Raw genomic sequence first — 144,179 nt, forward strand, 5'->3', positions numbered from 1 at the left:
CCTTCTCTTCATGGAGGTTGCCACTGAACACTGACAGTGGGATACATTTACTTTCCTTTGGTACCTATGCCCTTTTTAATGGAACTGCAGTGTACTTGCTTTTTTCAAATTATTAGTTAAGATCAAAGATAAAAAATATATAAATTTATATATTTATACATATAAATTTAAATGTATAAATATAAATTTATATATTTAATTTTGAAGAAATGCATATTTATATAACTTTAAATATATCATAGATATTTTAAAATATACATATTTTGTCAAAATCTTTGGTGGAAGCTTTTGTAGGGCAGCAATTTCTTGTTTCCGTACTCCTAATGGAATAGATAGGACTTTTCATTGTATTAATTCATCAGTGCTCTAATCTGCAAGGAGAAATCAAATAAAAATAAAAATCACATAAAAATACAATAAAGATGTTGTGTCCACCGAAAACTAAAAAATAAATATTTAAAAATTCTCTCTCTCTTTAAAAAAAAATTATAAAAAAGGTAAAAAAGAGTGCAATCATATTTGTATTTCTTGATAATTTCCTTTTGAAAGCAGTGGAATATTTGGAAGTATGGATGAAAGTTTGGAGTATTTGTCAAGAAAGATTTTAATGCCCCCCTCCCAAATCCTGACAGGACTGAAAAGTATATTGCCTGACAAATCTCTCTCTCTCTTATTCTGGAAGAGATTTTTCAATTCTCCTTTTAGAGAATCAGACTTTTAGTATGGTAATTAGCTAGTTTATTTAACTGAGAAGCAAATATCTCTGTGATCACTCAAGCTGACAGAGAAAGAGAGCAGGAGAGCTAATCCGTATTCTAATGACTGCAGATGGCAAGACCATCATATGTCTCAGCTGTTCCTAGGTGGGAATTTTCTTATTAATACCAAACTTATGTCCATTTTAGATTGCTGATTTTTTTTCTTTAAATGTCGACACTCATTTCCCACTGGGGTTGGTAATTAAAGCTCTCCAGAGTAGATCATAGTTACTTGATGTTTGTTTTTTTCTTCCAGAATTTAATAATCATAAAGTTATTACATTTATGGCTACATACACTGCCTCCTGCTCTCATGTTTTATTCGCCCCATTTTCAAAATAACCTTGGTTTTAAATTTTTACTTGTTTATTTTTAAGCTAGAGACATGACATAACATATAGAAAGAGATTTAGCAGGGTAACAAAGATTGAGGATTTACAGTTCTATATTTAAAGGAAAAAAAAATCAAAAAGTCACCAGTATCGTGAGTGGGCAGTCATTTTGGCAGTCATTTGTAAGGTCAATGGTAATAGCACTGATGACAGTACTTGGTTGCCAGATTCCTCCTTTGGCTTAGGAACAAACTGCTTATGGTTGTGCACTCCTGATAGCTACCTTTGTGCTTGAGAAAGCTATTGAGTATTTGAGCAACTGGAGCCAAGCTTATTGCCTCATGAAAAAAAATCTACCTACCTGAACCGCATTACAGACCCGCTGGCTGCATGTTTTGATGGTTTCAAATGATGATCTACTTATCTGCATTTAATGTGTTAAATGAACATGTTAAGTTCCATGATCTCATTTTCAAAGTGGCTCTAATGCAGCAGATAGTAGAATATTAAAGGATTGAATATTGGTACATTAATAAAAATATTGAAAAGCAGAAACCCACATTATTCTAAAAAAGATCATATTGTGCTTTTCTAAATTAAAGTTCCTCATTAATATTTTTGGTTTTGTTGTAAACATTTTTAATTTTATTTACACATAAAAATTTGACACAATCTTTGGAAACATAAAAGTGAATGAAAATATGGCTGATTCTCTACAGCAGCTGATATATCTTTTATTCAGTATCAGAATTTAATAATCATGAAGTTACACACACCAGTTGGCTGTGTGTTTTGTGCCCTGATGAAATGTTAGGAGTGAGTAGTTGCCTCCACCTGGCTCCACACCTCTTCATTCAGAAACATTCTACTAAACTCACCTCTATATCTCTGAGTGCACATGCGTGTGCATGTGTGCACGCACACACACACACACACACACACACACACACAAAGATCTTCTTGGTCCTTTAAGGTAGAGGAGCTAGACCTATTTTCCTCCATAAACCCAAGGACAAAAAACCCTTGAAGAGTGTGAATGCCTATATATTCACTTCAGAATTCAAACCACTAAATTCATTTCCATTAAACACATTGTAAGGTATTGTTTAATGTGTATAGATGATAAGCCAGGCCTGCGATATTGAGCTGCTTTTTTACTTTTTTTTTTTTTTTTTGTACCAGGGATTTAACTCAGGGGCACTTGACCACTGAGCCACATCTCCAGCGTTATTTTGTATTTTATTTAAAGATAGGGTTTCATTGAGTTGCCTTAGTGCTTCACTTTTACTGAGGCTGGCTTTGACCCCGTGATCCTCCTGCCTCAGCCTCCTGAGCTGCTGGAATTACAGTCAAGTGCCATTACACTCAGTACTTTGTTCCATTTTCAGAGAGAGATTTGTAAGAAGGATAATGAAATTCACTCCATAATCACCCCAAACTGGAGAGGTAGACCTGTCATGAGCCATTCTCATGGAATGTGCTGAACATACCTGTTTAATTGGGAGATTTCCTGATTCTACTTAAGAAGGACTCATTTGGTTGGAAGATATTAGTTATTCAAGTTGAATAACTAGTGATTTAATTTTACGAATTCCTCTTCCACTGAACTTAAATTTAAAGTCAAAAAGGGAAATAAATATTATAATACAATTGAATTAATTTTTCTTATTTTTTTTAAGCAGCAGAGTATATCTGGGAAGTTTCCAACAAAAGTGATTAAAGTAAGATAATTATTTTCAGCATTATTTTGTAACCAGTGTCAAATGTCTGTAGTGTTATAAGGCAGCCCACGTAATACAGAATGTAATTGTCTGTCTTAAGAGACTTTACATTTTAAATGTCAATGGAAATTTATTCCAATTATATACAGTAATCTTTGGACATGCATGAAAATGGCTTGTTTTCTACTAATCAAATGCCTTAGCCTACTATCATTTTTCTCCTTGCTGAATTTTTCTGTGGTCTAATTGTGACCCTTTTGAATTTTTATGTAGATCATTCTGTCATTATGGTGAATCAGAAACTTCTATGATAAAATAAATATCTGTACCCATTTTCCTGGAGAAATATTTTAAGATTCGTGTGAAGGTAAGTGTGATTATATTTTAGTACTTTAAAATCATCTCCACCTTGAGTTTCTAATAATCAGAGCTTTGTTTTAAAAACTAATAAGCAAGTATTTCCATAGAATAACAGCCCCTCTGCTCCCAAGGATACTGGCCCCCAAATAAAACTTAATAACAAGTAACAACAATGAGAAAAATAATCTAGCATTTTCCTTTAAAACTGATATTTATTACAAGATATCTTAATCTATACAGAACAAAACAGAGAGGAGAACAGGAAAACTCTATCTTATGTTCCAGTAGAAGGCTACATAACTATTTTACAACATTCCTAAATTAACTCTTTTTTAGGAAACACTGGAAATATTCACAGGAAACTAAGATACGGAAATTATATATACTTCATGAGGGGGGTAACATAATCTAGACAAGTATTATCAAAGTTTAACTTACAGATCTAGGAACTGAGGCATATAAGGGCAATAACTCCATTCTTTGCCTGGGGATTGTACACAGAATCTGCATTTGGGGCTCTAGGTAATTAATGCTTCTAGAAGAACTACAGGTTTCTCAAATCAATATGGTGGTGGTAATGGACCATTAACAAAACGAAATAATCATATAATTTCCTTAAAGAATTTCTTTAATAGTCAGAGGTTGAAATCAAAGAGGATGACCATTAAGACATCTCAGGGAAAATTCTCTGGGATATTGATTTTCAATTTCCAACTTTCCAATTCTGCAATTCTGTTATACGATTTAGATACTTAAAGGTCACCAAAGGCTGCTATTCTCTGAGGAATTTTGAAGATCCCATTCAGCTTAAACCTCACCATGAAAACAATAGGTTCTAAATTTTCACATGCCTAGGGGTCACCAAGGAGCTCATCAAAATGCAAAACCATTCTGGGGGAGGACTCCGAAATCTGTATGTTAAACAGGCACCCTAGACAGGTGATCCAGTGACACCATTTTGTGCCAAATAGATACTGAATTAATTTAGGGAAACAGATGATAGGATGGAAATTGAATAGTTGCATTATCAGATACTATTTAAGTTAAATAATAGTGTTTTATTTTTCCACAAAACAGATTTTGTTAGAACCGAGGGAGCATATTCCTCCACCTGGCCTGACCTACTAGCCTCATTGCTGACCTTTAGGGACAGTTTCTAGATGAAGGTTGTAGCTCAGTTTTTATGGCCCATTTAGTCCTTGGCCTATCTGCTTCCCTGCCAACAAAGGGACCAATTAGTGAAGATGGTTTCAAGACTTTTTTTCAGAGATAAATCCCTTTCCACTAGGGAATGCTAAGAGTCCACCAACATACTTTGCATAACATGAGAAAATCCAGTTTAGGAGGGGCTGAAGATTCTGACTTCAGGCTAGAAAACAAAGCCATTCACCATTCTTGTATGGATAAGGGAAAGGTTGGCCTGGACATAGTGACAGGGGCAAGTTGGATCCAAACTTTTGAAAGGCTGTGGAGAAGGCAACCTTGGCCTTGTGTTTAACTGCACTGATTGCACTGAATTCTTACATTTCCTTTCACAGACTTTCCAAATAATTCAGTATATATTTATTCAAGGCTGTTATGCAAACAACACAAAATGAAGAAATCTAGCTACATAAAAGAGAAAACAAAATATAATCTTTTACTCTGAATTTTCATAGCAGTATCTTATAAAATCTTCGTGCTTTAGGAAGCTTTTAATCTATCACCCAACTCTTTAGTTTCCCATTGAAAATACATTTTTATTGAATTGCATTTAAATTATTTAGCCATTTTTATAGGCATAAGGTAATCAGATACATAATGCATCACAGGGCTCCCCAAACGTCTCTGACGGATGCTGTCTTTCTGCTAATTAAATCTATACCACTTTTAGGAAAGGAGGAAAATGGTTTGAGGTTTATTTTGCTAGTTAGTTTCTTCTTTTTCTTTTTTCTTTTTTTACTTCTGTTTTTTTCCTTCCTTCCTTTTCCTTCTTTTCTTTCTTTCTTCCTTTTCTTTTTATTATGCTCAGTCTCTTTTCTTTAAAAGGAAAATTAAAGGTCAGCTGTTAATTAGCTACTTTTCAAACATAGCCATTAATATTACATAAATTACTGCCTACAAATCCAATTAAATTCTTAGGTCATATTGGAACTAAATACATGATTTAATTTTCAGGGCACATTATGAAATGAGGCCTAGGAGAAATCAATACAGATACAGCAAAGGACTAAGTTGTGTGCCTGCGTGTGTGTGTGTGTGTGTGTATGTGTATGTGTATCTCCAGGTTTTCCACACACACACACGCACACACATGCACACACACACATACACACATATATTCAAATGTTAGTTCCACTCTGATTTAGTGGAGGAGTTCTAGATGCTTAGACTTATTAATACTCTGAATTTCTGCCCATAGCAACAGCCAAAATTCACCCATTGTTATATCTATTAGTTGGGGTTCTCTAGAGGAACAGAACCAACAGGAGGTATGATTATAAAAAGGGGATTTATTAGATTGGCTTACAGGACCAGAAGCTGGAGAGTCCACAACAGCCGTCTGTAGACTGGAGAGTTGAAGGAACCAGTGGCTGCACAGTCCAAGATGCTGACGCCTCAGAACAAGAGGGATCCATGATACTTCCCCAATCTGGGACTGAAAGCTTCTGGAATCTGTCTGGAGAATCACTGCCAGAGTCCACTTGGGAAAAGTGAAGGAGTGAGAGTCTGATATCACAGCAGCAATGGAGAACCCATTCAAAAAGATTGGAGCATGCACCTGCTGCTGCTTCCAAGCCATCAACCTATTGGTTGGTGCTACCTAAGCTTAGGGAGGGTCTCCCCTTCAGTTCAGGAATGCCAATCATTCCTATCACACCCTCACAGATACACCTGGAAACCTCTTAACCTTAGTCTTAGGCATCTGTTAATCCAAACAAGTTGACAATTCAAATTAACCATTGCAGAACCCCAGTGATTAAAACAAAACAAACAAACAAGAAAAAAACCACAAAAACATGCCTATAGAAGAAACAAACAGAAATTTAAAAATTGTTATATTAACTTATATTGTTATATTCAGAACTAGAGAGTTCTGAATATCAGTGTTCCCCTCCATTAGTTTGGGCCTCCAACATTATCCACATGATAAAGTCTCAGTATATATAGAGTCTATATAATGACAATCAAATTCTATCAATGTAGTAGAAAAGTTGTATATTTAAAGGAAAGGTACAGATTAGTGAAATCATCACCCTCACAATTATCTTTAACTCATTACTTTTCAATGTGTACTTTGTCAATTGACCCACTATACCATGGCTTTAGAAGGTATGTTAGTTTTCTGCGCCTTGGATAAGTAAATACAACAGACTGGGTGACTTCAAGAGTATATTTATTTTCTCATTGTTCAGGAGGTTGCATATACCAGGTTGATGTCCTACTATAGTTAGTTTCCTCCCAAGCTGCTCTCTGGTTTGCAGATGGCCACCTCTTTTGCCTCTTCACAAGATCTTTTTTGCTCTGTGTGTGTGTGTGTGTGTGTGTTTGTATCTGGTGTCTCCCTGTGTTTTCTAATCTCTTCTGATAAAGACACCCACCAGACTAGACCAAGGCCTACCCTAAGGACTTCAGTTTGCATAATTGCTTCTGTAAAGATACTACCTATGAATAACATCCTGAAGTGGTTGGGGTTAGGGCTTCGACATATGAATTTTGGAGGAGTATAATTCTACCTGTAACAGAAAGTCATCATGGAATATTTTCAAAAATCACTATATGGGCCTGTTTGTTTGCATAACTGTGGAATTATTCTGAGATTAGGTGATAAAAAGAAGTGGTTAAAGACAAGGAATTTGAACTCAAAAGTACGTTCAAATTCTAACTTCCTCATTTACTTGGTGAGAAAGAACTAGAGCTAGAAGCTCACTGAGCTTCATTTTTTTCTTCTGAGTAATAAATATTTCAGAAGGTTTGATGGCTAAGTAAAATATGTAAGGCACGTAGATTATTTCATGAAATGGAGAAATGGCTAGTTATTGTAGCTATTTTAAAAAATCTTTATGGAAGTCTAGTTACATACCATGAAATTTGCTCATGGTTTGTAAAAAATTCAATAATTTTTAATAAATTTTCTAAGCTCTGTAACCATCATTACAATATAGTTTTTCATTTTGCTAATGAGTAATAACATCAATCATTTATTTATATATATATATATATATATATATATATATACATACACACCTTTTTGGAAAATTTTTCTTCAAATATTTTGCCATTTTTTAAAAAGTTGTCTGTCTTTATTCTTAATAGTTGCAAGGGTTCTTTACAAATTCTAGGTACAATTTCTTTTATCAGACATATGATTTACAAGCATTTTCTCTCAGTATGTGGCTTGTCTTTTCATTTTCTTAATGCAGTGTTTGATCCTGCATCCTTACTGAACCCCTTTGTTCTTTCCTCCTTTATTTCTGTGTGGCTTCCTTATGATTTTTTTCAGTACTAGTTTATGTCATCCATAAATGAAGAAACTTCTACCTCTTGCCCTCTTCTCTGGTTATATTGCATGATTGTGCTAGCTAGAATGTCTATGGCTTTGAACACAAGTGGTTAAAATCGATATCTTTTCCATGTTTCTGGTTTTAGATGGAAATGTCTAGTTTTTCACCATTAATTGTAATTTCACTTGGAGTTTTTTTCAGGTGTGTTTTATCTGTTTGAGGAAATTCTTTGTATTTCTTGTTTGTTGAAAGTTTTTATCATCAATGAATTTTGTCAAATGCTTTTCCCACATCTATTGGGATGATCATGTGCTTCTGTTCTTTATTTGTCCACTATCATAAGCCTGTGGCATACATAAGAATATCCCAAGGTTAAAACATGGAAGATCTTCTTTCTTCTTACTATTTCAGATTGTTCTTGAAGAAATCTTTCTCAATTTGATATATACCCTATGTCAATGTCCCAGGTCCCAAGGTTGTTGTTTCAACATCTTTTTCTAATTTTTATCATTGCTTTTTGGGGAGTGAATTTCTGCGTTCATTGTTCACCTATTCCAGAAATCCCCCTGCAATGCCTCAGAAGTATTATTCTTGATCCAATTATTTAATTTCACCTTTAAATATTCCTCTTCTATAAAATGGGATTAATAACCCTCCATTGGGTTGTTGGGAAGATTAGATATGTAATGTATTTGAAATTGCCCATTGAAGCATCTTGCACATAGAGTATTCAGTGGATATTAATTGATTTTTGAAGCTCAAATGGATGGAATAGAAGAGGATCATTAAGGGGTGGCTAAAAAGAATTTTGAGGGACTTCACAGTAACTAGGGGTGCTCTGTGGGATGCTCCAGTCAAACTAAGAGCGAGAAAACATACAATTAGTGTTTGCCAATGTATCTTACTTCTTTGTTCTCATGGACAGATCACTTTATGTTCTTTTATCTTCTACTTCCTTATTAAATCAGTGCTACTTTGTGATAATCTGCCTTTCCTCTTACCTTAGGACATTTTACATTCAGCTTCACCTTAGTTAATAAGTAAGTATGGGAGTAACTTTAGCATGTATCTAACAAATTAAGCTACTTACAAAAGGACAGTATCAATACCCTTGTTACCAAATTAACATGATAGCACATATACATTTTTTAAAGGTTATTGTTTACAGGCAGGCTCCATGTATCACAAAACTGACATCAGTAAGCAAGGGGCAAAAATCTGAAACATCCAGATAAAATCATGCTGTACATCTTTAGGTTTGTTTTTGCCTTGTCCTCTATATGATTTGTATGTTTGCTCTAAGATATGTGTTGCTGTTTGGGAATAGTAATAAACTTGTAGAGAATCCCATGCATAGAAGGGACTACAATTTTGTATGAAATTCTGACAGGATGTGCCAAATTTGAGCTAGAATTCACACCTGTCTAGGAAGATTCCACAACCTTAACTGACTTTTGGAATCAATACAATATTTTGTATTTTTCAAAACAGACTGCTATCTACCTTTTTTCCTTAAAATACTCCTTAGTATAATTCAGTATGCACTGATAATTTCTTCTTGTAAGGGAAAAGTTATCCTAGTGGGGATATTACATTTATTTTATTTTATATATATATATATATATATATATATATCAGATATATATGATATATGATATCTGATATATATATATCAGATATATATGATATCTGATATATATATATATCAGATATATATGATATCAGATATATATGATATATGATATCTGATATATATATCAGATATATATGATATCTGATATATATATATATCAGATATATATGATATCTGATATATATATATATATATATATATATATATATATATATAAAATTTAAAATATCCCAGCAAAAAAGAAGATAAATAAATATGTAGGGAGGGAGAATAATATATACTGAGTGTTGTACTCAGCTATTTTGATCTTATATACATATTTGATACGTCAGTTTTTTCTTTCTGTCCTTTCCTCCCTTTTATCATAACTGTTTCAATTTATTTTATTCTTTCATCTACTTTACTTATCTATTTTTTTTCTACACAAGCCTTGTCTTATTTTCTCTGTCTTTATTTCTTTTCCCCAAAAATGCCTCTATTTACACTTCTTTCTCTTTGTCTTTCTGTACTATTCTAAACATGTCCAAGTGTGTTGGGAGCAGTTTTCACCCCTCAAATAATCTACTCTAAGAAGCAGCTAATGTTATCTTTCTAATAAACAATTTCCATCCAAGTAGCCATAACTATCTCAAAGATGATTCTCTCTACAACATTTTCATTAAAGCCGGGGCTTTGTTTGGTGTTTTGGTTTTAAACAAACACTAGTCCCAGCAGTGCAGCTCACCAATATAGAACAGAATTACAATGTACTTCTAGCCAAATTCAGTTTATTGTCAATTTCAGTAGTTTTTCTTATAGTAGCAATTATTCTCTGTAAGCCTGCAAGCAAGCAGCAGAAAACTGAAATCATCAAAGAGTTTTTATCTGCAGCAATTCCAGAAATGGCAGGTAGCTGATAGTTTAAACTTTAGTTCTCTGCAGTGGAATAATGCAAATAGGAGAAGGCCATCTGCCTGCTCCTGGAGGCTTTCTGAAAAATATACCCAAGTTAATAAAGTTTTGGGTGATATTTGATGACTTTGGTAACTATTGCACTAGATTCTATGGTGTATACATGGCTCTCTGCTGCTGTTCAAGGAACTCCTGAGACAAACTGCACAAATTGCAGAGACATTGCTGCATATATATAGGAATCAGATAGTTGGATGCTTATCACAATTTTCTAATCATCTAAAGAACTTTGATTTAACCCAGAAACTAAAACAACTGCTGAGAGCAACATGAACTGGAACAAACACAGGAATGGGTGACCAGATTTGTATTTATTCTCGACAGAGTTCTTTTTAGGAGTTTTCAAGATCATGGACAGTTAAATCTTTTATTTTTATTTTTATTTATTTATTTTTTAGTTGTGGATGGACACATAACCTGTATTTTATTTATTTATTTTTATGTGGTCCCGAGGCTCAAACCCAGGGCCTCACACACACTAGGTAAGCACTCTACCACTGAGCTACAACTTACCCAACCTGACAGTTAAATCTTAAAACAAAAATGTCACCAAGTTCATTCTTCCAGTTGATGATAATTTATTTAGAGCATTATGGACAACACATGGACTACTGTTTTCTATAAATGTTCTAAAAGCAAAAGTATATTTAAAATTATTTATTAAAACATTATCTCAACAAGCATTTATTGATTTATTTTTTCCCATACTTTGGAGGATACAGTAGTAAGAAATATTCTGAAGTCAAAATAGTGAGCAAGATAGAAATAATTTTGAAACTTCTTTTCCAGCATAGAAGAATACTAATGGTTTCAGTTCCTTAAGCACAGATGTAGTAAGTGAAGCCAGAATTAGACAGGCAGTCAGTATAGACAGGTAAAACAAGTTAGGTCAGATCTGGGAGAGGCCAATTTGAGTAAGGGAAGTTGGAGACTGTCCCCTGAGGGAGTAAAATGCCTCAGAGCCCTTCCTCCAACCTTATCAAGGTAACCTGCTCCTGCTCCAACCTGTTGCTAAGGTAACCCATCCCAGGGATTGTCCCATCCTACAAGAAGTTTTAAAGGTTGTTAATTAAGGTGTCCTGGGCTGCTCCATGTGGCCATTCTTCCTGTCCATCTGCTTCTCACCTTTTGGCCATCTTACCTGAGCATCTCCTGGGCCTAGTCAGGAAGGAGAGAGACAAGGGGAAGAGAACAGAAGAACAAAGGAAGTCTAGGACATATAAAAAGGCAGAATGCTCTCACTTCTTGGGATACCAGGATACCAGCTATGACCCCCTTCTCCCTCCTGGGAGAAGTCTAGGTTACCCCTTTTTAAATAAACCCTGCTTTATATGCTTTCCTCGGGGTGCTTCTCTAATGTTATACTTCATCATGTGAGGAAGCAGAACTTGTCACCCATACAACAGTTTCATACTTATACAAAGAAGTCAAGTAGAGGGTGCTAAAAAGACATAAAATGAGGTAGCCTGCTCTTTTCTCTAAAGGCTCTTTGCGTAATTTTCTGAACCATAAAAGGCAAATTAGAAGTGACTAGATAATGAAAGACTTTAGTAGGTATGTCTGGGCAGATGGGGTGAGCAAAGATCCTAAAACAAGAAAAAACAAAACAAAACAGAGTTATGTTAAAGCTAGAAATGATGATACACGTGCATGATGGAATACAATTTAATCATGAAGAATAGAATACTATCAGTTAAGAAAGCATGGGGAAGACAAGAGGGCATTATGTTTAGTGATATCAGCCAGGAACAGAAAAACAAATACCATGTTATCTCATTCATGTGGAATATACAAAAATTGTTCTCATAGAGATTGAGAACATAGCAATGGCTATCAGACTCATGGGAGAATGTTGAGAGCAGAAGAAGGGTTCAATCAATATGTACAATGTTATAATTAGAAAGGAGGAACAACTTCCAGTGACTATTTTCAATAAGAGATATTATATTCTATCTAAAAAATAGCTAGAAGAGAGGCTTTTGAATGTTCTCACCACACACACACAAAAATACATATTTAAGGTAATTAAGACATAAGAGCTACTGTAATTTGATCATTATCCTATGTATAACTATGCATACTTGAAATGAAGCACCACATTATATCCCAAGAACATATCAAATGGCTTTATGTCAATCAAAAATAAAAAAATAGAGCATAAAAAAGACAGCCAGTGCAATTAGAGCACAAAAAGATATGGTATAATTTTCTGGGTGAGGTTGATTATATGGTTAGGGTGATGCTCTATAGGGATTAGATAAAATATTTTTATTGGTATTTGAAGAATAATACAAATATACTTTATATATGTTATGGTTTTAAGGAGGGGAGCAGCATGGTTTATTCTTTCTGTTGAAATAATTCATTCTGTAGTACAGTCAATCTTGAAGGCCAAGCGTGGATTTTAGGAGACTGATGCTTCTTTAACCCAGTGTGGCAGTAGAGCTGAGAACATGTGGGTATTATAAAGAGTCTTTGAGAAGGCAAAGTGACATGATTGGGGATGAATAGAATATGGTATATATTCTGGGTTGCTATAACAAAATGTCATACATCAAGTGAATTATAAACAAAATGAAATTATTCTTTCACAATTTCGGAGGCCCAGAGATCAAGGCACTGGCACATTTGGTGTCTGATAGGGACCATCTTTTGGGTTCATAGATGGCACCTTCTCATACAATGAAAGGGAGTTCTACCTCTCTGGAGTCTGTTTTATAAGGGCTTGAATCCCAACTATGAGGATTTTGCCTTATAACTATCAGCTTCAAAGGTTTACTTTGTTTACTTTGGGAGTTAGGTTTAACACGTAAATCATGGGGGAGATATAGCATCTTGTCCAGTAACATTAATCAGTATTTAGTAGAGATATTAAGAAGGTATTTGACAACATATGTTTTGTTGTTTTGTTTTTGTGGTGCTGGGGATTGAACCCAGGGCCTTGTATATACAAGGCAAGCACTCTACTGACTGAGCTATGTCCCCATCTCAACACATGGGTTTTAAATAGAGTTAAACAATCTCAGATGGTACAGAACATTGGAGAATATCACTGAAGGTTGTCATTGAGGCTGTGGCTGAAACTACATAAAGGGAGAGAACGGAATAAGAAGCAAAAGATACCTAGTTTGGGGTCCTTCAATATCCATCAAAGACTGGTTAGAGGACGCCAAACAACAAAGGATATATTGGCAGAGATGTAGAGGAAGCAGAATAATTTGAGTGCCAAGGTATAAAAAAAATCACTTGTTATAATTTAGACATGAAGTGACCCCCAAAAGCTCACATGTAAGACAATGTAAGAAAATTTGGATTGCTTTCTTTAAATGGAAGTTAACATGACTTGCATATGCACTGTTTTTGAGGAACAAGTAATTTTTATTAATTTATTTCTAAAGTGATGAAGTGGGGACAGAGAATATTCCATCACCTGCTCTGCATTCAGTCTTGCATTCAGTCAGTCATCTTCCCAAAATTTCTACACCCATGGTATGCCACTATGTTCCTGCTATATACCTATAGAAGAGAATATGTTACTGCACAGAGCCATGTTCTTTCTCTTCTAAATACAAATTGAATTAGCAAACTGCCTGGGATTCCATTGCTAATTTCTTCATTGTATTTTTGAGTCGCCTCCAAGATTTAAAAGATCCACGAATCTATCATAATTCTCCAAGAAACACAGTTTTCCTCCAAATAGTATAATGTTCATGTAAATAATTTAACTCCACAAATATCTTAGTGTTAAGTGTGAACACATTTTTTTTTTTTTAATTTTGATACAAATTTCTTATAGCTTCACTAAGTTGCTGAGTCTGGCCTCTAACGTGTAATCCTCTTGCCTCAGCCTCTGGAGTCGCTAGGATTACAACTGTGCACCACTGTACCTGGAATTTACCGACTTTTTTGAATATCTCTTCTTGGGTTCTGTCTTTCCTATTTTCTTTAATATGTTTTAATTTACCAGTAACTACTAACATCTCATACCTCTTACCTCTTTATAAGCATCTTATGCTTTACCCAAATTAAACATAAAACTATTTGTTTAGATTGTGACTAATTAAAACCTTGTAAAATACAGCAGGCATAGCCCATTAAATTTAATTGACACATAAGGCGACTGAGACACAAGCATACACAAAAACAATGTGCCACTTTCTGAAGGTGATTGAGAGATGATACTAGAACCTGAAGTTCAACCTTGCCTTGATTACCAACCTTTGTCTGCTTTCTTTCCTCTCCCCAGTAATCAGAAACCCACTTCCTAGGGTAAATTTCTAAAGAAATATGAATATCTGCTCCAGTTAGCATTGTCCTGGGTAATGTGAATACAGTGAACAGACACATCTGAACAAGTGTATAAATTGATTGAGAGCTGCAGGATATCTTTTTGAAAGCACCTACTATGAAAGTTAGTGAGCACATACACATAAGTCATTCTTAGAAGGTTTACTTGAGCTGAAGAGTTGTTTTTAAAATTTTTATTCTAATTTGTTTTTTATGACTGCAGAATGCATTACAATTCATATTACATACATAGAACACAATTTTTCATATCTCTTGTTGTATACAAAGTATACTCATTCACACCATTCATGTCTTCATACATGTACTTAGGGTAATGATGTGAGGTGGAGATTTTTATTTACATTTATTGGAATTGAGAAACCTGGATGTGGAAGTGAAGATGATGAAACACCATGGGCAGAATACCATCAAGGCTTTGAGTTTGATGGGGGGAGCTTTGTTCTTTCATCTCCTTGCTCACCACAGTGATTCTGTATCACTTGCTGAGCAAAGAGAAGAATGTCTTTAGAATCACAAAGTCCCATTCTAAAGAAAGAATATAAAACGTGTACATTTAAAGAGCATGCATTATTTTCACTATAGGTCTGTATTACATAAACACAAAAACATACTCTTAAGTTTTGGTTGTTGTTTTTTAACTGTAAATTTGACATTGCTAGCCAAAGCAATGTCTTGAATCCAGTGAAATCAAAACACAAAAGACAATGTATTTATAATGATAGAACTGATTGGATTCCTTGCCAATTTGAATATTTCTTTTTCATTTACTAACATCTGGGTAAGCAATAGGATCAAATGTGATACCTGTTTACTAGTAACAGAACAATAAAACTATGTTTACGCTAACTTCCTTCTTTGTAGTCTGGAAGCCTTGAAGACAGAGGGAGATCCAGGGCAGACTCATTTACTCTCTCTTGTGCCTTTGTCATGCCTCTCTTGTTTAATAAACAACAAAGGCTTGTAAACCATTTCTCTTCTCAATGTAAGGAGGGGTATGCAATATTGATAAGGAAGAAAGACCACTCAAATGCCTTTGTTTGTAAGAGTGATGAAAATTACAGAATTTAAATTTTAAGTCTACACAGAATACTTTGGTCCAATTAATAAAACTTGGATCCGAATTCTTTCATTTTCCTCCCCTTTTCCCTTTTATCCTTCTCTATTTACTTCTTTCTTTCTCTTGTCTTTTCTGTTAATACAACTCCTATGAAGTGATACAGTATATTAAATTCAAGAGCTTTACTTTGTCCTTGCCCTCAACAAGCAAACAAAACCACATAAACACTGTAATTATGGTGCATCTACAGATAATGTTTGTAGAAGTGAAAAATGGCAAAACAAGAAAGTTTAATCAATATAACCACTAACTACAGGAAGTCATATAAAGGAGAAAATTATAACAAAGAATCATCAGGGAAAATTTTTGCACATGATAGTTTGTAACTTTGATTCCAGCTCCAGTAAATACATATAAAAGAGCAAGAACAAAAAAGTAATGATCATGATATATTAATGTAGACAATTTGCCCATGAAATTGCATTAGCATTCTCTGTAGGAATAGAGCCAATAGAGTTTATATCCAAGAGGACACTTACCAGCTTGGTTCACATGATGAGAGACATTGGATAGTTCCACCATGGCCAACTGCAAAAAGGAAAGCTGGACAAGCCAGTAGTTGCTCAGTTCAAAAAGCTGGAAGCCTCAGAACAAGAGAAGCCAGGACGCAGCTCCAAACTAAAGTGGAAGTCCTGGAAGCTTCCTGGGGTATTGCTGGTGTTCATCCACATTCAAAGACCAAAGGTATGGAATGATGTTCGCAGGTAACGACAGCAGCAAACAATCTACCAAAACCAAAATACACCCACCTGAGGAGAGCAAGTATGCTGGGTGAGCGAGTCCCTTCTGATGTTTGCTTCATCTGTCCCCAAGCCTGTTGGAAGGTGCCACCCTCCTTTCGGATGGGTCTTCTCCAAGCACTTCACATGGCATTTATCTCTGGGCCACCCTCATAGGCATACCCAGAATTGTGCTTTGCCAATTTTCTAGGTGTCTCTAAATGCAGTCAAGCCGACAGTTAAGATTAGCCATCTCAGATATGTATGTGTATATATCTGTATATATGTATGTGTATACATATATGCATATATACATATAAAGATGGACATTTACAGCTTTATATTATAGGATTTCAATTATGTTTAGGAATTGTTGTGAGCCAAGGAAGCTAGTCGATAAATTAATAGTTAGTTTCACTTAATGGTACATGTCATTTTCACAGGCCAGGCTGCCTTGTCCAAAAAGTAGATAGGTCTTAAAATGCTATTTTAGATCATAGTATATGAATATCATATACCCAGTTTTCCAAAACTGTGATGGATATGAATTTGTAAACTCACCATCTGTGTCAAGTATTAGAGTTGGAGGCATTTTAGGTACAATAAAATTAATTTCATACCTAAAAATTAGACTTAGGGGAAGAATGTAATGTGATTAGTCTAAAAATGTGTGAGAGATAATGATAATAATAGTCAATATTCATTCACATGTGAGTTAAAAAGTAGTTACCGTCTTCACATATTTTATATATTAAAAAACATATTACCAATTATTTTTTGTCTGCCTTTAATTTTTATCTACTTATATTCTGCATCACTTAGATATATTCTACTTTTCTATTTATAATTTTGTGAGTATATGCTAACCACATTAATATTAAAAATAAAATTATTTTGTAATATTTTTATTATATAAACCACAATGACTATACATTCTCATTCTACTTTAGGTACCATATTAGAAGGAACTAACACATATGTGTTACTACCTTTATTGTTTTTAATTTTAAGAATTTTCTAGTGTGATTTTTCATGGCATGTATGATTCATAAGTTAGAAATGTTTTTAAATTTCCTACTGAATGAAATATTAAAATTCTCTTATTGCATTGTAGTGAAAGATTTTTGTTTGCTTCATTGTTGTTGTTTTGAGCTTTCTTGAAACTTTCTCTATGGTCTTATTCTGGGACATGCATTAAAACATTTATTTACAAGTTGTTGGGCAAGACATTCTTGATATATTCTGGGTAGGTGGTCTGGCTTTGGGATTGTGTCTAAATGTTTTATGGTCTTTTGACATTTTTTTCTTTGTTAAGCTTGATATATTAATAATAAAAATGTACTTTAATGTACCTGGGAGATATTTTTTCCTTCTTGTTTTTCATTGTAGTCTGACAGTTCTTCATATACTTTGAGTCCATCTTATTAGCTCCTTATAAACTTAAGTTTCCTTATAAACTTAAGGAAGATTAAATCTTTTATCATGATACAATCAACCTTTTTTTTCTATTACTACTTCTTGCTTCAAATTCTATTTTGTTACATTTTAGTAACATGGAAGTCACAATATATTCCATCTATTTTTCTCCTCCTGAATTATTATATTTGTAATGTGTTACTTTCATTTATTTTATAACTAGAAATGTTATAACTATTTATTTGAGTTTCATATTATCAGGTTGTATCTATTACTAATATTATATTTTATACATTCTATTTTCTTCAAATTTTCTTCTCTCTGATCTTTGATAAAATTCTCTTCAATTCAGTACTATAGTTATTTTGGGATAGATATTTCTTTATTCTGAGGACAATCCTTTGCATAGTAAGAAGTTTAGTAGCTTTCCTCTCCTCTTCCCACTAGCTGCCAGTAGTCACCCTATTTCCTTCCCCAGGTTGCAATAGCCAAGAATGTCTCTAGACCTTGCCAAAGGTTCCCTGGAAGGAAAACCTGTCCTCCTTTGAGAAACCTGTCAATAAGCAATTTTTGACATAGTGTGAACATCTTAAGTGCACTTCACAAACTAGTTACAACATCACTCAGAAACATAATTTTACAGAATCATCATCATATATATGGCTTTCCTTTGACCAAAACAAAGTTATGCTTGCATTCTTATGTATATTAGTAATTCTAATAGTTTTGTAATATGATGTCATTTTGCCTCTAGATTGTGAAACTGTAATGTCTAATGATATACTCTTGGTATATCTTTTTAATGAAATGTCCCTCCAGGTATTTTTAATTGGCTTTGTTATTTTTCAGTTTAGAAAATTCCTTTGCATGTTATAGTACAAGTCCTTCATCAAATAGACAATTTGCAAAAATTTCCTTCTAATCTATCACTGATCTTACCCTTCTGCCAATGAATAAAAGTTGTAACTATTGAGAAGTTTCAATTTATTATTATTTTTTTCTTCTGTAGATCATGCTTTTAGTGTCAAGTCTTAAAAGTCATTACTCGAATCTTGGTCATCCATATTCTTCTTTTTCGAAAACTTTATGGTTTTACCTGTAGACTTAAACGTAATTTAATTTTTACATATGATATAAGATTTATATTGAATTTTAGCCCCCTCTATGAAAGTTTAATTTTCCTAATACATTTGTGGAGAAGTTCATCCTTTATCCACTGAGTCACTTTTGTACCTATGTGAAAACTCAAGAGTAATACTTATACAGTTCCATTTCCGGATTCTTGGTCCTCTTGCATTCACCTACGTATCTTTCTTTCTGCCAAAATCACACTGTCTTATTGACTGTATGTGTATAATCATACTAATATTAGATAATTTTATTCCTCTACCTTAAATTTTTACTTTTTTAATTTTTGAATTTATTTTAATTGTAGTTTTGGGTTTTGTTTTTAAATCCTATTCTCTTATTCTCTCCTTTGAAAATTATAAATGTTGACTCTTGCTTCTGACTTAAAAGTTGCTGACCTCTTTTCATTTTGGAAAAAACTCAATTTCTATCATTATATGCCTGAATTTACTGACATTCTTCTGTTGTCTCAATTCTGAAATTGAACTCATAACTTGATATATATATATATATATATATATATATATATATATATATATATATATATATTTTAATTCTGGTTATTCTACCTTTAAGCTCTAAAATATATTTTGGTTCTTAATTTATCCTGTATTTCTTCTTTTATCTTCTGTTTCTTTCATGAAATTTTTGAATTTTTTTTCAGACTGCCCATAATTGCCTGTCATGGAATGCTTTTATAGTATTGGTAAAGTCCTTATCAAATATTTTCAGTATCTGTGCTATCTTCTCATTTCTTTCCATTTTTCAATTTTACCTTTCTAGTTAATGTTTACTTGGCTTTAGATAAGGTAAATATTTAAAATTCTTCTTCCTGGATATTTTTACTATTATGTTATGAACGTTTATTTCCTATTAACACCTATTTTAATGTGTCATCCTCTTATTGAGGTTAAGAATACAGATCCTTTTACATTTTGTTGACTGTGTTTTGAATGCCAGTGTAATTTTCAAGTTTCTTCAGTATTATTCTGATTTGTCTCACTTATGTGCCACAAGGAGACCTATCTGATTCCCTGGTCATATTTTACATTGTAGTTCAGATCGCAGTATACTCTTGTGCTGACTCTTGTAAATTTCATGTATAGTTTCCAATGTTTGCTTCTGAACCAATATACCAATTTAAGGATGCTTTCCCCCGCCCCCTAGATTCCTCTTGTTCATACTTTATTCTCATCTTTTAGATTGGAAAGAGAGAGCTGCCACTTTCTGTTGTTGTTCAATGAATGCAAAAGAGTAAGAATAGACAAGAGTGTTCACAACAGAATTTGAATATAATTGAAAGAGAGATGCTGTCATCTCTGGTCATTATTTTATAAGCACTCTGTACTTCCAATAGGGTTTTTCTTAAGAAATTAGCCCTCAATATAATTAATATCCTTTGTATGTAAGACACTTTCATTATATAGCAGATTTCAAACTATTTTGTTAACATTTACATTCTGTAGCTACATTTACTATGCTTTTTTTTTTAATTTAATGTTCTTGTACCTCATTTATCTTGTTGAATTCAAATGCAATATGCCATTTAGTGACTATGAAGAATCCTCCATATTCTCTTAAAATTTCTTCTTTTCCCTTTCTCTCTTCTATTAGATATTGCCGCAGTCTGGCTGGGCACAAAATCAGGAGCCACCACACAGCTTGTAGATTCAAACAGCAACTCTTTATTCCCGAACTCACACCAGCTGTCTACAATCACGTTCTGGGGAAATCCACGTTCTCTGCCCAAATCCACCCCCACTGGGCTTCTGTCTCCCCAAAAAATACTGTCTGAATCCCGTGAGAACTCAAGGGGAACTCAGGCAGCAGGATACGCCCTACTCCCAGCAGGAATAACCTTAAACCTGGAACCACCCTAAACCCGGATCCGCCCTGGTCCTTGAGCAAGGTCACCTTAGATGCAATGTCACTGCAAAATGTCCTATTTCCACGAGTCCTTCCTCTAAGCAACATGGGGTACGCTGGCAAGGAAATTGTCATACCTACTTGGCTAATGGCTCCCAGCAAGATATAGTTTAGATTTTTATCTCCTAATTTTTTTTCCTATTTGTACCCAGGAATGAATATAGATATGGTTAACCATTGAGCCATATCTATATCGTTTTTTTAATTTTTATTTTGACATAGGGTTTTGCTAAGTTGTTTAGAGCCTCTATAAGTTACTGAGAGCTGGTAACTTGTGATTCTCCTGCATCAGACTCCTGAGTTGCTGGGATAGCATGTGTGTGCCATTAGGCCCAGCCAATATTTCCCTTTTACTGATTCTCTGCACTGCATTTAGTGAAATGCTACAACTGACTTACAGCAAGTTTTAAGAATTAAATATTCATAAATCTGTGGTCCCGTTTTTAAACCATCATTAACTTGACAATGGTTATGTCAAGAAAATTTGCAATTGGTAACTTTTGCAGATCACTTTTTGAAGGAAATTATAACCAGCATACCCCCAAAGGCATTATAGATCATTTCATTAGATATATTATCCACTTTACCATTGTCTCTTGGCTATATATTATTTTATTAATTATTTATTTTCAACCATGACTTTCAACTAAGTAGAAATTGAAACTGATTCTATATAAAATTTACCTTATTATTTTTGTAAACATTTGTTCCTTCATCTTTTTGATGCTTTCATATTACAGATGTGCATATGTTCATTTTATTTTTATTTCTAATGGTTGTCATCTTAGTTTGTAATTCTAATTTTGCAACTTTTGTATACATACAATTTGGTCAGGTGTTTCCAGTGAATCCACCAGCAGTTGGTTCCAACTTGGTATTCTCCTAAAAGTTCATTTTTGTTACAATGGATTCAAAAATACAGTTAAACTCATAGCATTAGAATCACTATTTTACCAGAACGGGTTTTTTTTGAAGTTTCATTTATATCTATTTCAGCACATTATCTATAAATAACGTTGATATTATTTTGTGTGTTAGTCTCAAATAATGTGTATAAATTATTTGGATCAACATTATATAATGGCTAGTTAATATTACTATCATGAATTTTAAACTAGAACATTAAAAATGTAACTCCACATCATGTACAACCACACAAATGGGAAGTTATACCCCATGTATGTATAATACGTCAAAATGCACTCTACTGTCGTGTATATCTAAAAATAACTAATAAAAAATGAGAGAATTAAATTTACTAACTTATAAATTAGTAGTGTGGTAAATACGACTGGTGATGAGTAAAATTCTAGATCTCATCTTCTTCCCGGTTAATCTCTCCTTGACTTTTCAGTAATAACAGAATGACTTTCTTTGGTAAATGAATATGGTCATAAATGACATGTGCCATTTTGGGGTAACAGTATTTTAGAGGAACTGTGTCATTATATTTGGTTTTTGCCCTTAATCTAGAAAGATATATTGATGCGAAGATGCTACAAGATGGAAGCAAACTAGAGTAGACCCACCACATGAAGACTGTACACTTTTGAAGGTTACCATTTTGGAGCATAGTATAGGCTGACTGACATTGTATTTTTGCTATGCTCCATCCTCATGTATCCTAGTTTCTGCATCTTTAATAGTTATTGCATTATTCCTACTTCTTCATATGTTCAAATTGTTGCTGTCTATTGAGCAAAGGTTTTGATGGATTCTAGAATCCTTTGAACCCTTTTTCCTCTTTTTTTTTTTTTTTTAACTTTCTGTGAGTTCTTGTGTTTTCTTGAAATAAAGCTTATAAATTCTTGGGGATAGTGACAATTTTTTTTCCATGAAATCAGACTAATTTGCTATTTATAGTCTATTTTCAGTAAATATGCTTAAGACAAAATATGTTTAAATAAAAAGAAAAAAGAACTGGGATTTTTATATTATTTCCAATAATGTGTCCAGCCACTGAAATACTAGGATGATAACAGAGATTTTTTCTGCCCCATAGGATATTGTGAAAATATGTTAAATAGTAGCTATGGTAATATATTTGTAAAATGTGCAGTTTACAGGAAAAAAATAAATTATTTGGATTAAATGGTCCTTTAAAAGAATAATAATAAAAGCAGGTTGTGCTCATTTATTTGGCCATTCATTTTTTTGCTTCAGAATAATACTGACTGGTTTCAGTCCATACCCCAAAGCTATTGCACATGTTTTATAACAGATGTTTTATTGCTTGGCACTTTGCAAAACTCATCCATCCAAAATACTATAATATGCCCCCAACCCAACCACTACTGAAAATAAAACAGCAAGAATGCAAAGCAATCCAAAAATGAACCCAAAAAGTCATTTTGGAACTTAGGAACTCTTTTGTACTTGGATTTCTCCACATGATATGTTTCTATTTCTTAATTAAACTTTGGTTTTAGAAATTGAAAACTGAGGATTTATTCTTCCAGGTTTTTTTTTTTTTGAACCTGTGCTTTCCCTTAGTCCTCAAAATTTATTTCAGTGTGTTCTGTGTATCGTTCTTTTTTATTTTTGTTAAGAATATCACATACATCAATAATAATTTTTCCTCCAATTCTTAACATAATGATGAAAGTGGACAATGGAGAGAAAAATTCATTTTATTCATTGCACATTTTAGAAATCATTATTTTTGACTCTATATCTTTTTGATAGTATTAATTATTGGTTTGTAAGCATAAAGGCTTCAGATGTCCAGACAAATAAGGAAGCCAGCCAATGCCAAGAGGAACGATCCTTAGATTACAGTAATGGTAGAGTGGATAACACATAGAAAATTCCCCACTAAAATGCATTCCATTAAAACTGGTTTACTGGAAGAAAATTCAGTCTTTGTTTTGCCAGTTTGCTTGCCTTGCTTAATTAATATCTAATGTAACTGGATCTTGTTGCACTTTGTTCATATAAATATTCATATTGGGAAGATCAGTTTTTACTGAAATCTTTGTTTGTGGCAATTTTGTAAAATTAGTGGATTGTCCTGAAATTTTCCAATACTTAATCCTAGGGGATCTATGCCCTTTCATCTATTCATTCCTTTCCATTCCCTTAAAATATACTTCATATACATTGGACCCACAAATAGCTTCGGATTTGCTTTTCTCCACCTCTGGCACTATCTCTTCTAATTACAATCTTCTTATTCAAGATGTTAATGTTGCAAAGAGACAGGTTACCTTGACTCTTTGGATATTATTGTCATGCAAAACAAGCAGAGGTCATTTCTAAGAGAAATCATGGATATTATGTCCTGTAAGGACAAATTAATAAAACAATTCAATGCTTATTATTATTTTGAAATTTTTAAAAAGTCCAAAAGATACCAATCTCTTTTTAAGCATATGAGTAGAAAGTTTCTTCATGACACTTGCTCTACCTTTGAAAATAAGACATTAAGAAGAAAAAAGAAGGAAGAATAGTAGCCACTGTTTTTTGTTTTGATTTGTCTTATTTATTTATTTTTTTAATCAAATTATGTGGAGATACTGATTTTATGCTCAATCTCCAAGAGACATGATCTTTATTCTAAAATAGTAGGTATTATATTCTAGGAACAAATGGATTTGTAAGAAGTGTTCAAATAATACCTACAGGCCTGAAGATTCTGCCCATAAATCAGAAATTCATACAGTATTCAAAGACTTTTCTATCTTTCTATCTATGTGCTATGCTTATGCTATAACACACAGTGTGAAATTTTGGCATGACCTTGTCTCTAGCCAGTGTCAAGTTTCTCAAGATTAACCTACATTAGGATCCCTAATAATTCTTTCTTTGCTTCTACATTATTGAATAGAACCAAATTACAAATCATATCAGACAATTGAGATGAATACTCCTTTCTTTGGACAGTTGATAACTACAGGAGATTGTAGAAGACTTCTGGAAAGTTCATCTTTTTTATGAATACCAGATAACCACATGAGTCTATGAGGCTATGGGGCAGGGAGGTGATCATAAGTTACCTAATTTCCTTTGAAGAAGACATTACATGTTAGAAGTGTTGGTGGTCATCCAGAAAACACTTTTATAAAAGTCCTCGGAGTAATAAAAAAGTTCATGTAATTTAATATTTGGTGCCCTTTGTGAATCTGGAAATTACCCAATATCATCTAACTATATGAAATTGTAGAATGTTCTCAACAGGCATGGAGAAGTTATGATTTGATAAGTATTTATAGGAAATTTGAGATTACAAAATGTATGACAATCACATTCAATTATTTCTCTGTTTTAGACATGGTAGTTTTCTTGAAGACTGAAGCTTTTATATTTCTCCTGCCTTTGACTTCCTCATCACCTGCAATAGTTCTATTTCTACATTCCATAATAAAATAAAGTCATATTTGATGAAGAGTGAGGAACTCAGGATCCAACCACATGCTGGATTCCCTGTGTTTCCAAGTCTCCATCCTTGTCAAACAATTCGGAATTTCACTGCACTAGAACTATACCCTGAGCCTTATGTAGCCACAAATTGCATGGCTCTTACATTGCAAGTTCAAAAAGAGAAGATGTTACAACCCATTCATCTTTCCTCATTGCAAAGGGATCAAAATAAAATAACAGTTATAAAATCTATTTGGGATATAGCTTAATAAAAAGCCAGAAAAGTGTAACTTTTCCAAAAGGGGTAAGAACCTGAAACAAAAAAAAAAAAATGACTTCAAGTTGAGTTGGGGAGAAGGAGTAGGAAGCTGTAGGAAGGTGGCTTTGTCTAAAAATTTTGCTAATTGTAGAATGACATTGTACAGAATACAAGATTTAGTTGGAATCTAGAAAAAGGCCCGTGTGAGCGAAAGTTGAGAGAAATATGCAGTCAATCTCCCTTATTTGTGTATTTTTTGAGATTCAGTATTCATATTTGTCCATGCATTAAAATGTATTTGCAACCTATAACTCAGTACTTGCACACGTCTATGGCCATTTGTGGACATGCACAGATGCACAGGTGGGGAAAAAGCTGAGTCACCCAGCAGGAATATAACAACTAGGGGGATCAAGACAGAGATTTATCATCTTGTTTAGCTCGTATACTATGAACAAGTATATTTTCATGGTCTGTTTAGTGTTTTGTTTTATTTTATTTTTTTTCATTTTTGTGCCTCTTCTTGTTGATCTTGATGTTTGAAAGGTATCCTAAGTGTGCTGCTGAAGTGTACTAGAGTTCCTGAGTACAGGGAGGATCTGGTGTGCCTTAAAGAGAAAATAAGATAAGCTTCATGAGTAATGGTACTGCTGGACTCAAGTTCGAAATCAATGGATCAGCGATACTTATTTCCTATGGTGTTATTTAACAGAAACACCTAAGAAAACATGGTAGTGCATTGATTTGTTGATGAAAATGTTGGTATTAGAGACTCAGAAACCTAATATTTGTGGTGTACTATTTGCTAATTCAACATACGTATGACTGCCATGAATAATGAGAATGAACTGTAATTTGCTGTTTAACCTTCTGCATTTAGGTTTGTGGGTGTGTGTATGTGTATGTGTGTCCCCAGTAGACAATGAACTTCTTTCTGTTGCAATAAGCCAGGTTGGAATTTTCTTAAAGCAGAACTTCATGACATGGTTATGTGCTAAACACTTTGGTCATGATGATACCTGAACCCATTGGTTTATGACTCAAGTCCAGCCACTCCTGCGTCCTTTGTGAAAAATGAGTTTGTATTGGTTTTGGACAGATGAAAGTTTGCAGCATTTAAGGTACTCACATCAATGGTGAAAAACTTTCTGGCTCTGCAGCTACAGGTACACTTAATACTATAATCATAAACAAAGAGGACCCTCTCTGTCACTATCATCTATCCATCCATCCATCCATCCATCCATCCATCCATCCATATCTTTTGTAATTAAGAAAGATTCAAAGAGGTCTGAAGATCCCACTCTTTTTTCTAAATATACCCTGGACAAGGAGGGCAACCACGGTTGTCACAGACATCCTTATGTGGTCATTTTCCTTTTTGACACCTCTAGAAGTTACAGGACTTGATGAAAAAGATCATCAACATATATCCTGAATTTAAACAGCCTGCTTTCAGAAGTTATAGAATTTTGAGTTAGTACTGAGCCTGATGAGGACAGGTTTGGAAATTCATCTATGTAATTGCCATTCCTTCCAGAGACACTGGCTAGCCAGAATTCTGACATAAAGCCTTGTAATAAAGCTGCAAAATATCCACTTGGAATCTTGGAGTTACTAATTCATTGTTATAACATGGTTCTCATAAAATTATGTAAAAAACTCATTTTACGGTTGTCAGGGGAAATAACTACCCAGATAAATAGGCATGAAAATACCATAACTACAGCAGAGAAAGCCAATTCAAAATTGGGCCCCAACCCCAATCTCCTAATTGGCTTTATTATAGTGTCATAGGAATGAAAAGTTCTATTAGCAATGGTTTTAGCTTTAGCCACTGTTCTATCACAGTGTCCTGCATGCATTATTGCTTAGAGAGAGATCTGTATTTTGCTGAGTTTAAAAACATTTTTTCATTGATTCCAACATGAATTTGAAACAGTTAAACACAAGTACTGCGCATTCGGGCGTTTTTTTTCTTTAAAACTTCTCACAAACATTTTAGTACTTATTTTATGCTAGGAAAGATTTTTTTTTTAATTAAGCAAGCATCATGTGCTAGTATATTTTTAAATGTAAGTTTTCCCTTTTCCAGAGCTCCTTATGATTTTGTACCATATTTCCAAATAAACAAAAATAAAATAGAACACTTTGTTCATAATTTGTTCTAAGGAGAAAAGAAAATAGCTTTTAATTCTGGTTCTCAGAGTCCGAAAAGTATCTGTGTGTATGTACCAATTACTTCAAAACTTAGAATATAATTATGTTATTATAATTATGTATTTTAAAGCCTTTAACTTTGATCACATATCTCACATCTTCATGTGTATATGAAGCATATATATACATATATATTAAACAGAACACATACATATATACATATCTATGTATATGTATACATATGTATATGTGTATATATATGTATCTCTCTCTCTCTCTCTCTCTCTCTCTCTCTCTCTCTATATATATATATATATATATATATATATATATATATGCAGAAAACTGTAATGCAATCTTCAGGTTAAAATAAAGACAAGTAACTAAGTATAAACGTGTGTGCATACATAAATAAATAGTGGAAGATCTGATATAATCCTATAAACCTAGGTTTTCTCAGTGAGTATTCCTCACATCTTCTTTCTCTAGGAGAGAGGATTTATTTTACATTTTACAGGAACACTAACACCTAGGGAGAATGTTCTGACTTTTTTGACCACAAGACCATTCTTGGGGTAAATCTATCAATTAAAAATTTATTGCCTTAGGGAAATGGTAATCAAGATTCAAAATTTTGCAGAAAAATTATAAAGCCCATTGCTTATTTGCCACTGTAGCCTGATTTATAATAAAAGATGTTTGATCTCAAAGCAGCTGTTAGGATGAGACACTGTGTTCTGAATTATGTAGATGTGAGACAATATTCCTAATTCAAGGAAAAAACAAATAACAACTCTTCAATGATTTTGTGTAAATGACTCTGTTGATGCTACATGTATGTATCTTTCAGCTTATCCTGATTGTATCTAATCCAGAAAATGAGAAAACTTTATTTCCCATCATTATTGCACTCGTGTGTTTAACATTATATTAAACTCTCAGCATTTACTAAAATGTGTAGATAATATACACCACATACTCTCTGCACTATTAGCAGAAACTGAAGAGGATGAGTTGTGTGTGTGTGTGTGTGTATTGGGGGGGAGGGGGGTGGTGAGCTGATGAAACCACAGCTCAGGACAACTCATCTGAAGACAATAGACACTGCCACAGTCTTTATTTATTTATTTTAATCACTTTTCTCTTCCTCCTATTAAATGCCTCCTCCTTTGTTCTTAATTTGAAAGCATCCCCATCCCCATTTAATTACCACGCTTTTGACTGACAAGACCAGAGGATAGAAAAAAAAAAAAGAAAGCTGTCTCCTTCATGTCCTATTTGACACTATATAATGAATGTGTGATGGCTACTTTATTTTTTCCCTGACAACTTAAATATTTGACGATGAAATGTGGAATTTAAGAGCATAATGCCAGAGAACAGAGAGAGAGAGAGAGAAGAAGAAGAAAAAGAAGAAAGGAAGTTAATTGGACTAGGAACCAAATACAATACTCATTTCTGCATTTGCCTAATAGTTTAATAACTGCCAATTTGGTGCACGGATTCTGCGTAATTGCAAGAAAAATTTTATCTCTGTTCTTCCCAGGCAAAGAGGAGTCAGCAAATAGACTGTGTCCACCGGATGCCCTGGTCCTGTGTTTTATTATGTTTACTTTATAATCCCATCATCCCCACGCCACCAGCATGCTTGAGGGGTAGTGAAGGCAGCAGCGGCTGCTCCCTCTCGGCCCCCTGTCTTTCAGAGCTACCCTAAGGTACTTAAGAATGACAGTATAAAGAATATCTGTGCAGATGAGCCTGTAGATTTGGGGAATTGGCTGCTTATAGACAGGGTTTCTTTTGGTAGACTTAATTCCTTTAGCAAGGGTGAAGTACCATCTGTGGGGATTCCTGTCATGTATAAGGAAGTTAGTCATGCTCTCTGTGGAGTTGAGTTTCTTGAATTTTAATGAAACCCATGTCAATCTGTCTCCTCTATACCCCAGTGTTAAAATCAGTGGTCAGCTACTCAACAATCACAACAGTAAATCACAGTAGATAAACCAACCAGGACAGCTCTGAAGAATTTAAGGTTGTGTTCCCCCCTCAGCCCCCCTTCCCAACTAGGACACTGAGTGAATACATAATGAAACTGGTAGCATTTCTGCTTTAAAGGGACAGCCTTGTACTCAAACCAGGAATCTAGATTTTTTTTTAAATGTCCTTCTTGGCTGAAAAGTTTCTTTTCTCTGCTGTTATGTTTTTTCCCTTTAACATATCTGTCATGGGGTCTGGGGCTTTTGTACGGGTTATGTATGGTAAAGCTGTACTTTTACAAAATGCTTTGAGAGAAATGCTGATTCTAACCAAAGAAAATGAACTGTTAGGCAGAAATTAAGAGAAAATGATGTTCATGCCACCTGAATATAAATTAACTGTGAATGATGTAACTCGGGGAAGCAGGTGGCAGTTCCGTATGAGATATTTACAATTAGCTGTATGCATCACTCCAAGAGCACAGTGCAGGAAAATATCTCTCCCAGATTGGATTGGTTCTCAATGGGTTATAATAGCATTACAGACCTCAGTGTAACTTCCTAATTCTCCTACAATGTGTCACCACTATCTCAAAGACAAGGTCATTGGAACAGCACTTTCATTGTCACTTTGTTTGCTTGTACAAGCCAAAAATGTTTCTATGGGGAGGACTCACAGAGTAAGTTGGAACTGAAAGTTCTTTTTGGCAGAACTGTTCTGGCACAAAATGGAACTCTAACTGGTTCCTTAATGGTGAAATATACAACCTCTATTTGTCTTCTTGTTTGAGCTAGTAGTTGGAATTACTGACTGGCCTCTTTCAGATCTATTGTCTCTAAGCAGTTTTATGCCTCTCCTGGTTTTGTTGTTCTTGTTGGTGATTGATTGTATATGAGCAGGCTAGCAACTCATATCTTTTGAATCAAAATAGGTACCTTCTATTTGAATTAATTGATACTTCCATTTTAACTATTTACTTGGGTGAAAGCAGTTAACATGCAGGGTATGTGCCAATCTGTATTAAATCTTTATTTAAAATATAGCTTATCTTGTGCTGAAATTTACACATGGATGTGTTATGAATTTTGTTATTTTTCATGGTTTTAACCACATATTATTGCTTGATATTCAAATATGTCTGAAATTACACTGATGTCAAGAGTCTTAATATATAGAAACTTGGCAATGGTAGGAGAAATATTTTACTTTCTCTCAAGAAGTAAATAAAGACATGTCTTTGTTTTTTTTTTTTTAATGAAAAAGAAGCATCCTCAATTGAGCTTTTAGTAGTTGTTTCAAGACTAGGCCTTAAAAATTTTCTATTCAGTCAGTGGTGTGGATATAGTAGGTACTTATTAAATGTATTTCATCGTGGATAACATGTGTTAGCCAGGACATGAAAAAACAGTCCTTAGATTTGTTTGCAAAGTTGTTTTAAGGAAAACTTCTATGAAGTCAGCAGAGTATACACATACCATATAGTTTTTACATTTTATTAATTAATTAGGTATTAATTTCAATAAATATTAGTAAGCATCCACTCTGTGCCAATAGCAGCTCCAAACCCTGGCAAAATGAGGGTGAATGTTATCCTCAACAGTTACCACCTAGGAAGTATCATCTATATATGATTCAAATGGCACAATATCCTTGATGCAGATTTCTGTAATCCATCCTTCTTTGATTTATGTTGTCAGCTTTCTTCATGTTCTTTTCTACTCTCCTCTAAAATCCCAGTTCTGAGATCAATAGTAAGATATATTACATCAAGTAGCTAATCAACTTTCATTCCCTGATCATCTACTTTGTAAAAAATGGATACCTAGCTATGTAACTTCTCAGTTCAAACGTTTCTACTGCTACCATTTGAATCCACTCAATTGATGGCAAATATTCCCCAAATTTATTAAGTGCTACTATGTGGCAGGCATTAGGTTAAGTATTTTGCCCGCATTTTTGTTTCATTTTTATAATCAAAATATACTAAAATAAAGATTGCAATTTGACCAAAGGCACACAATTTATGAAATCATTATGTGCATACCAGAATTAAGCCTGTCCTGATTGCATTCCTAACTACCAAACTACATTTCCTCCATTAACAAGCAGTTTATGTGAGTTGAGGCCTAAAGTATATGTTATAGCATGCTACCCAGATATCTCTTTGGCACAGCAGCCTGTTTTCTCTTCAATGGAACAACTGTTACCACCAGATTGCTCAAATTTGGATTCTGTCTAGAATTTTTCTTTTATCAAAATGACCTTCCTTCAATTTTTCACTGTCTCCTTGAGATAAAATTCACATGCATTGATACTAAAGGTGGGAATCGAAGACCTAGCATCCCCCACCCCAAGATACAAATACACACATACTCTCTCTCTCTCTCTCTCTCTCTCTCTCTCTCACACACACACACACACACACTTTTATTTATTTTATTTTTATATGGTGCTAAGTATTAAACCCAATGCCTCACATGTGTTACAGAAGCACTCTACTTCTGGGCTATAACCCCAGCCTCAAAATACAACATTCTTAAGGGTGATCAACCTCCAGAGTTTTGGGGGATCAACCAAGGGCATTGCTGCAAATGTACCACTGTCTCCCTCTAATTCTGCTTCTATCACTTCCATGAAGTGAGTTCTCTCAAAAAATCTTTTGGTTTTAAGTTTCTATTGTAAACATTAAATCAAAAGGACCACACCTCAGGTTTCCCTTTAAGATGATTTTCTCCAAGTGTCCACACTAAAGGATTATCAGGAATTCCAAACTGGCTTTACAAAGAATGCTTTCTTCACTCCCTGTTACTTTTCTGAATAGTTCCTACTCCAGAGTACCTACTCTGACATCGCAAACTACCCCAGGAACCCCCCCAAAACTGTAATCTAGGCCAAATAATAAACTGGGTTTCACACTCCATTTTATTGTGTTTTTATGGTCCCTACATATACTTTCCTCATTTCCCAAATTAGGTGTTTCCTAACTTCTGAGAAGACAGGTGCCCGTAAATTCATCTTCCAAATCTTTCACAATGTCTATGATTCCTAGCATTTGACAGAGTTTAGCATATACAAGAATGACTCAAACGTTCATAATTGTTAAAGCAGAGAAACAAGTTCAATATCTTTCTTTCTAAAAGTTTTGAAGATTATTTGGAAAATGTAAAGTCTATTGAAAAACTTCAACACTGTATCCTCCTTCTTTTTCTACCTTAATATAGTTAAAGAGTTAACTGTATATATACTACCAAAATGCAGTCTTGCAATTATAAATTTTGAACCTGATTTCTAATATTGTCAATGAATAGCTATATTGAAATATTAAAACAACAAAAAATCAAAGATGAATTAAAGTTGTTGGTGGTTATGGTGTGTGATTTATTATTATATTAGAGAAAAAATTGATATACAATAAAATAATCCAAATATTTAGTTCCATTCATAAAATGTAACTGTATTATCTACTTGCAGTTCAAATAACCTATAAGTTGCAATGTATGCAGGTATTGAACCTTGCATTCCACCCCATTAATATGTACAATATGTTTTTAGATATCAGTTAAATAAATAAATAAATAAACTGAAAGCAGTATTTCTCCTGAATATTTTCCACACTGCAACTTCTAGTTTTTCCAAATGGAGGTCTCTGTCCCTGATCTCTCTAAGCAAAGGGTTTTGTTGTTGCTGCTGTTCTTCTGATTGTTGCTGTGATAGTCTTATTTTATTTGCTTTTGCTAATGTAAAGAGGCTGGACCTCAGTAATTTCTGAGACACTCATGATTCTCATCTTCAGGATGGAAATTCATTGTATGCAAGGAACCCATTTCTGCAATTGGCTAGGATATGATTAGATCAGTTGGATGCAGTCAAATATCATCAAGATCCCTTTCCCCTTTCTGATATAATGAATGAGGTGATTTCTTTCTCATTTATTTTGGAAATCTCAGTAAAAATTAATCAAGCATGTTTTACTAAACCCCAGTTGTTAAGCTTCACAATTGATATATTCATTGCCTCTACTTAAAAATATGGTTTGGGATAGGGCAGAATGAATATTCGTTCCTTTTCATTAATGCACATAAATACATTGTAAGAATTTCAATTATGTTATTTGCATCCATGGCTTTATTTTTAAGATGCAATTTGGTGCCCCATGATTGCTTATTTATTATTCATAAAGTATGTTACTTTGATTTTGTACATTTATGGTCTTCTCAGCAGCAGAAGCATCACAACCAAACCACTTTCTCCCTTTTTACTGACATTCATGAAAGACTCCTTTTGGATGTTTCAGATTTTGTAATTTTCAAAAAACCAATCAAAACAAAACAAAAAACTGCATTGTCAATCCAAAAGAATAGAAGCATTAGTTTTATAAAAAATAAATGTTACCTCTCTGATTAAATAAATGTTACCTCTCTGATTAAAATACTTAAAACTGAAATATGAGAAAAGACAGAAAAGTAATGTAGTTAACTAACAAAAAAACAACTCAGAATTTATATTGGAATGCATTTAGGATAGTTTCTTAAAATAGTTTGCAAGGCCAATCTCATTTCCATACGTGTGTGTAATACATGAGTCTGTTTTATTTTTTCTACTTAAAAAAAAACTTTAAAACCTTTCTAACTAAAAACTTTATAACCTTTCTACCAAGACAGATATAATCATTCTCTTGATGACTCTAGTTTAAAATGTTAATTATCACTATTTTCTCAGGGAGGACAATTAAACTTAATAAATTAATAATAGAAATATTAAATTGGAATAAATGATATCATTAAAATATAGAAATAGTTTGTAAACAGAATGAGATGCTAAATCCTTCCCATATTTCTCTTATTTTTTCTCTAGCCTTCTCAGTACCCTTTTCTTCCACTTCCAGTTTTTCATTTCGTTTCCAGAGTAAGAAAGATGAGCCGATGAAGCCAGATGATCCAGTGATGTCAATTGGGTATTATGTGGAACATGAATTATAATAACTATCAGTGAAAAGTCTCATATCAACCAAAAACAAGTACTGAATCAGCCATAATGATTGCTGCTATGGTAGAATAGACATATGAAAGTCACCATTTCTGATTGAAAGGGTTTCTTATCTTAAGAGGAGATGGACATTTATGCTGCAAATTCTTAACGTGCTAAAATTGAGATATCAATCTTTATATGTTATTGCTTAATAAAGAAACACTGAAATTTCATTTCAGAAAAGTAACTGTCTCTTTGGAATTTATAACCTGTCATAGAGGATCGCTTACATAAAATATCCTACTTATTTGTCAAATAATTCTGCTTTGTTTTCCATACCTAATGAGCAGTATGAGGTCAACAGTTTGCTTAGCACTTTCCTCTGATATGAAATTCAAGTGGGGCCTTGCAGCTATAAATGTATTTTATTTCAGTAAAAAACATGCAAGTCAGAAACCCATATTAAGCAAATAAACATTTAGCCTTGAAGATTCTGATACCCGTCAGTACATCTCAGAAAGAAAACAAATTAATGTGCTATGCTATCTGACATGTCCACGTTATTCGTCTAATACTTTTGTACAGAATGGGCATTGCAGAGTGTCTTAGTTAGCTTTTTAGCTGCTGTGACTTAAGGACCTGACCAGAAGAATTGTAGAGGAGAAAAAGTTTCTTCTACATGGTGGAAGAGTATGGTAGAGGGAATCAGCTCAGATGATGATCAGAAAGCAGAGACAAAGAGACTCCACTCTCTAGATACAAAATATATACCCAAAGCCATGCCCCTAATGCCCCACCTCCTCCAGCCACACCCCACCTACCTTTAGTTACCTCTCAATCAATCCCATCATGTGACTAATTCACTGATTGAATTAAGGTTCTCATAACCTAATCATTTCTTTTCTGAACTTTCTTGCATTGTCTCACACTTGAGTTTTGGGAGGACACCTCACATCCAAATCATAACACACAATTTACTTAAAATGCTCTTAGAAGTCTCAGCTTAATCACACAGTTTTCTGCAACCAAATCTCAGTTGCTGACCAATAAAATAATAAAACACATAATTCTGTTTTCACTTGCAGATATATTCTATGTGGGAAAAATAATTTCTTCTTATTTGAAGGTAATTTCTTTGCAAGTCTGTTTCTATTTAAAATGTCTTTCTTTTTGCTTTTCAGAAAACAACAACAATAATAAAATCATCCCTAAAGAATGATGATAAAAAAACAAACTCAAATTTCTATTTTGTTAAAATCTTCTTTGGAATCTCCTATGGTGCCAGGTCCACAGAAGGCACTCAGTGAATTCTAGTTAAGTTTAATCTAATTGATAATCACATGCAGTTAAGTTACCTGAAATGAACATTAAGAGGTGAAAGAAACAGAAGTAAGCATCATAATGAAGATTTTCTGTCACTGTATTCCAACTACCAGGGCCAGCAAGGCCAAAATTTAACAACTCTCATCTCAAATGTTGCTTTTTTTATTTATGTTTTTATTGTTTTAGCTGAAGAGGTCAATGACCTTATTTTGCTTTTTGAATACTTCTCTGAATTGTTGATATTCTTGATTTCAATTTCAAAAGAAGCTCACCAGCGAATATTACTCCTAGGTTATGAAAGAAAGTAAAAGCAAGCCAAATAAAAAACCAAAAACAAAACAAAACTATAAAGTGCCAAAGAGCAATGTTTATAAGTTTTCAAATAGAAGCTGAAAAACACCAATAAAGTTTGGATTCAGCTCAAATGTACCATCAACCCCAGGCAGCTCCCCCCTCCCCATCCCTTTTTAATGGTCCATTTGTCTAGTCCTCCTGGAAGATCTATAGAGAAAATTACCAGGGCAGAATGTAGATCCAATTGCACATCCTGCTACAGGAGAAACGATTCCTGTTCTCATCATTGGGATCAATAATTTGCTAACACAGTATTAGCAAGAGCAACAACTCCACCAGGTTAAAGGAGTTTTACACTGAATAATGACGGCCTAGAAAAGGGAAAAGCCGAGCAAGTAAATCCTGGCAGCCTTTTACTATTGAGAGAGCACATGCCAGTGAATCAATAGTGGCTCTGGTGAGTCTGAGCTGTAAAGATGCTTTATTGTTCTGCCTAAGTACATTGGCAGAGACGCTCCTCTTAATATCTGTACACAGAAGCCACTGGGATCCAGGCCTGCCCTATTAACAGAAGCATTTCCTCTTCAGAAGAGTGGATGTTCCTTCTAGGGACACAGGGAATGGCTGGAGCACATCTTTATGGAAACCCTAAGGAAAGCAAAGGAGCAGATTTGAAAGAATGATAAAGAAAGCCTCAGAGAGAGTGTAGAAAGGATCTAGCGCGAGAGCGCGCAACTCAACAGATTTAAAAACTAATCAAGACAACTCTTCTCCTAGATGTCTCCTCTAAATCATCTCTTGATAAGAAAACAAATTTTTGGAACAGTGACTTGATTTATTCACAGTTATCAAATACCGAAGACAGGAACAGGGAAGGAATACCTTCTGATGGTGACCAGGTTGGAGGGGTCATCCCACTGACTCCAACCATGATCCACAGTTATAAATCTTCTCTTAACAAGCCGTCCTGGAAGGAGGTCTGTTCATCAAATATTTCTGGCTTTCTATTCTTCTGGCACTCAGAGCAATTGTACTTTTTCCTGTCTCCTTTTTTGTTGGACAGATTATAGGACAAATTATATTCACAAATTGTGGTATGTAGTTCCTAGAAAGCAGCAGTCGCTTGCCCATGAAATATCTGACATGATCAATATGATCAAGAGCAAGGTGGTGTGAGGTGCCTCTTCCACAGATACCTACAGGCTGAGTTACCCATAAATGAGAGAAAGAGATACACCTGACAATGCAGAAAAATACTTTTAAAATGTTTAAAATAACAACAAAAAAAAATGCTTTGCATGGCTTTTGTTATGTGGAATTTAGTGTTATTAATCAGAAGACATGTTTCTTAGACAGTTTGATTCCCAAGGAATACTAGTATACCTAAACTCACATTAATTGTAAAAGATATACATCAGCTCTTGGGTTCTGATACTGTCCATTGGGCAAGAAGCAAGGCTGAAAAAGCTGCTCAGTCCCCATGTAAAGATCAGCCTCCAAGACCCACTTCAAATGGATACAGGAGAAAGAATGACCTCTCAGAGTGGAACCCAGGGCCCTGTAGAATAATGGTCTGGGTGCTGTTCCCTTGAAACTGGTTCAGTGCCTACCTGACAATCACCCCCTACTCAGAGGAGAGCCCTTACTACATCGACCAAGAAGATTTGAGAATTGCTGCAACCACAAACAATTTTGTGTCTTTCTCTTCTGACTTGCAATGTTTCTGTGATTACCTTATCCCTGTTTCTTTAAGGTTTGTGAGATGAGTAGAAGCAATTAACTTGTCTTTCAAATACATCAAGAGGCACTTCAAGTGGACCTGATTAAAGACTTCCACACATAATCCCTTGATGTATCATTAATGCTACATTCCTTAAGATCCTGGATTTTTATCATGATGGCCTGGATGAGACCTTTGGTGTTCTCTCCCTTGAGGAAGAACTAAATATACTTTGCCTGAGGAGGGAGTATGATTTGAAAGTTTCTTGACTGGAAGTTTAATTCTAAATGATAAAAATTAATTCTAAACTATAAGAATTAATGCTTCTCAGTAATTATTTTCTTTTCTCTGCTTTTTGATTATACGTTTAGATGCTACTTCCAAGATGATTTTTAGGTGGGTAAGGCCAAGTGACTATCCAATGAGCTCTGAGCAGCTGTGATTCTTGTTCTGAGTCAGGACATTGAGTTGACATTTACACACCTTCCAGAACTCTCTTTCTTGGGCAAAATGGGATGTGGCTACTAGATACATGGAACACCAGAGTGATGTGGTACAGAGAAGATTCCAGTTAAACTCCAAGAAATCTATAGACAAGCAAGAATAAATATGTGTTGTATAAGCCTTTAAGATGTGAGAAATTTAGTTATTACAGTATAATCCAGACTATTCTTACTGGTAAATCCTGTCATCACCTTCCCTTGCATATATAACACATTCAAGGTAGTGCTATGCTTACAATAGGTGGTTTCCATGAAATAGGAAAATGAGTAAATAAAAATTTTAATATTGTAAAAGCATCTTTGGAAGGAATTGGTGTCTTATCTTCATCTGTCTCCCAGATTTTTCTTATTGTTATATCTGGAGACTGAAAACCTGAAGAGCTATACAAATGTGTGAAAACTGTAACATTTTTCTGTATTTGAAATTAGTTATTCCTATGTTACTATAATGAATATTGCGTACCATTTTCAGAAGCTTTTATAATGACTCCTTTAAACAACATCGGATGTAGGTAGTCTCAACCAGGGACCAAGATGGCATCTATAGCATTCATAGAGTTGTAAGGAGCATGATCAGCTGGAAATTCTCCCATAATGCATCACATTCTTCGAATGGTGTCCCTGAAAATTATTTTCAAAGAGCATCTGCTCTAATTTTAGATCCACATTTACAAGATGTAATCAGATATCAGCCACTTGATATGGTTCGAATAATTGGGGATTCAATTATGTCTTCAACTTGGGAATGGATTTATAGACTCTTCATTCTACATATCTATTTAAAGTTTATTTCATTACTAAGGACTATGCTTGTGAATCTACCACTAGCTTTGAACCCTATGGGCTGGCACTTGTTGGAAAGAGGAACTACAGCTATAAATGTAATGGTCCTTCATAAAGGTAGGCTAATTAGATTTATGTAAATTCTTTCTTCTATTTGTTCTTCTAATGTGCTTACATTATGCCATTGCAAAAGAAAAGTGGTTATCTGGAGCAGTATTTTCCAAATTAATCTACCTTCCTTAGAGCATACCACCAGCATATTTCAGAAACATTTAGAGAAACCTAACTATGTTCAATAGCATATGTTTTTTCAGAGTCCAACCAAATGAAATAAATGTCTGGAAAAAAAAGAAAAGAGTTGTGTTCCAAATTAATCTTCTGATAACATTCAGTACACAAGTTAATAATTATTGGAAAGAAAAATTTTAGGCGGGGGGCAGATTTTCTCTTACAAATCATCCCTTATCTCTGGAGATAAGGTGCCATGAGCAAAGGTGCAAATGAGTACAAACTGCTTTCAAAATTCACCAAACAGACAGAAACTGATTCCAGTGAGATCCCTCATAGGTTGCATGAGCATATAATTTATTGTCCAAAATATGTTATTTTTTAATGTTTTGGTTTGTTTTAGTTAAACATGACAGTAGAGTTCATTTCAGTATCATTATACTTATTGTTTGTGGGACTGAAAATTGGTGCAACAACTCTGGAAAGCAGTATGAGATTCTTCAAACTAGACCATTTTGAGAACAAAAAGGGGTCCAAGGGTATAAAACTGAACTATACTGGGCAAAAAGGCAGACAATTTACCTTATTCATAGTCCATCAGTGTAAAGGAGGATGTTCCTGAGCTGAGAGCTGACAGTAGGGGCCTCTGATTCCTATAAAGGAGTTCTGCTTCTTCAGTTTTGAGTACAGAGCTAATATACAAACTTTTATTTGAAAAAGAATTCCATAATAATTACAAAATCATTTGGATATCATTGCTCTGAATGATTCATAACTCAACATAATCATGATATTAACAGACACCCATATGTAAGCATCTCCCAAACCAAGTTTTCCTTACATATTATGGCAATCCAAAATATGGTGATGTCTTGATTTCAGTACACTCACTTCAAGACTCCATTTCTTATTTTCTTACCTGAAAAGCAATACTATTTGAACTACACATTTAATTTTATATTAAATAAGAAATAAGAGTTCAAAATAGGGAAAGTCAAACTCCTCTCTACTCCCTTTTTATTTACATTGAAGTCACTACTTTAATTTAAATAAGGTCAGTGCCCCATAATTATGCAGGAATTTCTTATCAAAAGTCCTATGCTAATAGTATTTAAAGGGTGGAAACTCAGTAGGATGTTGATGTTTAGAACTGAAACCTTTTGGAGGTGATTAGGATTGCATAAGGTCATCAGGGCTGAGATCCCATGATTGGAATTGTCATGTGCAAAGCATCTGATTTGTACATAGAACTAGAGATTTCAATGACTGAAAACTATTAGGGGGAGTTCATGATTAGGTTCTGGTTCCTTTATAAGAGGAGAGGCACATACATGAACTCATAGGCTCTCTGTCCCTTTGTCTCTTATCTCATGATGCACTCTTCAACTTGGAAACTCCTCCAGCAAAAAGGTCATCACAAGAGGCCAAATCAATTGTGCCTGCTTCACCTTGGACTTTGAACTTGCACAGTCATTAGCCAAAATAAATAATATATATATTTTAATAAATAAATAAATAAATAAATATATTTTGTAAATATATATATATACATACATATATATATGTGTGTATATATATATATATATATATATATATATATATATATATACACATATTTTGTAAAGCTATTCTTTCTCTAGTACTTTATTATAACAATACTAGCAGCAACAACAGCAACAAAACCCTGTGGATATTAAGCTCCATCATCAAAAGTATCACAAAAACTGCAGTAATGGAGTAAGAATAAAAGAGTTTCAATCTTTAGTTATTTCAACAATTCTTTAAAAAATTCCAAATGAAAGGGTTACATTGAGTGTTCACAAGTCTTAATTTCTTTGTGAATTTCAGGAGTAGCCTGCATGTTTCTGAAGGGTTTGAAAAAAGAGAAGAGGATGTATGTTGCCACATTTCAATTTCTCAATCTCCTAGGTGAATTTACAGACCATAGGTAATGTGATGAAGAATAAGAGATAAATTTATATTTTAAATTTTGTATTGTACTATACAGCAATGCTGTTTTTAGGGGGAGGGAGAATGATCTCTGCACTTCAATTATCATGTCTTTCAATCCTTGAAGCATGATTCCTTACTTCAGTATCTCTCGATAACCATATATTCTGTATTCCTCCTAATAGTTTCCTGTCAATGCAATCTCTAGTTTTATGACCAATCAGAGACTGTACACATTAAATTATTGTATGTAATTTTCCCTACCTTTGCTGCTCATGCTTATGCTTCTTGTTCATGGAGGTCATCAGAATGTGTCATATGAGAGTGATTTATAAAATCATTTAACATTTTTTTTATAATGTACAAAACTAAAGAATGCTATTTAAAGTCTCCAAATATAACTTATTTAATAGGTTTGGATTTTATCATTTGGAAAATGTTCTCTGGTACTCTTTCTTTTTATTTTATTTTATTTTTTTGACTTAAGTAACCACTAAATCATATAACCAAATATACTTTTTAACTTCTTTATGCCTAGACCTATCTACTTATTGGGGTGCAATAGGAAGGATAGAGATGATCTTTTTACAACTGTACCAGCCTTAACCTGCTCACCTATAGAGTTCTGATTGTAGTAGTACATACACCAAACCCTTCTGCATTTTGCATTTTGCATTGTAATTATCTTTCTGTTCCAGGAACCCAAACACAATCTTTGACTGATAACAAAGAACCTAGAATGTTTCAAATGTGAAATGAAACAAGCTTTAAGGTATGAAATAGAAAAAGGAACAGATCAAAGCAGAGTTTTTGGATTAAGAAATATGATATCAAATTTGTTCAAAGAAAGCACAAATGGAATATTTTATTAGTGCAACTTTCCATTTTCTTATGAATGTCTGGGTCACATTAATGACTGTGATTGACTTAAGCTCTAATAATCTTCCCATGAAAGCATCCAAAGAAGAAAAAAAAATGTACTTTTAAAAATTGTTATTCTTTCACTTCTGGTTTTATTAATGTTTATCATGAAGGCCAAAATTGACTCTCTTCACTTTTCCCTATTCATCCTTTCTTTTATTAATTTAAAAATTAATAAAATTTATATTGGTCTATTGGCATAGAAACAATAAAAAATTCATACAATAAGTAATAAAACTCCTTTACATATCACAGCTACCTGTCCCCATTCCTTGAAGCATCTCTCTACTCCACAGTAGTAGTCAACATCACAAATTATTAGCATGTGCTTCTGGAACTTTTAAGTAGGATGTTACATATTTTATAAAAGCAAATACCATTGCAAAAAGTATTTTTATTATTGTATGTGCATTTTAAAATTAAATGAAGAAAATTTATTCATATGCTCTTATTTACTTTTTGAATCATAATTTACCTTAGCATTCCTTCTTTTAGTATTTATATTGATCACTTGTTAGTAACTGATTTATGTTTCATAGTTTAGTAAAAACCTGGTAATGCTACATTAACAAAAAATCTCAGACTTAAAATAATGCAATTCTACTTGTTAACATGATATTTGCCATCTCCATTAAGTGGGAGATCTACTTCATGATGGCCTTGCTCTTGGACAAAGCTTAATAAAAGGAATATCACCCAAGTTGCCTGCATACCACTTTTTTCTTGGGAAGAATCATAATTAATACTAGATTCTCTTTTGAATTGTTTACCTGGAAGTGCCCACATTACTCCCACTTATATTTTCTTGGCTTTACACAACCTCATGACATACCTAATTTCAACAGGATGAATAAATACATTTCTACTGTCCATAAAAATGGCAAGTTGAAAAATTCATCATCTCTTGGCCTCTGTAACCTTTCCTAACTGGTATACTGTAATGGATTTTGCATCCAAAGAAGCTTTCTTTGATTCAGTCAGTAGCCAGAGATCCTAGAAAACTCTCAGTTTCCTTTACTTCAATGCAGATTCATCCTGATCAATGTTCACCAGTACTTTTAAGAGTTAATAAATGGTTTTATAATTGTGGCACTATGTGGGGTCAACCATGACATCACCTAATTTAAAGGCTTTTAGACCTGCGAACAAATACAGAAATGAGCACTGGATGAGTGATTTTGAGTCTATTGTGGGAATACTATTCTTCATTGACTTACAGAACTATTTTTGCCCTAGAAATAAAACAATCAATTAGTTCCTAATATGATTTGGATATGGAGTATCACCCAAAGGCCCATGTGTTAAAGGATTGATCCCCAAACCATTGCATGGTTGGCAAGTGGTGAAACCTTTAAAAGCTGAAGCCTAGAAGGATATTTAAGGTCATTGGGAATGTTCCCTCAAAGGAATTATGAGATCCTGGTCTCTATCTTTTCCTCTGCACACCATGAGGTGGGCAGCTTGCTTGGCCATGAGTTCTTGCCATCACATACTTCCTTGATAGAGGGCCAAAAACAATGGAACAAACTGACCATGGATTTAAACCTCCAAAATTATGAGTCAAAATAAATCTTTCCTCTTTTTTGGTTGAATATCCAAGGTATTTTGTTGCAGAAGTCGAAAGTTGACTAACTCAGTCCTTCAAAAATGTTGAGTTTTATTCCAACCTATTTTCTATAACAATAGACAAACTCACTTTGCCTCTGGCCTCTTGGTGGGTGCTCCCCTCTGACTCTGAATTTCTGAATTGAAGAAATCAAATAGTCAGTTTCAATGGTCACATTTCACTAACAACAACAGTATTTTACTAACATCAGCAGCCAACCCTGTACAGAGTTATTTAAGGGTGTTTGTACATTCCCTATCAACACATTTCTCAATGTCATAATGAAATGTATGTCCTCTGGATATTTTTGGTGTTTGGAGGAGAAAAAAAGCATGACATACAAAATCATAGGGCAGCACTTCTCTCCTTGTGTGTTTATGCTCCTCTTACTAAAGCAAAAAAAGAAAGTTCTGACATTTCAATAGTACTGGATGACGATAGTATGACTCTAGGTCTCAGGAAACTAATCAAGAAAACATTTAAAGTCAACATTATGCTAAGTCACAAAATCAAGAATCTCTGGTCAGTGCATCTATACTTAACCATCCATTCTAATATGGTTTCATAATAGTTAGTCTTATGACCCTGGTTTCACGATCTATCCCTATATGTTTTCAGAATATATATAAAGAATATTGTAATTATTTTTAAAATTGACATAACATTTATAAATACTTACACGGTACAGAATGATATTTCAATACATGTACATAATGTGCTATGATCATATATGGGTAACTGTTATATAGATCAATTCAAACATTTATCATTTTTGTATGTGTGTTGAGAACATTCAAAATCTTCTCTACTACATATTTTGAAGTATAGAATTAATTGTTGTCAACCATAGTCACTATACTGAGGAACAGAACATTACAAGTCACTCCTCTAATCCAACTGCACTTCCAGGTTGCTTATTTTATCTCCATTTTTCTGCTTTACCTCACTCTTCTCATGCTCTAACATCTTGCAGCTTTTCCAATGGGGAAACTGCTTGTTTTGGGGTCAGGTGTGGTATATATTTTAATACATAGAATGAAAGTTTTATACAATCACTGAAAGACCTGGGAGACTAAATGCCAGGGAAACTGTTGGCAATTTTACAATTCCTAGCACCATTGTGGTGGTTATGAGAGTTTGTTGGGAAGCCATGACATGTGTAATGGGTTCTGCTGGGAGTCAAATCAGATTAGCAGTATGATAGATCTGGTGGATCTTGAGAGTTGACATACCATTGCAAGGCAATTTCCGCATCCTGGATCATAAAATTTTCAGGTAAGAGGAGGCTAATTGCTTCAGGCAGAGAAAGAAGACCTACCTTCCTGGTAAAATATGCAGTTCCATAAAATATTATATTTTTAAGTACTCAAACCAAGTAGAATCTCTGCAAATATCCTATTCTAATTTTCAGGATGCCATACATTGTTCTGTATGTACTTTTAACATAGAGATAGTGTAAGTCTTTCATGTCAACATATGCTGTATCTTACCTATCAGAAAGACCAAAGCTTTGGTACAGTGTTCAGAAATATCAACTTTAAAGCTTTACGAAATATAGGATCATTTCAAATAGAAAAAGTCAATTCTTCGCTCTTCTGACCTTGGTCTGATCATCCAAATTTCTGCATTTGTTTTTTTCTTTCTGTAAGTTTTCCAGTACAGTATTTCTACAGTCCTTGTATTCATATGTAGCCATGTTTCTATCAAATTATTTAATTCCAATAATAACTTGGTTGGTCCCTGTGTTCTCCTTTCTGTAATTCTTGGTTCTAGACATCTACTTGTGATAACACAAACTGTTTCATCATTTTCTTCCATTGAACACCATAGTCATATTTTATAAAGGCAAAGAGCCGTCAATGATTTAAAATCTAATCTGATCAGAGTACCTATTCTACATTGTCATTTTTGAGATTTTGTTTTCTGTAAAAGAGTTTCTGATATGACTCAGTGAGAAGGCATTAGATCCTTGCAATTACTGTGCTTTGGGGGAAGATAATTAAAGGTTCATACAACCATTGGATGAGTTAAGAGACTGGGCATCAAGTAAATTTGCAACTTCAAAATGATGGTCCCTCAGAATTTACTAGGAAACCATAGGTACATGTACAAACCCTAGAAAGCTTCTGCTTAACTGCCTATAGAGTCAGATTATGATCATTTGAAATTAAGTTAGATGTTACTAATTTTTAATTCACAATGATTTTCCAATATACATTCTTCCAAAAATTATGTAGATTTTTTTCACAATTTTACCAAAAAAGATATTAACTATTGTGGCATTAACTATATGTGACAATTTATTCTAACTAAAAGGTATCTCAGAGATAAAATCTACATTCTAACCATCAAATAAATTGCTATTTTCTTACCAAGGAAAGTCCATGATGCTAGTTGCATTTTTCTATCTATTTAAACACTTTTAGAGCCCCTCATATCAGCCTTTGCTATGGATAAGTTTCTCTTGGGCTTAGGATGTAATCTCGTACAGCATCTGAGGAAGCAGATAGAAAATGGAGAGAGACATATGCATTTTCGTTTTTGATGATTGATTTGGTGCCAACTCCATGAGTTGAACATCATCCGCCATCACCATTGCCAGTTACATACATAAAATATCATGCAGGCAATGGATTTGAAAGGACCTGCCAAGTACAGTGTTGAAAACCCTAGAGATATTGATTTTACAGTTTCTTCAGTGATTCTACATCATGCTCCTTTACTTTCTGGCAATCTTTATAACTTTTACACTGACATAAATTGCCATAAAATAAGCATCCAGTACACCCCTCCCCTTCCTCCTCTAGAAATGGTTAAGGACGCTCCATTATTCTATTAACATGTTTGACCATTAATTCAGCTGATCTCCCTGGGAATGACGAGGTGACTCTAAACTTGGACGGCAATTTGTACTGCCCAGTAGATTTATTATTATCCTCTCTAGTGGAAAGCACATGAATTCATCTAAACATTTATTTTCCTTAGTGAGCTGCTATTTTTCTTTTTATGTTTTTTAAAGTAGATTTAGTGGCAGAATATTAGCAGCTGAGGATACCAGAGTTGTTGTCTACATGGAGAGGCAGGCAGTTTAACTCTCTGAATGTGCCCTTAGACTCTTAGACTTTTCCTTGGCTGAAGAGAGAGAAATCCTTATAGTAAATAGGGAGGGCAATACTCTGTTCCCTAATTGGTAGGGAATTAGCCCATCTTTAGGTGAACAAAAAGGATTCCAATTCATAAATATAATAGAGGCAAGACCACGGCTCAGCCTTTTATTGTTCTTCACATGGTTTTTCTACTGCAACTGTAACAAATTTCCCCAAAATTCCTTGCTCGTACAGTTCTATAAGTGATAGATCTGCCGCAGTTCTCACTGGGTTAAAATCAAGAGAACTGTGATCCATTCTGGAAGCTCTCGGGCAGAATCCAATTTCTTGTGGTTTCTAGTTTTTAGAGCCATCTGCAACCCCTGGCTTCTGGCCTGCTTCTGCCGCCTTTAAGTCAGTGGTATCTTGAGTCCATGAACCATTTGATTAAAGGTAGACTTGGTGGAGACACCCTGGAAAATCCAGATCCCTTCTCTTGGATAAATGGAAGAGTGTCCCTATGGGAAATGCCAAGCATGTGTCTGATATCTGGCATTGCAGTGTGTTTAGAAATACAGCATCTGTGAATATTATCTCAGAATGAAACCCTTCTCAGGGCAATGCCCACTGAGAACATGTGTGCAGCACAGAGAAAGGGGCTGTTGGAAGACCTCAGGCTTCCTAAAAACTCCAGATGTTCAGAGCACAGGGAGATTTGGTGACACTGTGAAGACTGAGACCAGAGCCTGGTTATGAGCTGGTCTCTGCCGTTTAGTTGTTTTATCTTAAATGAATCATTTAAATCATGAGAACCTCAGTTTCTCACAATGAAAATAATAATTATTATTATCGTTATTATTTCTGGGATTTCTTTCTATCCTAGAATTATACAAAGTCAACTGAAAATCAATATGCCTCTCATCCCATGGGTCTCCATTCATTACTATACAGTAAGTATAGTACTACATGTTACTGTACATATGTGGAGTTATATATATGGGTTTGAACAAAGAAGAGCTGAAATGAGCCTCAAAGAAATAATCAAGCACAAGGAAGGCATCCTAAAGATAAGCACTGGTTGTAAAATAACAAAATTTTAAGAAAACTACTCAACTTGAAATCTTTCAGAAATTGCAAGTGTGGAGGTGTGGAGAAATTATGTCTGATCAGTTGTTTTCTCAATTGCTGACTTAAAAAGAGATTGTTGACCTAATATACATAACTTTAGATTTAAAAGAGGAATAATATTTCCCTCCCTGAATTACTTGATAACCATTCTTTTTGCACACTCACCTAAAACTTTATCTGGATTTTTATTATACAGATTTATAAGAATTTTTTTCTAATACAGAACTATGATTTTATGTACTTTATTATTCTTTTCCTAATATTTAAATTATTTAAGAATAAAGCTTTTTCCTTGAGTACAAGAAATATTATATTGGCTTACTTATTGGAAAGAAAACCTGAAGGCTAGTGAAGTATGTGTTCAATAACAATAAAGCCAGATAAAAAGAGATCTTAAACTATGAGGAAGAGAGTTCTGTGAATTTTGTTCTTTTTATAGGCCTTCATAGGTATTTAACATCTTAATACAGAAAATAATAGGCTCATTTTCTATGCAAGTCAATACTATATTTCACAAAATCATCACAGATTTTTTGCTGAACATTTTTTGATAAAAATGTGAGATGCAACCATTGTGTGAAGTTTTTTTTTTTTTAATTTTTTATTGTGCTGGTATTACTTAAAAATCATTTACTGCTAAGCTTTGTGTGTGTGTGTGTGTGTGTGCGCGCGCGCACGTGCACGTGTGTGTTCAAGATTAGGATGCACAGAATACTCATGAATATACATTGATGCAGTTGCGACAATTGTGCAGTGGAATCTGGTATATTCATTTTTTTTTGGTTATTCAGATGATCAGTGTTGACTAAACCTCTCTTCTGTGGAAGTGATTGTCATGCTCATCATTGTTTCACAGCAGAGCTCCTTATGCAGAGAGATAGTGCTCTGCTGGGATAAGTCAGGACTTGTTCCTCAATGCTGACATGTGAATCTGTGAATGAAAGTGTTACCGCTGTTGACCGGTGACGAGTTCTTGCTTCCCCAATGTTGAAGAATAACACCAAAGAAGCACGCCGAGGCAAGGTCAGAGTAGAAATTAGAAGTTTATTAAAGGACAGCAGAAAAGACTTCTCCCAGAGGAAGAAGGGGACCCAAGAGGTGGAATCCGTGGAAGGGATGTTGTCTCCCCTTTTTATAGTTCTTTCAGTGATGGAATGTAGGTGGGAAGGACCGAGGGGTGGGACACAGGTGGGCCAAAGAAGTAATCTGGTCAGGAAGGACTTCTGAGTCAGCACCTTTTTGCTGGGGGCTGTTCATTAACTTTTCTTTGAGGTGGACTTTGGCCTAGGGCCTTTTCGGGACTTCATTAACATTCCATGAGTTGTCCTGTGTTTTCCCTGAGTCATTCTCCGCACGGCCTCCATTTTAGATTTCACTGATATTAGACCCATATTAGACCCGATTTACCTAACTACACTGACTACCTAACTTTAAATCTGGCTTCAAAAGGTTCAGCCAGAGTTTGTAACATGGAGGGAAGGGAGCAAGAACATTCTAGGCAGAAGGAGCCACATGGGAGTTAGTATTTGCTATAGTGGGTAGGCATCTGAGTACTGCCACCAAAATGATGTGACTTGAGTTAAACTCAAGGGTGCAAGGGTAGACTGAAGGCATATGTTGGCTGAAGATGCGAAAATACATACTGATGCCTTACTAAGTTATTGAGTTATCTTCTGGGGTTTCATTCATCACTGGAAGAAGAAGGTCTTATCTTTCCCTAGCCAGTCTGTCCCATGCTGTGAAGAGTTTGACAATTCATGTATGCACTTGGGCATTTTTTGATCATGAGTGTGTTCAGTACCAATGATTCTTTCTTTTCTACCCAGCTTCCTGGTTTAAATCCCTCCGACATCACTGCCTGCATTCTGCATTTATCTCAGCACTAGCACAAGGAAACCAGGCACATCTTCAGGCCTAGTTAGCTTCAGCAGTTGACAGGAATTGAAATGCTAATAATCTTTTTTTTTTTGCCCCTGAATTCTTATAAAGATACAAATGAGTCACACAGCTGCAAATCATCTGATGGCAGGAAGAATCTCTGACAGCTTCATTTGAAGTTCCAAAGTTCCTGCTTTATGGCTTGCTTAATGTTTGGTAAAAGATAGGCTGTTTAAATTAGAGAAACCTCATGGTAGAATGTAGAGTTTCATGGTGAGTGACAAGTTTTTTTTTTCCAAAAAAAAAAAAAGAAATTCCAAAAAGAGAAGAAAACATACAATTTTGCAAGCTTGTAAAAAACAAAATAGTTTTTCCTTTTCTGTGTTGTATTTTTTGTTTAACTATTTGCAGTGTGAGCAGTACTACATAACACAAATATTTTCCTCAACTGAGCTGATGAGCTCAGGATTTCTTCCAGTTCTAACTCAAAATTGTTTATTGTACATGAAAAACAAAACAGCAAAGAATGAGAAATAATCATGTTTGAACAGAAGAGCAAGTAAACCAGGAAATTCCTCAGTTTAAGAAACGAAATAATTTGGATAAATCATCTGCCATGATTCCTAAAGGTAGTGTATGGTCTATTGGGTAGACACATATGGAGTTGCGGGTAATGTGGAATCAGGATGGTTTTATCCTTAGCACCAAGTATTATCTAGCCCCAAATTTCAGCAGTACTGTGACTAAGGGGTTCTTTCCTACAGTCACAAAATACAGGTCTAGAAACCATTTTTATTAATTTCTGGAGTCTGGACTTAAACCTTTTATTAATTTGATAATTTACTAATTTACTCACTATTTCTCAAGAGTGAAATGTACCATGTCAGGCAAGTATGGCATATTAACTGTCTTGCATGGAAGACACTCTTCTATATATCCTAGCAAGCAGTAGAGCTTTGCCTGTTTGCAATGGTAGTTTGTTTTTAGCAATGAGTCTTACATTCTGATTATGAAAGTTCACTTTCATGTTTGCAGGAGAACCTATGCTATCTATAAAGGTTGCTTTGAAGTCACTTCACCTTCCTCTCCCTTTCTGTCATGACCTATCACTTATCTTTCATTTTGGTTGATATGGGACATTTTGCATTCCTCAATGTTATAATTTCCCAGAAACCTACAGATGAATTGAACCCAAACAAAAATAAAAAAAAAATTGATACTAGTCTTAGTCTTATCACTAGATGGTCTCATCTGAGAGTGGCTATATCTTAAGGTCTGGAGCCTAGATCCTCAGTAATGTAAATTGCTCCCAAATAACAAGGACTGTCAGAGAAGAGTGTCCATTTTGTATTTGTTACCCAGGATTTGTAATTGCTGAAGAAGTTAATGGAATTGTCAGACCATTGATAAAAGTGGATGCTGAAGAACAAGAAGTAGATTTAATGAGCTGTTCACCTCTGTCCTTGCAGTGCAATATGCATGCTCTCCAAGCTCTGACACCCCTTTGTTCCAACCTTTCCTAACATGTCTTCCTACCAAAGAGAAAGTGGTCAGTTTTCCCTATAATTGCTTCCAAACTTATGTCTCTGATAAGTGCTTTCATTTAGCTTGTTCTACAAATCGCCCCTTTAAGGCTCATTCTAAATATGCTTCTTGGAGTTATGTAGTGATTAGATTAAATGTGCTGCTTTAGGTAAGGTCTAACAAAACATACTACTTTTTTTCCAATAATAATGGAGCTGAATAATCTTTAATATAGGTTTTTATTAAAATAACTCATATCTCTCTCCAGGTCAATATGCTGCAGTACTTCCCCATTAAGCAGATATTATGTCCTTTTATTACATTCTACAAGACTCATTATTCTGCATTTATCTGCATTGAATTTTCTATCTATTAGCCCAAGTATTTAAGTGAGCTAATTTTTTTCCTACCTGAGGATTGTTTTTCAGGGTTGACCTTTCCTCCCAATTTAGCATCATCTGCAAACCAGAACACTGCGGTGTAAGTAATGTACTTGGAGTCAGTTATTTAAAATCTTTAATAGCAGTATATCCAATATCATTTCTGGACCGAGGTAGCTCTGCCATGAGTAGCTTAGCTGTGATTATGTTCTTTATCTCCGCTTTCATAACGTAGAAGTCTTGATTGGAATAAAAGCAAGAAAAACATATCTTGATTAAAACAAAACCTCACTTTAAGTACAAGTTTCTTGTGTTCAATTTCTTTGTAATGTAATGTCCTCCAAGATGAATCTACCGAGCACCTCTAGCATCCTGGCAGGTAACTATTCACTGTACAACCCTGGGTCACCAAGATAGACATCACTTAGACCCAGAAAATTGGTGCAATTAATTCTAGGCTTCTACTTCAAGAGTCCCTGAACTGGTAAGTGTGGGTCAGTGATTCAAGGAGGGAGGTGGAGTGGAAAAAGAAATAAAGCTCAGCTTTGTATCTGAAAGGATTTCTCCAAAACTCAGAGATGTGTCCAGCTTCCAGTCCATGTACACATCATGTAGAGAGAAGTCACTCACTCACAAAATCTTTTTTCCTACCAACCTCCATTTAATATGATCTACTTTTGCCTGAATATAATGGTAGAACAGGGTCTAGTAGAGTGAAGTGTTCCTGTTTTGAAAGTTCTCTTTGAACCACACATTCCTGAATGAAAAAAAGCTAGTGCTTAGGAGAGCTTGAAAAGTCTTGCGACTTTTGAATGAGAAGAGTTAGCAGCCACTGAGATAAATAACTAGAAGTCATGCATGTAAATGCTATGATCGTTACTCCAAAGCAAAAGGATAATGCTAGCACACCACATTATTAAAGGACTGAATTAGTTAATTATTGCTGCCGTAACAAATTACATACATTTAGGGACTTAACCCAATGCATATTAACTATTTTGAGGTTCAGTATGTCAGAAGTTCAATGCAGGTCTCACACCAGGTCAAGATGAAAGTGCAGGCAGCATTGACTTCATTGGTGACGGCTCTAAGGGCAAATTCATTTCCTGCTTATTCAATTTAGTGGTAGAATTCAGTTCCTTGCAACTTAAGGACCAAAGTCCCATAGCCTTGCCAGCTACCAGTTTAGAACTATTTCGATCTCCTGGGGTCCCTATATTCCCTGGGTTGTGAGCTACTTAATATACCTTCCCAAGCTAGCAATGCTGGGTCCAGTTCCTCTCACACTTGGAATCTCTTCTGCCTCTTTTTCCATAACATCTCTCCAATTCCAGTAGGGAAAATTTATGTGTTTATAAGAGATAATGTGATCAGACTGAGTTTACCTGATAATTCAGGATAATCACCTCATTTCAAGTTTCATAATGACATCTGTAAAGTTTTGTTTTTTTTTCCCATTTATTTAAATTATTCAAGTGTTCCAGAAATAGGGATATAAACATTAAGAAATCACTATTTGGCCTATTATAGGACTTTTATGTATTTGATCGAGACAGTTTATAATAATAATTTTTGAATAAACTTTCATCTATTGTCTCATCAATGTTGACTTTAGCTTGGTGTGAGACTTAGTCTGGACTTCTGTATCTAGCATGGCTAATTTTGTGTCAAGTTTTATGAACATGTTTGACATCATCATGTTGGATTTCTAATTGTTGCCACAATATTCTTCCTGGGTTTCAACTACTCAGACTCCAGATATATTTTGTGATATTAATAATGTTATTTTATGGATATATTCTAATGTATATGTTTAGTCAATTTTTAAAATAAATACTCATTGGATTCCTACTGTACCATAGGTACCATTATTAGCATCATTGCTAATCTGTCTACTTTGAATCATTTTGACCAAATCATTGAAATTTTGCTTCTTCTATTTAATATTTAAGATACATACTTCTAAGTCTTGCACTGTCCAGACACAGAGATTGGGTAGCCCAATTTCAATGCTTAGTGTTCCTATATATTATGGTTGGATGGGATGGAACCAGGAGTCAAATATTCTTCTTCCCAGAAACAGTGTTTTAGAAAAGTTCTGAAAGAGAATAATCCTTTTATCTCATCATTCCCCCGTCCTGGAACTTGCCATTTGCAATCATGAGAGGTAATAAAGTAGTTTTCCAGAATCTCAGTTCCATTGAGGATAAGATGCTCTCATGACAGTTTCTAGGTTTCTAAGGCACTCTGGTCATGACTGTGGTAATTCAGCTGATATCATTTGGGTCATCAGTTTCCTGTCTGGCCTGTTTTGGGAAAGACTAGGATGTTCCTCACTCATATCTGGATGCTCTTTTTATGAACAATAAGGGAAACAGTAGATTAACATTCCTCCCCTAAGTATTCATCCTAAGCCCTATAACCTGGGCTTCTGTTCTGTCAAATGCCAAAGAGGAATGAAGGCTGCAGATGGGATTAAGAATACTTACATGTGAACCTAAGGTGGTGAGATTACTCATGATTATCCAGGAACCTCAGTGTTATCACAGGAGTTCTTAGAAGCATAAGAGAGAGGCAGGATTGGACCAGTGGTGAGATGAAAGACTCAGTCCTCGCTGTCTTGAAAATGGAAGGGATTCACTTGTCAAAGAATCACAGCAGTTTCTAGAACCTGGAAAATACAAAGAACCAGATGCTACCCTAATGTCAGCAGAAGGAATACATCCCTGCCAACATTTTGATTTCAGCACAGGGATATAGGTCAGAATTCTGGCTCCAAAAACTCTAAGACAACAACTTTGTGCTGATTAAACTCTCTGTGTTTGAAATAATCTATTATAGAAACCATTGGGAACTAATATGGCTACTAAGAAAAGACAAAAACCTACTTTTTGAAACCCCCTTGGAGTGATGAGTAATACAACTCTATTTTAATCCATCACAAAGCATTTTTAGAATCTTCAACACTTGGCAAGATTTGTAAATAATATTTTAAATATTTTGGGATTTGTATACCCATTATTAAAAATCTTAAAAACCATTCCAACTGACAAGTTGAAACCATGGAATTATTAATGAGGAATACATGCTATAAGTGGCATGTACAGTTAAATTATCCATGTGCCTTACTTTCCTCATTTGTGACCCTGAGAGGACCAGATTGCATGCTGTTTGGAACTGTATTGACCCACTAATCAGAGTCTGTAATTTTAGGATGATGCAGGCTAGATAAAATGAAGTTATTCTCTATCTTCCCTTACACAACCCAATTCCTTGAATATTTTTATAGTATAATTTCTAACACAATACTCCCAAACTTTGATGTTAGAGTACTATATTCATTTTAGCTATCGGATTGATATAAAGTAAAATATGCTATACCCTGATATAAAATCTTGAATCTTTCAGACAGGGTTAAATTTATGTAGCTAAACTAAAACTCTTTTTCTTTAATCTCTACATTATCTGCAACAAGGTGATACAACCTAGAGGATAGTACATTGGACTCTGAAATCAGGACACCTACATTAAGGCTCTTTCTCTATAGGTCACTAACCAAGATTTAATATAACGGGTACATTATGCATCCTTTGCAAGGTTGGTGTATGGCTAAACAAAATAAACTGAGAAAATTCATCTAGAAGAGTTCATGGCACAGTCTATGTTTTCTTCTAACACTGCATTATTCTGGGTCAGTATATTAGTTAGTGACACATTTATTATTTTTATTATTAACACTCTTATAATATATACAGGTCTTTTAAGTAGGTTGAATCATTTTAAAGTAGCCAGTTAATACACAGAAAGAGAACCATAGGTACCTCTTTGCCTGGCTAACTGTAAATTGTGGGGATATTCTAGAAACTGAAGACTAAAACCACTTTCCTCAGCTTATGCCTGCATGTTTCATTCTTCGCTATGGCAAGGAGCTGATGTATCCATTGGCTTTCCAGCTCTACATTTCCAACAGAGCACAGAAACTACTTTTGTAATAATAAATTATAGTTATTATTGTAGTTTACAGGTATCATGAGATCTCTGTTAAGAACACTGCCATATTCTTCACCTTCCCTGAACATCAGTGTCTCATGAACTGGGGATACAATCCTTTTCTTCGGATACTGATAATAGAAAGAAGTGGAACTTCTGTGTATACCTTGATACATGCCTGGGGAAACAGGGACTGAAAATAGAAGAAAAATGACAACTATGTCATTTAGTGTTCCAAGAAATCCTACAATAAACATCCAAATTGCTTGATTTTATAAATGAGAAGACCAGGACCAAAGTACCATCAGATATCCCATCTAGGTCACTCAGCTAGAGGATGGAAGAAGTGGGATTGGGATTTAGGTCCTCCTTTCCACAAAGCCCCAAATCTCCCTAGCAGATATTAAACCTCTTTGATATGGTATACACCTTAATGAATTGGAAGTGGGTGACACAACATTTTCAGGCCTGATCCTGTATATTAAAATACCATGCATAATATGTGAAATTTTAATCAAATCATACAAATACTCTGGGACTCAGTTTCCTTTTTTATAAAATGGAAATAACAGGGTTTAAGCAGCAGAAGAATATATGATAACTCATTGTACTTTTTAAAAAAATTCTACTTCTTGCAGTTCATTTAGCCACCTAAAATGGATAAAGATTATTACACCTGATAAACTTCTTTGTCAAATATAAACTCGTTCCTGCTAAGACCTTTCTTTCGGTAGTCTCCAGAATGAACATTTATATGGAGTCTGTGATTCCCTAAAAAGATGTATCTTTGTTGGTCACTGAGGTTTCCCTGATTTAATTACACCCTGTAAGTCCTGATTAGAAAGCTCATGGATGCCACTTAAGTTAGGCTTTTGGTGGTAGTGCTATGTCCATAATGTACAATTGGCTTTTTTTCCTACACAGTCATTATAGCAATCTCTGAGTTTCTTGATAAGCCACATCTTAAGCACCTGGGTATTATTAATAAGAGCCAAATTGAATGAAGCTCTTCTGATTAAAGAAAGGGCTTAATATCTTTGTCTTCATGACAACACGAGAAAGGGAAGAGGACATAGATTTTTTTTTTTTTTCAGTTCCACTAGCCCCTACTAAGCCTTACTACAGAGATACTATTTCTTCTACTGCAGAAAAGGAAAGACTTTGTTCCCATGGGGCCATGCAGCTGATTGTAATGACTTTGCCACCCATTGTGTTTTCAACATGATTGGACTGCTGAGAAAATGGCACACTTACCTCCACTCAATGAGGAAGAATCATCCCTTTTCTTCTGAGTCTTAGGAAGAAGGGAGATGATGTCAGATCTACCTTGAGTGTCACTATGGGTGTGATTCTGTGTCTCTGTTACAACCCATTCATTTTGAAGACTAAGAACTTGTTTTTCCTATCTTCCACTGAAACCATGTTACTTGCCTTTCCTATGATTAATATAGTTCGACAGAAGTCAGCTGGTAAGCCAGAAGCCAGACATGGTAATGTATACCTGCAATCCAAGCAACTAAGGAGGCTGAGGCAGGAAGATCACAAGTTTGAGGTCAGTCTCAACAACTTAGTGAGACCTTCAGCAACATAGCAAGACATTGTCTCAAAAAAAAAAAAAAAAAAAAAAAACTTGATTAATTTTTTTTAAAAAGCTCTGTTTGTAGTTCAGTGTTAAATCACCCCTGGCTTCAATCCACAGTACAAAAATGGATTCAGTCATTTCTGTGTCTTCTAAATCATGAAACAATGGTCACTTTCCTATCTGAAGAGGTACAAAAAGCAAAATCTGATATACTGGACAGAAAAACAATCACTTGTTTCCTACTGATGATGAGAACAGAGACTCATCTTTGCTACTAATTATAATTATATAAGGTGTCTTCTATGATTTCTCACACTTCTTAGAAGTGTACTATATTTACTGTCCTTAAAGATGGTCTTCAGTCTCCAGAAATTGGAGAAGTTGGAGTAATTCCTTTTCTGCTCTTCTCAAAGTACATTCAGAAATTCCTAAAAACCCAAAATTTATATTCATCTGCAGTAACACATAAAAGCCCTAAACTATACTAAATGTCACTTGGTGTGTTGGTCAGTTTTTCATCACTGTGACCAAAATACCCTATAAAAGCATCTTGGAGGAGGAAGAGCATATTTTGGCTTATGGTTCCAGAGGTTAAGTGCCGCAGTTTTCCCCTTCGGCTGTGGCTCTCAACAGTTAAGTCCATGGTCAGCTGAGTCCTTTGCCCTTGTCCCAAGGTGAGAGAGAACTTCATGGTGGAGGAGCACTGTTCCATTTATGGCATCCAGGAAGCAAAAAGAGAGAAGTGGAAGGGGTCACAGGGAAGATAAATCCTTCTGGGGAATATCCCCAATGACCCACCAACCTCTTCCTGCCATGCCACACCTGCCTATACTTATTACCTAGCTAGTTCATCCAAAGTAGGATGAACTGACTGGATCATGGCTTCCAAAATCCAATTATTTCACCTTTGAATATGACTGTATTAGCATAGGAGCTTTTGAGGAACACCTCATATTCAAACCATAACATTTGACATTGCAAATATTAAGCAATATAAAACATAAAGATTGTCTACAATTTGCTTGGCTTTATGATATCTACTTATAATGTGTTATGATGACACTTATAACTAAATGAAATGAAGCAAAATATATAAATTGCATAAGTAACATAATTTAGAATGATCTTAGTTACCTACATCTTGCATTAAAGATTGGAAGTAAGATTTCAATGTAGCAAAGAAAAAAAAAAGGATAAAAAAAAAGTAAATGAAATCATTTGCAGATGGTTCTTCTCTAAAAGCAGAAGATGAATCCAATCTCTTTCTAGGGTCTTAAATAATTCAAATTCTATCAAACACATATTTCCCCCTGTAACAGGTTTGCACAATTTTCACGACACTGTAAGCTGTTACTTTCTTTGGCTTTTGCTATCCTGCACTCCCTGAGGATGTTCTCTGATGATTATTTCTTTCTGTCTTTATTTTGTTTCCTTCTATTTTTTTCCAGCCCCCTCCTGTTCCCTGAGGAAGTATGCAGCCATAATGCTGAAGCGCTGCTAAATGCAATAAGGCAAAAATCATCACTGCTTGATGGCACCAGAGTGCCAGCGCTTTGGATAAAGAATTATCCCACTAAAGCAGCGTGAACCAGCCAAAAGGAAAAAAAAAAAAAAGAGGAAAACCATCCCCAAACTCATGGTGTATTTATTTTTTATGATTCTAAAAACCTTTATTTAAAAAAGATAAAATGGGAATCAGTGGATGAATATATTTGAAGGCAGGAATCCCACATGCAATTTGGATCAGCTATCATTTTGTATACTGGTTCCCAGCATTGGGCTTCTGAGCTGAGAGGCAAATACACCTTGTCTGTCAACCAACCTGAAGCAGAAGTGCCTTTTATTTTCATTTATTTCTAATGAAGCTATAATTTAAAATTAATTTGCAGTGAAAATTTTGAAATAATTAAATGCCTTAAATAAATTTTGTTTTTACATTAGAAGGGAGAAAAACATTACTTTTTTCTTGAAATATCATAGGTTTATTATACATATTAGAGTATATGTATTACATACATATATAATAATTTATGCCTTCTCTTAGTGAAATGGACTCATCAGCTAGAAACTTTCCTTCTTAATCTCCTTGTAATTGTCTTACATTCTCTTTGAAACATAGTCAAGATGTGACTTTGGTAATCTCTCCCTGTGATCAAATTCAGATGTATAATTTTAGCATCATGGACTTAGGCATTTGCTATTATGAAGTGAATAAATATGCTAAGGGAATCTAGACTAATTTAGCTTGGACATGATTAAGACGTTCTTTGTTTTCACTGTAAAGTGACTTATTCTGCATCCAAATCCAAGTATTGCTTGTTCAGACTTTAGGTTGGTAGCTAATTATTTTTAGAAACGATTGTATGTTCTTGTGTACTGATAAAGATTTATTGACTTGTTCTGAGGTCATTTCTATTCTGTTTTTTTCCTACTTAATATATTTCTCAATTTTATTTAGATAGCCAGCAAGCAGAATAACCTCCATTGTGGTGGACAACCTGAGGGAACTACTGTTCTATTGTTAGTTAAGACATTTTTATGGCAAGATTTCGAATAACAAACCCCAATTCTTAATACAGAATAGCACATTCCATGTCAAAATTGCTGAGAATTGGGCACACATAGAAAAGGCCCCTTTTTGGTTATTTGCCTTCTGGGTGTTTTGTTTAGCTACTAATAGTATTTTAATGATAGTATTACTATGATAGGCCGACAAGACCCACAAAGCAGCCTTGCAATGGCTTTTGCAGTTTGTTTTCTTGCGTTGCTATTGAGATTGTTGTCTTCCCTATCTGCCATATTTTTTCGTTTCCTTCTTTTAAAATCCCATGTAAGAGGGCTGGGGTTGTGGCTCAGTGATAAAGTGCTTGCCTAGCATGCGTGAGGCACTAAATTTGATCCCTAGCCTCACATAAAAATAAAACAAATGAAATAAAGGTATTAAAAAAAAAGAATATTAAAAAAAAGAAAGAAATACCAGGTAAGAATGTTGCTGTTTCTAAGATGGAATTACCAAACAATTAATAACTTAGCCACAATTTTTTTTTCTAAATTTCAAAAATCTAGTTTTCTCTAGTCATAGAATGGTAAAGATAAAAGGCACCTTAGAAGGCGTTATTTTGTGCATTCGTCTTACCATGACATCATAACTAATGGGAGGAAAACATTAGAAAATGTGTCCATATTTGCTCTGCTTGCTTTCAATTATTCTTTTTCAAGGCAACAAATTCCCAAGCAATCTAATTGTGGCCCATTTTCTGTTGGTAGTTTTGTGACCTATAAGTGCCTTGGCAATGATGTCAGCATTGTTTATTTTCTTTTCATAATCAGACATTGTATTGACTTCTGTCCTATGGATGAGACCCCACTGAATTCTGACATTAGAAGAATTGGGTAAAAGGAAATTTTAGGATATTGACTCTAACTGGAATGGTATCATAAAAAATATATAGAAGTCTATCGCATATGTAAAATAGATGCATTATTCAGTACTGCTAATTGTTTTAACAATCAACACCCAAATCTTAGTCATAAAAAAAAAAGTCTGGCTAAGGATGTGGCTCAGTGGTAGAGTATTTGCCTAGCATGCATGAGGCCTTGGGTTTCATCTCTAACATCACTAAAACAGAAACAAAAAAGTTAATTCCTCACTTATGTTACTATCTCAGAAGGACAGTCCCACTTACATGATTTTTAAAATGATCAATTGAATAATTTATTTTTTTTAGTAATTTCTTCCAATATCTATTCAGGATAACATAACAGTCTACATCCCCGTAGGATAACTATGGTTGACAGTATTTAATTGTATATTTAGAAACAGCTGTTACAGAATGTTTTCAATATTCACAACACAATGAGATGATAAATGTATGAGGTGATATATACACCAATTCCCTTAATTTAATCATTATACATTATATACATATACTTTATGATATAATTATTATAGATATTATATACATACATGTGTGTTTGTATATATACATGATATATATATATATATATATATATATATATATATATATATATATATATATATCATATGTAGATTAAAGTTTAAAATGCAAATAAAAATATAATCTATTTAGGGACTGAAATTCCAATATCCCCAAAGAGCCTGTAGTCAGTCCATTATTGAATTCTTTGCATCTGGCCATAAAATAAAAGTTAAAAGAGAGGCTTTAATATTGTGTGGATGATTGCAGTCCTGGAGGTAAGGTGCATTAGATATCCCCACGTTCCCTTGCCTAGAATGCAGTTCAATGGCAGAGGTGGCCATAGCAACGTAAGGCTAGCCAGGCATTTAAAACTGTTGTGTGCCTAGAGGCACAAGTGAGAGGATTTGGAGAATGATAGCCTTATCTCTGACAAATAGGATAAACTATAGTATCTATCTCTCATATTTGTGAGAATAAAAAGAGATATTAAACATAAAATACTCTATGGTATACAATAGATGCTTGGTTATTGTGTGGGGGAAGCAAATGTAACACATTGAAAGTAAATAAATAATTGTATTTTGTAGGGTTAAAGTGACATACTTTGTATGGAAGTGAAAACAAATTTCTGTGGAAATTCAGAGGCTCGGGAATCATTTTGCACCAGGAGGATCAATTTGGAAGTCTTCAATGTGTCCTCAGGAAGGTGTTTCAGACTTCTTTCCTAGGCACCTGGCTCTTTGCTCCCCATATTTCACTTTGGCGATCCTTTCTTCCTGACACTTCTCTCACCATGAATATATGCCAGTTGTTACTGACTGATTTGGCATCTGCTTCTTTGACCTCTATATGTGTGTATTCAAAAGCTTAGAACACTTTAACATTCTTCAAGGTCCAAAGTGAGATCATCATACCTTCTTTTTCCTGCCCTTCCCAGACCCAATTCTCCATCTCCATCTTTCTATCCTCCCCCTCTCTCTTAACAAATCACACAATCGGCTGTCAAGCCCTGACCTGATTATGGGATGAACACTCCTTTCTTTCTATCCTATGTATGCTACCTGTGGGCTTTCAGGTTTGTCTCAGCACACCTTTTTCCACACAGCAGCCACAATGTTTTTCTGGAAATACACATCTTGTCAGCTGACTCCATTGAAGAATTTTGATGACTCCTCATTTTTGCTCAGTCAGAACAGATTTGTGGTCTTATATGAGAACACCATAAACCCTCTCGAGTCTTGGGCACTTCAGAGTTTTCTGTGGTCACTTTCCATTTCTGCAACAGCCTTACTAGGCAACTGTTTCCACAGTTTCTACAGACTCGACTGTCTTGTCTTAGCACATGCTATTCTACCTGCCTGGAACAGTTTTTCATCGTACCCACTCACCTTCTCAAGTAAATAAAGATGAAATTAAACTATATCTTACCCATTCAGAACTCTTAAATGGTCATTTATTTTAAAAACACTGTGATCCAGCACGCACCCGCTACTCCTGTGTAAGAATCAACATGCTCCATCTTGACGCTGCTATAACCATTGATCAGACAGGCTGCTGGTGGTTTTACTTTCTAAACTGCATGGTTGTCTACCCTCCCTTGCCTGCCCCCTTGGAAGATCCATGAGGGCAAATTTAGGCATAGTAATTTTCAACTCTGTTTCCTTAGACATCAGCCTCATAGAATCATGTTTTAAATAATCACAAATAGCTTCACAAATTGTTGTTCTTCACTGAGCCTTAAAAGAGAAAAGGGTATGAAAACTAAGCCTAAGTGGAAGAGATTGACATTCTCCCTTGAGACAAGAGCATAGGCAACATTGTGGAGACGGGAACATACAGACTGAATTTTTGAACTATGATAAAGTCCAGTGTGGCCATGTGCTGTATGCACATGATACAGGCCATAAATGCAGGAAATAATGATTACTTTCATTCAATTTTATTCTCATAAGTTTATCCCCTTGTAGATGAAAGAGGTTATCTCTAAGAGTTATTCTCAGACAAATACAACATTTATGTTTCTGGAGAAGTAGCTTCATGTCCAAATTCTAGTGTCAGACTCTTGGTAGTAGTTGGATTTCACCCTCCTCTGCCTTGAATCCACATGCACAGGTTCCTTCTCCTCTCCCACTAGAGCTGCTCTCCAGCCCAGCAGCCTCTGTGCACAGGATGTCTTGAGCTACAGTAGAGAAAGCCTGTGACAGCCGCAGCTTCAAAGCTCTTAAACTCCTCCAGCAGCTGAGTAGAAACAGCTTTGCTATATAGCAAACGCTCCTAGCATATGGAGGTCCTGGTTTGTAAAATTTTGGTTATGGCAGCAGCTGGAAATATTTCAGTTTGGGAAGGAGAGAAAAACACTGTTCAGGAGCAGATAATGTTCTTTGGTTTCCTGTGCTCCTTTTCTTGGTGTAAAAATCCATAGGATTTTTTTTTTTTTTTTTTTTTTTGATACTGGGATTGAATTCAGTGCACGCAAACACTGAGCCTGGCTTTGAACTTGTGATCCTCCGGTCTCAGCCTCCAGAAATGCATTTTATATGACTAATTATAATAGAGAAAACTTTCTTCTGCTTGCAAACCACTGTTAGTGGCTCCCTTAAAAAGTCATTTATCCCACACCTTTTTGCTTTATACCTATATTATATTCACTTCCAAAGCACAAATATGTCAGATTCTCGTGGTTTCAATGAAGCATTAGGAGAATCAGAATGTGAGTAATCAAGTATCCTTTGGGCTTGACCTAATTATGAAGGTGGTGTCTTGGTTTCAGTGCCTAGTCATGATAGGACATCCTTTCATCTATCACTTTACTTATTGGTCATCTGTCTATTATTTTAGAAATGAACAGAATTTTAATATAGCTCCATATTCTTTAGTGTATATCCTCTTTGCAATAAATATTTGCTCCTACTATTTCACATACTATACTAGTCAGTAAAAAGAACATCAGAGAACAATTTTATTGAGAAACCTGAGACTGTCTCAGGATACAACCAACAAAATCAGTGCCTTTGTGAAATATTCTACCAATTATTCTCAAAATTCCTACTATCTCATCTTAACAAATTTTATTTCACATACTTATTAGTTCAATCTTGCTTTTGTGTTTCAGATCATTTCAAAACATGATGCAGTTTTAACATTATATAGAATTACAGATTAAATGAATAATCTATATTCTTTCTCTTTATGGTCATATTGATATATATTATATCTCCTTTAAGAATCCATGAAAACCCTTCTAGACTTACTTTTTCATCATTTAATCATTATACAGAAATCTATTCATATTTTAGCAATCTTAACCTACTTTCTTTAGCATAATTATAGAGTTAAGAAATGTGATAAAGCTATTATCTTTCCTATCTAACTAACCAAAACAGAGAGAGAGAAAGAAAGTGTGAGCATTTGGTGATGTGTGAGCACACTATATCTAAAGCTTATGAATTGACATGCTTTAATTAAAAATCAAAATAAAGTAACTATAGTATTAAAATCACCATTTTCAATTTATGTATAAAAAAGGAAACAAGAATGTTTCAACATAATTCAATTTACACTGACACTTAAAGAAAGTATTATGATAGCATGTTAATTGCAATCCCACAAAACTGATATTCTTAAAAATTTAACACAAGTTAGGATTGTGTTCTTTAGTTTAATAATAGCTCAGTTATGATGTAGAATTACTGGAATTATATGAAAATTGCAAATGGCAACACCATGTTTTGTTTCACAAGATTAGTAATAGACAAGACCATACCTGTTTATGTATCTTTCTGAGTATCTAGCCTTTCATGCACCAATTTATCTATTATTTTAGAAATAAACAGAATTCCAATGTAGTTCCATATTCTTTAATGTATATCCTCTCTTTGCAATAAATATTTGCTCCTACTGTTTCACACACCATATATCTGATTGGCATTTTTAGCTGGGAGTATGAATAGTTTTGTACCAAGAACATATTTTAAAATTTCTATTTGGGTGGTTTTTGGCGCTTCCCAGATATTCATCTTGCTGATAAGTTCCTTGACTCAATTTTTCCTCCCACAATAGAGCATTAGTCAACATTTTATTTTATATCCATTTGATCATTTTTAAGCATTTATTAAGCATTAACTTTCAAGCACAGACCCAGGCACAGGAGAAACAAGGGAAAGGCATTAGTTTGCACTTAAATGTCCAGGCTTTAAATAGGGAAAAATTAAAAAAAAAAAAAAAGAACATTGTATGAATTCTCAGCCTATGATACTAACTGGCTGGGAGGCTTGGAAAAATCTTCCCTAAATCTTATTTTCTTACTTATAAAGAAGATAGAAATAACTCAAGTTTGTTCTGTGCAAATACGTAACATACATAGAATCTAAGGGCTTACACATGACTTCCTCTCTCCAGAGTTGGCCATGCATACTCACTGGAAGCTCTGCACCAGATCCACCCTCACCCCATGCCCTCAGTGTCCCGCCAAGGAGAAGATCACTGAAGACAAACCTATTCCTTCATCCTGTAGGGTTCTGAAATGCTTCTGAGTGATGGGTCTTCTGCCTACATTGCAGTCCCCATGAGAGTATTTGCTATTTTAGTTGAAACTTTTCTAGACTGTTTTTTCTTTTTGTAAACCAGGGATTGAACCCCAGGGTGCTAAACCACTGAGCTACATCCCTCGCCCTTTTTTAAAAATGTTTTATTTAGCGATAGGGTCTCGCTGAGTTGCTTAAGGCCACATTAAATTGCTGAGGCTGGCTTTGAACTCACAATTTTCTTGCCTTAGCCTTTGGAGTCGCTGGGAGTATAGGCATGTGCCAACTTGCATGGCTAGAATAGCGTTTAATCTGTTTTGGGATCTACAAGGGCCAGACCTTCAGAGGTCTTTTCTGGACTGGGTATCACTTACAAAGAAAATTCTTCCAAGGTTCAGTTTGAGTCTGTATTCTTTGGTGCACGTCGTTACCTGTCAGCAAAAGAGTATGTTTGCCTTATTTGCCTCATTCTCCACTGAAGGCTGAAATTTCAGCTCAAGGCTATAGAAACCTCTTCCTGTAGATGATGGGGAATGGAAAGTGACTGGGTAGGGAAGGGAGGGACCTGATTGGTACTTTCTGTGCAAGTACTTCAATCTTATATCATAGTAGCAGATGCATATTGAACCTTCTTGTACAAGTAGCTATATTACATATCTGATGGAATTTAAAGCCTTTTGTTCTCCCTAGGAAAGTTCCTACAAAATTTTTGAAACATTCATAGACAAGTCCACTATGGCCTCACTGACTATGCACCACATACTTTCAGGAGGTGATGTCCATGAAGATGCACTGTGAAAGGCACTCCCTTGAAGTGTGCAATCACAAGGCTCCTGGTTTTGGAAAAAAGTTACTAGGTCACAAAGCCTAACCACATTTCTCTTTCTCCCTTTCTATCCACCTTTCCTTCTTTCTGGTACTTCCCTTGTGTCCCTACTCATCTCCATCCAATCCTGCTCTCTTTCCATTGAAATATAAAAGTTCTACTCATTTTGAATTATCTAGTAATTGGCTCTATGGTATGTCTCAGATACTTAAAAATTTTTTTCTCACTGCTCTAATGCAAAACCAAGTGTTGATATCTGAGTGGGCAAGTATCAAGAATAGATCATGGTCACCAATACAATTGTGCAGGTTGTTTATCACACCTTCAGAGAATGTTACACACAGTGGAGTCAATGCAAGTGGAGTCCCCTGGAGTTGGAGAGTGCAGAACATGGGTGTCCAGATATGGTAGCCCTGGTGGGAGTGTCTTCAATGCCTCTGGAGGAGTAGCTGTTCTCAAACAGAAATAAATTCCCTACTTCAGGGTTGGAGAACATTTGGAACTCTTAGAAAGCCAACAGTGGGATATATGTGCAAGCTGATGACCTAACAGTCTCACATGGCAGGCATTTCCCCACTTATAAGTGAATTTGTGCTTCCAGAGTTACTTATGTTAATCCTTTGAAAATTGACCACATTTTTTTTTTTTTTTGCAAATGAAATGGTGTTTAGGAAGACACTTAGATTCTCTACTTCACTGGTTCATGCTGTTCTCCTAAGAAGGCGGGGTTTGCTTTGTTCGTGGCAGACATGTGAAGGGTATACAAGGCTTAGGGTGTGCAGTTCAGGGAATTCCTATCACCTTCAATCATGGAAAACTGTGGCAAGGGAAAAATATTTCCTACAGCTAAAAAACAAAACAAAACAAAAAACTAGAACAGAAGAATTCAGTCTTAAGCCCTTAGGTTCCTACTTTCTTGTATACTCTGATACCTAAATTTACGCCCTGGGGACAGTCAAGTTTCTATTCCTGTTGCACTAGTTTCTCATAATAATATTGAACCTAAACTCTCAAACTCTCCAGACTTGCTATTTCCACCTGCATGGAAGATCTGATATAGTTTCTAATAAAATATTGACTTTCTATCATGCTTGCATGGGGAACCTATAAGAATAAACTTATTGTGTGCTTCTATTGCATGCGAGATTTTTGTTATGCAAATCTCTATAAACCCCAGAGTGGCTGAGCCCAGAATAACACGACACATATTTATTCAGCCTCCATTTACCCTCTCTGAAATACATACATACTCTGGGCATTACCTTGTTTCTTCTCCCAGAAATTTTGCCCAAGTATTTGATCATTTATCTGGAAATTTCAGGAGTGGAAAGAAAGTACAATGGGTTGGAAGATTGTTAATTTTCCCTCTACCTCCTCATCTTATCCATGTTCAAATACTTGCTAGGAGTGAGGAAATTGAACTTCATTGCTTGCAATGTGGTCTGTAAAATCAAGAGACAATCACAAGAAAATATATAATAAGGATTCAATAAATGCTTATCTTTGTGAAAAACTCATATTCCATAACAAATGGGGAGGAAATTAGAGAAAGGTTGAGGAGTATTCAGATTTCAAGATATCTAAAGAAAAGAAAAAACTAAAATGTTTAGGGATGTACCATGGGCACTGTATCTGTAAGACAAAAGAGTGGCTCCTTTTAGGGTTTACAAAGTGAAGAATATGATTGGCAAAAGTCACATGAGCTGATATCTGTGTTAGCTGGAAGAAATGTGTCTTGAATTAGGGGACAGTTTCAAGGAAATTTTAGATTCTGATCCATACAAGTCATGCATAGCTTAATTACAGAGATATACCCTGAGAGATGCATAGTTAGGTGATTTTATTATTGTGTTAACAGCCTATAGTGTATTTACACAAAACTTGATAGTATAGATAAATCACTTTTTGTGGCTTTTGATGGAATAAAGAGATGTGGTAAACAGGAGATGCAAGAATCTGCTGCTTTTTAAAGTAGAAGAAATACATTCTAAAATAACAATTAAAAGTATAGTATAGGGAATACATAAACCAGTAACATAGTAATTTTTCATCATTATCGAGTATTACATATTGTAAATAAGTGTACGTGCTCTACCTCTGTATGGTCAACAGCACAATGAGTTTGTTCACATCAACATCATCACAGACACGGCAGGGATTGCTGCACATGACAACAGGGAAGACATCATTTGGTGATAGGAAATTTTCAACTCCATTATATTCTTATAAGACCACTGTCATGCATATGGTTCCTCATTGACTGAAACGTGAATCACTATATTTGATTTTACAATGGAAACTGTTTTTAAAATAATAATAATAATAATAATAATAATAATAATAATAATAATAATAATAAAGTCTAACAAAATAATAATAAAACAGAACAAGTATCTAAGGGTTTGAAGGTCCAGTGGAAGAATGGGTCGTCACGGGCTGGGGATGTGGCTCAAGCGGTAGCGCGCTCGCCTGGCATGCGTGTGGCCCGGGTTCGATCCCCAGCACCACATACAAACAAAGATGTTGTGTCTGTCGAAAACTAAAAAATACAATATTAAAAAATTCTCTCTCTCTCTCTCTCTCTCTCTCTCTCTCTCTCTCTCTCCCTCTCTCTCTCTTAAAAAAAAAAAAAAAAAGAATGGGTCGTCACTAACGTTCAGTGGAGAAAGGATGCCAAGGAAGAGGGATGTGTCACCATGTGAAATGCTTGAGAGGGGGGCCAGCATAAATGTCCTGAAGATAGCAAGGAATCAATCAAGGGTGACCCTAAAAAGAGTTTCATGGAAGTAGTTCCAACCTTAGTCAGAGATAAGAGTATAGAATCAGAGATTATATAAATTTATCACAAAAAGTTTATCCATGAACAGAGTTATGGAGATTGTGTTTTACTGTTAACTCATCCAGTAAATCCCTCTTCCCAGATTCCCTTTGTTAAGGTCTACTCTACCTGATACAATAATGTGATCATTGATATTGGTTTTACTCAAGGAACTGTTATGTTTCTTCATTATACCTTCACCAGCCCATTTTAAAATGGATTTACGTTTCACCTCCTCGCAAAATCATACCAGGAACAATTGCATATAAAGTAGTTAAAGCAACTCACCTGATCCTTTGGAAATGGGGCCAGATGTTAATGAAAATATTAGTGATTTAATCGAAGACATGGAGCATATTCCCCATATTTTATTATTTTCTTTTCTTGGTTATATGTTTCATTCACCATCATGCATTTCTGATACCAAAAACATGAATAATAGACCAGTAATTTCATGAATTAATGGGAATAACCAGGTTAAATGGAAGTGTATATAAAATGGAAGTTAATGCAATATACAGAATAAATTGCAATGGAGAAAAAATAAAATAGACACTTGATATGAGTTTGGTGTATACTAAACTGAGTAATCCTCAAAAATTTTCCATCTGCTTCTTTTTCTGGGTCTACTCTTATCATGTATTTTTCCTATGTGGGCTCTTGGATACCTGTGTAGTTGTCATTTTGTCACACATTTCAGTCTCGAATTTCTAACTTGAATTTTAGTAGAGCCAGGATATTTTTCTTGAGTTCCAATCTGGTGTTTCTAATGATCAAGTGAATGGTATTGCCTGAATATACTAAAAAAATTCCCCATTTGGCATGTTCTTTCCCATCACAAATATTCCAAAAATTATATAATATATATATATATATATATATATATATATATATATATATATATATATATATCCCATATTTTCCAAGAATTATCTATCTCTATCTCTATCTATCTATCTATCTATCTATCTATCTATTACATCTAGCTACCTGCTATTTACATTTGTCTACTAATCCCCTAATTTGAATCTCTTTATCTACCTATGGATAGATATCAATGGGATGACTTCTTGATTAACTGACATGACTACACTTTCTACTCAAAGCCAGTTGAACTGTAGTTCTAGAATTTGAATATAGTCATGCACATTGTTAATACTCCTCCCTCCTAAGTAGAAGACAAAGCCTATCAAAATCAAACACCTCTGTGTTAGGTTTCTACTTTTCTCCATTCCCATTCCTTAATTTCCCCATACCCCTCCTTAAAAAATTATGTTCCAATAATACCCAATTTCTACCAAGTTTTCAAACATGCCATACTATTTCATGCTCCTGAGTTTATGGTTTGTGTCCTAAATCCTACTTGAATTGTCCTTGAATTGTCATTTTGAACATCATTTTCAAGTAGAAGCATAAGTCCTCTCTATAATCTTTCTACTAGGGAGGGAATAGAACTTGTTGCACTTTTTCAGTTATTTTGCACATAATATTTTATTATTTATATTCTGTTGCACTTATTTTAAAACCTCTTTATCTCTTTTCTCTCTCTCACCTGTTCCCTAGTCTTTTTTGTTTCTGTTTCTCTTAGAAGCCTAAAATTTATAGTGGGAAGTGTTAATCATATTGTTCTAATCATTTAGCCAGTGATGTCACAAAATATTTGCTGAATGATCAAATGAAGGAATGCATTGAAAATTATGAGTGGGCAATAAACATAGCCATTCCTAAAAGGAAACATCTTTCAAGAAGTTTCACAGCAAAATGGAGAGCATTATAAACAGTTATTAAGCAACCCAATTCATTTGAACTAAAGGTTTTCCAATATTCTGTAGGGCAAAACATCTCCTTGGAATTACAAGTTAAGCATTTATATTTTATCCCCTTGGGGTCATTAAGAAAACATCATTGGACTGTCTTCATTTATCTCAATGATCTAAATAACAGTAAGAATATTTTTCCAGGTCTTATTTCCATAGTGACCACTGAGTGCCATATAAAAATATCCATTATGCATCTCAATTGTATAAGCCTTACAGAAAAGAATAAATGAATACACTTTTGTGTGTGTGTGTGTGTGTGTGACTTGAAGGTATCTTAGTGGCCAATTTAGTTTGTAGCATTGATGAGTCAATCAGCTGAGCCATAAGGCAGCTGCAAATCTGGATCATGCACAAAATGCTCAATTTGTGGGCCATATGTAGGCATAGGCTTTGTGATGAATAAGCAAGACTAAACCAAGTCTTTTCTTATATGGGGAGTGCACATGCATGTTGATGAGCCTTAAGACCAATCCTCTGCTGACTCTGGAAAGCAGAAAAGGAAGCCCAAAAAAACCCCATCTTTTGCAAAGAGAAAACGTGCAAACTTGCACTAAGTTTCATTTGCCTCAAGATTTAATTTATTCATACCTGTTAAGGACACAAAAGCCATTGAGTCTATTGACTTCTGAAATCAGTGTATTTATTACTTAAGATTTGTACATGGATAATGTGGTCAATGGAGACAATTCACTACTTCAGAAGGTCAATTGGACACATTAATGGCAATTCTCTAAAGCATGAAGGATCATTTTAAGGCTAGCATTACTATTTGTAGTTAAATAGTCAGGTAAATGTTAAAAGGGCAAACAAATTTCATTTCCCTAGGCATTAGCTAATGGCCAGAGAGATCAGGAAGTCAGCCACATTTCCTATTCATCTGTCTTAAGCCCTTTGACTCCTGTTCTGGGTAAAGAAGTTTATTTCTAAGTGCCCTCTGGCAGTCTTTAGTGTAGGTGGCTTTGGTCCTTGACTGGCCCAATGAATGACACGCATGCTGTGAACAGCTGTGCTCTAGCTATGCTATGGCCAGGAGTGTGATGTCTTCTGCAGAATTAGGTAGAATTTCAAATTGTGAAGAGTGTGTCTTTAATGTCCTTTTCACTTTAATTCTGCTTTTATCTTTCCCTCTTCCTGTTAGACACCTTTGATTTTTATGCCCCTCCCCCATCAAATTATGGCTCTATTAATTCACCACAAAACTTTATTGAAGAGTTCTACTGAAGTAGTTCTGTGAGTATGTGACCCTTCTCCGTATCTTCTCATCAAAATCATTCTGTCCTTTGGGTTATTGCCTATGGAATTTCCTGTCCATGTGAATTAACCTGGCAAAATATATCAGATGTATGTGTTTACAAGGCCTCTGATTATTTTAATCTGCAGAAGAAATATTGGTGAAAAATTTGAGTGATATGGAAGGGCATGAATGAATGTATTTTGGCAAAAAAGATTTTGGAACCTACAAATCATACCATTTTATGACTGGTAATTTGGCCCTGAAATTTGCCATTATAATGAAACAAAGCAGAACTTAATACCATAGAATTTTTATAACATATTTCAATTCCTACTTCCTTTGCAAAGTGTTCCCTGGATACTTCAGCTTACAGTGGTACTGCCCTAGAGATTGCATAGAAAAGTAAATGGTAAACAACATCCCCCTCCAATGTGAGAAATGTCCTCACGTTTCATTGGACCTGAGGGTTTAGGATGCATTTGTTCACTCACAGTTTCCTACCCATGTAGGGCACTAGAACACTTTTTATATATAACTCCTCAGAATAAGGAGACATTTTTTTTTCTGCCCTGTGCTCTTGCTTTCAATAGGGTCATTTGAAAAAATGTAGAGAAACTGCTTTCTAAGCTCCCAAAGGCATCCTGGTTTTCAGAAGGCCAGAGACTGGCTTCAGGGCTTGCAAACACGATGGAGGGTGTATCTCCTCAGTGTCCCTGAATCCCAGCCAACTCAGGTTAATAGTGCCCAAAAGTCATTTCCTGGCCTGCTCACATGGTTGGAAGTGGATGGCATGATGGCGGCAATTTCAGACATCCACCTCCCAGATGAGCCTGGCCATATGGACTCAGAGCTGGAAGGGAGAGTGTGATGAGTTTGGAGGCGGTGAATATGAATGGTAAGGAAGCAATTTGAGCCAGGCTGCTGGGGAGAGCAGGGCACAAATGAGGAAAAATTGTTTAGAGGAAGCAGCTTATGGCTAGGGATCAGGATACCTGAGTTTTTTCTGGCTCTGCCTCCATTCAGCTAAGTGACCTTGGAGAAGTTACTCATTTTATCTAGGAGATTTTTTTGTATGTGCTTGAAATAAAATGAATTTAGTTGTTTATCTGTACAGGCCATTCCAGCTTTAGATTTCTAAAGGGAAGATTCTCAAAGAATATTGTAGATCAGTATACATAACTATCACAATTTTATCTATTTGTACATGAAAAAAAGCACCCAAAGCTGCTTACATAATACTAAAATGTTTTAATTAGTAATAATATTAATATTAAATGACACATGCTTCCACATGCAACTACTCAAACTTTTCAATAATTCTATCATGTATTTTTATCCCTTTTTATGATGAGAAAAGAAAAGTTAAGAAAATACAGTATCTCTGAAGGCTATATAAAAGATGAGCATCTAGATTTTTCTGACATGAAGGCCAAACATTTGTGTGATATACAAATTCCAATATGTGTGATATACTAATTCTAGATATGTGTCTGCATTTTGTAATAGACGTGAAAAATGATACATTCTATGCCCTCTATGGAGCTTATTAATCACAATATCAACAAGAAAGTTGTCAAAAATAATATAAGTAATATACACAAAAATTAATAAAATATAATTAGTGGCAAAATCCATACAAACCACAATAAGTGCCATTGACTATAAAGCTATAGAGAGCTAATCGCACTCTTTATTGAACACCTACTATATGAGTCTACTTTTCTAATTAGTGCTATGAAAAATACTTTGAATTTAGAAACACGCACATTTTAACAGCTTGTTCCATATAATTAAATTAATATTCAGAAAAAGGAACTCTCTTGTTTCACAAGTAGTGGGAACAGAATTCCAGTTATAATCAACATAGCACAAAGTATTTGATCTTGCTAAATCTAAGCACTTTTGAAATACCTTTATACAGAAGCTGGGACCCATCATGAGAGAGGAAGAGAGCATTTCTGGTGTTTAAATAACAGCACAAGATAGTACTTTATTTGGTACTTAGTACTTGGTAACTTGGTTAATTTGGCAACTTAATTTTCTTAGCTTAGAAAGAAAGTCAGAACTTTCCTTTCAAAAGAGCTGTAGGACATAGGGAAATACCTATGGAAAGATGGAAATTATAAAAACAAATGGCCATAACTCCAAAGTATATGGAATTATTTATAAACCTAAAAAAAATATAAACAGGAACTGAATGTCAAAAATTACCAATTGCTGATGAAAGAAACCAATGAATACCTAAAAAAAAAAAAATAGAGAGAGACTTCCTGAAGTCATGGTTCATAAGACTCTTGTGGGTAAGATGTTAATTGTCCCTAATGTGACCTATGGGCCTATGTGCTTGAAACTCTTCCTATACAAATCCTAGTAAAATTTTTTTGTAGATGTTGAAAGACTGATTCTAATATTTATATTGAGATGGATAGATCCTTGAGGAAAGCAGTTCTTTTTTTTTTTTTTAAATTTCAATATTTATTTTTCAGTTTTCGGCAGACACAACATCTTTGTTTGTATGTGGTGCTAAGGATAGAACCCGGGCCGCACGCATGCCAGGCAAGCGCGCTACCGCTTGAGCCACATCCCCAGCCCGAAAGCAGTTCTTAGTAAACATATAAAGAAAGAGAAATCACATCTTGATATTAAGGCTTACTATAAAGCTGCAGTAATGAAGATAGCATTGTTTTGATAGAGAGATATACACATAGATAAATGAAACAGAATAATTAATCCAGTAAACCTCACAATATGGCCAACTTATTTCTACAAAAGTGCAAATTAATTTAGTGGAGGAATAGAGATAGACTTTTCAATAAGTGATATAAGCAATTAAATATCAAAGGCAGAGAGAGACAGAGACAGAGAGACAGAGACAGAGACAAAGACAGAGAGAGAACCTCAACATCTAATAAAAATATCTATAACTCAAGATTGATCACTGAAATACTAACATAAAAGTACAAATGTTTTAGAATGAACCAAAAAGACATGTTCAGAATCTAGGACCAGATAAATATTTCTTAGACCTAACAACAAAAGCAGGATCCACAAAGGAAACATTGATAAATTGAATATCGTCAAAATTAGAGCAATTTGTTCAATAAAAGTTTCTGTTAAGAGGAAGGGAAATAAAGCTACAGAGAGAAACAGCAAATATTTACAAATCTCATATCAAGCCAAGGACTAGTGTCTAGAATACATAAGAAAACAATTCACACTCAAAGTAAAGAAACAAACAATCCAATTGGAAAATGGGCAAAATATAATGACATTTAAATCCCAGTCTTTTGGGTTTCCATAGTGGTTGTACTAATTTGCAGTTCTACCAACAATATATGAGTGTTTCTTTCTCCCCACATCCTTACCAGCGTTATTTGTATTCTTGATGGCTGCTGTTCTAACTGTGGTAAGATAAAAATCTGAATGTGGTTTTGATTTGCATTTCCCTGATTGCTAAGAAATGTTGAACACATTTTCATACATTGGTTGGCCATTTGCACTTCTTCTTGGAGAAACATCTTTTAGTTTATTTGTCCATTTATTGATTGGGTTATTTGTTTTTCAGTGTGAAGTTTTTTAAGTTATTTAAATATTCTGGATATTCATCCTGTGCAGAAAAGTTGCTTCAAAGTTCTTTTCCCATTCTGTAGGCTTGTTTGCTTTACGCTGAAGAAGTTTTTAAATTGGATGTTATTCAGTTTATTCATTCTTGTTTATATTTCTTGAGCTTTAGGAATCTTACTAAGGAAATTGTTTCTTTTGCCTATATGTTGGATTGTTGGGTCAAACGTCTTCTAGCAGTTGCAACGTTTCTGCTCTATACTCTAGGTTGGTGATCCACTTTGCATTGAGTTTGGGATAGGGTAACAGATAATAATCTAGTTTCATTCCTCTACATATGGCTATCCATTTTTCCCAGAAACATGTGTTTAAAAGACTGTCTCTTTAACATTGGTATTTCTCCAATGTATGTTTTTGGCACTTTTTTCAAGAATTAGATGACTATATCTGTAAGGTTTTTCTGTGTCTTCTATTCAATATCATTGGTGTTCATGTCTGTTTTTATGTCAATACTATGCTATTTTTGTTACTATAGGTCTATAGTGTAATTTGCAATCAGGTATTATGATGCCTTCACCATATGACCAAGCTACTACACTCCTTGGAATTTTTCCAATAGTACTAAAATCAGCATACTATAGAGATGCATGCATTCTAATATTTATAGCAACACAAGTCAAAATAATCAAGGTGTCTGTTAGCAGATGAATACATTTTAAATAATTGGATTATATACAGACTAGAGTACTATTCAATCATACAGAGGAGTGAAAATTATGTCATTTGTTGGTAAATGGATGGATCTGGAGAACATCATGTCTAGTGAAGTAAACCAGACACAGTAAGTCAAGAATTGAATGTATTCTCTCATATAGTGGACCTAGAGAAATAAAAAAGATATAAAAAGAAAAAAAAAAGAGGATCTTATGAAAATAGAAGGGAGAACAGTGGAGTAGCAAGTGGAGAGAGGAAGGGAGGGATAGGTAAGTTACTTAGGAATGAAATCAACCAAATTATGTGCATATATCAATATGTCACAATGAAGCTCACATTCATGGGTAATTATTGTGCATCAATAATAAAATATAAATAGTAGGGAGACTAGTAAAGGAAGGAGATGGGGGAAGGAAGAGGGAAGGGACAGGAAAGTACTGAGGAATTAAATGAAGCAAATTATGTGCACATATGAATGTCACAATGAACCTCACTCTTATGTATAATTATAACTACAAATAAAAATTATAAAGTATTTTAAAATCTTCAAAATATCCAGAATTTCACTAAAGAGAATATGCAGACATCGAAAGAGTGCATAAAATGGTATTCAACATAATTATCCATTAGGAAAATGAAGGACAGATACACATGCGACAAAACTTCATAGAACTTTATGCATACACACAGAATAATATTTACAACTGGTAAAATCTAAACAAGGCCAAAAGAACGTACTAATGGCATTTTTGTGTCTGTGATATTGTACTATGACTATATAGGATGTTTCTCGGGGGAAAAATTGGTGAAAGATACATACGATCTCTCTGAATCACTCTTAAAAGCTGAATGTGATTCAATAATTTTCTCAAAATGAAAAGTTTGATTAAAAAAAAAAGAAGGCTAAAATATCAAATATCTTGAAATGAATTGTAATTTTTGCATGTAAAAATTTGTACCTTTGGGGAGCAAAATGCTTCAAGGATGTTCTCCTATGCAAAAGTTTGCAGTTTGCAGAAGGAAAGTGCAAAAACCCAAGCTATTAGATGTCAGGTTCCTCTAGAGGTATTGTGGCAAGCCTCTGAGCCTTTCCCTACATGCATGACACACAGACAAGTCACTGTGTTTTCCAAGGGATGCTCTCTTCCAAGACCCTTGACACACAGGTACCAAACTCTCTCCATGGACTCCTCATATGTTGCCGAAGAACAAAATTGACAGACTTCATTTGTGGACTAATCCACTGCATTTCCTAACTACTAGGCTCATTAAGTTTTCTGTCCTTTTCTATCCCCAGGCAGGGGTGGGTGGAAGCATTTCCTGCTGAGAAACAGAGTGTGTGTTTTCTGATTGCTAAGCAGCTCTTCTTCATATTCCTATACAGACCAGGGATGACTCACTGCCTTCCCTCTCCTATTGCAAAAAATGGGGCCTGAGAGACTAGAACATCCATCCCAAATGCTACATATTAGAATTGATTACACCAACACAACTATTAAGCTTTAAAAGTTGTAATGTTCTAAGCCTATGCACAATCAAACCTCTCTGAGGGGATTAGGCAGAAACCATTTTAATTTATCCATTCTGGAGTGTGATACCAGGAGTACTGCAAAGACAAAAACAGAGAAACTGCTGAGTGAGTAAGTTTTTTCTTTTTTTTTTTAAATCCATCATCAAGAGTAAGCTTTCTCTGGAAAAATAAAGAATCATACCGTGCTTTGCTCACCTTATACACTTAAAAAATATGAGGTCGTCCTAACTCCTTAGTGACTATTGCTTACATGAACATAAAAGTTTTAGAGAATTTGTGTTTCTACTTTAAACTTTCTTGCTCTGCCTGCAACACAACCTGCTGTAGATTAGCAGGAAGTCCTCCCAACAGAGCTCTATGACACATTAGCAGAGTTCTGCTGTGTGCCCCAAGTCAGCTGGTTGATATTATGTTGCTTATGTAAATATGAAAGATTACTCTATTTTACAGGATATAGAAAAATTTACATGAGTATACAGTAAAATCTATTCTGCAATTGAATAGAAACCATGGCTTGATTCCAAGCTGTGTATTTATGAGGTCATTTTTATTTCTTAGTGGATATGCCATCTGAATCAAAGTTACTCTTCTGGGATTCCAGCAAGGATTAAGGCAAAGTTTCAGGGAGAGGCAATTGGATGCAGGGGAGTCTTTAAGGAGGACTTCTCTTACCACACCTATAGTGTGCCAACATCTACCTCTCAGTTAAATGGAAAGAAGAGACAAAAAGCACTCAATAATTAAGGCAAATGATACATGAAGTCTGCATAATTAAAATATTTGTAGAGTTATTCCAACAAATAGTAAAACCTGTTTGTGATATGAAGGTCTTTCTAAGGACAATAGTAAAAATCTGAAAGACTCAACACTGGCTTACAGTGGAATTTTTGCTAAGATAGCTGACATTTGACTTCAGTACTGTTTTCGTTTATGTGTCTTTTAGTCTGTTTCAGCATTTAACTCCACCAATCACAGTCGTTTTCCTTTCTGTTCCCATGAGGAAAATCTTTTTCTTATTTGTTTGTTTTAGTTATACATGACAGTAGAATGTATTTTGGCCAATTATATATACATACAGTATAACTTATTCTAATTAGGTTCTATTCTTGTGGTTGTACATAATGTGGAATTACCCTGGTCATGTATTCAAATCCAAGGCTAGGAAAGTGATGTTTGATTAATTCTATTGTCCTTCCTATTTTATTCTCCACTCCTCTCCCTTCATTCCCCTTTGTAAAATCCAATATACTTCTATTCTTTCCCATCCTACCCTTCCTTGGTTTGGTTAGCATCCACATATCAGAGAGAACATTTAGCCTTTGGGTTTTGTTCTTGGCTTATTTTATTAGTATGGTATTCTCCAGTTCCAACCATTTACCAGAAAATGCCATATTTTCACTCTTCTTTATAACTGAATAATATTCCATTGTGCGTATATACCAGATTTTCTTTATCCATTCCTCCATTGAGGGACACCTAAGTTGTTTCCATAGCTTGGCTATTGTGAGTTGAGCTGCTATTAACATAGATGTGGCTGCGTCACTGTAATATGGTGATTTTAAATACTTGGGGTATAGACTCAGGGGTGGGATAACTGGGTAAAATGGTTCCTTCATTGCAAGATTTCTAAGGAATCTCCATACTGCTTTTTATAGTGGTTGCACCAATTTGCAGTCCCACCAGGAATAGATGAGAGTACCTTTTTCCCCACATCCTCACCAACATTTATTGTTATTTGTACTCTTTATAATTACTATTCTGACTGGAGTGAGATGGAATCTCAGTATAGTTTTAATTTGCATGTTTCTAATTGCTGGAGATGTAGAACATTTTTTTTCATGTATTTTTTGACCATTCATATTTCTTCTTCTGTGAAGTGCTTGCTCAGTTCCTTTGTTCATTTATTGATTATGTTATTTGTTGGTTTTTTTTTTTTTTTGGTGTTAAGTTTTTCGAGTTCTTTATATAACCTGGAGATGAATGTTCTGAGGTGCAGGTGATAAAGATTTTCTCTTGATTGTTCATGATTGTTTCCTTTGCTGTGAAACAGCTTTTCAGCTTGATACCATCACATTTACTGTTTCTTGATTTTACTTCTTGCACTTTAAAGGTATTACTGTGGAAGTCACTTCCTATGCGAACTTGATGGAGAGCTGAGTATTCTTTTTCTGCCATAAAGAAAATCTTATTTGTGACCCTCTAAGGTAGACAATATCATATCTCCAACCCACCCTGCTGTCTTTCTATCTGGAAGTGTACAAACTTGATTTTTCTGCATGGCCAAGTACAATGACCCCTTTTAGGATAGAGCATGCATTCTAATTGGCTTACCTTGTGAGCAAATCCTGAACATCACTGATAAATTCCCTAAGACACTGGCAGTAGTGTTCTTTCTAGAGAAAACATTGAAAATCCCTATGACTATGCCAAGGCAGATGCAATAGAGCACATATAAGCAAATTATGGCCCAGCCTGCCATGACACTTGGAAATAAAATTTTATTGGAACACAACCTCATTCATGTTCATGTATTTCCATGGCTACTTTCATACTTTGAAGAAACTTTGTGACAGGGACCACGTGAACTGCAATAATTACTATCATCATTTGTAGAACAAGTTTTTTGACCCCTGTTGTATAGACAGGTGACTCACGATATTGAATAACAATTTTCAGGTTGAGTTACATTAGCAGAACCATTGTCTGTGCATCCAAATTCTGTTGAGATGAAAAGGAGAGCTTTTAGTCTAATTTGCTTGGCTTAAAAGGATAAAATCATAGCCTTTCACTAATCTTGGAATGGGAGTTACCAAGATTGGTGAAATAAGCAGCTCAATAATATCTCTGTATATGTTCCATCTTTCCTTCTATTACTCAGCTGCATCATCTTGAGGTTGGCACATTGGCTTTTATGTCAACTACTCAGGATTCTAAGAGACTTGGTGAATGTAAATAAACAAATTTCCCCATTACCAAGTCCAGAATCATAATGAAACTATATTTCTCTGCAATAAGTCTTTCTCCAAAACCCATCTGGAAACTTTCCTATAAATTCCATTGGTTAAATTTCAACTATCTTTAATTTCTCCTTCTTTGAACATTGAAAAGAAAATTACTTACATGGGAGATATGAAGAAATCAAAAATTTAAAAAAAAAAGATGTATTTTTGAAAAAATAAAAATGAGACAGATCCCAAACATAGCAATACTTCCAGTGCTGCATAGTGTGTCACACACAGATATTCAAACTTTCACCCAAAAGAGACCATCACATTGAAAGCAGAGATGCTCTATTCAGAACATCCAGAAGGATAGAAGAGATTCTTCACAGTTGTTCATAAAGCACCAGGAAAGGAAAGTATCCTAAGTTAGGGGATCATAGATAGTTTTCTGTACTCATGGTGCAAACTACTATGCACTTTGAAAAGTGTTCCAGATATGTACATTTTTTTTTTTTACATTGTGAAATCTCCCTCAAAGAAAATTCCCAGCCCCTGATTGTTTCACCAAAGGGATCCTAAGGACTTTGCTCATTATATTAGTACAATTTTACACCAGGACTACAGACTCTCAAAAGAATTCATAGTAAATGGAATTTTCCACTTTTTTAATAATTCTGAATAGATGTCCAAATATAGCAGGTGTATTTGAACAATTGCATCTGTCCAGATAAGCATGTGTAAATGCCATATTCATTTCAAACTTATTCTTCAGTGAGATTGTTCTTGCCAAGGACAAGAGGAAAATGTGGTTAACGGCTGTCAAATGACAATAAATAAAATAGGTCTCTCTTCAAATTGTCATTTACAAATCCTCTGATACACCTGTATTTTTGAGTTGTGGTAATTATTCTAATAACATTTTAATATTAGAAAGAAAAATATTCTGAGTTCAAAGAAAAATTTCCTTATCTTGAAGACATAGGAAAAATGAAATCCTAGATTAAATGTGTGCATATTTTAGTTTAGCTTATAATATTTTCATATTGTCTTTATGGACTAAAATGATTAAACAAAGGAATGTGGTACATTTGATTTGAGGAGCCTTTAAAAACTTAAAAAAGATCATTAATATGCCTTTTACTTTAAGTAGAGCCAAGCTCCCCATTACAGGTAACATACATACAACTCATAGAATTTGCCTTTATAATGTAGGTATTGAGAAAAATAAAAACATATGTGTGATTGTATTTTGTACATACACATTCATAAGCACTTACATACACATAAAACTTCCGTTATGTATATTGAAATGCCATCATAGTGTGCAATTCTGCTGCCTTAGTATGAGGATAACATTTATTTCTGTAGAACTTGCAAGTAAGAGAAACTGGCATATGCAATTTTCTTAAGATTTCCTTTTAGGTTTTGGTTTTGAATTTACTTATCAAGTAAAATGAGTTGAAAAAATACTTTTTTTCTTCTAAATTTTGAAAAGTAATATTTTATTTTCTCAAATGCTTCATAGAATTCTCCAATGAGACATATGGGTTGATGTTATTTAAGGGATATTTTAAATTATGGACCTAATTTATTTTAGAGATAAAATACTATTCATATTTTGTTTCTTCTACTGTAGAAATTTGAATATTCCAACCATTCCATGCAACTTGTTAATTAACATAAAATGTGTTCAGATGTCACTTTGTCCTAGTTGTAATGATCACAGTTGTATCAATGTTCTCTAATTCATGCTTGTTATTGATAATATGTCCTTTCTTTATCTCAATCTTTTACTCTTCCCTTGATTACTTCCCTTGGTTACTATAACTAGGGATTTAGCAATTTGATTAACATTTAAAAAAATTGGTTGTGCTAATTGACTATCTTTTTGTATAAGATACTCTATTTTATGATGTTTTCCTTTTTTTCATTATTTATTTGATTTTCATTGGATTTAATGTGGTTTTTTTTTTTTGTTGTTGTTGTTGTTAATTTTCTAATCTCTTGAAGTAGAAGCTTAGAACATTATAAACATAGTCTTTCCTGAAATATACATAGAAGAGTACAAATATCTCTGCAAGCACATCTTCAGCCCTATCACCTTTTGTTTATATCCTTATTAAAATATAATTTTCACAAGAAAATTTACACATACAAAGTACAAGATTTAACACATTTTGAAACCACCTGTCTCTGAAACCATCACCACATTCAAGGTAATAAACTTTTTCATCACCACCCAAAGTTCCGTGACTTTGTTTTTTTAAAATACAGCCTCGTATTTCTAGAAGGTTCTAATCACCAGGCAACCACCAGTCTGTTTTCTGCTGCTATAGTTTATTTCTCACAGTCCTACTTTTATGTACGTGGATTCATACAACATGATTCTCTTTTGGCAGACCTGTTTCACTCAGCTCACTTACCTGGAGATTCCTCCATGCCAGCGGTTGTGCCCCAGGCCTATTCCCTTTCACTGCTGATGAAATTCTATTGCACTGATAGGACACAATCTGTGTATTCATTCATCTGTTGATATACATTTTTATTGTTTTCAGTTTGGAACTATGATAAATGAAACTGCCATGAAGATTAAGAAATAATTAACTTTATGAAAATATACCCATAAATATTTATCTTGGAGAAATAATTGGGAGTGGAAGGGCTGTAGGTTTTATGTTTTTGTTTTTCTTTTCTAAATTCACTTACAGGTTTCAATAGTTTATACAAACAATCCACAAGCAGGCAAACTTTTTTTTTTTTTTTTGGTGAGGATGTAGATAATAAATATTTTAGACTTCTTAGGCAGCATAACTGTTTCAGACTTCTTATCTTTTTCTCCTTTTTCTTCATCTCAACTTTAGTGACATAGGAACTTTTAATTTGAGTGTCATAGAAAACAGGTTGTGTTTGATCTGTAGATGATGATTTGTCTGTATTCACTGGATGTTTTTCCCAAAATAATTATATCATTTAAGGTTCAAGGTAATTATACTACTTTTTCAATGTAAATGTCTCCTACTTACTTTTTTCTCTTCTTTTTAGAATCCAATGTTTAAAATTTCCAATTCAATGGTGAATACAAGAGTTGACAGCAGACATCCTTGTCTTTTGTTTCTTAGAAATAATCAGTTTCCTGTAGATGCCTTTTATCATATTGAAGATGTCCCTTCCAAAAGCAAATTATGGATAGGAATGAATATAAATGTTTAATGTTTTTCCAGTATCTCAATAAAATTTTTTGCACAAACAACTTCAATGACCACTTGATTAGGAAGTCACATCATGTTTATTTGAGGAGTGAAAATTTACATAGGGCACGTAATCATTTATGTGAGAAATAAATATCACTAAGGCTATATATTTTTCCAAAAGAAATTTACTTATTTTATTCCAGAGCTTGGGAGATGACCTTTAATTCAACCATAAGAAATTCCATTCTTTAAATAATTCCTATTATATTATGAATGATTTTGCCATAGTAAGACAAAAAAAGGTGAATAAATTTTTTTTTTGTCAGTTTTGCAATACCTATGACCACTTTTAATTTCAGTTCACAGGGTGTGGTTATGATTGTAGATATATTATATCAAACTCTCTGTTACTCACTGAGCTTGTTTTATCCCAGGTCAATTCAAATGTTGTGAAAATACACAGAAATGGTTTCCATAATTATAATTTTAACAAATTAATAATCATTCCACCGTATAGAAATGTTAAGCACCTTCATGTCTCCTTTCTATTTCTTTTATTGGTTTATCTTTGTGTTCCACACTGGGTAAGTCATCTAATTCTATGAGAACCCCCTGGTGATGTTTATCCTTCTACCCCAAAGAGAAAAATACTCCCTTTTTCGTTTTCCTAGAAGTACATAAAATAAGGACCTTATTATATTAAATTGTGCTGCATTCTTGTCTGCACACCTCAACTAAATTGTACTTTTTATAATGAGGTCTAAAAACAGAGAATCATATTCCTCATGCCCAGTATAGTGTTCATGTAAATCATCACATGATTTATTTTTTTTGCAGAAGTTATTTTTGAATTACAAAATAAATGAACAAAGAAGATGTCAATTCCCTGAGATTTCAGGGAATTCAGACATTTAGATTAAAGAAAAAAAAATCTTTGCTCCTTCCAGCAACTTTAGTCAGTGAGGGAAACACACACACACACACACACAAAAAAAAAAAAAAAAAAAAAAAAAAAAAACCTCTGGAGAGTAAATAAAAATCTATAACTACTCTGCAAAGCTGTCAGTGGCCTTGAACAGGAGACACAGATAAGAGATAAGAATCTGAAAATCAGTGGAACTAAAGTAAGAATTGACAAAGGGCTGGGAAGAAGGCTTTGGCCTTGGACAAGGAAGAACAGAGCAGAGTTCCAAATTAAGGACTGTGGAGGGGAAACAAGTTTATTGCCCAGGTGAGCTTGTAGAAAAGAGACAATGAGGGGTGAGGTGTGCCTCGTGTGCAAAAGAAAAAAACATACATAAAAAGTAGATACACATCACCAGCTTTTTGTTTCTGTGCCTGTTTTTCACTAACCCAAATGAGTTTTAGTTCACATGCAGTACGGAATTGAGCTTCTAAAAGCTTTATATTAAATTTTTTTGGACCCATTGGTATAGAGAGGATATTGTTTTATTTGATTACTGTGTCATATGGTGAGGAACAGAAGTTTTTACTGGAAAACAAATTCAGCTGTGAGTACCATTAACTCTAAAAAGAAAAGCAAAAGAAAAAAAATGCACATGCTTTAGATTTAAAATAAAATAATCCAGTCAACAAGAACTCCTATTCTTTGACAGATCAACTTGATTTGTCCCTCAGCATGACAGTAGGGGTATAACTGAAGAGGACACTTTTACAGCATCTCTAAAATACTCGCACTTTAGAGCAGATTATTAATACTGGGAAGAGAAATTTGACCAAATGGGAAAGATGCCCTATTGGCAACTATACAATATTCTTGGGAGAACAAGCATCCCTATATGTTTGTTCTTTGAATACTTTATGCAAATGTGTTGATGTATATGCCCATGTTGGTGAGAAAATAAATGCAAAAAGATGGAAGTTCCAACAAATGAATATGTTGAATTGCTAAAAGCAACATATTGCAACTTATGTTCGGAGAGCTCTTTGCTCACCATGAAATCCCCAAGCTGGATGTATTCAGAAGAAATGCAATAAGGTATGGAATAGTTCCAGGTTCAGATGTGAACACAGATACAAACACAGTGAATGTCGGAATGTGTGTTTGATGCTGTTGTGCAATGTTGAGAAAATAAATTGGATGTTGTTCATGTTGCTAATGAAAAAACAGAATGAATGCTAAAATGAAGTTATCTGCTGATTTTGGAGTCTCATTTATCCCCTGCTGATTCATATCATCTGTTTTGGTTAGACACGTGATACAAACATTCCTCTTACAAAATCCCACTCCTAAGTCTTCAACAACTTTAACCCAGCATTTGAAAATTAGCACTAGTTCAAATACCAAGAGCATAAAGTAATTGATTTCCAGCTGATTAAGTGAATATTTTCTGGGCTTGACATCAAGTTCGGAGAAAATAAAAATTAATAATTCTTAAAAAAGAAATAAAGAAGAAAGATGCTTCTTGCACACAGTAGGACTATCAGAATATGGGTTTACTGAGGGCAACATCTGCCCCTGACCCAAAATGCTTAACACTCATTTGGAGGTGACAAAGGATACATATCTTTGACACAATCATATTAAACTACATAATCAAACCAAGTAACACCCTGGAAGTTAATGTGTTTGTTCTTAATGCTGAGTTTGATACAGAAAGTTGCTATAGAAATTCAAAGGTGAATGTCATGGGCTAGATTTTACAGTGAAGGTTTGAAAGAATTTTATGATTGGGCATGGAGTTAGATCACAAGGGGAACATGGATAAGCTGCACCTGTGGTCCATTGAGGGCCAACTCAAATGAAGATCAGATAAGGATGAACTCAAACAGCACAGCCAATGAAGAAAATAAATTCTTTTTTATTTTCATTTATTCTTTCTTTGTTTATTTACTCTGAAAGTATGGGATTCTAAGCCTTTGAAGAACACCTGGAACACAGATTAAAGTTGGTTACTTGAGAACATTAAACTTAGCCTTTTGACTAAAATACACAACTACATAATTAAAATCAAGTGGTTTAATTTGTATGGACTTTTCCAAATATATTAACACTATGGTAGAATTAGAGAAATATTTTCTTCTTTAAAAAGTATTCACTGTGCCAGGTGGTGTGCATGTGTAATCCCAGTGACTCATGAAGCTGAGTAAGGAGAATGGCAAGTTCAGTCAGTCTCAGAACCTTAGCAAGGCCCTGAGCAACTCTATGATACTATATCTTCAAAACAAACAAACAAACAAATACAAAAAAAGGACTGGGATGTGGCTCAGTGGTTAAGTGTCCCTGGGTTCAATATATGATCCAAGAAAAGTATTCACTGTACAAATAAGAGACAATTCCACTGCATTGATGGTTGGCTTAGACATTTTCTAAATTTGAGATGTTTGGGGTCTACAAAATTAGTTATTTGAAATAGTTTTAATTGCATTAAACATATTTCAAAATAGAGGTTCTCCTTAGCGAACAAAACGTAGTGTGAAAACCTGGTGTCAGAATCGATTGACTAATCTGAAGGAACACAACCTAAATTTTTCAGGGCATCACTTTTGATTAGTATTTTGCCTACTGTTTGTGCCTCCTAATGTCTGTTCAGCCTATCTCCATGGCATGTTGAGCGTCGGGTCATCACCAGTGTGGTGCTCAGCGTTTGAGTAGTTTCCAATCTCTAAATATATTCTCACATACAAAGAAAATACCAAGACTTATCCATATGGCAAACTAGATTGATTCAAAGATCCTCTCTTTTTCTACTCCAAATACAAAGAAATTCTCAATAAGATATGATGAAGAAATACCAGAGGGACATGGAGACCTGCGTAAGATCAGGACTGAGAAAATTAAACCCAGTGTACATTTAAGATATGAAGTGTTTACGTTCCTAAGGGTCCTGATATAAAGCTTGGGTCAATGCTCAGGATGGAAGGAACTGATCTGAGTCCAGGTGGGTACACAAAGGTCTGACCACCTCTCTTTTGTTTATCATTGTGTTTATTAATCCATCTATTGAACCACTCATGATCGATAGTCTATTAAGTGCTAGGCACTGATAGCATGAACTAAAGAAAGAAAGGAGGGAGGGAAAAAGGATAAGAGAGAAAGAAAGAACAGGAGGACAATATAGAAAAAGAAAGGGGAATGAAGGAGGGAGTAAAAGAATGTGAAGGAAGGAAATAGAAAAAGCTATACCCTTGTGAAGCTAGTACTCTTGTATGTAGAGGAGAAGTTGAGAGAGTATATGTTAGACTGTGATCAATGGCATCAATGAAGAGTGAACAAGCAAGCAATATAAGGAATGTGTGCATTTCTAGAAAGAAAACACTTGAGTCCTCACTGTAAAAATAATTGGGTACAACCTTGAAGGTAAGTTAAGACTTCTAAGGCATATCTATGTGCATTCCCAGAGAAAAATCATCCAGAAAGAAGAAACAATAAACATAAAAAAAATCCTTCCAGAGAAGAGGAAGATGAACATAATGGCTGGAAGAGAATGAGCAAATGTAAAAAAAAAAATCAGAATGTTAGCTGACAAGTCAGATAGCAATAAAATTAGAATTATTCATGGCTATGGTCAAAATTCAGGTTGGACGTGATGATAACTGCAACATTGATCATAATGGCCAGATCCTCCATTTTATCAACTATAAGGATTGCCAGCAGATTGTATATATGTGGGAAAATTAAAGAAAAGTCCAAGATGACCCCAAAATTTTGTTTGGGAACAGGAAAAGGAAGGTGGTTAATTGAAATGAGGAAGACTATTGGAAATATGATTTTTATTAGAAAGATCAGAACTCAATCATGAGACAGTCAAAGGGGGAGATGCCCATTAGAAATCTGAGTACAGCTGCCAGGCACACACTTGGATGTATGAGTCTGGAATTGATGGAAAAAGTCTTGGTGAAAGATGTAAATTTGGAAATCATTAGTGTTTAGATGGTATTTAAAGCCAACAGACAGGATGAAATCATCAAGGAAATAATTTTGATAGATTGATGCTTATTAATTCATGTTCTTAAAATATTATATTTCCTGGCCAAGGGCAGTCTGAGAGCTGGATATCCTAGACTGTGGCTTGTGATAGATGCATATATTTAATGCTAGAAAAAAAAAGAAGCATTTTTCATATGAAAGGATAGGATCTAAATTCATACCATTTATCTGTAGTAAGAAGCTTAAGTTGAAAAATTAACAAGAACTTACAACCAGATTTAATGGAACCTGTTCGTTTCTAGAGAGACAAATAAAAATATACTCTTGCCAGGCACAGTGGTAGACACCTGTAATTCCTGTGGCTCAGGAAGCTGAGGCAGAAGGATTTCAAGTTCAAAGCTGGCCTCAACAATTTAGCAAAGTCTTAAGCAACTTAGTGAAAGCCTATCTCAAAATTAAAAACAGAAAAGGGTTGGGGATGTATCTCAGTGGTTAAGCACCCTTGGTTCAATCTCTGGTACCAAAAACCAAAGCAAATAAACAATAACAACAAAAATTATTTAACATGCCTCTTTAAGTCATGCTTATACATCTCTGAAAAACACAACCTCTTGAAGATGACATGGTAAGAATCCACAAACTACCATAAGTTGTTAGCAAATGTTTAAAACAGCAACAGCAATAACAAAGACAAATTACAGCCATTTGGGTGGATGCTTAAAGAACTCTATTAAATAAAGCAGCCTATAACAATTTTTGAAAAATAATATTTTTAATTTCCTTAAAAGTTGAAGGCGAGAGTAGAATATATAAGGTAGAAATACCATATTTTGAAAAAAGTAAATGAATGCTATTTTTGACAGACTGCTATTTATAATAATAAAAAGTATTTAAAATTAATAGGTGTGTTAAAAGAGCAAAATACCAAAATTAAAAAAAAAATGAAGTAAGACAGTATATTAGAATTTGTGGAAATTATTCGGAATGCATCTCAAAAAGAAAGAGAATGAATAATTGAGAAAGAAATTAAAAGATATAGTAAAAAGAATGAGAAATTCTCTTTTAAATTTAATTAATATTTAAAGAGATAATGAGAAAAGGAAATGATTAAAAGGATATTTACAGGTAACATTTCACTTCAAAAAAGTAGGTTTTCAATTTGAAAGAATCCTTGTGTCTTGAGAAGTCCACATCTCAGCATATCCTAGTAAAGTTAGAAAACTGCAAAGACAAAGATAATAGCTTAAATGTAATCAAAGTCGATTTAACAGGAAAATTACCTAAAACCTGTACTGACATTAGACCTCAACAGCCAAAAAAAAGCAAGAGAAAAATAGACCACTGTACTTAGGAAACTGAGAGAAAACCATTGCCAAACTAGGATTATATAGGCAGTAACACCATCACTCAGGAATGAAAATAAAGACTGAAATAGCCTACTACCACATACAGCCTTTCCTCAAAGATCTAAGAGATCAGCCATATAGTGAGGAAAATTTTCCCAGAAACCCCAGAGAGTCTTCATGGTCATTGACCAAGAAAAGAACAGATATCCATTCCTAAACCAATTACTTGAAAGAAACACGGAGTTAACAGAATTTGCTTATATTCATTATGAAGAATTGATGTTAAGGAACCAATCACAAGGAAGAGAAGGAATAGGGGAGGGACAGAGAATTCTGAGGTCTTGTTCCCATCAGAAGGAGGATGAACAAACTGATATTTTTGAATACATTTAATTTAGACATAAAAAAGAAAAATACTAATCAAAAATTTTGGCAAAATGGCAGTATTAAAAATATGAACCACAAACAGCAAAGGACTTTACAAGAAATAATTAATCGGTGATAAAAAAAAATGTAATTTAACCAAACAGCACAAACACAAACCTGTGTCTCAACAATTGTTTCAAAGTACAGAAAAGAATTGATAGGCTTACCATAAATTTATCACCAAAGAATACATGCCCACTTAAATTTTTATGAAGTAAGTACAACGTTTATGTTAATAAATGCTTTTAACATTCTCTGTTATGTCTTTGCTTATGCTGGATTCGCTTCAAGAGTCAAGGGAGCTGGATGTTTGTTGATGTTCTATTTAATGGAAGTGTCTAGTCTGTTAGTACAGGTACTCCCTAAACAGTAATACTGTCCAAGGTATATAAAGTCAATGGCATTTCAAGAATTTTTTTTTTCTCTTTTCTCCCCTAACCCTTTTCTTTACTCTGTCAGTATAAATTCTGGTTAGGAAAGTCATAGAAGATACATTCCTGGTAAAGAACAAGAACTAACAGCCAAATTGCTTAAACTATGAATCCATCTATCCTTGATCTACATAGCCAACACACTTCTTTTAAGAATTCTGTGTTGATGTGGAGGCGACCACATCCCCAACATCCAGACACACACACAACAAGTACTCCCTCACTTTATTCTCTATGTGATGCAAAATCACCACTTCTGCATTATTTTTTAGTTATACATACTGCACCATAACATCTCTGTTAAAGTGAAGGTACTGTCATGAACATGTACTCAGATAATGCCTCATAGTTGACTAGTGCATATGCACTATAGCTTTAAGTTCTAGATTGTTCCAAAGGCTTCAGTGCTGTTGATCACTAATAAGAGAAAATCGGTTGGCAATTAAAAATATTTTAGATAAAACTGTCAAGCTAAATAAGAAGTATTAAGTATGTAGGAAAATTATGTCAAAATAAAGGATTTTAAGTTTTGTTTATATGTGATAGAAATGATAGTAGACTATCATGTTAGATCAGTTAAAAAAGATAGAAAGTCTGGCATTCTAAAAGAACAAGAATGTTGCCACCCAAATCATTTGGAATGGAATTCTGGCTCTGTCACTTACTAACTACTATAGTGTAGATGTACCATCCAAAACCCATGTTGACATTATTTGCCATCTTGATATTGAGCTATGGTACCTTTCAGAGGTGATAAGGTTGATTGATGTCTTTACCATGGGAGTAGGTTAGCTATCTGGAGAGGGAGTTTAAGACAGCTGTGTCTCTCATGTTTTTCTGTCTGCCATGTTTCTTTCCCTTTCACCTTCCTCCATGGGATACCTCTCACAGGATCTTATACTTCCCAACTTTCAGATCCATGAGCCATGAAAATATGTATTGTTTATAAATTTTCAATTCTGTGGTATTTTGTTATAGTACCAGAAATTGGACCAAGGTTCCACTTATTTGACTTTCAACAAGTTTATTTAATCTCTTGGAAATTGTCATCCCCCATCTGTAAAATATGGGTTGTTATGAAGCATAGAAAACATATTTATAAACTGCATTCTAGATATTAATAACTAATACTTGTTGAGTATAATTGTTAATAAACAAATGTCTGCTGTTTAACAAGTGCTGGGATGTTCAATTAAGATATCAATAGAATTATTCAGTCTAATTTGAGACTCAGACGCTTGAAGTTAGCAGTTTTGAATATAATATTATCTATCTTTCTGAAACTATAAAAAACAGGATTTGTGCTTTGCTTAGTGTTGATGTACTTAATTTAATTTTTGAAAATGCCCTTTATATGTAATGTGATATTGTTAAAAGAAGGTGTTTCGTTTGGGATTCTATTATCAAAGGGAAACTCTGATGTACTGGAAAGGTGGTGGTAGTGGGAATTCAAGAGAGACACATCAGATGAAGTACATATGCATCATAAGAATATTTGTTCCTAGAGAAATATTGTTGATAAATGTCATTGTTAATTTTTCCTATTGTAGCACAAATTGGGGTAGTATGTACCTGTAGGAATACTGTTCCTTTATATGACTTCTTGTTTTGCAAAATAAATGATGAAACATTGTGATTAGTCAATTAGGAGAGATGAATATGGAAAAAAGATTAAAATATTGGTTACATATGGGGGTAAAATGAAGATGTTTAGAAGGAAAAATTGATGATCTGGTAACAATGAAAGAGGCATGTTTTATAGTTTGATTTTAAAAGAATACCAAATATATAACAGAGTTTTATAGATTAAAAATAAAACAAAAGAAGAGATTATATGTGCTTTAAGAATCTAGGGAAGATTCTGTGAGGAAAATAGTACATCTTGGTACAAATCACAGGGAGAAAGATTACTACCTCTGTTGTAGGACTTTCTTATTTCTCTGATAATATTTCTGTAAAAAAGCAATAGTATTAGATTGGTATGGCGTTACACACCTGTAATAGCAGTTACTTGGGAGGCAGAGGAAGGAGAATAACCAGTTGAATACTATCATGGACAATTTAGCAAGACCTTCTCAAAAGTAGATAGATGATAGGTAATAAGTGTATGGATGGATGGATGGATGGACAGATAGATAGATAGATAGATAGATAGATAGATAGATAGATAGATAGATAGACAGGCAATAAAAAGGGCTGGGGATGTAGTTCAATGTTGGAGCACTTCCCAGCATGTGTGTGGTTTTGAGTTCAATCCTCGGTACTTAAATAACAACAACAGAAGATAGTATTTCCAGCCCCAACATGCATCTACCATTTTGGAGTTAGAAGCTTATAGGATAAAACAAAACAGAACATAAAAATACTTTAAGTTGGAATAACTGTTCAAATACTGCTTTCCTAGCTTCATGATATTTGATCAACTGAAGGTCCTTTGTGTTTTTTGCTACACATAAGTATGCAACTGGATCAGGGACATTTTTTTTTGTTGTTTTTTAGAGAGAGAGAGAGAGAGAGAGAGAGAGAGAGAGAGAGAGAGAGAGAATTTTTTTTTTTTTTTTTTTTTTTAGATGGACACAACACAATGCCTTTATTTTTATGTGGTGCTGAGAATCCAACCCAGGTCCCGCCAATGCTTGGCGAGTGCTCTACCACTGAGCCACAGTCAGAGACATTTTTGATGTCCATTTTTAATGCTAAGGTTAAAAATTTTAGAACTAGTTTTAGGTGCAGGTGAAATTGAAGCTCATTCAAATGCAATCGATGATGATGCAAATGCCAGAAGTTCTTTCAGAAAGCACCCTTTGTTGCATTAACAATTGCCCTATTATGACGTTTTTAAATTTATGCAAGCTTATATGGGAAAGTATATACTTTTGTCTTTTAATCATAAATTATGAAAGAGTCCACCTTCTTTCTGACAGCCTCAACTCCATAAAAAATATTGCAGGATTAGGTGTGAAGAGGACACAAAGTAGAAACAGGATGGGAAGGCTCTGTTTGCATTAATGTTTTGTGAAGAGTCATTTTGAACAAAGAGATATAATCAAAACAGGCCACAGATAAAGCAGATTTGCAGGTGGGGTTGAATAGAAACCTGGTTGTGCAGCAGCAGAAAAGTACATTTTAATTTCCGAATCTCAGATTTCCATACACACAACAGTTAAATTCATTTCCAACCTTGTTACCAAGACTTTTGCAAGAACAAATAATTGATGTCTCTGACATGTTACAGCATGGAAACAGGAAGTCGAAAGTCTAATTAAGTAAACTTGTTCGGTAGCAAGTGTATCTATTAGTCAGTGATACAAGTGTCATCAAGCTGATGAATGTATAAATCTTTCATAAAGTATCTGAATATCTCCCTGACAGTCATTTGTCCCCAGATGTACGTAGTTATCCATACTAGGATATGAGATTAAGGCATTTGGAAAAAAAAATGTTTTTACTGTGAAATATAGAATACTGAAAGATCATAAAAATGCAAGAATAAAGCTTAATAAATTAATGCAAAGCATATACTCATTTCAGCAGGTGAAGAAATGCCAAGTTGCCAGCCCCTTCAAAGTCCCCAATAATAAAGCTTTCCAATAACAAATTCTTCTGCCAACACCCCACCTTAAAACTAAAACATCATTTTGATTCCTATGCTGTTTCTTTTAAAGTGATATCATTTTAGTTTTTTTTCTTAAACTCTTTTGTTCTGACTGTTTTTTTGAGGGCCATCCACGTTAATTTATGTCACTTTATTATATTCTACTGTGTGAGTTGACACATACTCTCTACTAACATAGACAACTGAGTTGTCTCCAATTTGGAGTTATTTCAAACAATACTCTGGAGAGTATTTTTCCTATGACTCTAGAATCTATTTAGTCATTTGGGAGTGAATATGTACAGGAATGATATGTTCTATTTACTATTTTTTTATGTACTATATGTGTATGTTTTACTTTATGAGAAAATTCAAAAGAGTTTTCCAAAGTGGTTGTAAAATTTAAATTCTTGTAAAAATATATCCAAATTATCATTGCTATACTAGCCTACATTTTTATGTCTTTTGCAATGGCATTTTTTAAATTTTAGTCATTCTTGTGAATATTAATTCTATTTTTTTCTTATTCTACTTTGTCAGTGTTAATGAAAGAAGTTTAGCAATGTTGCATGCATTTATTTGGTCTTGGGTAAACACATTTTTGTTGTAAAGAAATTGTTAAGTCTCTCACTAATTGTTCTCAGTTTATCTTATCTTTTATTATCAATTGATAGAAGATTCATATCTCTTCATCATACATCTCGAACATATCCCATATACATATCCTCTCATATATATGATCTCTCTCTTGTTTATATGCAGCATAATATTCTCCAACACCTTAGTCTTCTATTTCCTTGATGGTGTCTCTTTGATAAAAAGACATCCTTAAATATTTTTAGTCTTTTATGTAATTTATTTACAATTTTTTATATTACCATCTAGAAACTTGACTTTTGTTCTGTTGTTTACATGCAGTTCTATAGTTCACCTAGTTGACATGTTTTTACATAACAGATTTTAATTTTAATTGTTTTCCAAATAGAAACTCACAGTACCAACAGCACTAACTGAAACAGACTTTCTTTCTCTTCTTACTGGAATTTCACCTCTGTCATCACTCAATTGTTTCAGAGTTTGTTTCAGAGTTCACTGATGTATTAGAATATTCTAGAATTAATATCATACCCATAGTCACTGAGCTATATAATCTGACTTGATTTCAGGAAAGGAAATCCTTTTACTTCATTTTCTTCTTCAGGGATTTATTAGGCATTCTTGGCTCTTACATTTCAATATGAATATTAATATCAGATTTCATCTTCCATAAAATATAGTTAGTGATTTTGTGTGAGATGGACTTTAATCTACAGATCAATTTGGAAAGGACTGACATCATCACAAAATTTATCATTGATGTCATTTATATGATATACCTTTCCAAGGATTGGTCTCCTTCATTTACTTTAATGATAGTTTATAATTTCTTACTTAGATGAAATATATTTGTATATTTTTCTCTGTATCTTGTAATAATTGCACTATTTTGGAAAACACTTTTTTAGAGCTTTAGAAAAAAACCAATGAACTTCTATATTATCTATATTCCCCAAATGTTAACACATTTAAGATGACAAAAACTTAAGCTTTTTGGAATAAATTCTAATAATTTATCTGCAGGTTTTTAATTTTCTTTGTCCAAAATTTACATCAAATGTAAAATGGCAGTTTTAATTATACTTTTATAATAAAGTTTTTACAATAAATTAAATTTGTCATCTTAGATTTCTCAATTTGCTTGGATATCCAATACACTTTTGAATACAAATGGTTAATCCTCATGTAATTTCTAAAAGTAGTAATGTGTTCAGGATATTATCATCAATGTGGATCTTGCTATTTCTTTCCTTGACACCCTTTAACAATCAAGGTGTTTTCTTCTATTCCTATGTTACTAATAAATTTTGTAGAAAATAGATGTTGAGTCTTGTTAAATATACTTCTGTAACTATTGATAGGATAATAGATTATTTTAATTTGTAAACACCAAATATGGTGAATTTCATGTATTGAAACTTGTATACTAAACCATCTTTTGTTGGTGAAGTAAATATAATTTATTATATATTTTTCTCATCTGTTACTATTTTATTTAGAATTTTTATTTCTATGTTTTTGTGAGATTTTGGCCCCTTGCTCTTAATGGTCTCCTCAGTTATGAAATCATGTTTCAGCATCCTCATAAAATAGGCTACAAAACTGCCACCTTTCTTTTGTTTTCTGTTTTCTCAGAGGTTGTGGGAAAACCATGTATTATTTCTTTCTTAAATTCTAAATTAAGTTTGCGGGTAGATCTCTCTAGATCTATAGTATAAGTCTGTCATGTCACAGGACTAAACTGATCAGGGTCACTCCAAGTGAATTTGGACACTAAATAAAGACACAGACACAGAAAGTACTGAGAAACCAGCCTTAACCTCAGAGCAAAGCCTGTCCAAGGAAGGGGGCGTGACCCTTGTCCTTGGAAAGACCCACAGAGCACTCCTAGGCACATACCCACCCTGCTGAGTTGTTTATCTACAAATAACAGAAGAGATCTGTGGAGCCAGGTGTCCCTGACTTGGTCAGGCTAGGTGAAGACCCATAGCAACCCCCTAGCAACCACCAATCATCATGAGACAGGGAAAATACCTGGGATGCCAGATGACCCCCCCAGTAGTTTATGGTGATTGATAACATGTTGGTAAACCATGTAGTTCAGCATGTACTCCCCTCATGGCTTAAACCAATCAGTTAAAACGAATCCTCCTCTTTTACTAACCAATCACCCTTCCCAACTTGTTCCTGCCAGTGAATGTGCTAATCAATGTTAAGAGTTGTTTTATGATTTTCCCATGGTGTGTGATGACTTGCTAATTGATGCTATGATGTATGTAAAGTCCCTGCCTTCCCCAAAGAGTGTATAAAACTGCTGCAAACCCTGGGCTTGGGGCCTCTCAGCATTACCAGTTGCTGTGTGTGTATTTGTGTGGAGGACCTAGCTAGCTTGAAATAAAGGCCTCTTTGCTGCTTACATTGATCTTGGTCTCTGGTGGTCTTTTGGGGTCCCGAATTCGAGCATACCACATAGACTTCTCTCAGGAGGGAGAAGGGGGCCATAGCCGGTATCCTGGTATCCCAAGAGGGGAGGTGTTCTGCTCTTTTTATATGTCCAAGGCTTCCTTTGTTCTCCTGCCTTTCCCCCCTTATCTTTCTCCTTCCTGCAAAAGTGACAAGGCACAGGATATCTTGGCCTATCTTAGTGGATCACCATCTGCGGCTTTTCTGAGAACTGTTTCCACAGAGCTTTCTGTGGTATTTTCCTGACTTTAGGACTGCAGTACGTCAGGAGTTAAGTTTCAGAGCAAAATGAGGTCCCAAGTAGAATGAAGTTGCTTAGGTCTTTCATATGCTACCTCTTTTTAAATAAACCCTGCTTTATATGCTTGCCTCAGCATGCTTCTCTAGTGTTCAAACTTCAACATGTGAGGAAGCAGGACTCATCACTGTTAATGGGGATAACCATTGGTATCATTTACATGATACCATACAGAGGGCAGCATTTGTTCAGTCCACCCTGTGTGCTCATTGTTCAAAGTTCACACACACAGAGCTCATGGCTGACTTGCCACCTGTTCACACTCACATCACTCAAATAAGTTTTGATATGGAGCATTTACAGTGAACATTAGTTTCTAGAGAGTCCCACATCACAGCTCCCGACATAAGTCATGAAAAATTTTCAACTAATTAATTCAATTTAATTGATAGTTAGTTTTCTATTTCTTTTTGGATCAAGTTTGTAAGTTACATATTTTTCCCCTAAAATAGTTCCATTGATGTACATTTTCCAAAGAACTTATTTTGAACACCACTCCTTCAATTGCTTTATCTGTTTGATATATAACCATTTCAAACTTTACATGTCTGATACAGTTTATGTTCACTCCTGAATCAGATTTTCAAAGTTAGTAGTTTTCTCGGGAAAAAAAAAAGCAAGCAACAACAACAACAAAAACGTTTGACATTGTTGATAACAGATAAGTAGGTAGGTAGACATATGGGTAGTATTTTTGCTCTTTCTTTTCTCATTTTTATTTTTTATTTATTTCACCTTATTTTGTTGTACTTACCTCATTTTATTTTTGAAAGTTCTTGCATGTGTGACTTGTTATATTTTAGTGTTTTAGTCAGCTTTTTTGCTGCTGTGACTAAAAGACCCAACCAGAACAACTGTAGAGAAGGAAAAGTTTATTTGACATCTCACAGTTTCAGGGTTCTCAATCCATAGACAGCTGTCTTTATTCCTTAGGTCTCCAGGTGAGGCTGAATATCACAGCAGAAGAGTGTGGCAGAAAGAATCAGCTCACATGATAATCAGGAAAAATAGATAGAGTCCATACTTCAGATACAAAATATATACTGCATAAATACACCCCCAATGAATGACTTCCTCCAGCCACACCCTACCTGTTAACACTCAGCTAATCCCATAAGGGTTTAGTTTACTGATTAGGTTAAGGCTATAACCCCATCATTTCTCCTTCAAATCTCCTTGCCTTGTTTTACATGTGAGCTTTGTGGGACACCATATCTAAACCATAACATTAGCCATGTAAACACCTAAGGCTATACATAACCCCTTAAGTGTTGCTCTGAATATCTCCAATAAGTTTTGATATGTAGCATTTACAGTTAACACTAGTTTCTAGAGAGTTCACGATTTTCCTTATGATTTTTCCCTATGAGTGATTAAAAACTGCATTTCCTAAATTCAAATAGAGTTTTTGTTTTCATTAGAAGATTTTATTATTAATTTCTAACCTGTTTACCTGATAACCTTTGGTCACAAAATATTGTGAGTCACATTGCCAATATATGATGTTGTTTGCTAATACTTTATGAGTGCTTGAAAATTTATGTTATACATGTGACCAATGGTATAAATTCAACCTCTCACATTATTATATCATAATATTTTGTCTTCTTTGTATATGTTACTCTCAAATGCACATTCAAAGCTCTCAGTATAATTAGGAATTTGACTGTTTCTCTTATCTATTCTAATTTGTTGAATCCATAATACTTGTCATGAAAAAGTTTTGAATGTATTCCTTTTTAAGTGTTATTATTATTGCAATATTTTGTGTTATACTTTAATTTTTGCTATTAAAATAAGTGTGTTAAGTTCATTTTATGTGATATTTTTATAGTATATATTCTGTCTATACACTTTGAACCATCCTTTATTTTAAATGTATGTCTTATAAACATTTTTTTTTCCGGAAATCTTTTAATGGATTACTTCATCTGTTTGCATTAAAAATGAATGCTAGTTTAGATTCCATCTATATTTCTGCTGAAAATAACTTTAAAAATGCTAAAATCTGTTTTGTTTAGAAAACTGACAAAATTGCCAAAGAACTATCAAATGGAGCCAGATTTCAGGTCACAACCCAGGAATATAGAAACCCAAAAGAAGCTTGACCTTAGCACTTGAGAATATTTTGCCCTAAAAATATTTGACTAATTTCCTGTCTCTTCTAGGAGCAGAACTTTGTCTCAAATAACAGGAATATTATCACAAATTTGGGTTTGTATGAACATCAGGAACTATACCAAATAGAAAAAGACTTGATTTTGCTAGCTATATTGTTTCCAAAAATGTAGTCATTATACATTCTCAAATGTAAACCAGCATAGGGATATGTTGAGAGAATAGGTGGGTTAAACTGCTGGAAAAAGAAGAAACTGCTTTTTCTTTCACAGTATAATTCCATAGTGCTATGTGCTGTTAAGATAATGGATGATTTGGAGTATTAAAAAAGTTATTTAGAGAAGACAAAAAGGTATAAGATGGCTGTTTTGATTTGGATGTAATGTGTCCCCCAAAAGCTCATGTGTGAGACAATGCAAGAAGTTTAGAGGAGAAATGATCGGGATCATGAGACCCTTTACCCAATCTGTGAATTAATCCATTGATGGGATTAACTGGGTAAAGTGTGCCTGGAGGAGGTGGGTGATTGGAAGGCATGCCTTTGGGGTATGGGTATATATTTTGTATCTGACCAGTGGAGTCTCTATCTATGCTTCCTGATGGTCATGTGAACTGCTTCTCACCACCACATTCTTCTACCATGTTGTTCTGCCTCACCTGAAGCCCCATGGAATGGAGCCTGCTATCTATAGATTGAGATCTCTGAAGCTGTGAGCCCCCTTATAAACTTTTCCTCCATGAAATTATTCTTATCAGGTCTTTTCATCAGAGCAGCAAAAAAAAAAAAAAAGCTGACTAAAACAATTGCTATGACATTTGGTCTTTCATATGGAAAGATTATGCATGAAAGGACAAAGATACACAAATTTCATAAATTATCACATGCTTAGCAAATCTAGACTACAAAATCCCATGTCACTTATACATGTAAGGCCAATAAACAAAACATGAAATTCCCCTCTGCCTCCAAGTTTTTCTTTTTTTCTTTCTTACATTTTTCCCCTCTATCAAACATGTTGAAATAAATTAGCAGAGATGGACAGGAAGCAATGAGAATATAAGTCACCTGAGGAATAGTGGTAAAGGCCAAGGAAAGATGAGAGGAAAATTAGAGGAGGAAAGAAAAAAAAAACATGAGTGTAGGAAGAGACTAAGAACCTTGATAAAAGAATGCTTTTGACTCCTTTCCATCAAAATGTATTCTGATCATTACTGGAATCTCTGGTGTCTCCCTCCACTGAACAGGGGCATGGTAGTATCCTAGTGGATGGTTTGAATTTCATCTGTTGGAAGCAGTCTGCACTAAATGCAACTTAGAATGCAAAAGCCAGAGGAAGTAATCACTACAAACTGGGAGCAGAAAGCTAAGTTTTAAACAATTAAACGATGCTGTCCAATCCAGTATCAGGATATTGTTGAGAAAACAGGTGGAAATTGCTGGAAAAAGAAGAAAGAACCTCTCCAAGCCAAGTTTGAGGTTGTAGAAGCAGGAGGCTATTTGCATATTATAGGATTAGGCAACAATTTTGAATGAAGAAGATTTAAGATGATTGCTACAAATATCACTGGGTTTTTACTGCTTTCCTTATGGGTAATTGAAGTAAAAAAAATAATAATTAAGGGCACTTAAACTTCTGTCATTAAAGATATTTAATGCAACTTCTTTCTATAAAGCATTTTTTACCATTAAAATTAGAACTTGACCTTCTAAATTTCAGGGAGGAAAAGTCTGGAAGAGATATACAGTATGTAACAACCTCATTCTAAGATTCTATTTCTATTTTATCCTCTTTCTCAAATGTCTCTTCATGCATGTCTGCACTTTGGCTTCAATTTCTCTCTGCCCATGGAAATCTTCTATTTGTTAGGGGCTGTCTCAGGATCTGTCAAGTCATGTGTATGAACTTCAACCTGCAAGAAACTTATTTAAAATGAAATTGTTGTCATAGTCATGGACTTCTTTGCATATGCCATTTCTCAACACCAGATTTTTCTTCTATGAGTAGTATTAATTTTCATGCAATTTGTTTGTATCAATGTTATTAATATAAGCCAATTAGTTTTCTAGCCTGCTGTCTCTATACCCCACTTACTGTGAGAGTGACACACCCAGTTGAAATAAGAATCCTCTAAGCAAAACAAAACAAAACAAAAAAGAAAACAATTTTTCAAAAATACAAATGTAGGAAATGTCATTACAGTTGCAATTTTTAGTACATAATGCATCATTAAAGGTTAACTGAAGATAAAATCAATTGACAGTGTGCCCTATGCTTGCTTGGTTGTGGTCATAATTGACACAAAGGAAGGCCTGTGTTATTTAGAAGAAGAAAGGATAAGGATGAAATAAAGTCTGCCACCACAAAGTTATGTTATTTTTTCCTTTGGGCACTACATAAGGTTGTTCTTTTATAGAAATGAAGCTCTCTGGCTTTTCTAAAAGTGTCCTGGGAAGTCTGTATTCCCAAAACAGAATCAGTAGTTTCCATATCAATGTGAAGAATTATTTGTTTCACACTCATGTAATTTCTTCTCAATCATTCTCACGGCTCTCACACTGTCTTTAGCACTTCCCTTGGAGATTGTATTCTTTTAGAGAATTGCTGGCCCCATGAATGCATATTATCTCTCATCTTGAAAAATGCCAATAAAAAAGCAAATTATATTTGTTCTCTAAGATGTTTGCTACAAACCATGACTGATTAGTGTTCTATGTGACATCCACAAGAACAGTAATCAAGGTTATGTTAGCATTGATTTTTACAGGGGTGAAGTCCCTTTGATGTATTACTCCATCAACACCTGCAATGACAAAATTTGCACATGAAATTAATCCCAATTAATTATACTGTTTGTAGATAGCACTGGCTCTTTTATGTTGCAAAATAAATATTAATTTAGTGACTTTTTTGTCACCTTGTGAGGCTTATTTAGTTAAGGGAGGGGGTCTCTATTGATCAGTATCCTGAAATACAAAAGAAAGGTTAGACAACTGAAGGGGCTTGGAAAGCTAATCGAGTCATTTGGGAGCAACTCAGTCTTAAAGCATTCTAGCACTATTTTATTTTCATTTTTACTACTTAACTTTGAATTCAGGTTTCTGAGAAAAAGCACTCAGTCCTACATGACCTATATTTAATATTGACTTTTACCCACACATGCATTTATTGTACTTTTTTATCTACCTTATAGCTCAGCTACTGTGTCTTCCTCCCTTACTCAGCCTCTACTGTAATAGGAAGGCACAAAAGAAACCATGGAGCTATATCATAATGAACACAGTTAGAACTAGGCAGTGGTATTTTTTGCAACTTTTCCAGTGATTTCTTTAGTCTTAAAAAGGAATGCTATAAAAACTAGGCTCCTGAAGTAGGGTAGTGCCCTTATGTTTCCAGAATGATGGGAGAATATTCCAAAATTGTATTTCTAAGAGAACTGTAGTTTATTCTTTTTGTCTCTCTCTCTCTCTCTCACACACACACACACACATTAACATAAAACACTCTTGCATTGTACCAACCTCTGGGAGGCTGAGGACTTGTGAATCGTGGTTATTTATGTAAACAGTGTGTTGCACTTTAGAACAGGATTGCGCTTTTAGAACCTTTTATCCCTACAGTGAATGGCCCTAGCAGTCTTTATCTTTCCAGCACATTCTGAGCTTCTCACAGTTCATAGTTCCTCTTCACAGACTCTGATATATTGACTAATTTCATATTTAATTGCCTATTTGAGAGAGGATTTTCCATACTTTACAAAGACTTATAAAATTTTATAGTTACATTTCTGCACACTCAGAGATCAAACCCTAACATCTGAATATGTGGTCAAATTCTAGATGACTGAGTTTATTGGGAATCTGGCCCTGAGAATTAATATCAACACCGAGGTTCTTCCAGGTTAACATTAAGTCACACTTCTTAAATTCTAATCGCAATTCTTAATTTATTAAATTGAACTTTTGTATAGATGTGATTTGACTTATAGTATTGATATTAAACCATAAAACAATCTGCTGATTATAGTAAATCTTTTTAAGATAAATTTATCAGTCCCTCTCTCATCAGGCAAAACTTCGAATTATTTTATCTAAGATGATTAATCATTAATGTCTTCTCATGTTGAAAGACTCTCCAACTGCACATTCATGAGGTCAAGTGCCAAAGAGCTGTCTTGATGGTGTCTGTTCCTAGGGTAAGACTGTGATGCAGGGTTACAGAGCACAGTGTACAGAGACGATGCTTTAAAATCACATCATGCTTTTGCATTACGCTTTTACATTTACTGGCTATATGACCTTAGAATGATTATATATGCTAATTTCCTTTATCTCTCTCTTATGCTTTTAATATACTTTCTAAAGCATCTACTATACAGTTTCAAAAATATATCAATTTCTTCATTATAATTACTGCTAAAATTCAAAACATGAATGAGTTATCACTATAGGCTAAATGATCTATTTAGTTGTCTCTAATCCTCTTAATGACCCTGCAAGGCAAACCCATCACACCACCTCCATTGTAAAACACACCTCTGTTGAAAGGCAGTTTTATGCAAAAATTTATGCTGGTAAATCTTTGTTCTGTAAGCCCTCAGATAGCAGTGCCAGGATGAGCACTGCCAGCCAGGAGGTGAATGAATAACTCCCTTCACATCTCTGCTGCTAGTAGCACAGCATTTAGCATCAATGGCAGCCAGGTCGGCTTGTTGAGAAATAATTCAAGTATGGGTACAGGTAGAGTATCATCTCTGAGATCATTGCTAGCATCTGAGGCTCTCTGGTACAAACACTTCTGTGACCAAGAAGACTGTTTATCAATAATGAGTAGAAAGCCCATTAAATCCACCTTGTGATCAAAAGCTTCCTCCAATATGAAAAATATATGAAAAAATGTCCAACATCTCTAGTAATAAGAGAATTTCAAATCAAAACTACTCCAAGATTTCATCTCACTCCAGTCAGAATGACAATTATCAATAATATAAGCAACAATAAATGTTGGCGAGGATGTGAGGGCAAAGGAACACTCATACATTGTGGGTGGGACTGCAAATTGGTGCAACCAATCTGGAAAGCCATATGGAGATTCCTTAGAAAATTTGGAATGGAACTACCATTTGACCCAGTTATCCCACTCCCCAGTCTATACTCAAAGGACTTAAAAAGAACATACTATAGTGATGCAGCCACATCAATGTTTATAGCAGCACAGTTCATAATTGCTAAACTGAGGAACCAACCTAGATGCCCTTCATTAGATGAATGGATAAAGAAACTGTGGTACATATGCACAATGGAATATTACTCAGCATTAAAAGAGAATGAAATTACGGCATTTGCAGGTAAATGGATGGAGTTGGAGAACATCATGCTAAGCAAAATAAGCCAATTCCAAACAATCAGGGGCCAAATATTTTCTCTAATAAGTGGATGCCAATCTATAATGGGGGGGGCATGGGATGAGTGGAGAAACTTTGAATGGAGCATAGGGGAGAGGGTAAGGGGGTCAGGGGGTAGGAAAGATGGTGAAATGAGACAGACATCATTACCCTAGGTACATGTATGACTGCATGAATGGTGTGACTCTAAATCTTGTACAGAGAAGAGAAAAATTCTGCTCCATTTGTATACAGTGAATCAAAGAACTTTCTATTGTCATATATAACTGATTAGAATTAAAAAAGAAAAAGAAAAAAAGAAAACTTCCTCCAGAGTGGATGCTTTCTAGTTCACATTGAAGTAAGAGAAAGTTTGATAATACAATGTGCTCAGTTCCATAAATTCATTTACAGGCCTTTTTCCACGATCTCCTTGTCTCTGATCTTACATTCTTAATGCTTCTAGGCCCCTTATTGGTCGGCTAATCTTTATGTATGTCACTCTCTCATTTGTTTCTCTTCTTCTAGTTTCCAAAGTCAATGCTTCAACTCCTACTGATGTCTTTTAGACCACCACTGTGTAAGACTGTGCCAAAGTTCATATCAATATGCCGAACAAATCTATTCCTGATCTAGGCTTAGAATTTTCAGAAATTTTCAGCTGCTTTTGGAGAAAATCCCAGGAGGATACAAGTATGAAATGAGGGAAGGAGGCAGGACAGCAAAGACCATGTGCTTGTGTAAGTGATTGTACCCTCTGAGCACATTCCCCCATAATGTGATATATGCTACCAGGCCGGCAAATCTCATGACGTGGGGGTATAACAGTGCCTAGCTTATGATGGAGAACTCTCACCATGAGGTCTTTGGTGCCAATCATTATACACTAAGGGCCCTCCACACACCAGGATCTGCTTTACAACCTCTTCTACAATTGTCTATAACAGAAGACATGCACATTGGGACTTCAGTGGATCAAATGGATGAAATCTAGGCCTTCACAAGCATATGATTAAGGCAAAACTAAATCAGAGAGGAAGAATTGGAAAAGAAAGGTTGCATCAGGGTGAGGAATTTATGTGGTCCCCAGCAACAAGACAAAAGAGAGTTTATTAGAGGACTAATTTTGCAATGTGTATGATTTAAAAATGAAGATGCAGCCCTCTGGCTGTACACACAAGAATCTAGGGCTTTCTCTGTTCACTGACTGTTGCTACAGTTACTGAACATCCAGCAGAGCTGAGGGTCTGTGGTATTGGTGGGTCAGAAACTCTACATAGGTCCAGGGCAGCATGTTGAACTGAGCGGACCCCAGGTCTCATACCAAGGCTAGTGCTTCTAGAGAGCTTCAGGGCAACAGGGAGGTGGCTTCAGATTCCTGCCGTTCTCCTGTCTCCTGATTTAGAAGGTCACTAGCTTCTTTCCAGATTCTGAATTATTTTAAATGTTGGGAAATTCAACAGAATGATATATGAAAAATAGTTCTGGCTTTTCTTTCTTATTACAGGGATTATTTCTTATGTTAAGATAATATGTAGTTAAATGTTGGCCATAAAATCTTTCATCATTCAGAAATAACAATTTGGTTAACATTAAAGTAGATTTTTAACATTTGTAAAAACATATTTATAAATTGTATATTTGTCTCTGCTTCTGTGCTATACGATTTTAAGTGCAGCAATTTATGAATACATGAAAATGTGCCCAAATATATATTAAGCAGACTATTTTAGACAAGGCACTCAATTAGAAATTATGAAGGCCAAAAGAATGAGGCAATAGACACCGATTGTAATGCATTTACAACAAAATGAGTATACTGCTTGTGTATAATGTGTATACATACATATGTTGACACATATGTATATACGTATCACTCAAGGTGAAGACAAAAAAAAAGAGTTGAAATAATAAATACTAAAGAATAGAAGACGTGACCCAGTGAAAATAGCAAACCTTGACCAAGGAGTAGGATAGCAGATTGTGGACATTAGATGGGGATGTGATACTTGGGGACAATGTGAGCAAAAAGTGATAGGGCTTGTGGTGACTTCTAATAAAAAACACTGAGAATTTATCCAGAAAAGGAAGGGGTAATACCAAGAATAGCATAAACAAATGGAAATATATGAGCTGAAAGAACTGATTATATTGACTTACTGAAAAAAAAAATTAAACAGAACCACAGCTAATGCTGCATCATGAAGAAGAGTGTTTATCAGAATGAGCAGTTAAGATTTTACTTATTAGTCAAAGAGGAAAAATTAGGAATTTTCAGCTTTAACACAATCCCCATACACATAGAATACATACTATTTTTTTTCTTTCGTCTTATGTGTTTTTATTTTTAAAACACATGCACAGACTATGGTAATCCTCAAGAAGGACTATTTCCCTGAAGGGTAAAAGGAATTGATAACAGGTTTGCCTTTATTCTTTTGTTTTTATGTCAGTACAAATAACTGAATACCTCTTGAGAAATGTCCTAGAACCCAACAGAGACTCTTTGTAAGTGGAACTAAGAAAATTTGCTAAATTTAACCACAATTCCAAGGGACCTTATAAAATATGTAGGTCTGTAGTGAGTATTTACCACTGGTGCTTTTCACACACCCAAATATACCAGTGGCGAATACAAAATGCTTCTCTGTTAATACATATTAGTCTGTTCAAAGAACCTGAGCCTCTTTATTTGCATATGAATGTGAAATAATTCTATGAATGTGCTTGTGGGATTTAATTGTTTTTAAACAATATACTCTTATCTTTCTGGAAGCAATTCAGACCATCAAAGGGTTGTCAGTGATGAGCTCGCTAATTACTTTCCAATACTTAGCCTTGTATTTCCCTTCATTACCGGTGCTCTGTTCCCTCTAGTTTTACATTTACTATCAGAAAGTTCATTTAGAATCCAGTCAATCTTCCAGTGCTAATTCTGCACTTTAAATTTTTTTATTCAACAAGGACACAATGGGAATAATGTTGGTAGCTGCCAAGGAGACACATACAAACTTTTCGCTGCATTGTTGGTGTAATATCATGGAAAACAGAATTCAAAAATGAACTGATTATGGCTATAGAGTACTCAGAAAAGGAACTGTTATTCTGGGACAGAAGACAGATAAAAACAAGTTAAAACATCATATTAAATTTATATTTTTTAATGACATGGATGCTGATTATTAAGTTTTACTCACTCTAACTTCTGTTTTCTAGGTCTCTGAATGTAGCCAAGAGATCAAAAGAAGTCTAGCAGGATGATGCTAATCTAGCAGGATCTTTCATCAGAAACTGAACTATTATACCATGTTTCTGATTTTCTGCTTGTTTTTTTTTTTTTTTTTGACTGAGCTTTGTACCAAAGTATATAAAAGCATTATTAGCCAAATAGATTATTTGAGAGTGGCATTATCCCTTTCAGCAGACTGGAATAATGGTTTTGAGTGTGTTAACATCATGCCAATCACAGATATTTCCAAACATCTGCACTTTGGGCAGCAGACCAATACAACATCTGGATAATTGATTATCACTGTACTTGGTTTTGTAATTGTGTACATGCTACATATATTTACTTCCTCCTCCAAATTAGATAAAGGTAGGATGTTTGGCAGTAGATAGATTCAGAATCTGTTGCTATTTATGATTTGCTTCCATGGCACGATGCTCAGATGAGGACTTGCTTATGTTTAACTGACTAACATACCCTTGCACAGAATTTTACGGTTACTGATGCATATATTTAAAGTCTTAGCAAAAGTTTCAAAGTAGTGAAAGACTTGGCAGGTAAGGTGGAAACAATTAGGGCAGCCAAACAGAGATTAAGACTGTGATGACAGTTCATTTGAAAGATGATTATAGGCAAATGCCAGTAAGTCTGCTGGATATTCACAGTTTTGATGAGGGTGCAGAGTTTGTGTGATATTGAAAATGAAACACTCGAACCATGTGTGAGTTTATGAGAAGAGAATGCCCAGTGAGAGGGAACGCAATCACAGTCTTATTTTGAGGTATGCATATTAAGTGGCCAAGGTAAGACAGTTCTCTGGACTGGTGAGACGTGAGTTATTAAGGACAGACTATGGACTGAACCAGAAGGGTTTCTTAAATTGTGGAGTTTGCTTCAGAGATAAAGTCACATGGACAACATTCACAATATTCTAAAATTCAACAGACTGACATTCCCTCCTTTAGATTTCTATCCATACCTAGCTATATCAAGGAGAAAGTCCTTAAATTTTGAGATAAGTAAAATTATTCTCTATTAACCTCATTGTACCGTGGACCCATCTTCTATTTTGTGTGCTAGTATATTTAGAGTCAGGCATCTAAAAGAGAATGAAAAGTTTCTCATGTAGAGGTTGGGGTTGTGGCTCAGTTGGTAGAGTGCCTTCCTAACATGTGTGAGGCACTGGGTTTGATTCACAGCACCACATATAAGTAAATAAGTAAAGGTAAATCAACAATTAAAAAAAAAACAACTAAAACTGTTTCTCATGTAAATACACTGCATACCTGGTTAAAGAAAACAAAAAGCATTACACTTGTGATTACCTAATGCATATCATGACTAAATGAATTCATATGAATTTATCTAATTCTATATTCTATCCCTCAGTCCAAAAACAAACAAAGAAAGTGCATGTAAGAGAATTATGACAGAACTAAAGCATACCAAAGTTTGACTGGATGGCATTTCTATAGATAAAAGAATCATTGCAAAGACAGGGTTTTTCCTTATCTTTATTTTATGTTCAGCTTAATCAGATGCATAGGGCATAACCCAGGTTACTTGATGTGTGTGAAAACAATGCTCAACTAACTATTTGTCCCCACCATACAAGGACTGGCTTTATTCTGAATCATCTGATAATACCACCTGGGTGGGAAAAAAACCAGATATTTACTAACTGATGTGGATAGGAGAGATGGCTTACTGGTTGAAATACGAGTTGGGGAGGAATTTAAGCATGTAAATAAAGAGCAGCTCTCATCTCATCTACATAAAATGTCCCCTGTATGTACAACCTGTAATGACTGTCTGAGTTCATGACGATTACTGTTTTTGTCAGACATAGAATAAAGCAGTTCTGCTTTGTGGAAGGTATTACCTTCTCTAAAAACCTTAAGAAACTCCATATAGGTTTCAACATATGGAATATAACCACAAAATCATGAAGACTTCTTTGTTTACAAATGATTGAGTCAAGTGAATTGTTTTATACAGTCATAGCTTCAAAAGATTTTCCTCCAGCAAATTAAGCCAACTTTGGGAGCTGTGTCTTCAAGTAAAGTCTTAGTTTAGAACACCTATTTGATATTCAATATATGAGCCACTACAATGGTTGACAAATTTCTGAAAACTTGGTATTATGAAAGATAATACAGAAAACACATTACTGTTCATTAGAGCCATATCCTTTCTGTTTGTTGTACAATATATTTATTATAAAATGTAGACCAAACAAATATCTTATATGGAAGAAATAAATAGCTTATCTGTATAAGCACTTGCATAATATGGTAGAGAAAGGCATAGAACACATGCTAAGCATATTATGGAAGTTACTGAAACTCTTTTCTTCCACATAAATTGAATAAAATAATTTTTCCTTATCTACCCTAGAAGTTTGTTGCAAGAATAAAAATTACAAGGATGCAGAAATATTCAGGAAGCAATTGATGGTATACACGTAAATGCTATTATATTTGTAAAGAAACTGTCATATTAGATTCATAGAATAATCTTAAGAGAAGATTAAGTTATTTTCACAAAATGTTCAAGTCTGAAATAAGTCACTATAAGCCCAAGGCAATTACTATCCAGTGAGAAAATCCACCTCACGTGATTACATCAAGTACAAACATTTGTGAAATAAACTAAAAGAAAAAAAGTTTTTAAAGTTTCAATTATAACACTGCACAAAAATAAAAATTTCTTCAGTTTTCTCATTTATTTTTATTAGTTGAGTAGAAAGAAAAATGTGTAGATCTTCTGACAACTATAACAGTTTATGAACCATAAAGTTAGGTAATAGAAGTTGTTGATTAAAAAATACATGTTTTTTGAAAAGTATTAAAAATAATAAGATACCCTGATGTTTTAAAGGGTTGGATGCATAAGTCTCTTGTTTTGACATTTATATTATCACTAAAACCTCTTGATTAAACATTTAACCATCATTTGAAGTTTGTTTGTTCTTAAATTTTATATCACAATCTGATTCAACCCTTTGCTTCACTGATTTAATAAAAAATGCAATTAACTATTTGCAAATTTGTAAATTGTAGAGCTTCATTGGGGATTGATAATATATCAGATAGGCATATAAAAGCAGTTAACATGGGAGAAAGATAAAACTCAGGTACGCTGTTCTAGCTTTTCTTAACTGGTCAGTACTATGTTAACAACACATAAAGAAAAAGATTGTTGATTTCTTTTATAAACAGTTTTTTTTTTTTGGTTTGAGAAGGATAGTATATATGGAGTGTTTAACCTCATGTTCACTGACTTCTGAAAAATTTGCAAAATCTTAAGTAATTGTGTGTAAGCTCATTAATCACTAAAAATGCTTTGAGAGAAAAAAAAATACTTTAGAATTTAATTGTAAAAATATGAGTCACTAAGAGTGCCACTAATTTCTGAAGATCCAAATACATTTTCTTGAATGGCGTGTTAACTCTTCGGAGGATATAATTGCCTACATGAGCACATGCATTTAGGGCCAAGTATTCCTCAAATTTTGAACTCCACCATTTTCTCAATCAGTAATCTTCAATAACACTACCTCTCTATTCCACAATTTCTCTAAATCACAGTACTAACACTACCACCTATTCACATGTTTGTCCATAAAAAGTAAGTGAAGTGATGTAGTTATGTTTGATGTATAAGAGTTAGCTTTGAAAATGCCTGTTACCGATTACTCTCTGCAGGCTATGTATTAAACAACATTCTCTGGTTTTATCTGAATGCACCATCAAGGTTGGTTTCTGATGATGGCTGTCTTCCTGGCTTGAAGACAGTTTCCTTCTTGCTGAGTCCTCAAATACCCTTTCCTCTGTGTCTGCTGGATATGGGCAGAGAGGGAGCTCTAATGTCTCTTCCTCTCTTATGTTTGCCAGTGTCCTGAGATTGGGCACCCAATCTTATGACCTGACTTAACCGAAATCACTTCCATAAGGGCCATACCTCTGAAATAATCACATTACCTACAGCTTCAGTTTACATATTTGGGGGAGACAAATTTCAATTCCTATTACTAGTTTTATTTTCCATGACACTTTCTTGGGTATCTGGGGGGACCATTAGGTAGAGGCATATGTTCCTTCTTGCTCTCTTAAGATGTGTCATTTTCATTATCAACCCATGTTTATGACTTAGTTAGTCTTCAATGTGGTCAGCAATTCATATACTAATTAGGTTATAATGACCCCTAAGAATATTATTCATCTATGGGATTCTGTTCATGCCTCCTTGAGAGTTGACCTAGATCAATGTTGAGTAACTCCATAATCTGAGTACAGGAGTCATATGTGAGATCTAGAGACTTGTAAGTCATTCATAAGAGCAAGACAGTAGAAGGGAGCAAAGTAATAAATTGACTGCAGTTGTCCGAGTGAGAGATGGAAGGTAATTTGACCCAGTGTGTTGTAGGTAGGAGCTTTATATTCAAGATCAAGATACACTGAAGGTGATACACTGAAGGTGATCCTGAAGGTATGGTTAATGGTTCAAATAGAAGGATAAAAGTTCAATAGAAGGCTTCCTAAGATGTTGGATTGAGAACTAAACTTTCCATTTACTTGAGAAATAAATTATGCAACATATTTTCTTATGTAACTATTATTATATTTAAGCTCTTTTTTAAAAGGCTATTATATGACCTATGATCTGTGCTAACACCAGGATACTTATTCTGACATATCAAAATGTGCTGTCAGTTCTCCAAAGTATTAGTAAGCACAGTTTCAATTTTCTGATTAGTAAGCATAGAAGAGGTATATAGATGTGTCCTAGAAAGAGGGAGATTGGACTCCAGGATCTACTTCCAAATCCACAATTAAAATATTGCCTGACTTTGGGCAATTCACTCAACTTTCAAGGGCATATATATCCTCATCTGTAGAGTGGGGATAATGATACTAGTCTTATCTATCTCAGAGGATCACTGTGGATCCCAGCAGGGTAAGAGAAGTGTAAAGACTGTGTTTAAAGTGTTAACATCCTGGTAAATTATTTATATCACATTTTAAATTTCAATCTGATTCCTCCCATGGTACCACTTGGCAAAAGCAACCACTTCTCATGCTTGTTCTCTCCAATTCCCGTGGCAATTTGGCTCCTCAAAGCAGGTTAAGCGACAGCATAATAAACTTGCAAAGTTAGAATTTGAGAGTTTTGGATCATTGTTTTCTCTTTCTCTCTTTCTTTCTTTTCCCTTTATTTTCTCTTCTTTCTGACATCTGACTTTTTTTTTTTGAGAATCTGATTTGCTATTTGCAACCTTACTCTAAACTCCGACAACTACAATTTTCTTCACAGCCAATACTACATGAATTTTATAAATAAATTTTCAAATTTGCTTGATCAGGTTTTCTTAATTAGAAAACCTGAATAATTCTAATATCTTCTATGCATAGGATGACTTTTGTGATACAATCTGATAAATGTGTCCTAAAATTTGCATTTGAGACAAAAATAAGCTAGATTTGAATAATTACAGGACAGTTTGAAAACTGGGATAAATCTAAATATTTATTTCCGTCTGTAACTTTCACTGGACAGGAATGCTTGCATTTTGTTTTATACCTAGGATTGAACCATCCATTTTTCTCAAACAAGTTTGTGCATGCCATTGGGGCTGTCTGTCCTGATGTGTTGTGTCACAATCTTACAGGTGTAGTACTGGTTTTTCCTATGATGTTATATTTCAATGGAAAAGTTCTGAAATGTAGCTAAAATTTTTGAAACATTATGCTTATATTAAAATAAAAATTGTTGATGGATATCAGTACAACATTTGATAATTAAGACAAAATAAAAGATGAGGATTTAAAGAAATATTGCACTTCTGGGTTCTGTGTAGACTGAACCTCTGATTTCTAGTGTTCAGGTTCAATCTATTTTTTTTTTTGCATTAGGGTAATATCAGTATGAATGCCTAATATGAGCAGTTTTAGGGTTTTAGTGGAAAATCAGATAATGGATACACATGAAAGTATTTCTGGAACATAACATTTTTAGGGACATAAAACATTTCTGGGCAAGATGGAGATAAAAGCCATTTGAAACATAATCTTCTTTTTAAAATTTTCAAGTTTTCTTAAATCATTTTGTAGAGGTAACAGTGCATCGAGTATTCTATAAATGCCAACTATCTAAGGATAGTCTTATATACATAGTTTATATAGCTTAAAAGATTTGATCCTTATAGTAGACCAAATTTTTTTATGGGTTATTGTTTGGATGGTGCATTTGGGAAGCTCAGAAATGACTCTGACCAGAGGCATGGCAGAATCCAAAGGGAGCTAACAACACCTTTGGGGCTTTGATGTTTTAAAAATCTTTTGGCTCAGCCTTTACCTGAGGTAACACATTTCCCTATAAACACATTTTTAAACATTTGATTGGGGGAAATCTGGCTACTCAACACTCATAAATCATATTAATCTATTTAGCAACCCAGTGGAAATATTTTACTTTTTCCCATTGTTTGTATGTTGCAAGTGGGAAGAAAAACAGAGAAAACAGGCATTGGCAATGGAAAATAAAAATCGATATGATTGACTCTACTTGGAGTGATCACTTTTGATAAAGGGATGAGGCATATGTACTTGTTTAGTTAGCATCATGTAGCCACACTGATGTTTTGTATCAGAAGTAGAAGTAAGGGCAAAAAGGATACAAATTAGTAGTTATCATGATCAGAAAATCTTGTAGACAATCATAGCACTAGCACTTTTTTGTTTGTTTGAATCAGAGAAATGCTTTGAATAACACAACAGAATCTCAAAACCTGAATTAATGCGAAAAATGTTCATTCATCTCTCTTATATCCTAACACACTTACATTCACTGTTTTACATGGGTTTGTAAAAACATTTCTTCCTCACTAGGGAGGATAATTCATTCTTGGATGACTTTTCCTATTACAAAATTCATAATGTAAGCCCAAATTACCCTTCTGGTTCTTTGGTTCTTGTTTTACTTTTTGGAATAGCACGGGCCAGAAAGACTTCCTTCTGTCATATCGGCACTTAAGTTTACTGAATACATTATATTATCTCCAAGTATTTTATCTTCCAGCTGGACACACTCAGAATGTGTGGTCTTCTATTCCTGTTACTCACCATCCTGATTTATCTGGTCGGATGATTTTCTAAGTAGAAAAATGCACATGTAGTTGGTAGTGATTTGGAAGGAAGAGGAAAGAGAGGGAGAAAAAAGATAGTGGCTAGAATGATGGATTTTCTCCACGTGTGAACTTATCAGGGGACAGCAGAAAGAAAGTAAGAAGTGAGCTTATCATATTCACTGATCTGAACACATCAGCCTCACAAGATTGTGGAGCAAATCATACATAAATTCACTGTTTCCTAATATAAAGAAGAAAGAAGGAGTTTAAACAAACAGGATTAAACAGACGGTATATCTTCAAAGAAGAAAGCTTACCTACAATTTAATCATGTCTCAAGTCATTCCCAATAATTAAGGTAACTGGTTCTTGAGTCATATTACTATTCTTTTATTGTCAAACATTTACTCATTCACTTGTTTGTTTCATTTTATAGCCCATGTTCCTCTAGAAAATGGGAGTATCCAGGCATCTATGGTCACATTCTCCATGCCACAAGCAAGATGCCAATGGCATAGCTCTCTTCGAAGCACATCAGAGAACACTACACGTGCCCTCCAGATGCAGTACCAAGGAGCAGCCTGGAAGCTCAAAGAAATTAGCAAAGATTTTCCATTCTCTCTCACCCTTGCTGGACAGATATCTATAAATCTATCTATTTATTTATTTTTACACAGTGACCAATCTTGTCTTTTCAAAAGGAAGAAATAAGTGTGTATAGGTATATACATATCTCCACAGAGAAATCATGAATTCTAATAGGGAAAAGGGAGGATCTTGAAGGCTGAAACTATTCTATGAACTAATACATAAAATAAGCAATGCCTGAGATGTATTCAGATCATATCACAGATGATAATTTTACTTAATGATACAAATGCATAGAAGAAACAATCTTAGACATGTCCGTAGATAATATATTACAAAGGATTTTATTTGTGAAGATGTTTGTATGCTGTGGTGTCGGTGGTGGGAAGCCAATGTCAATTTCCTTGGGGAGGAGAATGGAAACAGCACAATAAATCACAATTTGAAAGTAGTTGATTGAGAACAATGTACAGGATTTATTCAATAAGATAGGTAAAGAAATTTTGACATAAACAAAAATGATAAAAAAAGACTATTTGTACAACAGAGGCTAATTTCAAATGTGGAAAATCCCCATGTCTTTCAAAATATCAAAGGGAAACATAGGATCAGCAAGTGAATATATTATTTTTTGCCTGTATATCATGAGGATATATAGCCTTGGACTCTTAATTCTTGCACAAAGCATTATTTTATTTTAATGAATATGTACTCTTACTTAGACAAAATTATAAAGTGATTTAAGGAATTAAAATGCGAACCTTAAAATTTCCTATGTAAACTGTTTGTAGGGCTAGGGAAAGGTGAGGTCAGAAATTCTATTTATTTATTTACTTATATTTTTTAGTTGTAGTTGGACACATATCTTTATTTTGTTTATTTATTTTTATATGTGGCTCAGGATTGAACCCAGAGCCTCGAACATGCTAGGTGAGCGCTCTACCACTAAGCCACAACCCCAGACCAAGGTCAGAAATATTTTGATGAAAAGATTTAAATGGGCTCTACATATGAAGTCTTGTGTCTTTTTTATGAGAGACCCTGGAAACATGCAAATTGTCTATACAACTAGAATTTGGTATTATATCTCTTTAAACTATGGTCTATAATTTAAAATTACATCTTAAATGGTTGAGGATGGGGAATTTCCTTAATTCTATATCAGGAGTGAGCAAGCTATAACCCACATGCCAAATCATACCTACTGTCAGTTTTGTAAATATAGTTTATGGTAATACAGCTACCTACAACTGTAACACTTGTTTACCCCACTAATGGTGAGATATTCTATCCAAACTCGCTAAATAATCATATACCTGACAACTCAGTTGAGTACAGGGCTATGGAAGATTTCAGAAGTCTACATATTCAATAGAGACATAGGAGTCAGAGTAGGCAAGTCATTTAATTAAGATTTTATGAATCAAGCTGGATAAACATAGTATATCAAAGTCACATGACATTTATGTCACAAGTCTTGAAGAGAAGAATTAGAATAAAAGGGGGGAAGTAAGAAGAAAGATGAATTTAAAATTATGAGAATAATAGTAACAGAGAAGCTTATGAGGCAGTAAAAATCTGTGTCATGGATGTTTCTGAAACTTCACAGTAGATCTAATCAGGGTGAAAGCACCAAACAATTTTATCAGTGAGTCAGCCAAGTTCTGTATAGTTTTTGTGATTGAATAAAATTACCCATGGTCATATAACTACTAAGTTTCAGGGCTGAAAATTAAACTGACATCTCCAGGATACAAAATACTATACTTTTAACCCATTACACTAAATGACCTCCAAATTACTTTCCAGCCATTTTTGGGGTCATCTCTCAATCTTTCAAACTCATAGGTTTGATTTCTTTTCTTTTTTTTTTTTTTTTTTTTACCATTCTGCATTTTCTCCAAACCATTCTACTCCCAGAAAACAATTAGTCTCAGTTATACTGTGATATGAATGGTTAATCCACCCCCATGTGTTTGTGTCTTCAACTTTGTCACTATGAATTTGGGTAGGTTGATGTATCAAGGTTCAGTTTTCAAGTTTTATTAGCAGAAAGCATTAGGGTTTTTGGAAAAAAAGCGCAGAAAAATTCTTAAATCTGAGACTCACCAAAATCAACACAATCATTATAAATAAGACAAAATGTCCTCAGTCACATGCTTGTTCTCTCTCCTCCAATTGGCATGAATGATATTCTTTCATTTGTACAACAGATATTTACTGATAATCTATTCAAATTCAGGAATTATCGCATTTTCTGTGAACCAGAAAGAAAAATAAACTTGCCATTTTTTGTAACACTAAATTTAAAGGAAAAATAGATATTATATAGGTCAACAAATAAAAAAAAATGGTTCTAGATAATGATAATGGTGAAATGGCAAAGTGTTGTAGGTACTAGAGAGATCCAGAGTTCTTAACTCGTACATAACTAGAATCCTCAAATGTCTACATATGTACTTAATAGGTTTTGTGAATGCCTTGAAATTGCATTTAATAATTATAATTAAGGATGTATGAATTTGAGAAATGACTATATGATTTGATTTTAAAAGGTTAATACCTTTTGTGATGAGTTCGGAAGAAAGCCAGAAAAAAAAAAAAAAAAAAAACTCATAGCCCACTCAAGAGTTTTCTCTAAATATAAATGGAGGAAAGACAGTGATACATTTAGTCAAGTACTAGACATAAACAGACCTGCAAAGATGCCAGAATATACATTGGAAGTTGACTTATAGAGTTTTATTGGTAAATTAACAGTGTCATTTTGATAATGACAGGTTTAAGATAATGTCAGCAAGCAGTTATTGCACATTTTATTTAAACATCAAAAGGCAGAATTTGGGGTATTAAAATAAAGCTTGAAAACTGGGAATATAGGTCAAAATTATAGTACTTCTCCAGCATGTGCAAGGCTCTGAATTTAATACCATACACACAAAAAATGGTCAAAGACAAGCACTGGAACAAAAATATAAGCAAGATATTTTGTCAGAAATTGAATCAACATTGTAAATGTTGATTAAATTTTAATTTTTTTAATTTTGAAGAATTGACTTTTTGTCAGGGGGCATAATACAATTTTTGTAGTAACAACTTTTAGATAATAATTATCATTAATGTCTGCTCAGTTTCACCTTATTCACCAAAGAACTAAGATATTTTATTTCTGATAATATCTCTCTAAATTTAAAGTTTGTATTTTATTTTATATTCTTTATAAGGGTAGTTTAATTGTATTCATTATTTATTATTATTTTAGCTATGTTTTTTTCATATTTTGAAAAAAAGGGATTGAAATTCTGCTTTTCATCTAAACCCCATAATTTTTAAAATATTCCTAAGTAAGAATTTTTTTTAAAAGACTAAATGTAATAAAGTAACTCAAATTTGTATACTTTTTAATGATTTTTAATCTTGTGATTTTGAGTATTAAACATTTTTAAAAATATAATTAGAATAAATTTTAACTTTGGTTATTTAATTATAGTTTATTTTTTTACAGCCATTTCTTGAGTCAATGGATAACTTGTTGTTTTTAACTTTATATAAGAAAAAACTTATTCATATTACATTTTAATTGACTTATCTATTTATTTTAAAAGTCTTAATTATTTTATATGAAATTAATAGCTTCCAAATTCAATGTCTATTATAAAAGTTTAAGTTACGTTAGTGTAAATATATAATTCCATTAGTATACTAAGTACACAAGAATATTTCATAAATTTTAACTGTACTCTAAAAAGGATGTTCAAAATTGATAGTTCAAACTACAAGTCTCATTCTAATTACTAACATATTTAAATACAGATCTATGTAATATGTCATCATCATTATATGAATGATGATAACTTACAAAATCACATGATTATTCATTCCATAAATGGTCAGGTGTTCCAGAAAGAAGGTTACATTACACAGCTATTCAGCCTATTAAAGCCAAAATTGAAATGTATGAATCATTTATTAAGGACATGGTTTATAAAAGAAAGAAATCATACAACTCACTAGATCTGAATCCATAAACCAAAAGAAAAGACAAATGATTCAGGGACTTAAACACTGAGTTGTATTTCTACTCTTTTTATTTTGAGGAAGGATTTCCTGAGTTGCCTAGTCTTAATAACGCAATTTTAAATATGCAGTCTTCCTGTTTCAGCCTTCCAAGTAGCTGGGAGAAATCATATTTTTGATTAATCAACCAAATCCCATTCCAAATAACTTTGATAACAAGATTTCTCCACTAGAGCTAATTGAAGTATGAATTAATGAATCACAATAGTCTTTCTATCTCTCCAGACCCAGTACAGTAGAAACAGAGAGAGACTTAAAGAAATCCTGGTCTTTCATTTCTTTCTTATGCTCTCTTACCTATCCTAAGTACCCCCTCTTTTGAGCATAGTGATTAATGTGCGCTCCTGAATAGAATGTTCTTTTTTTCCCATGTCCCCATATGACCAATGTTCCCAGAGAACTTGACTGCAGAGGTCACATAGTTTGTAAGATTAATTTTATCAGATCTCAAGTTATTTTTGTTGTTGATGTTCATATCCTTAAATTTGTTTGAAGATGCTGTCATGTACTTGGCCAGGTAGGTTTGAAACTTATATTATAGGCCCTGTCTGTCATCTTATAAAAAATAGTCAAGTTCATATTAATCTGATAGGACTTGGAGATCTGTGAGGTTAAGATAGAGGCTGAAAACATTCCTGACCTCCAATATGACTTTACCAAAGTTTGTGATGACAGGCTGTAAATTGATCTCAGTGTTTCACTGAGTTGATTTGACAGCTCATCGTAAGCTGTAAAAGTTTGTTAAAACTATGTTTTTTGTTACCCCACATATGTGATTACAGCATAGGAAAAGAATCAAACTATCATCATATTTCATACAGAGATAGTATGTATGCACAAGTCTATGTACCTGTACATACAAGAAAAGTGTACTTTAAATAACTTTGTGTTTATGCAGATTGATTTTAAAAAATCAAGATATTTGGAGAAATGTTGGTAGAACCAAATTTTTGCAGAGTTTTGTCTTGGCCTTGTAGGAAGCTGAGTAATTAATGTTTCTCCTTTTTTGCTCACTCCTGAAATACAATATTTGTTCAGAAAATATTTTTACTACTTTATTTTTAATAAAAAACAAGGCTTAACAAAATAAACGAACAAACAAACAAAAACAGGGTGCAGATTATTTTCTCCTGTATTTTTTGTTTGTTTGTTTTTAGGATCAGTTTATTTATGTTTGTCAGCTAACCAGAGGTATGAGAGACTGAGTCTAATCTGATCACAGCTAGTTTAGAAAAGCTGTGGCCCAATGACACATGAATGGATTTGGAAATTTCAAGGTTTATAGAAGAGTATTTACACTTCCTGTCCCAGTGAATTCTTTTAATAGTTGGCCAAAAGTGTCACAAAAATGCCTTGAGACATTTTCCCAAATGTCTCTATCTTGTAGACTTAGGGCTGATAGGATTCAGACACTTGAAACATATACATAATATAGTTCTTAATCAATTGATTTGTGGCATGTATAAATCATGTGATATGGGACAGAGATTTTGGAATATAATGGAAACATCTAACATTTTGTGACATCTTGTGATTAGAAACTACCTTTGTCCCATTCTTTTTGTTGTTGTTGTTTTTATTCTAATTAGTTATACATAAAAGTAGAATGCATTTTTGACATATCATATATAAATGGAGTACAACTTCTCAATCTTCTAGTGGTACACAATGTAGAATCACACTGGTTGTATAGTCATATCTACACATAGGGTAATAATGTCTGATTCCTTCCTAATCCATATCCCCTCCTCTCATTTCATAACCTTCTGTCTAACCCAAAGTACCTCTACTCTTCTGTAGCCCCCACCCCTTTACTATGAATTAGCATTTGCATGTTAGAGAAAATATTTGGCCTTTGTTTGGGGGGGATTGGCTTATTTTGCTTAGCATGATATTCTCCAGCTCCTTTCATTTACTTACAAATGCCACAATTTCATTCTTTCATCTCATTCAATTCAGAATGGCAATTATCAAAAATACAAGCAATAATAATGTTGGCCAGGATGTGGGGAAAAAGGTGCACCCACACATTGCTGGTCGAACTGCAAATTGGTACAACCATTATGGAAAGCAGTGTGGAGATTCCTCAGAAAACTTGGAATGGAACTACCATTTGACTAAGCTATCCCAAGTGACTTAAAATCAATTTATACCCAAATGACTTAAAATCAGCATGCAGTGACACAGCCACATCAATGTTAGCAGCTCAATGCACAATCATCAAACTATGGAACCAACCTAGATGCTCTTCTTCCCATTCTTTACCTGAAAACTCACTTGATATGGGGGTGAGGATGGAGCAGAGACTCATTTAGTGAAGAAGTAGGGAGGGTAAGTTTTAATTTTAGTTTATATGGTTTATGTGGAAGCAAATGGCAGTTCACCCTTATCTCTGATCCTTTGATCCTTCCTTTTTTTCCTTCTGGCTTTCTAATCTTCTTCTGTTCTCTTTGTCTCTCTCTTTCTCTTCTCTCTCTCTCTCTCTCTCTCTCTCTCTCTCTCTCTCTCTCTCTCTCCTTTTTTGTAAAAACTATACTACTAGAAATCATAAATATAACGCAATTCTTTTCACTTTAATTTTATTGTTATTTCACTTGTGCCAAAGTGTTCAATTTCAAACCTTCCTAAGACATTGACTCCTTTGATGTGAATTCTAAACAACATATGGATTTATTTTTAGGGGAATAAATACCATGACTAGACATTCAGAGGTTAATCTTTTCCTAAATCCCTTTTCAGGGCAAGGCAGGTTATGGGCTAGTGTGCCTTTCTGAAAGCCTGGACAGGCTTCAGCTCATAAAAATATTTGCTTCCAGAGATCAAGTGAATTGCAGATAATCTCAAATACATTCTGATACTCTTATACTGGGAAGCAAGTCTATTCTCTTTTCAATAAATAGGATCAAGGCAATGCAAGTTCTTGTTATTCTTCATAAATTGTAAGCATCTTTTTACACCCAGAGAATGCCATATCAATTTGCATTGTGATTATTTAAAGGGTGGAGTCGATATCTATTTTGAGTGAGAATTTATTAAGGGATCTGGGTCTGGGGTCAAAATTTTAATATTCATAATAGAAAACAGAAAAAAAAAACACTTGTAAAATAAAGTAAGGACTACAAACCAGGTAAGGAAAAAAGGGTCATACCTATAGAATATTGTGAATGGAATTATTAGCAAGATCCTTCCAGATACAATAGGAATTTGCATATGATCTAAAATTGAATTTAGAAATCAAGAATTTCTTTAATTTTATAGTGCTGGGTTTATGATCCTTTTGAATGCTTTACTTAAAAATAGAGACAGCTTTTTGTGTTTTACTCATTTTGGGAAACTTATTACTTTTAGGTACATTAAAACCCTGAGGTACATTGACCAGACACTCTATTTTAAAGGAAACCCCCCCCCAAAAAAATTAAATGACAGACTCTTTTTAAAAGACTTCAATTCATATTTTAACTAAAGGAAACAATCAGTATTATGCAAAAATATTTATATACAAAAATGGATCACAGTTATTTATAATAGTAAAAAAAATCGAAAGAACCTAAAAGCTTGATAAGAGGGGATTGGTTTTAAATTAGCATTCATATGAGACCACTAAAAATATGTTTGAGGAATACAAAAATATATAGAAAAAGTATTCAGCATATTGTTTAGTGTAAAATAAGGTTACCCATATTTTATCATGAATGGCCCCAATTTCATTTTAAACTCACACAAATAATATTTATATGTATAATATTTTCATATACATACATAAAATTTTCACAATGCTTATTTCAAAGTGGTGATATTACAAGTGAAATTTTTTTCATTATCTATATATTTCCCCATATATTCCAATTTGAGTAAAATAACTTCCATTATTTTTTAACAAAAAAGATAAGATAATTTTTAAAGGGTAATGTTTAAAAATGCACCCTCAGAACTCCATCTTTTACTGCTACCATCCATTTCTATTTACCTAAGTGTTTTGGGAGACTCTGAATTTTTTCCCTTTTATAATATAGAAATACATTATACAGCTCCAATAAGATTCCTGATTGATTTACTCTTATTCGGCCAAATAAGAAGTATGAGGAGAAAAGAAAAGAAAATGGAAGGAAGATCAGAGAGGAGAAAAAAGTAAATAATAAAATATTTAAAATATAAGTTTAGAAAACAATTATACTTCTCTGTGTCCATAGGAAAAGGCTTATTTTATTCATTAACTTATTCTAATAAAATAATTAACTAGACTATTTCAAATTTTGTTAAGGATTTTCAAAATCTTTCCCACTGTTGCGTTGAGGCCTTGTATTAGATGCTTTAGAAAACATCAATTTTTAAGTATAACATAAGACACAGTTCCTGAAAATTAAAGTCACTGCTCAGTTCTTTCAATTGGCCAATCAATAAAATTTGCCTCTATCCATATTTACATTTTATGTCTAAAAAGATGGAAACTGTATCTACCACCATATTCCAGCATCTTCAATTCCATTAAGAAGGTTTTTGAAATTTGGGCCTTCCCTTTCCTCTTTCAACAGAAATTACAATCTTACACATAATGGATATTCCTCCAGGATCACAGCAGGATGAGTTAGAAAAATTGAAGTGTAAATTTGTACTTAACAGTAAATATTACTAGTACCTCAGGGAGAAATCCTCAATGTGCCAAGAACTGTGCTTGGCATAGATTGCTAGCCTCCAGCTTCAGAGCTCTGATTGCCTATAGCCTCTTACACTATGCAGGCTCTTGGTGCTGGAAACAATCATTGCCAGCGACTACATTCCAACATGGTCCTGGCTGGAGATCTTCTACTTCATGAAGAAGGAGTGAAAAACTATGTCAGAATAAGCTTATAAGAGACTGAATTATAAACATACCTAAGAAAAATGCCAACGTATTGAAGGAATTTGTAACAAAGCGCTATTCTTCATAAGTCAGAAGAAAATTAAATTATTTCATATATGATTTTAATAAATTGGAGGTTCTTGCTACTATCAAACAGGAATATACATATAAGAAAATTTGTAACAGTGAATAACATTATCTAAATGTAATTCTCAGAAGGAGTTATAGATAAATACCCTACAATTACTAACAACAAAATTATTGACAACAAGGATAGGCTTAAGGAAAAGCAGATAATAAGAAGAAAACATGGAAGACAAGATAAAAAATGGTGATGAAATGTACACTGTATATGGACCACTTGATCATGGAGATCTACTCCATAATGATTTTAGTCTCTAGAAGAAAAGACTAAGGAAGAGAAGAAGAAGAAGGAGCAAGGAGGAGAAGGAGACAAAAGGTTGCTCCAATAAAAATAAAATAAGCATGTGTCTACCAAGCATAGTCTATACCTAATGGGTAAAATATAGACAATTAACATCAACATAGGAATAAAATTGAGGCACTTATGTCCATTAGGCTAAGAAAGTAAGGAAAATTTAATTTACCCAAATGAAATACAGCAGTTGAATATTTGATCACAACAAAAAATAATTTGTACAAATAGTAAGGTTAGATGAGGGCACATTTATAAGTAAATGTTAAATGAAAAACAACAAAACAAAAATGGAAATATAAGAAATAAAAAAGGAAGTTTTATAATGTAAAATAAATACTTGACGTAGATAAAAACTAAATTAACCTATATGGATCAAAAACTTTGATAAAATGTGCTAGTTGAAAGCCACTGAAACATGTGGAGCAAATTAGAAGCAAAATGGTATCAAAGAGTATGCTGAAATTTTTAATGTAATATGTTTCTAAATGCAACAATGTAATTATAACACACAGGGTTATGGTTATGAGGTGGCCTGTGGTCTTGTTTTCAATTTCAAGTCATTTCATTCTCCTCCCTTTTTCTTCTCTAACATTTCCATCTGCATTCTTCAGTAAAATAATATTAATAATATTAACAAAAGCAGACAACAAAATTAATCATATTAACAATATTGACTGTATATCCCCATTAATATTTTTGTGCATATAAAAAACCTATTCATATGGAAGATCATTTTATTAGTTACACAATATTCCATACTATGGATCTACCAATATACATTCCATCATGAACTCCATTATGATGGTTATTTCATATCCTTAGTTTCTCCTCTGTACAATTTTACAATACAAAAACTTAAAGCATCCATTTCTTTGACTTACTTTTATTATCCCTAAGTCTCTCAGGGGGTAGGATTGATGAGTATAGTTTTTTCAAGTTTTTAGTAGACATATCTGTTGCCTTCCAAAAAAGTTTTTTAATCTTAAATATCCATAAGCCATTTTCCCCACCTGCAATAAGTGTTACTGCTCTTTTGAAATTTTTCCCAGTCTGATGATTGTAAAGGAGTAACATATTTTTATTTGCATTTCCCTAACTACCACTGAGTTTGAGTTTTTGTTTTGCTTTGTCATTTGAATTTGCTTCTTTACAAATTGTATCTTCGTATTTATTGTCATTATACTCAATGTGAGCTAAGAGTAAACTGTTGTTTCCCTTTCTCTAACATTGCTTTTTCCAATGAGACTTTTTAACTTTTATAACATGATTTTAACACTTTTATGCCTAAATATTATATATTCTTGCTCAATTTATTAACATCTATCTTAATTTTATAATAATCAGATTTTCAGATCTTATCTGAATAAATTTATTGCTTTTTTTCTTTCATAGCTATCCCTATAATCCACATTAAATTTTGTTTTCTGTATGATAGAAGGAAGATAAGCCTCTTTAATTTTCTTTTGTTATTTATTAATTTTTTTTAGTTGTACTTGTACACAATACCTTTATTTTATTTATTTATCTTTATGTGGTGCTGAGGATTGAACCCAGAGCCTCACACGTGCTAGGCGAGTGCTCTATCACTGAGCCACAAATCCAGCCCACCTTTTTCATTTCCATACATGGTATTTAGTCGTGTGTGCCAGCATAATTTATTCTACTTTCTCCTATAATAATATATCACACATTTTGCACAAATAATTGATGATGCTAATTTTTTGGAATACTATATTTTACAGCCATGGTTCTCAAAATTTTGCTTTCCTCAAATTTTCAAATTGTAAATAATTTAGACTTTTCAACCAGATGGCCTCTGTTACAACTATTCGGTTCTGCTATTGTATCATGAGAGGAGCCATAAAAATCTGCACGATGTACTTATAAAACTGCATTAATGGACACTAGAATTTAAATTTTATAATTTTTATTCTTCTTGATATATTTCTCTTCATTTGGTATTTAAAAAAATCATTTAAAATGTGACAGTTATTAAAAATGGTCAGAAGGCAGGCAGCCATCTGTGACCACAGTGTATGGACCCCTCTATTATTGGAAGAAATTCCCCATTTCTACAGTAATGTTATGCTCAATAGATCATAATGACTTTAGAGTGTGCACTGAATTAAGAAAAGACAATTCCTCCAGAAGTGTTCTTCTATTTTCTACTTATATTGATTATACTTTAGAATTTGATAATAAATTTTTTCATTGCAAAGTAAAATGAAATTTATATAATAATTTATTCTTTTGATATTTTATTATTAAGGAATATGATATAAATTCCTGTTTGTTTAGTTTTGCATTTTCTCATCAAAACCTTATAGTTTAATCCCTCTGGGTGTACTCATAATTTTTTTTTTTTCCAAATCATGGCAGGAATATTTCTTTCATTTATATTTTATAGTAGTGAAAATTATTGACTTTTGCAATATGTATCTATCAATTATTACTCATTCTTTTGTTAATATTAATAGTTTTATAAATTAAATAAGCAAATGCATTACTATGATAAGGAAATATTTTCATTTTCCTTCCTAATGTTCATACATTTTTTTTTCATTTTCTTGTCTTATGGCATTTACTATATTTTCTGAGTCAACTTTCACTAATACTCTTCACTAGGCATACCAGTATTATTTTTTTATCTATTTGGTCATTGTTTTGTTCTTTAGGATAATGTCCTCTGTGAATTTTTGGCACGTTTTAATGATTTTTAAACAATATTCTTTTAATTCTAGAGGTTTTATTAAAAGGATATTTCATTTTAGGTTTCCTTGTAGCATCTTTTTGGGATTTTATCTTTCAATTTGCTGGCATAATAGCTTATTTAATAGATATTTACATGCTCTGCAGGGCACCTCAGAAATTATATGTAAAATTTGGAGAGATGGACTATAGAAATTTGTAGATCAAAGAGAGATGAGAGGCTGTTGCTGCACTAGTGAATATTCTTTGAACTTGGCATTGCTAGTCCTTAATGTTAGGTAGGTTAGTAAGCCTTGAGAAGGTAGGTAGAGGAAAGTATGATGAAGGGAATACATTAGCATATGCATTAAGAAAATGCTGCAAGTTGTAGAACTAAAACTGCAGGGAAATTTATCAGAATAGACAAGAATTTGGAAAAAAAAAAAGAGCTGGAATGTCCAACAGATATTCCCAAGCATAAATAGAAAAAAAAATAAAGTATAACCAGAATAAATAGATTCTAGTAAAACAAAATTACAGAAAGACTAGGTCAGAAGAGCATGAAGACATACACAAAACATACACCCAGAAAGTTAGCAAAATTTTATTTGAAGATACAACATTCTGTGATGGAATATGAAGTCTAATTTGATAACTAAAATATTTAGTAGCTGAGTCTCTGATGAAATATTAGATGTGTTCAAAGACAACCAGTAGAACTAACTAGTCGCAATAATCAAGTAGGTTGTGTTCTATAGAAATCATAAAATTTGTGACAAAAAGGTAAAGAGTCCAAATTCCCTATTCTTTGAGTAGTAAGAATTCTGGAAAGCAAGGAGGAAAAAATGAAAGTAAAAAGAAAGAAAAGTTTAAAAAAATGAATGTTGGGAATAGGGGAAGGAAAAAAAATTACAAAGCAGGTGGGAATAAAGATGCAGGGGGAAATTAAAACCTCCTAACAGAGGAAACTTTGTACACATACATAAATAAATAAAAAAGAAGAAAAGTTCTTGAAACAATGCAAAAAAAAAAAAAAAATCCATAAACATTAGAACAAGCCCAGGTTAAGCTGCCATTAAGAGAATCTGGAAAAGTAGAAGTTCTATTCTTTTAGTCACATTAAGTAAAATAATTATCAGTTCTTGAATGAGATGGAATTGGACATTAATGCCATATATATTTTATTCAGTTTTTTTAGATTTAATAATATAAGAAAACGTTCTCATTACAAAATAGAAAAAAATTGAGTTTGCTTATCTCAATGTACATCTTGAATCCAGCTTTAATTCTCCATGCTTTGTTTAAAATCTTCTTTGACTCCTTCTCTAGAGCCTCCAGGCAAATGCTACTTAATCCTTACCCTTAGCCTCAGGTTTCTAAATCCTAGCTTGTCTGACAAGATGTGGTCCTTCATTTGTGCATAAAAGCAGAAATCAGACAATGACCTTGATGCTTAAAATTAAAAATTGATGGTAATATTTAAATACACAAGTCAAAAAAAAAAAAAAAGAAAACTACTAGAAATAATTATACAATAAAAGTTCTACATAGATATATAACAGGATTTTACATACTATATAACAGGATTTATAGGATACAGATAATGCTGTACATAGAAGTAAATGTTCTTGAACTTTTATGTATTAAAAGAAGAAAATGTTTTAAGTATTTTGTTAATGAAACAAAAATAATAATTAAATTTATAATTACATTTTTTAAAAAAATTAGGAAAAATTGGAAAGTTTAGAGTTCAGAATAACAATAAAATTAATTTTGTCTAAATGTGAATTTTGAAAAAGACACAATTAAACATAAGGTTTTAAACTATTTAACACTTTAGGCAATTATAAATAAACATAACATATAAACAAGTTTTTCAAGGAAGAATGTACTATGTACATTTGAATACTAATTGATATATATTTCTCACTAAATGAAAATGGCTGAGAAAGAAATTGTTTTATAAAGCACTCTTCTGATCAAAACATGTAAAAGAAGTTCCAATTATGTTGCTGAAAAGTTATGCAAAGCATACATGAGCAGGTATTACAAATATCTCACAGGTAATAACATTTGTACATGTGGGGTACTAACTAGGATCCCAATCTTGTAGATGTACATGATGTTGTGATTCATAATAACAGCAAAAAAAATAAAGTTAAAAATGGAATATATTTATTTTGCAAACTAGTGACCAATTAAAATAGAGAGTGAAGTATTGAAATACCAGGTAAAAATAAAAAACATAAAAATGATTGCTGTAATTGTCTATACGTAATTCACTAAAAGACTGCAAAGACAGAAAGAAGTCTCATTCTTTTTTACAGATCCTCAGAATAAAAAAGCATTACATACATCTTATCCAGATAAAAAAATAATAATTAGTCCTCCAATGGGGTGACCTGACAGTGACATTTATTGCATATATTTCAGCCTAAATTTCACCTTGTAGTTGGAGTGACCACTTGTATTATTAATTAATTGTTAATTGTTTCATGCAAAGGACAGATATACTTACCCTTATGACAGAAGATAAGTTTACCAAAAAAATGTACATGTAATCATGATATTTGTTTATTTTTTGAGTTCTCAAAAATGTAGTAATGTATGATTATTTTGCAGGTAAGAGATTTGGTTTGCCTAAAATCATTTATTATTATTAATATTTTTATTTTTATTTGTTATTTTTAGTTATACATAACAGTATAATCTATTTTTATGTATTAATACAAGCATGGACTATATCTTATTCTAATTAGGATCCCATTCTTGTGGATGTACATGATGTTGTGATTCACTGTGGTGTATTCATACATATACATAGAAGTTCAGTGGATTTGACAAGTGGGAATGGGGGGTACGATAAGAATAAGAAAGACAGTGGAATGAATCTTATATAACTTTCCTATGCCTACAATCTTACCCAGAGTCCAACAAAGAATCAGAACAACTTCATTTGTCAATAAGATGAGACTTAGTTCTTTCCTCAGAGCATCCTAAATTATCTTGTGCTATTAAAATGTTCTATGATGCAAGTTATCTCAGAATATTACTGGTACTTGATGTTTACACATAATGTAGGTTTCTCCATGTTGACAATCATTTTACATCTATCAATTGATCTGCATGTAACTAGCATATTTGCTCCAAAAATGCTGATTTTGATAGATTACAGAACTGAGAAATAAGTTACCATGCTCCAAGTTAATAAATAGCTTGTGTAAAGCAAATCTACTACTACTTCTCAGTCTCCACATGCCTTCTGTGCCTTATTCCACCAAATTTTCAATGAAGTATACCCCACAAGCTAGGGCTCCAGAATCCTATCCTTCTTATCAGCTTTTCAAAGATTTTCATATTTTCAACCCTTTTCTCTCCTTCATGTTTCCTTCCTTCTTTTCTTCCTTCTCTTTTCCTTCTTTCCAAATCAACATTCATAGTATGAGTCACTTCTGTATTGCTTTGAATGTAACTGAGCATGTGAGTTCTCATCACAGTTATGCAAAACAATTTTGAATGATAGCAATAACAATAATTAAACCAATATGAATGAAACATTAAAAGTAACAGTAATAACCACTGATATTTATCTTGCAGTAACTAACTACATGTCCGCATTAGTATGTTTTGTCAGTGGTTTTCTTGTATTTAGTTCCAAACCCATGGTGTTTAGGGCAGTGTTTGCTATGGAGTAGACCAAATAGATAAGAGATCTGAGAAAATGAACATTGGCACTATGCTATAAGTTTTGTGTACAGCATTTAATTTCTTAAAATATCCCTCTTCATTGCTGTCTTCAGTATATGCTCCCAGGTTCAAAGACTTCCCAAGCTCACAGTCCTCATAGAAGACAGTAGTGTCTTCTATGAGTCAAACTCCTGTCCATCTACTATGCTCTGGATGTGATTTACCCATCTAGGATTCATGTGTTGGAAGCTTGGTACCCAGTCCAATGATGTGAAGGTTGATGGGGCCTTCAAGTGGTAGAGTCAGCCTTATAGGAGGTGATTAAATTATTAAGGATATTACCCACAAAGGATCAGTATCTTTCTAGTGGGACCCCAATTAGTTTTAATGAGAAAGTTGTTATAGAAGAACAAACTTCATTATGTATATCCCACATATTTTAATCCATTTATCTCTTCATGGATATCTAGGCTGGTTCCACAAACTTGGCTATTGTGAATTGCACTACTATAAAGATAGAAATGCAGATATCACTTTAGTGTAGGAAGCTATCCTCGCACGTGATTTGAGTTACCTCCCTGGCTGGGTGAGAGGCGCTTAGACACAGCTGTGTCAGAGCTTTCCCCACCCTTCTCCAGGTCTGAGGGCTTGTCCATGCAGAGGCTTGTCTGGTCACTGCCCTGAAGACCCAATTGTCGCCCCTGACCTTGGGATGCTGCCCCCCCCCTTAACCTTCATTGGATAGGATTTTCCCTGGAATTTTTTGTTCCCCAATAAAAGTCCACTCCCTGGCATGTTCTCTCTCTCTCTCTCTCTCTCTCTCTCTCTCTCTCTCTCTCTCCTCTCCCTAGCCTCTTCAGTAAACCTCGCTACCACATTAGGTGGCTGGAGGCTGGAGCTAGGAGAAGCGCCGTCCTGGAGCTGGTTTTAAAGGTAATTAGAGTCTTGTTTCTTTAATTTAAAACTCCCTAGCGTTTTACTCATGAATCGAACCTTCTTTAATGAAGCCAGCGCTGGTCACTGGGCAGACTATACTATTGTGATTTCAGCTCTTTTGGATAAATACCAAGGAGTGCTATAGTTGGGCCATATGATGGGTTCATTCCCAATCTTTTGAGGAAACTTTTTATTAATTTCCACAGTGATTGTACTAGATTGCAGCTCCAACAACAATGTGTTATTTTTTCTCTACATCTTTACCAGAACTTATTGTGATGTACATTCTTGATGTCTGCCATTTTACAGGGAAGACAAATCTCAGTGTAGATTTGATTTGCATTTCCTTGATTGCTAAGGATGCTGGAAAAAAATATGTATAAAAATCTGTTGCCATTGCATTTCTTCTATTGAAAAATGTCTGCTTAGTTCATCTATTTATTAATTGGTTTATTTATTAGTCTATTTTTTCTTTATACATTCTGAATATTAATTGTCTGCCAGAAGCATACCTACCAATGATTTTCTCCCATTATGTAAAGTCTTTTTTTGTTTTGTTTTGGTTTTTTTTTTGTTTTGTTTATGGGTTTAGGTTTTATTTGTAAATTATTGATTTAATTATGAACATTAATCTACTTTTACCATTGGAAAACAAACTTACAGGGAAAAAAAACCCCAACATTTCTTATTAAACTCCATAAAAGTAAATCATTTAATACGATGAGCTATTATATTTATTTAAAGGGCAATCTCTACCTCCAAACCTGGTTATATTTGCAAATGTTCTGATCCTCTGTTGACAAGAAACAGAATTAAAGAATGAATAGGATGGAAAATGAAAACAATGCCAAGCAGAAGTCCATCTAAAAGGCTATGAGGAGGGCGGCTGAGTCACATGTAAGACAAGCACAGTAAACATGGTAAGGTTTTAATATGATCTGATGATAAAATCGAATAAGAAAGAAAAAAATTTCTCAGGTTTTATGCTAGAATCATTTATAACTTTTATAACTCCTCTACTATAAGCAAATGATCTTGTAAAAATATATCAGCAAGAGGGATAAAAAGGTGATATAAACTACATTAGTGAAAGTTTGATAACAACTTCATTGTTTCCAGGACAGCTTTGGAAGAGCTTAGTTAACTCAGAAACCTCTATTTCATGATCTTTTGTTAAAAAAAAATAGACTTTCTAATATCCTCCTCACTTCCAGTACATTATATCTAACAAAAATTTTCACTGAATATAAATACTAGGTTAGGGTTCCTGAATGCTCTACAGATCCCCTGCAATGGAATCTACAGAAAGGGAGGAGGAATTCCTGTAGAAAAAAAATGTAGATTGATGGGCTGTATCCAAATCTAATGAATCAAAAAAAAAAAAAAAAAATGGGGGCAGGGACCACTGGACAATGTACTTAAATGAACCCCCCAGATGATTTGGAAGGAAACCAAATCTTAAAAATCACCTTCCTGTAGTCAAAACTTCCATGTTTGTTCAAATTTGGACTCCCATAAACATAATGATAGTTACTCTGGAGGTGAGAGTTACACATTTAAGAAATTAATAAGTCTGTGAATGGATGAATGAGTGAGTGAGTGAATGAATGAATAGAACAATTGAGAGCTGTCAGAAAACTACAACTTATTTGGGTCTCAATGGGAAAAACATTCCCACTCTTCACCCTCTTCTCAAACCCCAAAGAGGTCATGGTTATTAGAAAACGTAAGATGCAGTATTACCAGTATTATATGTTAGTATGAACTAGTGCAATTTACTGAGCAGGTGCATTATACTTGCTGAATGAATGTGTTTGAATGGATTTTCTCAAATGTCATCATTGGATTATGGCAAGGCAAGCACAGGGCCATGTTCAGCTCCTCAAAGGCCACACTTCAAGCTGCACTCACTTGGCATTTGTGCAGGCAAAAGACTGTAAAGTCTTTTTTCATATTCTTTTTTCCTTCATGTGCACAGCATTTAAATTTGATGCTGTCCCACTTACTGATGCTTGATTTTATTTCTTGAGCTTTAGGAATGTTGTTAGGGAAACCACTGCCTGTTTCTATAAGTTGGAGCATTGACCCCATGTTTTCATCTAGCAGTTGCAACATTTATAAGTATGAAATTATGTCCTTTAGTAGTAAATGGATGGAACTAGAGAACATCATGCTAAGTGAAATAAGCCAAAGAGGCACAAAGAGAAGGGTGGAATGTTTTCTTTCATATGTGGAAGCTAGAAAGAAATAGGGAAAGGAAAAAAAAAATGGGATCTCATTAAAATAGAAAGTAAAGTAGTACAATAGAGCATAGGGAGCAAAGGGGGAAGGAGGAGGGGTAAAAAAAGGGAGGAAGCACAAAATGAAATTGACTAGGCTATGTGCAAGCATGAATGTAGCACCATGAATTGCACTTTTTTTTTTTTTTTTTTTTGGTGGTACTGGGGATAGAACCCAGGGCCTATGTGCATGCAAGGCAGGCACTCTACCAATTGAGCCATATCATGAATTGCACTTTTTGGTCTAAGTATAATGCACATACTAAAATAAGTAAAGTAATAGAAGTAAGATCCGTAGAGTAGAAGAAATGTATGAGAGGAAGGAAGAAGGGGACAAAAGGGTAAATACTGGGGAAGAAATGGAGCAAAATGTGTTTTAATGTTCATATGACTATGTCATAATGAATAAATAAACCCCATTATTATGTACAAATATAATGCACTAAAAGAAAAAAAAATTAAAATAAGATGCTGAAAACAAAAAAGAGGAAACTAACCACTCCTCATTCTCTGGTTTTCTATCTTGCCATGTGATTACTCCAACAAACCCCTGACTTTCTGATGTCAATGGTCATGAGGCTCTAGCCACAGTCCAGAACAGTGGGTTATCCAGTCTTAGACTTGACTTCCAAAACTGTGAGCTAAATGGAATATTTTTTCTTTATAAAATACTCAACATCATATATTTTTTATTGCAATGGAAAAAAAAATCACTATACAATCTTATGTATTTAACCACTAAGTTTAACCACTAGGCAAGGGTTATGCTTTAATGATGGACCTCTCCAGTCTTTGGTGCCACTGGGAGAACATTAAATCTCTCAGAGGTGGGGCCTACTGGAAGGAGGTTAGGTCATTGGGGTGTATACTGAAGCTTATATTGAGACATCTAGGTATTTTTCCTTCTCTCTTTGTTTCTCAGCTGTGACCAGGTGAACTCCTCTTGTACCACATGTTCCCATCATAGGGTACTAGGCTGCCACAGGCCCAAAGCAACAGGGCTAATTGACCCTGGATGGAAACCTCTGAAGCCATCAGTTGAAATAAACATTTTTATCTTTTTTAATTTGATTTATCTGAAGTATTTGTTACAGTGACAGAAAACTATCACAGCAGGTTTGTTCCTGTATATTTAAGTCCTCTATGAGCATGTGACTTTTATGAAAATACCATACTATGGTACTGCCTTTGCTTGTGAAAACATCTATAACCTATCTCTATCAATTTTTTAAACCAGTAATTACTATCAGACCTGTTATTGTAAGACATCCCTTAGTCTGCCTACTTGTCTGTCTTGCTCAGGGAAGCCCACAACAGGACTCTAGGGGAAAAAAGGGAGATGAGAGTGGACAGAATCTCTGTTGAGGTTATTGTAAGTGACCATTTCCTTCATTGTCTTTATAATAACTTTCTTGCTTCCTGTTTTTTTTTTTTTTTTTTTTTTGGCCAAATTTTCAGGAGTTTGCTTCCTGGAAATGCGTGCACCACACAGCCCCAGATTTCTCTGGCACTGACACTTGTCTACATTTGGTTATATTAGCCTTCAAGATCCCCTTGGTCTTCTGAGACTTGGCTCTGCTGGGTTTGGGAGCACTCTGCCTTTGCCCTGTTCTAGCTTCTCTTCTGGCCACTAGACTTGCTGTCGCATGCACTTGCACATGACAGTTCCGTTTCTTGCTCCCTGAGACATTTACTCTTGTCATTAGCATTGCACTGCTAAAATCTTCCACAACTGTTCCCCCATGGGTAGAAGGATATTTTGGGAATGCCAGCTGGTAATTAAGATGCAAAACTGATCTCACAGCAAGGTGAATAGGAATGCAATATATTAAATATATTTCCACAGGGCTTCCAGCGGCCATGCCCATTTTTCTCTGTATCTCCCTTTTGTCACATTGTGTCTGTCTCACACCTTCCCTCTGGGATATAGGTTTTGTGCTTTTTCTTTATACCCTCAGCAATAGACAGCTATTCAGTAGGGAGTGTGTCCTCATAGATCCACGGTTTCTGGATGTGAAGTAAAAGAGAGGCCTGCAGATTGTTGATAAACTTGCTTTATATTAGGGAAATTACCTTGGAAATGTTCACTTTTTCTAATGCTCTGACTGCTTGTTGTACATGACAGGCATTTGCACTGTGAGACCGCAGTACCACGAACAGATGGTGTAGCGCCACTCTTGGTCACGAGGGATACTTTCCTAACAAAAAAAAAGGTTTTATTCTCTCCTGTACTTGTCTCACATATTGCAGACCCCCCGGCTCTTGCTCCCCCACCACACACGCCTTTCTTGGAGAGCTTATATTGCCTTGGCCAGAGCTTCATGGCAGTTTGCTCATTGATCAGCATTAGTTCAGAACTAATAATAAATCTCTTTTCATTTCCTCCCACTGGAATGCATTAGGGTTATGGCTTTGGAAAGTAAGTCACACCAGCTGGGTTATCTCTGTTGTTTGTGCCTCTGGTGGCAGGGTGTCATCATGAGGATGCATTTATGAATCCCAGAATCATTCCTCGGTTTTCTTCAGCCCAGACTGGTCCTGTACCACACAGCAGGTGTGTCACTCCACAATGGTGATTTGGGGAAAGGAAGTGTCAGACACAATTTTTGAGGTTGAGTAAATTAGGATGGCTCTAGCTTTGTGGGGCACGTTTCATGCTTAAGATTCCTCAAATGCTTTAAATACAGTGAGTTCAACATTGATAAGCTAGGATGTATGTGATGAAATAAAATAACCAATCTATACTGGGATATATATATTTGCTTGTAACTAGTGATGCTAGAAAGTTTCTTCATAATATCTTTTACTTTTAAAAACAAAATCATCTTCATAATCTCTAGTTATCTGTTTTCTGGCAAGTACTAAAGAATTCACTAAAGTTCACAATTTATAAGAGTGAGATTATTTTTCTGTGATAATGTAATCAACTAACTTCTCAAATGGCTATGTGACTTCCAAGCAATGTGGACCAGAAGCCGTAAACCTTTACAAAGGAAAACTGCACTTCAGACCTTATAGAACAGCTGGCACTGTTGGGTTCAAATTTATTTTTAATTTGCTCACAACACAGAGATAACAAACATTGTCACTTGCTTGGTTTTAAATAATTGCAGTTAGTATAACTAGGAGAGAATTTGGTTCTTTAAGATCATGGAGACTCTTAGGGGTTAAGTGATTCTGAAATATAACTGCAATGGCACAGAGTAGGCACAATCCTCCAAGGAGTCCTGCTTTTGAGCTCTCTGTCCTCTGAGTCACCAGCTTTCTCTATTCTCCTTGTCTCTTCCCATTTCTTTACTACTTAGGACTGTTCCCCTAAATAAAGCCAAGTGGATAGAATGAGGAGGAAGATGAAAAGAAATGTTATAGTCCTTTAAACTGGAAATACAACATTTAGACTAATAATAATTGAATAGCTTTGGGTGGTACATGCCTGTAATCCCAGCAGCTCGGGAGGCTGAGGCAGAAGGACTGTGAGTTCAAAGCCAGCCTCAGCAAAAATGAGGTTCTAAACAACTCAGTGAGACCCTGTCTCTAAATAGATCACAAAATAGGGCTGGGGATGTGGTTCAGTGGTCTAATGCCTCTGAGTTAAATCCCCAGTACCCCCCTAAAAAAATAACTGAATCACTTTGTTTCCTTTGAGAATTAAATAATCCGGTAATGAAGACTTTGGTTGAAAGTTTTCACTCTCATAGATAGGTAGGTAAGTAGATAGAATAAGTGGCACAATATATTTATATTTTATATGTCAAACAATACTAGCATATGATGAAAATTGTGGAACTGCGTATAGACTTCCATTCCAAGATAAAGCATGGGTTTGGCACTATTAATGGAAGTTTAAACTCCATAATAAATAAATACAGGGCCCTCCTCTTCATCCTGGACAGAAGATGATTTTGACCATCCAAACCAATATATCATGTGCTCTTAATTTCTATTCAAGTTTGGAATGCCTGAGAGAACGTTTTAATTACAGATCTGCCTTTTTGGTGATGTTTTTCTTGGACAAACAATGAAATTAGTTTGCATTAGATGAGTAAACATCAAGGGACCACAGGGGCAGACCCTGCTTGGCATTACATTTTTGTTGCAGATAAAACCCATATGCACAAATGAGAGTCGATATTACACAAATAAATGAGGATTATATATAAAGAACATGTTCAGGGAAAGCACATTTTTAGAATGGGGACATTGGTGGGGGTTGTAAAAAATGCCAGAGACAAAGAAAACTGTCAGCAGCTCCTTGATATATCCAGCAAGACTTCATGGCGGGAGGAAAGAAACAAAAGTTGTCATCTCTCTGACTCTTCTTACCTTCCATCATTCAGTAATGAAGTCAAAGCCCACACAAGTATGGCTTTTGATAAGCTTAGAAACTTGAGGATCTAAGAATTTTTGTATTACCAAGTTTTGCTGCTGTCAGCAGCCTGTGATTTGAGCTCTAATTTGGCAGTTGGATATTCTGCTACATTTTGTTCCTTGGAGGAATGGTAGCCACCAAACATCTAATAATTAAAATGTAGTCACTGGGAAACTTACAAAGCCTGCTCGCTCATGGAGGCTGGGACAGGAGAAGAAAGGCAAATGGAGAGCAAGAAGAGATTTATATCAGAAGAAATAGAAAAGGGAATTTAACACAATGCCAGCTCAGTTTCTTCCTACTGTGTGGAAGAGGGTGACTGAGTTTTCAAAAATGAAAAGATCATGGAAAGATATCCCTGAATTTCTCATTCCCAGTCCTATATGTGAATTGAACTATTCGCCCATTTATAATGGTTCCTATAACTGCCTTTCCTTCTCTATTTCCTGTAAAATTGCACTAGGAACACCTGTCGTACCAATTAAATTGGAAAAAAAAAAAGCAAAAAAAAGCTAATGAATGCCTCCACTATCCTCCCAGAGTCCTGAGCCAGAAAACTCAAAAATCATTATTAAGTAATTCCTTTCCCTTTCTAAATGCTCCATAACATTCAGTTGGTCTAGCCAAGGAAGATATGAGATACCTAAGTCAGAGGGCAACTTTAAATGAGAAGCAAATAAATAAAGAGTAAAATTCAAGTTATGCACATACTCTCCCACATACCATTGCTATATATTTTTCTGTCATGTTCCTATTCTCCCCAAGTTTCCCCATTCATCAAGAATTTTTAAGAATTGAGTTCTACTAAATTAAAGTTTTCCTATAGTGACCCTAAGAATTTTCTCAGTCTTTTTTGTAGAGGTTATCCAGCACAGAATATTCTTATTTTATGTCATATCTAGCAACCAAGGGTTATATGAAATTTCATCCCATTAAATTTCATCTCTGGAAAATGAACATCTTGATGAAAGAAGCTGATTCTGGCAAAATTCATACATGCACAGCAGAACCTGATGCGACCGAAAGATTCAGTACATCCCACTCAATATGCCTTCTTGGCAGCAATCATAGGCTATCTCCATTTTGCAGCCAAAATGGGCATTGCTTTGCCAACTGGGGATAGGCCATGAAGTAATAGAAAGAGAACTGGGAAAGGACACAAGAGAACTGGGTTCTAATCCAGTTTTGATTACCAGGTGGAGAATTTCAGAGTAAATTTTTGATGCTCATTTGGTCTCAGTTTCCTCACCAGGAAGGTTGGGTTCCTCTTATCTGCCCTACATATTTCATCTAATATATGTAATTTGTGTACAGTGAAATACTATATAAAGCACTGCAATCACTGTTGTGGATATAAGTGATAAGTCTATAGATTTGTCATGCTATTGAAATAATCCGAGTTAAATATCATTTTTCTCTATTCAGCAAACCAAGAATCTAATAAATATGGAGAGAAATGACTTTCAGTGAGTGTCCTTGATGTTTGACAAAATGGGAAAAACGAAACCGAATAGATTAGTTTTAAAATACTATATGCTGACACAGAGATGAGATTCTAAATCTATTTTCCACTTTTTAGCTGAAAATGCTTTACCTGCCAGAATTGGTTTTGGCCAAGACTTCAAAAGCTTCCCAAAGTGTAATTACTACAGTAAAAATAAGTAGGCTACAAGGAAAACAAGTAGGAGGGATCCAGATTTTTCTACCATTTAGCAGACTAGGAAGGATAACATGGGGGATATTGTTGATTAGTAATAATATAGCCTAAAATCTAATAATGATCCTTGGGTCTTTGATAAAACACATAAAAGTACATAGAGTATACATTATTCATAAGTTACTCTGCCAAGAACTTATTCTGCCAAGTATTGGACTCAATGAAAAAGAACATAAAACTTTAACTGGACATTTAAGAGCTTATAGCTGAGATGGAGAGAGGCATTTTATGTAATAAGTTACACTCCATGTATGAATAATATGTCAAAATACACTCTACTGTCATGTATATCTAAAAAGAACAAATAAAAAACAAAAAGAAACAATTAATTGGTAGTAGAAAATGGCAAGTTCAATACATCTAAACATTAATTGCCAGATATTTAGTTATTAGTTAGTAGCAAAGATTTTTATCTTTGTTGTAGGTTCTGATGTAAATGTGTAAAAATTTTGTACAAAACCTTATGATCCTGGGCTGAACATGATCCTTTGCATATTTCTATATTTATAAAGTTATTGAGGCCTAAGAGAATTATATAATCCTATGATGCTACATGAAACATCCATCACAATAATGATAATTATGTACACTATTGGAAAGGTTTGTGGCAAGGTTAGGCAAAGTCTCCAAAACAAGGAAATTCTGCCAAGCAGAGTGGTACACACCCATAATCCCAGCAACTAGGAGGCTGAGGTAGGAGGATCACAAGTTCAAAGCCAATCTAAATATCTTAGTGAAACCCTGTCTTAAAATAAAAATATAAATAAAAAAGGTTGAGGATGTGGCTCAGTGGTTAAGTGCCCCTGTGTTCAACCCAAAGTACAAAATAAATAAATATATAAGCAAGCAAGTAAATCTCAAGCATTTTCTTCACAAATGTAGATAGAATTCAAAAGAAAAGACATGAAATCTCTTCAGAACATAGAAGTGTTCTAGAAACAAAGACCCCTTTGATAAATGCAGATGTTCAATGAAAAAAAAAAACAGTGTGGACATTTGGAAATTAGGATCAGATATCAAAGATTTTGCATGTCGATCTCAGAAGTCTGACTTTCTGTAATATACAATAGAAAGGCTCTGACATTCATGAAGCACTCTAGGATCCCCAAACAATCTTTCTCCTCATGTAGCTTCACACATATGCATGTTCAGATGGCTTCAAATGCTTGTCTTTGAAAGAATTGTTCTCCAAATTCAAAAGTCTTTGGTCTGTGATTTTAATTGCTCTCTAAACATTAATCAAAGCACCTGGAACTAAATGGACCCCAAATTTAAATGGTTTTAAGCCAAATGGAAGGGTTTAATTGTGGCGTTGAATGAGGTAAATAGGCAGTCCATGATGTTTGTGTATTTGGGTCATAAGAAATGAGAAGTTGATGGATGGAAATCAAGTAAAAAGATGTGTCCATGGAGAAAACCACATGACCAAAGAGGTGGAACCAAAAAAGTTGACTGAGCTTTAGGTGAATTTAGTTCATACATAAGTGTTCTCAGAATATTAATATAACTGTGGTACTCAGAATGGACACAGCACCAACACTCAAATTAAAAACCAGTTATAAAGCAACTGCTGCAGTAGAATCCAGAAACATTCAGAGTCTAATTGAAGGGAAAAGCAATAGAAGAAAATGAATGTGAAAAGTGATACACATAGTCAGTCAACTCAATATTTGAATAGAATGTGAATGGCAGCCAAAAAAGAGAAAATGGTTTTACTGAAAAACAACAGGCTTTAAGTAACAGATGCCAATACATACATACATATATACATAAACAAACAAATAAATAAATAAAGAGTTTGGATAACCAGATAATTGCTCTTCCAGGATAGCCAGACAGTTTACAAAAATGCCTGGCCCAAAGTGAGTTTTATCACTTGTAAATTAAAATAAAATGATAAAGGGCATTATAGTTTTCATAATGAAAGATCTTGTTGAGATTTTGCAGATTATCATGTTCATTCCATGGCAAAATCTTGTCAAAGATTTGGTGTCAAGAGCACCTTACTCCAACTATAGATGGGAGAAAGAAGTGAAAGTAAAGAATAAAATGACATATGAAAAAAAAAAAACACTGACAGA

This window comes from Marmota flaviventris, chromosome 16 (genome assembly GCF_047511675.1).
Source record: "Marmota flaviventris isolate mMarFla1 chromosome 16, mMarFla1.hap1, whole genome shotgun sequence".
Classification (NCBI taxonomy): Eukaryota; Metazoa; Chordata; class Mammalia; order Rodentia; family Sciuridae; genus Marmota; species Marmota flaviventris.